The sequence below is a fragment of the Lissotriton vulgaris genome, chromosome 7 (assembly GCF_964263255.1).
Source record: "Lissotriton vulgaris chromosome 7, aLisVul1.2, whole genome shotgun sequence".
Taxonomy (NCBI): domain Eukaryota; kingdom Metazoa; phylum Chordata; class Amphibia; order Caudata; family Salamandridae; genus Lissotriton; species Lissotriton vulgaris.
In genome coordinates, this window is record NC_141695.1 from 365,387,173 (window position 1) to 365,531,351 (window position 144,179).

The window sequence follows — 144,179 nt, forward strand, 5'->3', positions numbered from 1 at the left end:
CGGATCAGCACAGCAAGCTATGGGGGGATAAACAAGCTTATAGTGCTGCATGCGTGATCGTTAAAGGTCGTTGGCGCGATGGCAAATTCCGACCGATGGTCACTAAAACTCAATCTCTAGGAGATTGTACAGCTCAGCGAGCTGAACTACAAGCATTCAAGGTGGCGCTTGAAAATACCAATCGCAAATTCCCCACACTCATAGAGTGTGATTCGTATTATTGTGTTCAATCTTACAATGACTACTTGGAAAACTGGATTCAAAAACGTTTACAAGGATGCAAAAGGTGGCACAATCAAGCATAAGTTGCTTTGGGAACAAGTAGTTCAATTACGACAAGGACTACAAAATGCTCATGTGATACATACACTGAGTCATCAACGTGATGGCGTTCACGTTGCAGGGAATTCATTGGCTGATGAAGCCGCGAAGGCAGATGTGCAAACGTTTACCTGGACCACTGCAGTCCCTTACAGAAGGACGGTAACTATAAATATATATTGGTTGCAGTGGATTCATGCTCAAGATTCATTTGGATGTGGCCTCAGCGCTCGGCTGACTGTCGAACTGTAATAAAAGATTTACGAGTCTTTATCGGCACATACGCAGTCAGCACGCTACATTCTGACCAGGGTCCTGCGTTTAGCTCTCGAGCTTACAAGGAGGCCATGGCCAAATTGGACTTTGCATTGCGGTACTCTAGTCCATTCCATCCAGAGGGAAATTCGGTAGTGGAGATAAAAAACCGGGATATAAAGCAATCTATAACAGCTAGGGTTTTAGGCTCGGGTGACGGGTGGGTCAAATATCTAAAAAGTGTCCAACGTAGTCTTAACAATCTGCCAAGAAGTTCTCTAGGGGGTATCACTCCATATGAAGTTCTTTTGGGGATCAGAATGTTAATTTCGTATCTCGTTTGTCAGACTTCTGTGGTAGACCAAAACCCCTTTGATATCAAAGACGGTTTGGCTGTTTTACAGGACTTAAATGAAATGAGAACGAAACAAAGTAACGTGTTCCTGAAGCCAACCACCACTGAAGAGAAACTAGCCGTCCCAGCAAGACCTGTCTGGATTCCTAAGATTGGGGATCTAGTCAGAGAAAAGATCGCAGACAAGAAGGAATTTGGGCCTTCTTACAGACAACCAGTACCTGTCCTAGCAATCGACGTATCAAGAACAGTATTACTGCCGCCCCTTGCTGGTAAAAAGGAGAATAGGTTTGTGTCCATCAACCTAGTAAAACCACATCATGTGGCTGATCATAAGCAGTAGGCCAAGTCGACTCCGACAATGTAGCAGACGCCCTAAACTGGCTACTATCCAACAGGTTCAAACTGAGAGACTCATCACATTTGAAGAATCTGCAGAACAAAATGAAGGACTAAGCAACAAAGCTATGGAACTTGTCCCTCTTGAAACCCAAATAATAGTTTGTCAAGAAACGCCTGTCTACAATGCAGTATCATCTGAATACACAAATGTAACAAGTGATCAAGTGGTTCCAGCGATTTTTAACGAATCCTGATGCAATCCCTACAATTAACAGAACTGCCTCTGGCTATTTTATTAACTTTTATATGTTTTCTGAGGATCCCAGCGAGCCTGAAACGACACCAGTAAAAAGAACTCTTAAAGAACAGGCAACAGACCTTTTTCATCACCTAGAAAAGACTTATCTGGATTCACCATGGATTGAATTTTGGATTATGTTGGGTGTGCTTTTTCTTCTACTTTGGTTAACTCTGGTAATAACTTTGGGAATGCTGATAAATGGAAGATATGTTAAAAAGGACACAGCAAGTAAGAACATCAACTTACTACTCAAGCCACACAAATCTTCTCAGCGTGAACAAAGAGACTTGTCATCAGTGAACATCACAGCCATTCCTATAACGGGTGGTATAGCTTGGGACAAAACTGATTATGACATTTTTGGCCCGGCAGAGCTGTTGAAGATTTCACACTAGTTCAAGATTTCCTTGAATTACTTTGTTTCATCTAGTACCTTTTCTGATGATTGGGACTTCAAGACTGTTAATAATATGATGTCAGACTTAGAAATGTCAGCTGTATTTACAAATCATGAATACTTAGACGGTTCATCAGATTATGAACAAATGTATTGTTATAATCACTATGGTCACCATTTCTTGCACAAATCTGCGAATCCTAGAAATGTACTGACGTATAACCAATGGGAACATTGTCCTACGCCACCAAAGGGTATCACAAACACATATAATGGAAAATTCCCATACTTTTCAGGTTTTAATGTTTCAAATCCAGAATCATTTTACTTTAAAAATGTTAACAAGACAGGAATGTTGACAAATACCAAGCACATTTATTCTGCAGCCTTTTATGCTCAGATGTCTTCTCTCGGTTTCGATTTTTGGAAAGACAATATTGAGACAAAAACTGTGTTGGGCACAAAAGACTGGTAGGTGCAGGGATTAGAAGCCTTATTTAAAGCCAGCATCATACCAGAGCAAATTATGTTTTTGAATGACACTGTCCAACAGACATCTTGTCTTGGGTTAGCCAAGATAAAAGACCTAAACAAACTGTCTATACCTACACTGACACCTGATAGTAACATTTCAGAGGGGGAGGTCGACGTACATACTATTGTGCATCACAACAGAACAGATCCAGATTGGGAAAAATGGTTAATCTGACCCACAGACACAAACAACTGTCAAGATAGATTCCTGAACAAAACATAAAGATTCAAATTCACTAGGCCAGATCCAAGATATGTTTAGAGAGAGCATCTAGGAATAGTAACAACATACAGAGTAGGGAAACTGTGCCTTGAGTGGCTACACAAATCTACACTAAAGGATGTAAAGCAACACTTATCTTTACTTAAAGATGGCGCTGATCTAACGGACTTCTTGCAAGGACGTCATAAACGTTTTATATATGCCGGTATCTATGCATTGTATAATGAAGCATGGAAGATTACGCAAGCAGAGACTGCAGAACGAATACGAGAAATTGATGGTATTCATTTAGAGAAAACTCTCTCTGTGGTTGACAATGGGTTAAGAACTCTGTCGTCCAGAATATATTCTTTGGACAGCATGGTATCCTTTGGCATAGACATAATGGAACAGGACTTGGTCATGCTTCAACATGGTCAGTCGCAATTACGTTCTATCATGCTATTAGGTAGGACGTTGAAAAACCTTTGTTCAGGCTACGTGCCTTCGTGTTTGATCAATACTACGTCACTGTTTTCAGAATTTAATCTCACTGATATACAGCTCAAATTGGCACAAAGGGAAGCAGACTATATGGTGCTGAGCATTGAGAAACAGGAAAGATTGCCATTTACAGTCGCTGAAAAGCCAGGTATTGAATGGATAATACACGGAACAATCACTCTGCCTGTTACAATTTTCCATTTTCAATATTGCTTAAAACATAGACCAGCAGGCACATATGAAAGGTTGGGTAAAGAATACATCAAGGCATCCTGGGAATTACCATACATACACAAATGTTGGAGTAGGGGAAGAGAAGTTTTTCCCACTGGTAAAAAATGCGAAAATGCACTAAGCAGTTCTCTCCTCTGTCAGGGTATTAATTTACACGGGCCCTGCGATGGTTCCTCTAACAACGTATCCTGCCACCTGCAAGGTTCACCAGCTGCAGTGATTGATACAATTTTTAGGCAACTTTCTAATGGAAGTTACATTATGTTGAACGATCACAGCTGTTGTGGCATATTGCCAGGTTTACCTTATCTCGTAACTGTGTCAGCCAGGGTCACTTGCTGTATGCAAGTATTGTTTCCTAAACCCAAGACTGACCGGGAGTTGCTGTTATGGCCTTCACTGAACATCTCTTCTATACGAATTGATACTTTAAGCAGAATGAAATCCATTCCTTTACAAAAAACAGTGCCACTGACCTCGGCAAAGAAATGTATGATCTGCAGGTCGCAAGGACTTCTGCTGAGATACACACGGAGATACACACCCTATTAACTACAAATTGCCCTGTACATTTCTCAGAAATGTTAGGTCGTATCTTAAACATGTCAGATACCAGTAGTATTGTACTTGTATTTAAGACAGTTTTTTTGGGACTGTTAGCACCGTTTGAAGCAGTCCTAGGATTATTTCCAAACTTCGTGCACTCTGTGTTTGGCGGATTGCCTCTCATTTTGGGACTCGCTGCAGGGATACTCTTTTTACTCCTGTTGCTGCGATATGGCAAGCCAAGTCACCAGCGATACCCAGTTCACCGTGGAGACCACTCTACTGGCAATGAAGTGTCGTAAGCGCACCGTCCAAATTTTGGGACTACCTTGTCTAAGAGAATTGAATACCACATGGTGTCTATCATTCAGATCAATTTGGCAAGATTGCATCTTACCTGTTTTACGATGCCTGCTATGCGGAGAAGAATGTGTGTTAGACACCTGTCTCACACTCCTATCAGTCATGCCAATGGTTGTTGATACTTTGCTGGACCTGGTAAAGGCCCATGCACAGTGTTGTCTCCAACGCTACCACAGACGCAAAATGCAGCTGCTGAGGTACGAGAGTAAACAGGCATACAGGTACCTTCCAATTCGAACATTGCTAATGCGACCAACGCTGACCGCGATGCTTCACATATATTTGTGGTTGATCTTCTTAATGAGGTAATCCAACTTTCACCTAAAATGGTAGACAAATTCTTTACAGACTTAGAAAATTTGATGTTTTCTCCAAACAATACCACTGACTTGATTTGGCACACAGTGTTCTGAGAGACTCTGAATTCGACCTTCATTTTTTCAAAACAAAGTTCTAACTTTGGAAACTCTATTTTCTTCTATGATTAACTTTTTGTTTTTCCAAATTAGAATTTTTTTGTTTTTGGCACAAAGAAATCTGCTTAAAGTACAACTATTCATAGAGAACTAGAATTCTTTGAAAACTTCCAGAGACAATATTTGACCTTATCCACGTACACAAACAGTTTTATATAATCCGCCATGAAATAGTTTCGGCACTTTTTCTTTTCTGTATTTACGAGCCATTTCATAAATGTATTTTCATGATTCATTCGGTTAGCATTTAAAAAAATGTCACCTATATGCTTGGAATGAAACATTGCTTTAAATGGGTACAGCACAAATGCTTTTTCGTGTACAACCAGTAACAATGCATTTTTATGTGTTTGGGTGGGTTTTTAACACATCATGTTTAGCTATGATTAACGTGTTTAAAACTTAGTAATGTAGTACATAAGAAAGTGGAGTGGGTGTTGTGTGGAGTTTTAGATTCCAAATGGATTTTCCCAATTCATGCCCTTATATAGGTACAATTCTCGTTGTCCTTATATAGGCATAAGAAATCCAGCCCTTATTTAGGCATAGCCCATGCTACCCAAATACAGGCATGGCTACTTCCATCCGTTCACCAAACGTCACAACGATTTCTTGGAAAACCAGCGCAAGCCGTTAGGGACTTCCCCTCGCTTGAATATTGATTTCTCCAAGAACTCAGTTACTTTACAATGAACAACTATTCCCCAGGGGTTTATTCATGACGTTCATGTGTCCGACTTTACGTCAACTATGGCATTCCTAAACACCTTTCAAGTATAAATATACCTTTACTAGCTATAGCTATAGCAAGATACAGTGGTTCGGAGCAGTTCGTAGACCTACTTGCCCGAAGCAGCTCGCTACAGCAAGTGCCAAAGGAAGCCGACTCTCCAGCTGATGCACTGATCAGGAAGCTGCCCTTCTCTGCTGAGATTCCAGCTCCAGTGTTTCTGGCTCCTCTTGCGGGGTGTTGGGAAATCGAGTCCCGAGACAGAGATACCAGACCTCCTTCATTCTAAACAGGTGTGGAGCTGATTAGAACCTATAGAAACCTTTGGAAGATTCTTGGCAAAACTAAACCTATGCAAAAGACCATACTTACTTCTTCCCACGTACTAGACTTAGGTTAGATACATTGGGGTAGGCGTATTTTAGAAGCACCAGTTGAGTATTTTAGTCTGTTATTTATGTATATATTTTTACATGGCCTAGAAACCATACAATGCTCTTACAGTATTATTTCATAATACTGTTTTCGCTGTATGTATTATACTTCGCATTCTGCCTAACGATGGTAGCAGTTCACCTCTCTTGCATGAGAAAGAAGACTGTTCAATAAACCCTTTTATTGAAAACGGCCGTCTCACTATTTCTCTGCAACTCTGTAGAAACGAAGCATGCACGATTGACTAGGTGAACTAGTTATCTATTGTTTCCACGACTCTGAGAGATATGTTCTTATTCTTGGGGAAACAAATTTGTCATGTTTGTGCGGTTGTCAGAAACTAATCCACTAATCCCTTCTTGTGAATTCAAGAAAGTTTCTAGTGACCTCTAAGCTATTTGGCACTCACAATTAAGTTTAGTATATTTGATAGAGACGTATTGACTTACGTCCTACGTCATATCTATAGGATATATCATTCCAATGCGCAGAGCCTATTGGGAATATAGGAACTACACTATAGCCTCACTTTGAGGTCGCCCTGCTACAGTGCTGCATGCATCTTGTTACCTGTGCTACAGTGCTGCCTGCAACTTGTTACCTGTGTACTTCAATAAAGAAGATTACCTACTACAGCTTCTAAGTGTGGTTACTACACTTATTTTGGTGATGCGCTGTCTACGCTGAGGACCCACTATAAGGACACATCGTTTCAACCAACACTGTCCCTGTCACAAGAAGGAACGGGATTCTTTACAGGAGGTCTGAGAAAAATTCCCTGTATTTTGCCTTTCGACTCTGTGCCGTGATTGGAAATCACTTGGATCATCGGCTTTGCGGTTGGGAGTTAAAATTCAAGAAAGTGTAACCCTATCCTGTTACCGCTTACCAACGGTCATCTTTAACGGCAAGCCATCTATTAAAACCCATAATTGCCGTGTGCCACCGCAACCTCTCTGCATCATCATTTCTTGCACGCGCCTTTCGTTCTGCGAGTTCCTCTGTTGCGACGGAGGTGTGTCCTTTGAACGCATCCAGCAACAGAGGAGAAGGACTAATTTATGCAACGTCGTTACGCTAGAGGGCACGCATGGAGGGCATCTTTGAATACTATCAGTATTTCGGATGTGAAAGGAGTGTAAGCATGGGCGGAAAATCCGTTACGCTCGCGGATTTTGCGGATTTTCGGGAAATCCGCAATCCGCGAGATTTGCGGATTTCCCGCAAAATCCGCAAATTCGCACGCAGCAGATTTTTTTGCCGGCGCGCGGCGTTGGTGATACAATTTTTGCGGCGCGCGGCGTTTATCATCGTTTGCCGAGTTGTTTTTTTCGATAGTTTGCGAGTGCTGCGCCATTTTGGATCTTGCTGTGTGATCCCGCGGGAATTGGCGAGCGCGATTACGTCATCGCGGCTTGCCAGCGATAGTTTGTCAACGCGAGTACGGCGAGATCACGTCTCGCGGTACTTCGCAATTGCGAGATTTGAGATGCGGCGAGCGAAAATATAAATTTGCAATTCTGCACAAGAAATCCACCAGCAAGCAGCATAAACCTTCTAGAAATGATGATTTTTATCTGAATAACTCCTTAGTTTGACATTTGCCTGCACTTTTTTAGCGAGGAGTCCATTTTGGGGAGGGGGGCAGGGGGGTGGGAGGAAGGAAGTGCCCCACAGTCTTCAACTTCCTGTTCCTGTTCAGCAGGCTCCTCCCAGTGCTTTGTCCATCTCCTGGTCACTTTTCATTTGGGTCTGGAGCTGGAAGGATTACTTTTTGTGGATGCTGCTGGATATTTGGATTTGAGGCCTTTTTGACTTTCTTTGGATCACTGTTGGATTAGAAATTTTACAAGTAAGTTTGTTTGGGGCAATACAGTTGCTGCAATTAAAATTTTGGAATTTTCGATTTTTGGGCTGTTTTGGGGCCTTTTGCCCAGGGGTACTCAGTGGTGGGTGGACTGAGTCTTTCTGTGGGGTGTCTTGAATTTAAACATCATGGAGGGGCTGGATGGCTTGGGATTGTGCTTATTTTTCAGTGATTTTCGTTTTTTTGGGCTGTACTTGTGGCCTTTTCACCAGGGGTAGTGAGTGTTGCATGGGCCTAGTCTTTCTGTGGGGTGTCTTGAATTTAAACATCATGGAGGGCATGGATGGAATGGGATTGTGCTGATTTTTCTGTGTTTTTCGATTTTTGACCTGTTGTTGGGGCCTTGACCAGGGGTAGTGAGTGGTGCATGGGCCTAGTCTTTCTGTGGGCTGTCTTGAACTTTAACATCATGGAGGGCATGGATGGAATGGGATTGTGCTGATTTTGCAGTGTTTTTCGATTTTTGGGGGTGTTCATGGGGAGGGACATGCCATGTGGCTGGTGGCCATTTTGAGTGCAGCTACAGGCACTGGCCATGTGCTGGCAGGCAAGTGGCCATTTTGAATGCAGGCTTTGTTGTTAGGCCTCCAACCATTTTGCCTACTTTTCAACCTTTATTTATGCCCAGGGGTAGTGAGTCTTGCATGGGCCTAGTCTTTCTGTGGGTTGTCTTGAATTTAAACATCATGGAGGCCATGGATGGAATGGGATTGTGCTGATTTTGCAGTGTTTTTCGATTTTTGGGGGTGTTCATGGGGAGGGACATGCCATGTGGCTGGTGGCCATTTTGAGTGCAGCTACAGGCACTGGCCATGTGCTGGCAGGCAAGTGGCCATTTTGAATGCAGGCTTTGTTGTTAGGCCTCCAACCATTTTGCCTACTTTTCAACCTTTATTTATGCCCAGGGGTAGTGAGTCTTGCATGGGCCTAGTCTTTCTGTGGGTTGTCTTGAATTTAAACATCATGGAGGCCATGGATGGAATGGGATTGTGCTGATTTTGCAGTGTTTTTCGATTTTTGGGGGTGTTCATGGGGAGGGACATGCCATGTGGCTGGTGGCCATTTTGAGTGCAGCTACAGGCACTGGCCATGTGCTGGCAGGTAAGTGGCCATTTTGAATGCAGGCTTTGTTGTTAGGCCTCCAACCATTTTGCCTACTTTTCAACCTTTATTTATGCCCAGGGGTAGTGAGTCTTGCATGGGCCTAGTCTTTCTGTGGGTTGTCTTGAATTTAAACATCATGGAGGCCATAGATGGAATGGGATTGTGCTGATTTTTCTGTGTTTTTCGATTTTTGACCTGTTGTTGGGGCCTTGACCAGGGGTAGTGAGTGGTGCATGGGCCTAGTCTTTCTGTGGGGTGTCTTGAATTTAAACATCATGGAGGGCATGGATGGAATGGGATTGTGCTGATTTTGTAGTGTTTTTCGATTTTTGGGGGTGTTCATGGGGACAGGCCATGTGGGTGGGGGCCATTTTGAGTGCTGGTACAGGCAGGCCCTGGCCATGTGCTAGGAGGCAAGTGGCCATTTTGAATGCAGGCTTTGTTGTTAGGCCTCCAACCATTTTGCCTACTTTTCAACCTTTATTTATGCCCAGGGGTAGTGAGTCTTGCATGGGCCTAGTCTTTCTGTGGGTTGTCTTGAATTTAAACATCATGGAGGGCATGGATGGAATGGGATTGTGCAGATTTTTCAGTGTTTTTCGATTTTTGGGGGTGTTCATGGGGAGGGACATGCCATGTGGCTGGTGGCCATTTTGAGTGCAGCTACAGGCACTGGCCATGTGATGGCACTGGCAGGCAAGTGGTCATTTTGAATGCAGGCTTTGTTGTTAGGCCTCCAACCATTTTGCCTACTTTTCAACCTTTATTTATGCCCAGGGGTAGTGAGTCTTGCATGGGCCTAGTCTTTCTGTGGGTTGTCTTGAATTTAAACATCATGGAGGCCATGGATGGAATGGGATTGTGCAGATTTTTCAGTGATTTTCGTTTTTTGGGCCTGTACTTGTGGCCTTTTCACCAGGGGTATTTGAGTCTAGCATGGGCCTAGTCTTTCTGTGGGCTGTCTTCAACTTAAACATCATGGAGGGCATGGATTGAATGGGATTGTGCTGATTTTTCTGTGTTTTTCGATTTTTGACCTGTTGTTGGGGCCTTGACCAGGGGTAGTGAGTGGTGCATGGGCCTAGTCTTTCTGTGGGGTGTCTTGAATTTAAACATCATGGAGGGCATGGATGGAATGGGATTGTGCTGATTTTGCAGTGTTTTTCGATTTTTGGGGGTGTTCATGGGGACAGGCCATGTGGGTGGGGGCCATTTTGAGTGCTGGTACAGGCAGGCCCTGGCCATGTGCTAGGAGGCAAGTGGCCATTTTGAATGCAGGCTTTGTTGTTAGGCCTCCAACCATTTTGCCTACTTTTCAACCTTTATTTATGCCCAGGGGTACTAGTGAGTCTTGCATGGGCCTAGTCTTTCTGTGGGTTGTCTTGAATTTAAACATTATGGAGGGCATGGATGGATTGGGATTGTGCTGATTTTGCAGTGTTTTTCGATTTTTTTTGTGCTCTATAACTGAACAGATGTTCCTCTGTCTTCCATTTTTTTTAGGTGCACAAGACTCAAGAGAACCACCAGTGCCAGGAAGAAGTCCTGCAGCGGTGTGTGTGTGCAGCATAACGTCACGCGACGTCACGTCTGGCCTCAGACAACTCTACAATTCGTGCAACTGCGGCCTGCTGTCTGACCTGCTCTGAAGAAGATGGCCCCGCCCCCAAAGAAAGTTCTCCGTAGCTCCTCTAGCAAGAAAGTTGCTAGTAAGGAGCAGAAGAAGCAAGTTACCAAGGAGGCTGGTGTGCCACCCGCCACGTTTTTTGGGAGCAAAAAAAAAAGTACACCTGCAGCAGCAGGTTCTGCTGGGGACCAAGCTGGGAGCAGCACCCCTGCTCCATTGGGTTCAGTGCCTCCACCACCACGCCAACTTAAGTCAAAGCCCTTGAGTGCTTCAGAGGCAGTCAGTGTACTTCTCCAATCACCATCGACCAGTGATGTTGGCTCATCGCAAGAAAGTAGCAGCAATGTCCCTGAATCAACACAGGTTGTTGTAACTCATCTGACAAGTGTTGAACAACCACAGCCGCAACAACAACACCATGTGCAAGTACACGCCCAAGTACATGTGGAAGGAGAGGCAGCAAAAGGAGATGCGCAAGCAAAGGTGCATGGAGGTTCACAAGTGCCCACAATAGTTGTTCCTCCCGAAGTAGGGGCACATCAGGAAATCGACAATGAAGCTGAGGTATCATTGGAAGCCACTCCTCCTGATGATCATTCATTGTCTTCCACATCCCTAGCAAGGAAAAGATCAAGGGGGGTGTCTACATCTTCTTCAAGCCCACCTCGTTCTGATGCAAGTGATCTGTCTTGGGAACCACAACTGCGGTCTGACAGTGAGGCACACCATGATCTGACACCGGTACCTAAGCGTAAAAGGAAGGTCGTCCAAAAACTCAAACCTATGGAGTGTGATGAGGCTCAACAAGAAGTGACAGATACTGCTGGTGATGAAGCCTCTCACGATGACGACGAGCCAGTCATCACAAAGGTCACTGCAGCCCCACCGGGCATGCAGCAAAGAGACATTTTGACCCTATCCCGAGAAGCTGCTGAGCGTGATGATGATGTCGGCGAGGAGGCAATGGAAATGGAATCATTAGATTTGGAGTTAAGTAGTACACCAAAACCTACCGCTTCCATATTTCTTCGCAAGAAGGTACCCACCTCGTCCTCGACCTCAATTCGTGGTGGTGAAAGTGCAAAACGTACTGAAGTTCGGCAATCCACATCCTCCACTTCATCTGGCATTAGCAGCAGGACCACCACCACCAGTATCGCCGCCTCCTCCGGCCCCCGAAGACATTTCAAGTCTCCAGTTTGGGACTTCTTTAGTGTTTGCCCAAAAAAGGAAAACGTAGCCATTTGTAGCCTTTGTAAGCTTCGAGTTAGTTGTGGTAAGCTTGGTTCTAACTATGGTACCGGAGGCCAGAGAGGTCATCTTGAGAGAAGGCACGCTGTCCAATGGTTTCCGCACCTAGAGGCGGTCAAGAAAGCCGGAATTGCACGTAATGAAAACGTTGATTTTTCATCTGCTGATGACGAGGAGGTAGAAGAAGACGATTCAAACACTTCACTTACACCCAGTTCCCATGTCAGCAGCACACCCCATGGGAGCCACACTAAGAGTGTGGGAGAGAGTGAGACATCAATGCGGAAAAGTTCATCAGCGAGCGTAACTGGGTCGAAGAGATCATCATCATCCCGTAAATCATTGGTCCAGGGCAACATTAAAAAGATGTTGTTTACAGAAGCGCAATATGAACGCAACCACCCAATGACCCGTCTGTATAACACTAAGCTGGCTAAAATGCTAGCTCTGGACCTTCTCCCTTTTTCTTTTGTAGAAGGGGTTGGTTTTCTAGAATTAGTGACAGCGCTCTGCCCTAAATGGAAGGTTCCTAGCCGGTTCTATTTTGCCCGAGTTGCGGTTCCAGCACTACATGAAGATGTTCTGAAGGTGATTGGGGCAGCTTTGCAGAAGAGTGCTGTTCACACTATACATCTGACAACAGACATGTGGACCAGTGGCGCAGGCGCTGATTACATGTGCATCACTGCACACTGGGTCTCTTTTTCAGGGGCTAAAGCAAAGCTAAACTCAGGTGTTGACACTAACATTGTTTTTAAAGGTGCTCGGAAACATGCAACACTAGCCATGTTTGGTTTGGAGAAACGTCACACAGCAGAAAACATTTTGGATGTCTTTAACACAAAGGTCCTTAACTGTCTGTCCCCACTAAAACGCAAGGTTGGTTATGTTTCCACGGACAATGGCGCCAATATAGTTAAGGCCATGAGGGACGGTTACTATTTCAGAGTGCCGTGTTTGGCGCACTGTATAAACCTGGTTGTCCAAAAATTCTTGGGTAATAAAGGCAGTGCAGCGTACAGTGTATTGGACACCTGCCGAAAAATGTGCAAGCATTTCAGCCATTCTTTTAAGGCCCGGAAGCAGCTGAGGAGCCTGCTATATCAACATCAAATGCCAGTGAAAGCACTCATCCAGGAGGTGGTAACACGTTGGAACTCAACCTTCTACATGCTTGAGCGTCTGTATGAGCAGTATACGGAACTCGATCAATATTTCCTTAAAGAGGGTGCAGAGGAGCTGAGGATGGGTGGGCCGCAATGGAACATAGTTGAAAGCCTGACACGCATGCTTCGTCCTTTTGAGTTCTTCACGCGTGCAGTCAGCAAGGAGGACTCTAATTTGGGAAAAGCTATCCCATTGTTGTACATGCTGGAGGACCAACTGAAGGAGGTGTGTTCTGTGTTTGGAAAAGATAAAAACCAAGACTCTTTGCTTCTGGCCGAGCAATTATTAGAGCTCCTACAAGGTGATGAACGTCTTAAAAAGATCCACTCAGAACAGCATTACATTTGTGCTACTATTCTGGATCCACGCTACAAAAAGGCGCTGGCAGGCCAAGCATTCTTTCCTTTTGATGATGAACATGTTCTAAAGTACAAACGTTGGCTAGCCTTGTCAGCCAAGAAGTTTGAAACAGAACGGCTGGAAATTGAAGGAAATGGCAGTACATCAGCAGGCCATCCCCAGTCAAAACAATCCACTTCTGCACCTGTGGCTGTGGCACAAGTGACCTCTCAGCCGTTAAAGACACCGGCAACCGGATCATCTGCACGAAAGACAACAGAAACATTGGAGGCTGAAGAGGATTGGCTAGCTCTGCGTGGGTTTGGTTCTCAAAAGGTCAGAGGCACAGCAAGAGCTAAGCAAAGTGGAGGAACCTTGGATGAGGACCTTGAGTCGATGGTGAAGGACTATTTGAATGACTCAACAGAGGTCTATGTTAATTCTGACCCATTGGCGTATTGGCATGGGAAAAAAGAATTGTGGCCACAGCTCACCAACCTGGCTTTAAACTACTTGTCTTGCCCACTCGCAAGCGTGTCTTCTGAACGGGTTTTCAGTGCGGCTGGTGGGATTGTAACTCCCAAACGGAGCCGCCTCTCGCCCAAAAATGTGGAGAGGTTAACAATGATCAAGATGAATCAGCACCTCATACCACCAGATTTCAGAGTACGAGAGAGCGTGCCGGATGAAGAGGAGGTGGCCAGCAACATAGATGAGGGAATTTCTACTCTTAAATCAATATATCCATAATCATATTTTAGTCATATGATCACATATCAAAGTTTCAATGTCTTTGTAAGTTTACACATTCAAAATCGTCCCCGATGCATTTCGTGCAAGGCTGCACTTCTTCAGGGGGAATCTAAGAGGATAAAAGGAAACACTATGTAGTACGCTGATACAGGAGTCTAGAATACACACCATGCATTTAATGGTGAATAGGTGACAAAGGATAGGTGAAATCCGAGTGTAATAAAACAATAATATCGAGGTGTGGGGTCATCACCAGACTGTGGGAGAAAATATGCGCAAAGAAGAGTGACCGAGGGTTTGGAAGCGTGGGAGTGCACTAAAGGAAATGAGGAAACAAAAATGATCCTGAGAATTTAACCCGAGGTGAGTGGGTGGACAAAGAGGAAAACGGCGGTGCTCTTAAATAAATAGTAAACTGTGAACGGAAAAGGCAGAGTGAAAAGCGGTAACAAGCCATTAAGAATAAGTACGCGGTCTTACCGGGTGAACGAAGAAAAACCGGCATTCTACAAAGTCCGGGCAATCTCCACAAAGGTAGTCGAGAACCCGGAAGACGCCGGGCATGCGCATAAGTGCAAATGTGAGAAGCACGAAAAGTGAAAGCAGACTGAGCTGCAAGAACGAAGAACCACGCGAAAGCAACCGGAGGCAGAGAGCATAGTGGAAAGTCTGAAAGGGAAGTGAATGTAAAGTAAAAGGCGGTGTAAAATAAAAATAAAACGTGAAAAGGATAATACACTAATTGTAGGGTTGAAAATAGAGGAAAAAAAGGAAAAGTGAAATATATCCATGAGACTGTGAAAACAGAACACGGTAATAAACAGCATAGTGATGATATGAGTTAAGTGAAAAAAGATACGCGCAGTGAGATGAAATGAAGGAATACACAGGTGGAATGGAAAAAGACAAGGGACTGTAAAAATAGCAGTGGAAGCTAAAACCTATAAGAGGCAAGGGTAACATACATATAGGGCATCAATCAAATAAGCAGCAAGGTTAGCAATGATAAATACAGGAAGCGTAATCTGGATGTACAAGCAACCCTTAAAGGTAGCAACTATATTCCAGTCTATCATTTAGTCCTTTAGGGTGCATGGCCAGAAGGCGGTGTATCCAGTATAGTTCACGACGTAACAGATTTTTGTTGTTGTCTATATGTGGATATTTCTCCACCACTTCTAGGATGAGGAAGCGGATTTGACTGGGGTTGTGGCCATGTTGAATAAAGTGAGCTGCTACGCAAGACTTGAGATTTTTAGTGAGTATATTACTACGGTGCTCCGTTAGTCTTACTTTGATTTTCCTTTCGGTTTTACCAACGTATGGGAGGCCACACGGGCATTTCAACATGTATACCACGTTTGTGGAGTCGCAGGTGGCATTGACTCGGAGTCGTATAGGCGTCCCTTGAGTGGGGTGAGATACACAATTTCCTGGTATGATACTACTGCAGTTACCACAATTGTAGCATGGTATGGTACCTTTGTAGGTCATTTGTTCTTTGGCGGAAGATTGTTTTAGCATGGACGCAATATTTTTAGAGCGTTGGTGCGCAAAGATTGGTGGTTGGTCAAATATTTTGTTGAAGTCTGTTTCAAATTGTAGCATTTGCCAGTGCTTGCGAATAGATTGTTTTATTTTTGTAGATTGTGTCGCATATTTGGAGACGAATACAACACGGGTGTCTGATTCTGTGGGCTTTTCTCTGGGTTTTAATAGTTCTTGTCTAGGTTTGTTCAAAACTCTGGTTTTAGCTGATTCTGTGATATCTTCCGGATAACCTCTTTGCCTGAATTTTGTAATGATTGTACTACTGTTAAGGTGATAGTTCTCTGGTGTAGATGCAATCCTTTTGGCCCGCAAGAGTTGCGAGTATGGCAGATGTCGTTTCAGGCTGGGTTGGTGGAAACTCTTATAATGAAGGTAGTTGTTCCGGTCGGTAGCTTTGGTGTATATTGAAGTTACAAATTCGTTGTTAGATAGTGTGATTTGTACATCAAGGAAAGATATAGATTTGAGTCGAAACTGTAGGTGAATTGAATGCGATTGTCCACAAGTGGGCATGTTTGTCACGGATTTCTGCAAATGTTTGTCTATGTATTTGCCAGTTGGTTCATGGATGGAATCACATGTGCTCACTATAGGTCTAAAAGGTGGCTTGGTGGCGTGTTTATGAATTTTGGGGACCAGATAAATGTATGGTATTTGAGGATGATCTTTGACAAGGAATCTTTTGTCTTTTTCTGTTATGGTTCCAGTTGAAACAGCTTTGGTGACAATAGTGATCAGAACCTGTTTGTATTCGTGGGTAGGATCAGTATTCAAGAGCATATACAGATCAGGGTTGTTTAGATGTGATTCCATCCATGAACCAACTGGCAAATACATAGACAAACATTTGCAGAAATCCGTGACAAACATGCCCACTTACATACAGGATACTACAGACTTTTTAATCAAGCTTCAAAATGTTAACATTCCACCTGACCAACCCATGATCCTGTATACCATTGATGTAAACTCCCTCTATACATCTATACCTCACAACTTGGGATTGGAAGCATTAGAGACTGCTCTGGTACAAAGCCAAAAACCGATGGATCTACAAGTTTTCATCATGGAACTCATGCAATACACATTACACCACAGTTATTTCAAAGCTTCCACCGGCCAATTCTACCAACAACTATCAGGAGTCGCCATGGGCAATTGCGCGGCTCCTGCGTATGCAAATCTGTTTATGCACTCATTCGAGACTAAACATATATTGAACAATCAAATGTGGCAACCACATATACATGCGTACTATCGATACATCGATGATATTTTCCTAGTTTGGATAGGGAATGAAAATCAACTTCATCAAGCTATCAATGACTTAAACCTTGTGGACAATCGCATTCAATTCACCTACAGTTTCGACTCCAAATCTATATCTTTCCTTGATGTACAAATCACACTATCTAACAACGAATTTGTAACTTCAATATACACCAAAGCTACCGACCGGAACAACTACCTTCATTATAAGAGTTTCCACCAACCCAGCCTGAAACGACATCTGCCATACTCGCAACTCTTGCGGGCCAAAAGGATTGCATCTACACCAGAGAACTATCACCTTAACAGTAGTACAATCATTACAAAATTCAGGCAAAGAGGTTATCCGGAAGATATCACAGAATCAGCTAAAACCAGAGTTTTGAACAAACCTAGACAAGAACTATTAAAACCCAGAGAAAAGCCCACAGAATCAGACACCCGTGTTGTATTCGTCTCCAAATATGCGACACAATCTACAAAAATAAAACAATCTATTCGCAAGCACTGGCAAATGCTACAATTTGAAACAGACTTCAACAAAATATTTGACCAACCACCAATCTTTGCGCACCAACGCTCTAAAAATATTGCGTCCATGCTAAAACAATCTTCCGCCAAAGAACAAATGACCTACAAAGGTACCATACCATGCTACAATTGTGGTAACTGCAGTAGTATCATACCAGGAAATTGTGTATCTCACCCCACTCAAGGGACGCCTATACGACTCCGAGTCAATGCCACCTGCGACTCCACAAACGTGGTATACATGTTGAAATGCCCGTGTGGCCTCCCATACGTTGGTAAAACCGAAAGGAAAATCAAAGTAAGACTAACGGAGCACCGTAGTAATATACGCACTAAAAATCTCAAGTCTTGCGTAGCAGCTCACTTTATTCAACATGGCCACAACCCCAGTCAAATCCGCTTCCTCATCCTAGAAGTGGTGGAGAAATATCCACATATAGACAACAACAAAAATCTGTTACCTCGTGAACTATACTGGATACACCGCCTTCTGGCCATGCACCCTAAAGGACTAAATGATAGACTGGAATATAGTTGCTACCTTTAAGGGTTGCTTGTACATCCAGATTACGCTTCCTGTATTTATCATTGCTAACCTTGCTGCTTATTTGATTGATGCCCTATATGTATGTTACCCTTGCCTCTTATAGGTTTTAGCTTCCACTGCTATTTTTACAGTCCCTTGTCTTTTTCCATTCCATCTGTGTATTCCTTCATTTCATCTCACTGCGCGTATCTTTTTTCACTTAACTCATATCATCACTATGCTGTTTATTACTGTGTTCTGTTTTCACAGTCTCATGGATATATTTCACTTTTCCTTTTTTTCCTCTATTTTCAACCCTACAATTAGTGTATTATCCTTTTCACGTTTTATTTTTATTTTACACCGCCTTTTACTTTACATTCACTTCCCTTTCAGACTTTCCACTATGCTCTCTGCCTCCGGTTGCTTTCGCGTGGTTCTTCGTTCTTGCAGCTCAGTCTGCTTTCACTTTTCGTGCTTCTCACATTTGCACTTATGCGCATGCCCGGCGTCTTCCGGGTTCTCGACTACCTTTGTGGAGATTGCCCGGACTTTGTAGAATGCCGGTTTTTCTTCGTTCACCCGGTAAGACCGCGTACTTATTCTTAATGGCTTGTTACCGCTTTTCACTCTGCCTTTTCCGTTCACAGTTTACTATTTATTTAAGAGCACCGCCGTTTTCCTCTTTGTCCACCCACTCACCTCGGGTTAAATTCTCAGGATCATTTTTGTTTCCTCATTTCCTTTAGTGCACTCCCACGCTTCCAAACCCTCGGTCACTCTTCTTTGCGCATATTTTCTCCCACAGTCTGGTGATGACCCCACACCTCGATATTATTGTTTTATTACACTCGGATTTCACCTATCCTTTGTCACCTATTCACCATTAAATGCATGGTGTGTATTCTAGACTCCTGTATCAGCGTACTACATAGTGTTTCCTTTTATCCTCTTAGATTCCCCCTGAAGAAGTGCAGCCTTGCACGAAATGCATCGGGGACGATTTTGAATGTGTAAACTTACAAAGACATTGAAACTTTGATATGTGATCATATGACTAAAATATGATTATGGATATATTGATTTATGATCAACAAACTACTACGATGACAAAAATTTGTTGAAATAAACCTAACAGCTATCTTGTTCAAATACTGGATTCAAAACTTTATGAAATACACTCACGCACCACGGTGCCTACCAGAGTGCCCAGGATTTGTCCTTACCCCCTGTAAGGCTCTTATTTGGTTACATATCTAACGCACCTTTTTGGACCAGGAAGGTGACCTCCTGCGCACCTATCTAATAGATTACCTAAACTACCTAGTTCATTTGGATTTACTTTGGAGTGCAGCGGCCCTCATACACGGAATTTCTACTCTGTCAGGTGACACTGAGCTCTCCCTGCCTGAATTCGCAGAGTATGATGACGAAGCCTTATTCTTATTCCTGGACCGTGATACCGACTTCGAGCCCTGAAAATGAGGCAACAAATCAATAACTTTCTTTTTCATCCTTATTCACTTTTATTCCTGTGTGTCTGTCTTTCTTTGTTGTGCACAGTTAATATAATTCAAACTTTAATCAGATAATCACAAAAACAAGCCCATCAGCAGAACTGTCTTCACTTGTTTGCTAATTTATTTGAAGGTGCCGCAGTCTGCATTCCTCAGGTTCACAAGTTCAGAAGAACATGCTCCTCTATCCTCCTCCTCCAGACTCCTATTTCCATCAAAGCAGAGGGCTGGTTTACGCCCAATGAAGAAAGACTCAGCACTTGTGGGGGTGTTGTTCTACCTCTTTGCAGGTGAGTTGACGGGTCTGGGGCCATTGCTGGGAAGCACTAAAAGTGGTTTGGACCAAATCCGAGGCGGAAATTTTTTTGTGTTTTTGATGACTTGCTTGCCTTTGAGGTGCTCTTAGGGGGGGTTCCGTCTGTTTGTGGGTGAGTTTCGTGGTCTGGGAGCATTGCTGGGACACTCTAATCTTGATTGCATTTGCTTTTCAGGAAATCCGTCGTGCCAACCCCGACTTATGGCCTAGCTACGCAGCGCGTTTGGACCGAAGGCCCAGAAATATTGCAAGTATGAGATTTTGCTTTTGGCCTGTTTGGGGGTGTTATGCTTCTTGGCGGGTGGGTTGCCGGGTCTTGGGGCATTCCTGGGAAGGTCTAATACCGGGTAGAAGTGGTTGGGACAAAATCCAGGCCGATTTTTTTTTGTGGCTATTTCTGACATTTTGCTCTATGTAGCGTTTTCGGGGGTCCTGTTTGGGGGGCTTCCTGGTGTTTGTGGGTGAGTTTCGTGGTCTGGGAGCACTGCTGGGACACTCTAATCTTGATTGCATTTGCTTTTCAGGAAATCCGTCGTGGCAACCCCGACTTATGGCCTAGCTATGCAGTGCGTTTGGACCGAAGGCCCAGAAATATTGCAAGTATGAGATTTTGCTTTTGGCCTGTTTGGGGGTGTTATGCTTCTTGGCGGGTGGGTTGCCGGGTCTTGGGGCATTCCTGGGAAGGTCTAATACCGGGTAGAAGTGGTTGGGACAAAATCCAGGCCCATTTTTTTTTGTGGCTATTTCTGACATTTTGCTCTATGTAGCGTTTTCGGGGGTCCTGTTTGGGGGGCTTCCTGGTGTTTGTGGGTGAGTTTCGTGGTCTGGGAGCACTGCTGGGACACTCTAATCTTGATTGCATTTGCTTTTCTGGAAATCCGTCGTGCCAACCCCGACTTATGGCCTAGCTACGCAGCGCGTTTGGACCGAAGGCCCAGAAATATTGCAAGTATGAGATTTTGCTTTTGGCCTGTTTGGGGGTGTTATGCTTCTTGGCGGGTGGGTTGACGGGTCTTGGGGCATTCCTGGGAAGGTCTAATACCGGGTAGAAGTGGTTGGGACAAAATCCAGGCCGATTTTTTTTTGGGCTATTTCTGACATTTTGCTCTATGTAGCGTTTTCGGGGGCCTGTTTGGGGGGCTTCCTGGTGTTTGTGGGTGAGTTTCGTGGTCTGGGAGCACTGCTGGCTATATATACTTTACTTTGCAAGAGGTTTGAAGCAAATCCATGGTGGCAGAGGGGACTTAGGGCCTAGCTGCAGAGCGCGCGCGGAGTGATTTGGGAAATTTGTGAAAAATTGACTAAGTCCCAATTTTTGTACTTTTGCTCTTTGGCTGTTTGGGGGTCTTCTACTCGTTTTCTCCTGGGTTGACGGCTCTGGGGCCATTGCTGGGAAGCTCTAATACCGGATAAAAGTGTTTTGGACCAAATCCCAGGCGGAATTTTTTTTGTGTTTTTGATGACTTGCTTGCCTTTGAGGTGCTCTTAGGGGGGGTTCCGTCTGTTTGTGGGTGAGTTTCGTGGTCTGGGAGCATTGCTGGGACACTCTAATCTTGATTGCATTTGCTTTTCAGGAAATCCGTCGTGCCAACCCCGACTTATGGCCTAGCTACGCAGCGCGTTTGGACCGAAGGCCCAGAAATATTGCAAGTATGAGATTATGCTTTTGGCCTGTTTGGGGGTGTTATGCTTCTTGGCGGGTGGGTTGCCGGGTCTTGGGGCATTCCTGGGAAGGTCTAATACCGGGTAGAAGTGGTTGGGACAAAATCCGTGCGGAAAAGCCTTTAGTTTTGGCACTTTTTGTAACTTAGGGTTCGTTAGGGTTAGCCCTAGCAGCAGGATTGCATGTGTTTCGGGGTGTTCTAGATTTTTCCAACTGAGTTCTGGGGTCTTAGAGCACTCGTGAGAATGTGTAATTTTGGTTGCAAGTCATTTGAAGAAAATCCATGGTGGGAAAGGGGGGATTTGGCATAGTTAAAGAAAGCCTTTGCCACTATTCTTAACTTAGGGTTCGTTAGGGTTAGCAGTATTTCTATTGCATGTGTTTGAGTGGGGGGGATTTCGAGTCTTGGAGCGATGCTGGCTATGGCTACTTTTGCTTGGTTGCTTGCAAGTGGTTTGAATGCAATCCACGGTGGGTAATGGGTAATTAGGAAGGGGGTACTTCGGCCTACTTTTACTTTCAAAGTAAGTTTTGTCACCAGTTTTCTGCTAGGCCTCGTTTTTTGAGATTTGATTGGGGGTCTTCTACATTTTTGCGACTGGCTTTAGTAAGGGTCTGGGTGGGAGCACTGCTAGGAAGATCTAATTTTGTTCTAAAACACAGTTTACAGTACACCTAGCTTGAGGGGCAAGATCCGCTACATTAATTTGCCCATGCTTATTTATCCTTCAAAAGGTGACTCAGAGTACGCACTTTCAAAAATATTGTACTGTCTACTAGGAAAATCAAATTGTGACTTTTTGCACTCCACAGCCTACATACCTTATATTTATTTATCAGTGGTGTTGTAATATTATATCACTTCCTGTTTTTCGTTGAATAATTACAGGCCGGGTTTCAGTCTCTGCAATGGGGAAAAAAGGATGGAGTCAGGCTTCACAGTAGCGAGCCACAATTCAGCATCAGGCAGGCAGTGGACAGGGTGTCTTCTGGTGACCAACATCGATGGACGAAGCGTCGGCTGCAATGGAGGAGTGCCGCTAATAGGAGGATTTTTTTTCTGCAGGCAACTTACTTACCACTTCCAACAGGACCACTACAACCACATAGATACAGTATCCCTTGCCTTTTTCTCTGACTGTGACTGCATTTCTTGGCTCTCTCTCGGCTTCTACATTGATCCCTTAACACATCACTTAGTCCACTCCACTATCACATCTGCACCACACATAGTCATTTGTAAGTGCTCCTACGTAATTCGCAAGTCGCAGCACGCCCCAGGCCGTAGAGGACTGGGATGGCCCCAATGATGAAGCATGTCACCAAGGGGCAACCCTGGTGAGTGAGGGGACACCTAGAAAAAAAGCAATTTCTCCTTTTCTATCTACTATACCTTCTGTCAGGTTACGCAGCCCCTAAGCGCCTACCGTACTATGAAACTACATTTCCCATGAGTAGGCGGGAGACTTGCAGGAAGTTTATCTGGGGAACAGACGCGCTTCCTGTTGCGCGTTATTCTGGTTTCTGTTCTGCACCGGCATGAGAGCGGACGCTCTGCATGCTTTTCTATCGTGTCTCCTGTGGACTATCACCTTCCCCCCCCCCCCCCCCTGAGGCTCAGTGGGGAGCGCTTCCGTGTTCTGTCCTTGGCGGTAGACGGACTTCACGCGTCTTCAGGTAAAGCCGCTCTAAACTCTTCGGCCGCCCGTGCGGTCAGCTGATTACTGCCTGAACGGATTGTTAAGGGAGGTTCTGTGACTGTTTTCTAACAGAATTCTACCTTTGATGAATTCCTGTTTGGTTGAATTGTGTGTGGCGGAGCACCGTGGCGGTCTATACCACGTGTTAGCATTCACATCGGGGATCGTTTTTGTACTATTAAAACGGAGCGCGGTAGTAAGGACAACTACGCGTCTCCGTTGTATATCTGTGTATTTCAAAGGACCTCCATAACTGGGCATGTAGTGAGGTAACTACAGGCTACCCCAGTTCTCTTTGTGTAGTGCACCGTGGGGTGTGTTGTTGGCAGAATTCAGTGGTGGTCGCAACTACGTTTTTCTGTTTGACCTTCACCAAAGATTCTCTACTGGGTCATTACTTAGAGAGCGCAGTGTTGTAGTTCTTGCTTCCTACACACTACCGTTTCCCTCTTCCTTTTTGTTGGACCATACATCTTTGCTTTGACTATTTGGAACCCCCTTTGTACATTGAGTCCTCTACCATGTTTGTGGTATGTTGTGAGTAGTGGGTTTGATGTCTTAGTATAACGCGAGTGTGTTTGGTGTGACAGGAGTGTGTTCGTTAACTATATGTTTATGTGTTTCTTAGGCCTTCCTCACAGATTGTGGCAGAGGGCTATAGTATTTCCTATCCAAGGTCATGTTTTCTTGGTGCTCAGGTACTTGTCTACTTCCTTGGTTATTTAGTGAGACTATATGAGAGTACCCTTGTATGTTAGGACAGCACTTCACTGATGCCTGTCTTGTCTTCTGTTACAGGTATCCTTTCCCTGCTGACCCTACCTTTACCCATCCCACATTTTTTATTTTAGTTTGTTATTTTTCTCCCCCGCCTAATGGCTCGAACACCCTGTGTTTACACTTCTGGGTGTTGGTGACATTTGGAGGTGGAACCATATTTGCATCGACTGGATCACGGGGAGTAAACCTGACACCTTCCAGACCAACCCCATTGAGTGTTGTTGTGAATGGATTTATAGTGACCAGCAAGGCTCTCGGGTATCTGGCTACAGAGACCTTATGTTGAATATCGTTATCAATAATTCCACACAGGCCCTGTACTGTCGCATTCTTTCTTTCCACAGTTGTCGAATGTACTACTTACTTTTCACTGACATGCATGCAGTAGTGCATGCACTTTCAAAGATTGATGGATAGGTTTGTACCCAAAGATTTGTTTATGTTCACAATAGTTTGTCTATGCTGTGCTATTTTTTCTTGTCTCCCAAAACCTTTCCCAAAAACCCCCGTACCCATCCATTTTTCAAACCCTAACCCTCTTCCCCCGGGCTGTGTGGTTTTGATTGATGTGTGACTAAATTATTATTACAGCAATAAATCCACACACTTGCTGGGGAGGATAAGGTGATAGCAACAGGCTGGTGAAGAAATCCGAGGATATATTCTTACTCTGCTTCACAAAGAACCATTTCTAATGTGAAAGAACTTCAACCGAATTAGTAGTTATACTTTACCATTTGTTAGGCTACAATGTGGCACTGCTCTACTGTACTTCTGTCACCTGCTATATTCTCAGTTGTACCGTTGAATTGCTCAGGAGGACAAACCAGATTTCATTTTCTTTTTTTTCATAGGCATGCAACTGCCACTGTGTCACACCACTAGTACCACCGCTATGAGGAAATTTTATCCGACCAAGATTGCCAACCTTATTCGGTGTTTCCCGTGGAGCCAGCCCTGGGTCTAGCCCTACTTTCAAACACAAATTACAGGTAAGATAAGCGTTTGGTGGTTTGGGGGTATAATGGAGTATTAGTACGAGAGACGAGAGACTGAAGGTAGTACTACTAAAGTCCTAGGACTCTTGGATTCACTTCACTTAGTCTGTGAGAGGCACTTAGTGTTGAAAACATTTGGGCATTTACACTTAAAGGAAGAAAATGGAACTAAACTTTCAGGAAAACAGTCAACGTTAAACCCCCACCCACCAGGCAAGCAGTAAAAAACAGGTATGCTCAGATAAAGTTTGAAAAAGTATATTTATATCCCTAACAAAATAATCTCCCGCAAGACCCTCCCTAACCCCAACGATTGTCCTTCAAAAGTCCCCAAAAACCCAACTCCCAATTCCCACCCCCCAAAAGTCTCTAAAAAAGGGGCAAGGGACACTATGGGTGGATGCTGTTAACTTTTTGGGCCAGGGCATCATGCTCCTCGCGGAGCAAGGCGAGCTCCTGCTGAAGGCGGGACACCATCAGGGTAGTGCGGCGCAGGCGTGCCTTCACTGCCTTGCAGGTGCAATGCCTGTGAGAGGCAGCTGTTGGCCTTGCTGCTCGGCGGTGGCGTTTGCCTTTGGCAGCCCGGCTCAGTCTGGGTGGACCACTGTGCTGGGTGGCAGCCCGTGGGGCCACGGAGGCCGATGCAGACGACGTTGTTGTTGTTGTCGACTGCACACTTTCCTCGTCCTCCAGGGCCACCAGCCGCCGATATTCCGCAACAGTGGCCTCGATCCTCCGTTGCCGGGCCGCTCTAGCCAGCTCCTTCCTCCTTGTTCGTTTGGAAGGAGAACCTATATGAAGAAAGAAAGACATAGTCTGTAACCAATGCTCTTTAAGATTAACTCAATCATTCAGCAGAAATTTGTGTTGCAGTACAACTAGCAACTTGCAAGCGCATTACATAACTATTGAGGCCAGTATCTATCTAACCTCACACTTCTTCATCCTTGCTCTAACATTAGTGGGAGTTTAAGGAACAAATTCTACGAGCACTGTGGACTTCCATTGGAGTCGATTATGAAAGTACACCAGTCTTATTCTTCTTCTTATCTCTTGTTTTGGAAAATTGGTACGTTATTTTCTGCAAGCCGGCATAATGCCAGCGCAGTAAACTTGCACCCGAGAAAAAGAGACGCACGCCATGAGGAGTGACCTAGACTTGCGTTGCCGTTGCGTTACTGTACCCGTCCAGTACATGCAGGTGGTGAAGCTCTTACTTTTCTAGTACGGGTGGCACTGAGAATACTCTGTTACAACTCAAGGGCTACTGCTTAATTAATTTAACTTTCACCCTACAGTGGAAATGAGTACTAGAAATGGAAAATTGAAGAAGATAAATAATCTGATTATCTAGCACTTCACATGGGATGTTTTTGCTTATATATGGGATGACTTTAGGTGCTTTGCTTTTTATTGAGTGACCAGTGATACATCCACACATGAATGACTGAGTACTACTAAACTTATTAAGAGAGGTAGGGAGTGGCCACCATAATAACCGGATCTATGCAGTGCTTGCAATACAAACTACTGCTACTATTTATGGTAGTATTTGGACAAAATTAAAAGTTCTTTTCCTTGCCTTTCCTACACTGGAACGGACGTGCGGGTGCAGTGTTACATGCTCTTCAAAGTTACACTTAGTTCATCCACTGACCGTCTACTCTCTCTAGATCATGGGTACTCACAAACTTTCTCTCAGGGGCTACATTTACAGTGTAGTTTGGGGCCGAGGGCCGCACTGGTGGGGGCGGAGTCAGAGGGGGCGGGGCTAAAGCAAAACGATAACTTGTGACCATGAGGTTGCACACAGGTCCCTGCAGCAGATGCCCTCATCCACTGAGCCACCAGACCCAGCATTTACATACATCTCTCTCCCTCCTGCTCTCCCTCCTGCCCTCCCTCCATCTCTCTCTCCCTCCTGCCCTCCCTCTCCCTCCCCCTCTGTCATCTCACTGTGTGTGTGTCTATCTGTGTCAGCCTTCAGCCCGGGTTGAGACCGCTTCCTCAACGCGCACACACAGACAACAACACCAAAGTACTTAACAGGTCTTTAAAAGACCATGAACATATTATTGAGGCTTTGTTTGTTGTAGCGCCCCTGCTTCTCCACCCTGACAATCACTGCTTGCCCGGCCCCACAGAGCAGAGGCTTTGTTCTATTTCACCTCTTTGTGGCCTTGCATCTCCACTCTGCTCTGTGGGGGCCGGGGGAGCAGTGATTGTCAGAGTGGAGATGCAGGGGCGCTAACAGGTGAAATACAAAAAAGCCTCTGCTCTGTGGGGGCCGGGGGAGCAGTGATTGTCTGCAAGGTCTGCGCACCGCCAAGGAAGGCTTGCCGGGCCACCACCGGCCCGCGGGCCATACTAGGAGTACCCCTGCTCTAGATACACATATGCTATCTAAGAGTCAGATAGTAGCATGATCCAGGTATATGGACACATACAGTTTATGTGTCACCCACCCAGGCTGTTGTCCTTCCACCCATCATTGCTTCATCATTCACCCAGCCATGCATCTCATATTCTTGCCTTCCCAGCTAGTCTTCAATCTCAATAAGTAAGGAATATATAAGAGCTTACCTCTGGCCGCCACCACCACCGTCTCAACTCTCACAGCCGCCGCCTCCTCCCCTGAAGAATCGCCCTCCGCCTCCGTGTCGAGCACCACCACCTCCACACTGGCCCCGCCACCAGATGTTCCACCTACAAAGTACATTTAAGAATGTTAGAATAAAGCACTCACTAGTCTTTGGTCTAGGAATGAAGACATGTGAAAACAATGTAATTTGTGACTGTCTACGTTAAAGTTAAAAAAAATGTCCCTTTTTCCAGGGAAGGTTGTCTTGCTGCACTTTTTGGCACAACTGATGAAGGCTGTTTTTTTAACACGCACCATTTTTCTCCACACAGACAGAAGATGGACTTCTAACAACAAGATCAAGTTGAAACCAGGTGAGAGCTCGGCTCGACCACAAGAAATGTCTTCAATTAATCGTCAGCACTAACCACTTTTCCATTATCAGTTAAACGTTTAGTTTTATTATGACTTCATTTTAATAAATGTGTTTACTTTTAATAAAGCTTTTAAACTTAAATACAATCTGTGTTTTTTGGTCCAGACTAGAGTGACTGAGCGAAAGGTTTTGCAATTTTTGCAAGCATGAGTCCAGATAGAACACTTCAAAAGACATTATGGACAATCCCAGAGGACTGCACTAAGTTGATAGAGCTATTGCTGACTAGAATCATGGGAGTTTCGCCAACCGTGCAATCTTAGTTAGCTACACAGACAGACTAATAAGAATAATCTAGTAATACCACAGGGAGTCATAGTAGAGGCAGGATAAGAATTTAGATACAGTCTACAAGAAGAGCAAAGACAATTTTGAAAAAAGTCAAATGAGGAACGCTAGGAAAAATAGGTACTAGTCTAAAATGAAAACTTACTGGGGCCAGCAGAGGAGCCCTCGCCTGCCCGATCCTGGCCCTGTTGAACAGCATCCGCCGCCTGCTGCTCCTATGTCCTCCTCTCGCCCCTGGGGGGAGCTGACGTACAACATGAAAGAAAGAACAGAAAACATGGATGATTGTTGCTTGTCAATGTCAACCAAATCAAACATTTCAAAAGAACAATAACAAAATATTTCCGCGAAATTATATTGATTATGGTTACTTTTCATTTATTTGCGGACCTGTGACTTCGAAAGTCACGTAACTCACTAAACAAAGTACTGAAACGTTCACCTAGGACTGGCAGGCAGCAGTCCGCAGGCAAGACGCAAAGTGACAGACAAACTCCATTGTGATTTCAGTCAGATCAGTGGCAACACTAACAGTTGCCTGCTACATTACCAGTCATTTAAATAGTCAAACTATCAATCCACCGCCACTATTTTTCTTATTGTCAGGGGTACAAAGGAAGGGGCAGATTTAAGCCCTTGCAGCTCTTTTGCGCCGTTCTTGCGTGACTTTTGTGACGCAGCAGCTAAACAAAAAAGGGCGCCATGGTGCGGCGTATAATATTATAACAACGTGACGCATTTGGGAGATGCATCCCGTTATAAAGCCCTGCGCCATCAGGGGGCGTTCCGGCGCAAGGGAGGGCATTCCTGCGCTGGAACACATCCTAATAGTGGCTGAGGGAAATCTACAAAATATCAATCAGTCACCTTTAGGACAATGATGCGTCACACAAACCCTGCACCTGCTTGAAGCAGACGTACGGCTTGACCCAGCATTGGGGAGATAGGGTACCCCAGAGCATTGATGGAGCTGCGCCATCGTTGCGACGCAACTCCAGCAGTAAAGCTTCGGTGACGTTTTGGGCCCATGGTGCGCCGCATTGCAAATACGGCGCACCATGTGTGGTGGTGGTAGCGGGCCGCACAATTAATGGCGCATCCCTGCTACTTTGCAGGGATGCGACGGTAATTGCAATTCTGCCCCTTAGGGGCATACTTACTTACGCGTTCTGGCGCATCTCCAGAGATGCGCCAGATCAAATGCGTCACGCAAAACTACCCTTGCGACACGGCAGATGTGCCTCATTTACAAAGCGGCGCGCCCTGGCGCAAGGGTAGGCACTTGCGTGACGCATCTCGTCACGTAAGAGCGGCGCATCGCTGGAGTCACGTCGCCAACGCAATGCAACTCCAGTAATGCTCAGGGCCACCCAATACTTAACATGCTGTGTCAGTCCTTTCGCCTGCTTCGAGCAGACATAAGGAATTGAATTGACGTAGCAGCGTCGCAGAAGTGCCTGCGTTAAATCTTGTACATTTCACGCAGGCAATTTTGCGAGGCGCACAGCCGCTGGACCGCCCACCCTGCGTACTAGGAACGCACCCATTGTGGTGCAGGCCCATGGCTTTATAACGTGACGCATCTCCCTAGATGCGTCATGCTGTAAATGACTCGCAGGGATGCGGCACGTTTACGCCGCTGTTGCGTCACGCAAGGCAACGTAAACGTGGCGCAAGGGGCTTGTAAATGTAATCTGCCCCCTAGTGTCTAGCATTACGCAGTTCTGTAAAGTACACTCATACATAATAGTTACTCAGGCCAATGAGACCACGAAATAGAAAACAAATAAGCATAGTAGCAACGCCACTGAGAAGGAGAGCAGTGCACCTGAAATGCACAGAAGATTTTGAAATATAATTTAACTACAATGTAATCGTCATCAGCGGCATTATTGGCTTGCTCCATGTAAAAAACAAATATTTGCAATACAACAACACAGAGCAGGAGAAAACATCATAGTAGTGAGTGATTAAATGGCTACTACTACTCACCAAGCCCGGATATCTCCAAGCCGAGCTGGTCCAGCAGGTCGCGCTCGCGGTCCAGGAGGTCCGTCCAGCGATGGGTGACCTGGCTGTAGGTGCGCTGGACCCCGTAGAGGTGGGATATGGCCCAGCACACCTTCTCCCACCGCTTCCGGCGCTCCCGCATGTTGTAGCCGCCGGCCGCGATCCTGCCGCCTCCCGCGATGGTCCTGGGCAGGCGGCGCTGGACGAAGTAGACCAGCGCGCCCACTTCCTCCGGGCTGAATATCTCCCGTCGCGTCACCTGCTCCCCCCTCAATCTCCCGCATGCTGTCCTGCCACTGGGTCCAGCACTACTCCCCGCCGCCGCTGCGGCCCTCAAGTGCCTGGGCAGCTTCACGGCGCCTGGCTTGACCATGGTCTGGGCAGGTAAGGTAGGAAGAAGTAGAAAATTAAGAAAGAATAGGATAGGGAAGAAGAAAAGAAAAGAGTTTAAAAAAGTAGTTTAAAAGTAAAGAAAAATAGCAGAAAAGACAAAAATATACAGCTAGGAAAAGAGAGGGATAGATAAGAAGCAAAATCGTAAAAAAAAAACTGAAAACAAGCAAAGGATGGCAAAGATACCAAGAGGATTAAACACCATGCCCAGACACAGGAAATGAATGAAAAACAAGATGGCCGGCGCCCGTTCACGAGCGCGAAAGTAAGTTCGCGCGAGATTTTCCTCGCGATCTCGTGCGAACCTCTAGATTTCCCGCGCGATCTCGTGCGAACCTCTACTCGCAATGCGCTTACTGCGCGAGATTATACATAGCGGGCGGAAACGGAAATACGTCACGCAAACAAAATGGCCGCGCCCGTACTCGACCTTGGGGTAAATTCGCGTGTTGCGCTGCAAGCGGCTCGCGAATACTGCAAAAAAACTCGCGAAACAACAAGCCGCAAAAAAATAAAATGCGCATTCGCACGAATTGGCGGCTTCCGCGGTCGGTTTCGCGTCATCCTGGATTCTTCACTCTCAATGAACAGACAAGTCAGCGCCGTATCCTCATCCTGCTTCAACATTCTTCGCATGCTCAGAAAAACATTTCGCTGGATACCCACCGAAACAAGGAAAACAGTCACCCATGCTCTAGTCACGAGCCGACTGGACTACGGAAACACCCTCTACGCAGGTACTACGGCTAAACTCCAGAAGAAACTCCAACGAATCCAAAACGCCTCAGCCAGGATCATATTAGACATCCCGCGCAACGAACACATCTCTGGTCACCTGAAAAACCTCCACTGGCTACCCGTCAATAAGAGAATCACTTTCCGACTGCTAACCCACGCACACAAATCACTCTACGACATCGGACCAGAATGCCTCAACTCACGACTGTCCTTCTACACCCCCTCCCGCCAACTACGTTCTTCCAGCCAAGCCCTCGCCACTGTACCTCGCATCAACAAGACCACCATGGGAGGCAGATCCTTCTCATACCTGGCTGCTAAAACATGGAACTCACTCCCCGCTTACCTTCGCCTCACCCAGAACCACCTAGCATTCAGAAAGCAACTTAAAACGTGGATATTTGACAAGTAATCCTCCTCCCCTTTCTAAGCGCCTTGAGACCCTCTGGGTAGGTAGTGCGCTATATAAATTCTCTGACTTGACTTGACTTGACTAAGAGAGGGTTTTCCTGCGTCCATTCTAACGGACAATGGTATCCAATTTAAATCCAACATGATGAAAAGATTTATGGATTTCACTGGCATCGAAGAGAGATTTACAGCCTTGTATCATCCCAGAGGTAACTCTGTTGTGGAGAGAGTCAACAGGGCATTAAAGGGTGTTTTACAATTGGCTTGTAAGGGAAACAAAAATTGGAATGATGAACTGGATGAATTGATTTGGCCTTACAGAGTGGCTGTCCACAACATAGTGGGTGAAAGTCCTTTCGAATTGATGCATGGTAGATTCCCTCATTGTAGAAATAATCCAGGATGGACGGGTAGAAGTAAGAAGTATGAATGGGACTGTGATCAGGTAAGGTAGTGTATTACCAAGTCTCAATGTAAGAACAAAAGTTATTTTGATGCCAAGCAAGGTACCAAAGAAGTTTGCATTAAGGTGGGACAACTCGTCAGGGTTAAGTGCGGTAAAAAATTGGCAAATTGCACTCTCGTTTTCTGAACCTAAGAAGGTGACCAAAGTCATGCGCAACACTGTAGAACTGGATGATGGCAGTGTTCACCACATGCGTCATATTTCAATTTTTTGTGGTCCTGTTTCTGTGAATGAAAATGGTGCAAAGGTGAAAGGAACCAGTTATTGGTGGATGGATACTTTACCTTTTGCTGAAAGGGGAAAAGACTTAGTTAAGGATCCACATTCTCATTTGCTTGAGACTGTACCACAGGACGTTTCTTGTACAACTGAACCTGGGATTGAACGTGATCTTGAACTTGAGCCGGGGTTCTCTGGAAGGCGCAGCACCTCTTGTTTGTGATTCTGGTTTGGGTGTTGAGACCAGTCTGGCTGAGAGATCCAGCAAATTTGGCAAAGGTATTAAAACTCTTAAGACTCTAGAGGAGTTTGTTCGTTAATAGATGTACTTACTTTTTGTAAAGGCTTTGTTTTATTTGTAAAGAAAGGGATGTGTAGTCCCATGGTTTTCTTATTCTTGTTTGGTGGGTTGGAATGTGGAACTAGGGGATGTTATCAGAATGGTATCATTGTAGGTCTCTGGAATGTACTGCCTCACTCTGAGGTCGCCCTACTACAGTGCTGCCTGCACCGTGTTACCTGTGTACTTCAATAAAGAAGATTACCTTCTACAGTTTCTAAGTGTGGTTACTACACTAGGGCATCCTTGAGAGAGGCTAGCAGAGAAGGTATGAATGGAGAGAGGAACAGCACAAAATGGATTTATGTAAAGAGGGATAGCAGGGAAGAGAGAGAGTATCGGTGAAGAGCAGACAGCAATGAACAGAGAATGCAACTGTGGAGAGAGACAGCAGATAAGAGAGAGGGTATCTCGGGAGAGGGGCTAGTTCAGAAGAGAGGATGTCTGTGCACAGGGGACAGTAAACAGGTGGGAGAGTATCTGGAAAGATAGGGGTTGCAAAGAGTGAACCTCTAGAAAGGCCCTTTCCGTGGAGCAGTACAGGTAAGAGCAGGAAACCCATTAACACCAGCTTAGAAGACTATAAAGCAGGTACATGCAGCTCATCACAAGACAGACAGCACATTAGTAACAGTGACTCGAACTAACATGGGGATTGCAAACACACCTGACAGAGAGTGTAATAATGTGGTTTTTCATGGGCATCTCCTGTTTTTGTGCTGGAGAAGCTTGCCTGCATTCTCAGGATAGTAAAGGGGCTTTTCTTGTATTATATTGTAATGACGCAAGTGAGCATCTGAGGAGATGGGTGCAGTGATGTGTAAGATAGATCTGGACCGGGCTGAGGCGAGAGATAGATGGTGCAGAAGAGCTGAGAGACTAACTGTAGGACTATGCTAAGTAGAGAGGACATATGTGAAGAGCGATGGTGCAGAAGAGATGAGACAGCCTCTCTGTAAAGGGACAGGGTTGAAGAGAGGGGGCATCTGTGGAGAGCGATGGTGCAGAAGAGATGAGACAGCCTCTCTGTAAAGGGACTGGGTTGAAGAGAGGGGGCATCTGTGGAGAGTGATGGTGCAGAAGAGATGAGACAGCCTCTCTGTAAAGAGGGCATCTGTGGAGAGTGATGGTGCAGATGAGACAGCCTCTCTGTGAAGGGACTGGGTTGAAGAGAGGGGGCATCTGTGGAGAGTGATGGTGCAGAAGAGATGAGACAGCCTCTCTGTAAAGGGACTGGGCTAAGGAGAGAGGTCATCTGTGAAGAGCGATGGTGCAGAAGAGAAGAGACAGCCTCTCTGTAAAGGGACTGGGTTGAAGAGAGGGGGCATCTGTAGAGAGCGATGGTGCAGAAGAGATGAGACAGCCTCTCTGTAAAGGGACTGGGCTTAAGAGAGGGGGCATCTGTGGAGAGCGATGGTGCAGAAGAGATGAGACAGCCTCTCTGTAAAGGGACTGGGCTGAACAGAGGGGGCATCTCTGGAGAGTGATGGTGCAGAAGAGATGAGACAGCCTCTCTGTAAAGGGGGCATCTGTGTAGAGTGATGGTGCAGTTGAGACAGTCTCTCTGTAAAGGGACTGGGCTGAAGAGAGAGGGCATCTGTGGAGAGTGATGGTGCAACAGAGATGAGACAGCCTCTCTGTAAAGGGACTGGGTTGAAGAGAGGGGGCATCTGTGGAGAGCGATGGTGCAGAAGAGATGAGACAGTCTCTCTGTAAATAGGGCATCTGTGGAGAGCGGTAGTGCAGAAGAGATGAGACAGACTCTTTGTAAAGGGACTGGGCTGAAGAGAGAGAGTATCTGTGGAGAGCGATGGTGCAGAAGAGATGAGACCGCCTCTCTGTAAAGGGACTGGGCTGAAGAGACAGGGTATCTGTGGAGAGCGATGGTGCAGAAGAGATGAGACAGCCTCTCTGTAAAGGGACTGGGCTGAAGAGAGAGGGCATCTGTGGAGAGCGATTGTGCAGAAGAGATGAGACAGTCTCTCTGTAAATAGGGCATCTGTGGAGAGCGATGGTGCAGAGGAGATGAGACAGTCTCTCTGTAAATAGGGTATCTGTGAAGAGCGATGGTGCAGATGAGACAGTCTCTCTGTAAAGGGACTGGGCTGAAGAGAGAGGACATCTGTGGAGAGCGATGGTGCAGAAGAGATGAGACAGCCTCTCTGTAAATAGGGCATCTGTGGAGAGCGGTGGTGCAGAAGAGATGAGACAGTCTCTCTGTAAATAGGGCATTTGTGAAGAGCGATGGTGCAGATGAGACAGTCTCTCTGTAAAGGGACTGGGCTGAAGAGAGAGGACATCTGTGGAGAGCGATGGTGCAGAAGAGATGAGACAGCCTCTCTGTAAAGGGACTGGGTTGAAGAGAGAGAGCATCTGTGGAGAGCGATGGTGCAGAAGAGATGAGACAGTCTCTCTGTAAAGGGACTGGGCTGAAGAGAGAGGACATCTGTGGAGAGCGATGGTGCAGAAGAGATGAGACAGCCTCTCTGTAAAGGGACTGGGTTGAAGAGAGAGAGCATCTGTGGAGAGAGATGGTGCAGAAGAGATGAGACAGTCTCTCTGTAAAGGGACTGGGTTGAAGAGAGGGGGCATCTGTGGAGAGCGATGGTGCAGAAGAGATGAGACAGTCTCTCTGTAAATAGGGCATCTGTGGAGAGCGATGGTGCAGAGGAGATGAGACAGTCTCTCTGTAAATAGGGCATCTGTGAAGAGCGATGGTGCAGATGAGACAGTCTCTCTGTAAAAGGACTGGGCTGAAGAGAGAGGACATCTGTGGAGAGCGATGGTGCAGAAGAGATGAGACAGCCTCTCTGTAAAGTGACTAGGCTCAAGAGAGAGAGCATCTGTGGAGAGCGATGGTGCAGAAGAGATGAGACAGCCTCTCTGTAAAGTGACTGGGCTCAAGAGAGAGAGCACCTGTGGAGAGCGATGGTGCAGATGAGACAGCCTCTCTATAAAGGGACTGGGTTGAAGAGAGGGGGCATCTGTGGAGAGCGATGGTGCAGAAGAGATGAGACGGTATACAACGTTTACAACGGAATTTTTACAACGCACTACCATTAGAACGCAGGCATTACAACGCATACCATTACAACGCATTGCGCTGGGGGGCGCTCTAGGATAGGGAATAAGTATAATTTTATATCCAACACCTTCCCTAGTGTCCACGGGGACTGGAGTTGGAATATAAAATTATACTTAAGTTTATCCAGTACCTCTAAGCGCTATGCGTTGTAACGGTATTCGTTGTAAATACCGCGTTGTACAGGTATGCGTGGTAACAGTATGCGTTGTCACGTCATACATCCGATGAGACAGCCTCTCTGTAAAGTGACTGGGCTCAAGAGAGAGAGCATCTGTGGAGAGCGATGGTGCAGAAGAGATGAGACAGCCTCTCTGTTAAGCGACTGGGCTCAAGAGAGAGAGCATCTGTGGAGAGCGATGGTGCAGAAGAGATGAGACAGCCTCTCTGTAAAGTGACTGGGCTCAAGAGAGAGAGCATCTGTGGAGAGCGATGGTGCAGAAGAGATGAGACAGCCTCTCTGTAAAGGGACTGGGCTGAAGTGAGAGGGCACCTGTGCAGAGCGATGGTGCAGAAGAGATGAGGCAGTCTCTCTGTAAATAGGACATCTGTAGAGAGCGATGGTGCAGAAGAGATGAGACAGCCTCTCTGTAAAGGGACTGGGCTGAAAAGAGGGGGCATCTGTGGAGAGCGATGGTGCAGAAGAGATGAGACAGCCTCTCTGTAAAGTGACTGGGCTCAAGAGAGAGAGCATCTGTGGAGAGCGATGGTGCAGAAGAGATGAGACAGCCTCTCTGTAAAGGGTTTGGGCTGAAGTGAGAGGGCACCTGTGCAGAGCGATGGTGCAGAAGAGATGAGGCAGTCTCTCTGTAAATAGGGCATCTGTAGAGAGCGATGGTGCAGAAGAGATGAGACAGCCTCTCTGTAAAGGGACTGGGCTGAAGAGAGGGGGCATCTGTGGAGAGCAATGGTGCAGAAGAGATGAGACAGCCTCTCTGTAAAGGGGGCATCTGTGTAGAGTGATGGTGCAGATGAGACAGTCTCTCTGTAAAGGGACTGGGCTGAAGAGAGAGGGCATCTGTGGAGAGTGATGGTGCAGATGAGACAGCCTCTCTGTAAAGGGACTGAGTTGAAGAGAGGGGGCATCTGTGGAGAGTGATGGTGCAGAAGAGATGAGACAGCCTTTCTGTAAAGGGACTAGGCTGAAGAGAGGGGGCATCTCTGGAGAGTGATGGTGCAGAAGAGATGAGACAGCCTCTCTGTAAAGGGGGCATCTGTGTAGAGTGATGGTGCAGATGAGACAGTCTCTCTGTAAAGGGACTGGGCTGAAGAGAGAGGGCATCTGTGGAGAGTGATGGTGCAACAGAGATGAGACAGCCTCTCTGTAAAGTGACTGGGCTCAAGAGAGAGAGCATCTGTGGAGAGCGATGGTGCAGAAGAGATGAGACAGCCTCTCTGTAAAGGGACTGGGTTGAAGAGAGGGGGCATCTGTGGAGAGCGATGGTGCAGAAGAGATGAGACAGCCTCTCTGTAAAGTGACTGGGCTCAAGAGAGAGAGCATCTGTGGAGAGCGATGGTGCAGAAGAGATGAGACAGCCTCTCTGTAAAGTGACTGGGCTCAAGAGAGAGAGCATCTGTGGAGAGCGATGGTGCAGAAGAGATGAGACAGCCTCTCTGTAAAATGACTGGACTCAAGAGAGAGAGCATCTGTGGAGAGCGATGGTGCAGAAGAGATGAGACAGCCTCTCTGTAAAGGGACTGGGCTGAAGTGAGAGGGCACCTGTGCTGAGCGATGGTGCAGAAGAGATGAGACAGTCTCTCTGTAAATAGGGCATCTGTGGAGAGCGATGGTGCAGAAGAGATGAGACAGCCTCTCTGTAAAGGGGGCATCTGTGTAGAGTGATGGTGCAGATGAGACAGCCTCTCTGTAAAGGGACTAGGCTGTAAATAGGGCATCTGTGGAGAGCGATGGTGCAGAAGAGATGAGACAGCCTCTCTGTAAAGGGACTGGGCTGAAGAGAGAGGGCACCCGTGGAGAGCGATGGTGCAGAAGAGATGAGGCAGCCTCTCTGTAAAGTGACTGGGCTGAAGAGAGAGGGCACCCGTGGAGAGCGATGGTGCAGAAGAGATGAGACAGCCTCTCTGTAGAGGGACTGGGCTGAAGAGAGAGGGCACCTGTGGAGAGCGAGGATGCAGAAGAGATGAGACAGCCTCTCTATAAAGGGACTGGGTTGAAGAGAGAGAGCATCTGTGGAGAGCGATGGTGCAGAAAAGATGAGACAGTCTCTCTGTAAATAGGGCATCTGTGAAGAGCGATGGTGCAGATGAGACAGTCTCTCTGTAAAGGGACTGGGCTGAAGAGAGAGGGCACCAGTGGAGAGCGATGGTGCAGAAGAGATGAGACAGCCTCTCTGTAGAGGGACTGGGCTGAAGAGAGAGGGCACCTGTGGAGAGCGATGGTGCAGAGGAGATGAGACAGTCTCTCTGTAAAGAGGGAATCTGTGGAGAGCGATTGTGCAGAAGAGATGAGACAGCCTCTCTGTAAAGGGACTGGGTTGAAGAGAGGGGGCATCTCTGGAGAGTGATGGTGCAGAAGAGATGAGAAAGCCTCTCTGTAAAGGGGGCATCTGTGTAGAGTGATGGTGCAGATGAGACAGTCTCTCTGTAAAGGGACTGGGCTGAAGAGAGAGGGCATCTGTGGAGAGTGATGGTGCAACAGAGATGAGACAGCCTCTCTGTAAAGTGACTGGGCTCAAGAGAGAGAGCATCTGTGGAGAGGGATGGTGCAGAAGAGATGAGACAGCCTCTCTGTAAAGTGACTGGGCTCAAGAGAGAGAGCATCTGTGGAGAGCGATGGTGCAGAAGAGATGAGACAGCCTCTCTGTAAAGTGACTGGGCTCAAGAGAGAGAGCATCTGTGGAGAGCGATGGTGCAGAAGAGATGAGACAGCCTCTCTGTAAAGTGACTGGACTCAAGAGAGAGAGCATCTGTGGAGAGCGATGGTGCAGAAGAGATGAGACAGCCTCTCTGTAAAGGGACTGGGCTGAAGTGAGAGGGCACCTGTGCAGAGCGATGGTGCAGAAGAGATGAGACAGTCTCTCTGTAAATAGGGCATCTGTGGAGAGCGATGGTGCAGAAGAGATGAGACAGCCTCTCTGTAAAGGGGGCATCTGTGTAGAGTGATGGTGCAGATGAGACAGCCTCTCTGTAAAGGGACTAGGCTGTAAATAGGGCATCTGTGGAGAGCGATGGTGCAGAAGAGATGAGACAGCCTCTCTGTAAAGGGACTGGGCTGAAGAGAGAGGGCACCCGTGGAGAGCGATGGTGCAGAAGAGATGAGGCAGCCTCTCTGTAAAGGGACTGGGCTGAAGAGAGAGGGCACCCGTGGAGAGCGATGGTGCAGAAGAGATGAGACAGCCTCTCTGTAGAGGGACTGGGCTGAAGAGAGAGGGCACCTGTGGAGAGTGATGGTGCAGAGGAGATGAGACAGTCTCTCTGTAAAGAGGGAATCTGTGGAGAGCGATTGTGCAGAAGAGGTGAGACAGCTCCTCTGTAGAGCGACTGAGATCAGGGAGAATGTGTCTGAGGAGAGAGAGAGATGGTGCATTGGGGATGAGAGATGGATTAGGCTGAGGAAAGGGTGTCTGTGGAGAGAGATGGTGCAGAGGCGATGAGAGAGGACATCTGTAGAGAGAATGGGCTGAGGAGAAAGGGCACCTGTGGAGAAAGATGGTGCAACAGAGATGAAAGAGGGATTGGCCTCAGGAGAGGGTATCTGTGGAGAGAGATGGTGCAGAAGAGATGAGAAAGGCTATCCGTAGAGGGAATGGGCTGAAGAGAGATAACACCTGTGGAGAGACATGGTTCAGAAGAGATGAGAGAGGCTATCTGTAAATGGAATGGGTTGAGGAGGGATGGCACCTGTGGCGAGAGATGGTGCATTGGGGATGAGAGAGGACATCTGTAGAGAGAATGGGCTGAGGAGAAAGGGAACCTGTGGAGAGAGATGGTGCAACAGAGATGAAAGGGGGATTGGTCTGAGGAGAGGGTATCTGTGGAGAGAGATGGTGCAGAAGAGATGAGAAAGGCTATCTGTAGAGGGAATGGGCTGAAGAGAGATTGCACCTGTGGAGAGAGATGGTGCAGCAGGGATGATAGAGGCTGTATGTAAGGGGGACTGAGCTGAGGAGAGGGCATCTGTGAAGAGAGATTGTATAAAAGAGGTGAGAGATACTATGTCTAGGAGGAACTGGGCTGAGGAAAGGGCACCTGTGGAGAGAGGATGAGAGAGGACAGCTGTAGAGGGACTGGGTTGAGGCGATAAGGCATTCGCGGAGGAAGATGGTGTAGAAGACAAGATAGAGAGATGGCCTGAGGAGAGAGGGCACCTGTAAAGAGAGATGGTGCAGCAGAGATGAGAGAGGACATCTGTAGAGGGAAAAGCCTGAGACGAGAGAGGATCTGTCAAGAGTGATGGTGAAGCAGTTATGATAGAGGCTGTATGTAGAGGGGACTGGACTGAGAAGAGAGTCCACCTGTGGAGAAAGAGATTGTACTGAAGAGGGGAGAGACGCTCTCTTTAAGAGGAACTGGACTGAGGGGAGGGCGTCTGTGGAGAGAGATGGTAGAGAAGAGGTGAGAGACACTCTCTTTAAGATGAATTCGGCTGAGGAGAGGGTGTCTGTGGAGAGAGATGGTAGAGAAGAGGTGAGAGACACTCTCTCTAAGAGGAACTGGACTGAGGGGAGGGTGTCTGTGGAGAGAGATGGTACAGAAGAGGTGAGAGACGCTCCCTCTAAGAGGAACTGCACAGAGGAGAGGAAATCTGTGGAGAGAGATGGTACGGAAGAGGTGAGAGACGCTCTCTCTAAGAGTAACTGGACTGAGGAGAGGGCGCCTGAGGAGAGAGATGCTATGGAAAAGGTGAGAGACACTCTCTCTAAGAGGAACTGGACTGAGGAGAGGGCGCCTGTGGAGAGAGATGGTAGAGAAGAGGTGAGAGACGCTCTTTTATGAGGAACCGGGCTGAGGAGAAGGCGTCTGTAGAGAGAGATGGTAGAGAAGAGGTGAGAGACACTCTCTCTAAGAGTAACTGGACTGAGGAGAGGGCGCCTGAGGAGAGAGATGCTATGGAAAAGGTGAGAGACACTCTCTTTAAGAGGAACTGGACTGAGGAGAGGGCGCCTGGGGAGAGAGATGGTAGAGAAGAGGTGAGAGACGCTCTCTCTAAGAGGAACTGGGCTGATGAGAGGGTACTTGTGGAGAGAGATGGTAGAGAAGAGGTGAGAGACACTCCCTCTAAGAGGAACTGGACTGAGGAGAGGGCGCCTGTGGAGAGAGATGGTATAGAAGAGGTGAGAGACGCTGTCTCTAAGAGGAACTGGGCTGATGAGAGGGTACTTGTGGAGAGAGATGGTACGAAAGAGGAGAGAGACACTCCCTCTAAGAGGAACTGGACTGAGGAGAGGGCGCCTGTGGAGTGAGATGGTAGAGAAGAGGTGAGAGACGCTGTCTCTAAGAGGAACTGGGCTGATGAGAGGGTACTTGTGGAGAGAGATGGTATGGAAGAGGAGAGAGACGCTCCCTCTAAAAGTAACTGGACTGAGGAGAGGGCACCTGAGGAGAGAGATGGTAGAGAAGAGGTGAGAGACGCTCACTCTAAGAGTAACTGGACTGAGGAGAGGACGCCTGAGGAGAGAGATGGTAGAGAAGAGGTGAGAGACGCTCTCTTTAAGATGAATTCGGCTGAGGAGAGGGTGTCTGTGGAGAGAGATGGTAGAGAAGAGGTGAGAGACACTCTCTCTAAGAGGAACTGGACTGAGGGGAGGGCGCCTGAGGAGAGAGATGCTATGGAAAAGGTGAGAGACACTCTCTTTAAGAGGAACTGGACTGAGGAGAGGGCGCCTGTGGAGAGAGATGGTAGAGAAGAGGTGAGAGACGCTCTCTCTAAGAGGAACTGGGCTGATGAGAGGGTACTTGTGGAGAGAGATGGTAGAGAAGAGGTGAGAGACACTCCCTCTAAGAGGAACTGGACTGAGGAGAGGGCGCCTGTGGAGAGAGATGGTATAGAAGAGGTGAGAGACGCTGTCTCTAAGAGGAACTGGGCTGATGAGAGGGTACTTGTGGAGAGAGATGGTACGAAAGAGGAGAGAGACACTCCCTCTAAGAGGAACTGGACTGAGGAGAGGGCGCCTGTGGAGTGAGATGGTAGAGAAGAGGTGAGAGACGCTGTCTCTAAGAGGAACTGGGCTGATGAGAGGGTACTTGTGGAGAGAGATGGTATGGAAGAGGAGAGAGACGCTCCCTCTAAAAGTAACTGGACTGAGGAGAGGGCGCCTGAGGAGAGAGATGGTAGAGAAGAGGTGAGAGACGCTCACTCTAAGAGTAACTGGACTGAGGAGAGGACGCCTGAGGAGAGAGATGGTAGAGAAGAGGTGAGAGACGCTCTCTTTAAGATGAATTCGGCTGAGGAGAGGGTGTCTGTGGAGAGAGATGGTAGAGAAGAGGTGAGAGACACTCTCTCTAAGAGGAACTGGACTGAGGGGAGGGCGCCTGAGGAGAGAGATGCTATGGAAAAGGTGAGAGACACTCTCTTTAAGAGGAACTGGACTGAGGAGAGGGCGCCTGTGGAGAGAGATGGTAGAGAAGAGGTGAGAGACGCTCTCTCTAAGAGGAACTGGGCTGATGAGAGGGTACTTGTGGAGAGAGATGGTAGAGAAGAGGTGAGAGACACTCCCTCTAAGAGGAACTGGACTGAGGAGAGGGCGCCTGTGGAGAGAGATGGTATAGAAGAGGTGAGAGACGCTGTCTCTAAGAGGAACTGGGCTGATGAGAGGGTACTTGTGGAGAGAGATGGTACGGAAGAGGAGAGAGACACTCCCTCTAAGAGGAACTTGACTGAGGAGAGGGCGCCTGTGGAGAGAGATGGTAGAGAAGAGGTGAGAGACGCTGTCTCTAAGAGGAACTGGGCTGATGAGAGGGTACTTGTGGAGAGAGATGGTATGGAAGAGGAGTGAGACGCTCCCTCTAAAAGTAACTGGACTGAGGAGAGGGCGCCTGAGGAGAGAGATGGTAGAGAAGAGGTGAGAGACGCTCCCTCTAAGAGTAACTGGACTGAGGAGAGGGCGCCTGAGGAGAGAGATGGTAGAGAAGAGGTGAGAGACGCTCTCTTTAAGATGAATTCGGCTGAGGAGAGGGTGTCTGTGGAGAGAGATGGTAGAGAAGAGGTGAGAGACACTCTCTCTAAGAGGAACTGGACTGAGGGGAGGGTGTCTGTGGAGAGAGATGGTACAGAAGAGGTGAGAGACGCTCCCTCTAAGAGGAACTGCACAGAGGAGAGGACATCTGTGGAGAGAGATGGTACGGAAGAGGTGAGAGACGCTCTCTCTAAGAGTAACTGGACTGAGGAGAGGGCGCCTGAGGAGAGAGATGCTATGGAAAAGGTGAGAGACACTCTCTCTAAGAGGAACTGGACTGAGGAGAGGGCGCCTGTGGAGAGAGATGGTAGAGAAGAGGTGAGAGACGCTCTTTTATGAGGAACCGGGCTGAGGAGAAGGCGTCTGTAGAGAGAGATGGTAGAGAAGAGGTGAGAGACACTCTCTCTAAGAGTAACTGGACTGAGGAGAGGGCGCCTGAGGAGAGAGATGCTATGGAAAAGGTGAGAGACACTCTCTTTAAGAGGAACTGGACTGAGGAGAGGGCGCCTGGGGAGAGAGATGGTAGAGAAGAGGTGAGAGACGCTCTCTCTAAGAGGAACTGGGCTGATGAGAGGGTACTTGTGGAGAGAGATGGTAGAGAAGAGGTGAGAGACACTCCCTCTAAGAGGAACTGGACTGAGGAGAGGGCGCCTGTGGAGAGAGATGGTATAGAAGAGGTGAGAGACGCTGTCTCTAAGAGGAACTGGGCTGATGAGAGGGTACTTGTGGAGAGAGATGGTACGGAAGAGGAGAGAGACACTCCCTCTAAGAGGAACTGGACTGAGGAGAGGGCGCCTGTGGAGTGAGATGGTAGAGAAGAGGTGAGAGACGCTGTCTCTAAGAGGAACTGGGCTGATGAGAGGGTACTTGTGGAGAGAGATGGTATGGAAGAGGAGAGAGACGCTCCCTCTAAAAGTAACTGGACTGAGGAGAGGGCGCCTGAGGAGAGAGATGGTAGAGAAGAGGTGAGAGACGCTCACTCTAAGAGTAACTGGACTGAGGAGAGGACGCCTGAGGAGAGAGATGGTAGAGAAGGGGTGAGAGACGCTCTCTTTAAGATGAATTCGGCTGAGGAGAGGGTGTCTGTGGAGAGAGATGGTAGAGAAGAGGTGAGAGACACTCTCTCTAAGAGGAACTGGACTGAGGGGAGGGCGCCTGAGGAGAGAGATGCTATGGAAAAGGTGAGAGACACTCTCTTTAAGAGGAACTGGACTGAGGAGAGGGCGCCTGTGGAGAGAGATGGTAGAGAAGAGGTGAGAGACGCTCTCTCTAAGAGGAACTGGGCTGATGAGAGGGTACTTGTGGAGAGAGATGGTAGAGAAGAGGTGAGAGACACTCCCTCTAAGAGGAACTGGACTGAGGAGAGGGCGCCTGTGGAGAGAGATGGTATAGAAGAGGTGAGAGACGCTGTCTCTAAGAGGAACTGGGCTGATGAGAGGGTACTTGTGGAGAGAGATGGTACGGAAGAGGAGAGAGACACTCCCTCTAAGAGGAACTTGACTGAGGAGAGGGCGCCTGTGGAGAGAGATGGTAGAGAAGAGGTGAGAGACGCTGTCTCTAAGAGGAACTGGGCTGATGAGAGGGTACTTGTGGAGAGAGATGGTATGGAAGAGGAGTGAGACGCTCCCTCTAAAAGTAACTGGACTGAGGAGAGGGCGCCTGAGGAGAGAGATGGTAGAGAAGAGGTGAGAGACGCTCCCTCTAAGAGTAACTGGACTGAGGAGAGGGCGCCTGAGGAGAGAGATGGTAGAGAAGAGGTGAGAGACGCTCTCTCTAAGATGAATTCGGCTGAGGAGAGGGTGTCTGTGGAGAGAGATGGTAGAGAAGAGGTGAGAGACACTCTCTCTAAGAGGAACTGGACTGAGGGGAGGGTGTCTGTGGAGAGAGATGGTACAGAAGAGGTGAGAGACGCTCCCTCTAAGAGGAACTGCACAGAGGAGAGGACATCTGTGGAGAGAGATGGTACGGAAGAGGTGAGAGACGCTCTCTCTAAGAGTAACTGGACTGAGGAGAGGGCGCCTGAGGAGAGAGATGCTATGGAAAAGGTGAGAGACACTCTCTCTAAGAGGAACTGGACTGAGGAGAGGGGGCCTGTGGAGAGAGATGGTAGAGAAGAGGTGAGAGACGCTCTTTTATGAGGAACCGGGCTGAGGAGAAGGCGTCTGTAGAGAGAGATGGTAGAGAAGAGGTGAGAGACACTCTCTTTAAGAGGAACTGGACTGAGGAGGGAGCGCCTGTGGAGAGAGATGGTAGAGAAGAGGTGAAAGACGCTCTCTCTAAGAGGAACTGGGCTGATGAGAGGGTACTTGTGGAGAGAGATGGTAGAGAAGAGGTGAGAGACACTCCCTCTAAGAGGAACTGGACTGAGGAGAGGGCGCCTGTGGAGAGAGATGGTAGAGAAGAGGTGAGAGACGCTGTCTCTAAGAGAAACTGGGCTGATGAGAGGGTTCTTGTGGAGAGAGATGGTACGGAAGAGGAGAGAGAGACACTCCCTCTAAGAGGAACTGGACTGAGGAGAGGGCGCCTGTGGAGAGAGATGGTAGAGAAGAGGTGAGAGACGCTGTCTCTAAGAGGAACTGGGCTGATGAGAGGGTACTTGTGGAGAGAGATGGTATGGAAGAGGAGAGAGACGCTCCCTCTAAAAGTAACTGGACTGAGGAGAGGGCGCCTGAGGAGAGAGATGGTAGAGAAGAGGTGAGAGACGCTCCCTCTAAGAGTAACTGGACTGAGGAGAGGGCGCCTGAGGAGAGAGATGGTAGAGAAGAGGTGAGAGACGCTCTCTTTAAGATGAATTCGGCTGAGGAGAGGGTGTCTGTGGAGAGAGATGGTAGAGAAGAGGTGAGAGACACTCTCTCTAAGAGGAACTGGACTGAGGGGAGGGTGTCTGTGGAGAGAGATGGTACAGAAGAGGTGAGAGACGCTCCCTCTAAGAATAACTGGACTGAGGAGAGGGCACCTGTGGAGAGAGATGCTATGGAAAAGATGTCCTACGGTGGATGAAGAGAAAGGTGGACTGAAAGAAAGATTGACCATAGAGTGAGGAGAGTGGACAGAGCATCTAAGGGGAGACTATGAAACAGAGAGGAGGGTAGTTATCTCAGGAGAGGCGGTTCTAGGGCAAGAAGGGCTGCAGAGAGGAGAAAGGGTGCAATGATGAGTGAGGAGATGGAGAGAGAAGCGAGTGCATCTGAGGGGGAAGGGGTAGCAAAGAGAGAGAGGAGAGAGACGGTATCTGAGGAAAGAGCGTCGTAGAGATGAGAAGACATGGGGTCTGAGGGGAGGCCGAGTGAATGATGCAGCGTGAGGTGAGAGAGAGGGTATATGAGGACAGAGACCGTAGGGAGAAGAGAGAGGCCGGACAAACGGACGCGTGACAGTGCAGCAAGGACAGGGGAGGGTGTCAGGGAAGAAGGAGCAGCGCAGGACGAGATCGTAATGAGGAGAGAGCGGTCTCGGGAGAGACAGGCAATATTTAGGAAATTGAGGACAGCGGGGCAGTCTGAGGCGAAAGGGGCAACAGGGTGGAGGTATGACGAAAGAGGGGTCTCTGAGGAAAGAGTGATGGAAGAGGGGGGTGAGTGGTCGCAAAGAAAGGAGATGGCATCCGAGGATGACGGGGTGCAGTCCCACTCTAGAGGGGAGAGGCTTCTGGGGAGACAGGGATATGAAGAGGATGGACGTGACGGAAGAATATTTGAGGAGAAGGGGGTAGAACAGAGGCAGCATTGGGAGAACCTGCCAAAAAAATTTATAAAGTGGCATGGGAGCTAGGTGGGGCCAGGGGGAGTGAGTGGGGAGATAGACACAGAACAGAGGGACAAACAGGAGGGCGATCCGAAGAGTAGGGGTGAAAAGAAAGAAGGGGAACAAATGAAATAGAAAGGGTAGTAACAGCTGGGTATTAGGGGGCTGTGTAATGCAATAGTGGTGAGCAGACGGGGATTAAAGGTATAGTGACAGCTATTGGGGAGAGCGTAGAAGAGGGGGAAGAATGTATGGGAAGCAGGTTAGAAAAAAAACAGCGAGTGAGAATATAAAAGAGCTGCGCTTCCAGGGCAGGAGGGGGAGGGGCGACTTCCTGCTATTCACACTGTACATGTTGTCTAATGACATTTACAACACATTGCAGGGAAAAGCATAATAAAAAAATTAAAAAAACCTGAAAGAGCTCCGATTGAGAAAAGTCCTACCCCTTACCAACAGCTCCCTCAGCACTTCCAGGAATAACCAGCCGGAGAGGGGCGGGGAAGGGGGGCGGAATTCAAGCAGCACCCGGCCTCTCCCAGCAGCCAATCCCAGGCCGGCGGCCCAGCGGGGACATCCGCCACGGGCCAATCCTATCGCTGGGAAGGGAAAGAAATAAATACACACGTTACCCCTCCCCCGCTATCGTACAACCAACTCACCCCTCCTCCCTACACTAGTGGAAGGGAAAAAAAGAAGTAAAGCTCCGCATGTGAATGGTGCTGCTCCGGCGGGACGGTGAGTGGAGCTGTGCCGGGATGAGGTGAAGCGGACAGAGCTACTGCCACAGCGAGGGCTGGCAGGCGCGCGGTGCCACGGTTTCCCGCCAGGGCAGGTACTTTTGCAACCTGTCTCGTTTGGTCCATTGCTGCCCACAGTCCTCGGGAGGAGAGCCGCTGTCCTGTGACAGGCTTTGCATGTCTGTGCATTCAGCCATTCATCCTTTCGCTGCTCTGGACGTCTGCTAGCACCTGTTCTACAGAGCAGCTGGCCAGCATGACCCCTGGTGCGGGGTACACCTCTCCGGACCGAGGACCGCAGGGATCGGACAAGACCCACCGCAGGGAGGTGAGTTCCGCTCCTGGGGGTCTAAGCGGTGCCTGTCATCCAGAGTAGATGGGATTCCCTCGTGGTTTAAAGAGACCAGCAACGTGTTTGGTTGAGACACTGACAGTGGAACATCTATCCAAACTGAAGTTGGGAGAGGGGTTTATTCTGCAAGACAAATAATTCAATAATGCTCACTAAACAAGAAGTAAACATCAAATATACGGGTTTTTTAGCCGGTATCGAAACACTTTGCACGTAGACAATGAAACTTGGAAATTGTGTTTTTCAACAATATCACACGTTTCTGTGATTAAGCAAGCACATTACCCAGCGGGATTGACATCTCACAGCATATAGAAACTAAGTATGGTCATCACACTGTGGCGTGAGTAACAAACAAGGTGTTGTCAAAATGTCTTCAAAGACAAACACAGCTGCCTTTCAGGCAGAGCATTCCCTGACCTGCAATGTACACTTCTATTCATATACTGCATTCATTGTAAGAATCAGTCTACACATTTGTTGGGCGTTTCTTTCAAGATGACCCCCGGTCTCACTTTAAAGTGCATCTCTCCCTGCCAGTGTTTTCCACAGCACATATTTGTTTTAATTAATTGAAAAACACTACTGTCAGTCTTTGTTTACATTTATCTCCGGTAATGCTCTCACGCGCCGCGACCATGTTTTGCCTGTACATTTCACATAATATTACTTGCGATAAAATATCCGGTGTGCGACTAAATACTTTTAGGCAGGGGAGGCTTGTTATAATCAAGTTTGAGGGCCGGTGAGCTCGGTAGCGGAGAAGGGGGAGGAGTTTGTTGATGTCACAACGTGAAGGAGCCAGGTCCAGAACCTGTGGCTGAAGCTCGATGGAATACATACATGACGCTCGTTTCACAGAGAAACCGAAATGGGGTAGCCATACACAACATGGCCTCTCCTCCCTGTTCTATATGTAAAAAGAAAATAGCTGTCGAGGAATGTAGAAAATTTCATCATGATAATGAGGTAACTTTATATTCGAGGGAGCCTTATTCATTGAATGAAGTGGATATCCCATGCAAGAAATGTTGGTAAAATTGTTTGAAATGTTGCAAGTTCAAGTCGAGTTTTAAGTAAACCCAGTTGCTGCTAAAATGCAGTCAAATGACGTCACATACCGGTGTAGTATAAAAAGTCGCTCTAAACTTGGGGGCATGGAGGATGATGCTGTGATTCAGTTGGAATGCCTCCCTAGAGCTATCGATTTTCGCGAGTGTTATACCTCACGCTACCCGTCGGTGCATTAGCAGTGCAAGACGTTCAATGCAGTTATTCCAAGCCATGAGAGGGACAGTGAGAGTAGGCTGGTACGGAAGGTACTGGCACAGGTCACCGCGTGGGGGCTTAACTAATAAACACGGTTTCACCAGGAAAGTGGAGGCACAAATCCAACATATTCACATACTCATGGTTCTGTACTCGCCACAATTGGTTCTGGACTTGCTGTTCTGTTTCTTTATTGCCATGTTCTACTTTTCCATTTCAGCTTATGTATTATGTATGTTGTTCTGCCCTTGCTGTGTTTTAGTTTTGTACTTTCTGTGTGCTGGTTCTATAGTGGTGTAGTTTTGGTCTGTACTGTGTTCAGTCTCTTCACCCACCATGTATGGCTTCTCTATGAGCTCAGTTCTTTTTCTGGACTCTGTTCGCCCTTACTTGCTGTAATATGGTTTGCACACCCTATCTTTTATTTCTTTACTACCGTATTTTGGTTCTCCACTGTTGTGTTCTGTTCCTGTATTAACTTTGTTAATGCTTTACTGTGTTACGGTTTGTACTTGCTATGTTTTATTTCTGTACTCACTGTATTTTGGTAATGTATTTTCAGTTTTCTGGCTGTACACTAACCGAAGTTCTGTTCTGTGCTCTAGTTTTATACTCACCATGTTTCACTTCGCTCTTTTGTTCTGTTGCTCATTCTTATATTTTTGTGCTCAGTGTTTTAATTTTGCGCTCAGTGTGTTTTCTTTCTCTCCTCAGTGTGTTTTCTTTCTGTGTTCACTGTATTTAGCTTCTAGGAAAGCTGTATGTATTCTGTTCAAATTGTGTCTAAGAACGAGGCCACAATCACCTCTACAATTCAGTGTGGTGTGTGTGTTGTAATCCCCCCCACAGGAAAAATTGTTATCGCTCAGAAGAATGGCAATTTATAAATTGCGAATTACACTTGTTCACTGACCTCAAAATGGCGGATTTTGTCCTTAAATGAAAAATTGTGCATATGGTTAAAGGCTCCTGTCCTACTCCTGGCCATCTATGACTGGCTCAAATTTCAAGGATTTACGCATGGAAAGAAAAAGTTTGTGAATGCCAACAGTTGTAAATCTAAGACAGAAGGTATATACTGCTCGTTTAGGCATTAGTTATTAAGAGCCACCACACCATTACAAAACTGAATAGAATATTTTATTTATATTGAAGAGGGCTACGCCTAAAATATGTGGTAAGCAGTTTAACCAACATGTTCTAGAACTGGATTTAGAATAGGAAAGTAGGGATTTAAAATAGGAACGTATATCATTTTGGAACTGTGTTGGATGAAAACGAGCTATATAGTGCACCAAATGGTTTCAAAATAATAATTCAGCAAAACTTTCTTTGTAATGTAAACAGTACATTTTCATTCAATACCTCTCCTTCATAACCCATTTTGACGTTTTATCTTTTTTTCTAGACCCTCAAAGAGCGAATTCTCTAAATGGGCTTTTTGGCGATTGCGGGCAAGGCAGCTTGATAATTGGTAAAGGTTTAGGCCTTTTCACCTGCCTCCCTCTGGTGGAGTTGGCTAGTGTCCTCTCTTGTAAAACAATCCCGCCAGTCTGCCTAAGTCAGGTCTTTCAGTTGCATTTAATATAGATATGTGTGGAAATGTGTGTACTGTGCAATTTTTAGTCATATGATGAGTATGTAGATTGGAGGCGAGTGTGCATGAGTGCCTTGTGCAGTGCATTTAGTTTTCTTGGATTCCATATGTGTGAAGCAACTGAAAAGATTGGGGGTGCTTTGTGCTAGGCTAGCAAGGTCTCCGTTGATCTTGGGCATCTCATTTAGCGCATTCTTTCGTCCACCCCTTGATTGATGGATACTGTGTCCTGTGGGTGGGGCTATCTGGACCTCTTCCTATTGAAGCTTGTCACCATCTGCAAGAAACCTGGTCTACTCTTTGTGCTTAATACACATCTGTACCCAGGATGGTTAGAAACAGTTGACGAGGAGCTCTTGTTGTCCATGGTCATGCAACAGCCATTCCCTGCTTGATTGGAGGTATCCTCCAGGATTTGAACTAGGCCAGAGCGGTGATTGGTCAGCTTTGAAGATAAATACTGGCCAGTTTAACAAGAGGGTACACCTCATCCCCAAACTGTGCTAGGTCATTCTAGTGTTCTCTCTGCTTAGTGATTCTGCCCTGCCTTACTGTATGTAAATGGGAGGAAACATTCTTTTTCATAGGTATATCTGCGAGTAGACATTGAGTAAATTTACTTGTTTCATACCTTGTTTATTTTACTTTTCATTTTTATAGTTTTTAAGAGCACGTGATTGCCTCAAGGCTTCCTGGCGCTGAAATAGACAACAAACTAACCGCTGCTACTGATGGGAAAGATACACAAACATGTTACTTTAATATAGAAAGATCCAAGTCTTCAGCTGTTTCTTAAACTTTTGTAAATTGGCTTTAGAGGGAAGAGTTAGGGAGCTCTTGTTCCAAGCCTTGTTTATCAAGTAGAAAATAAAACGAGCAAAGAAGGCCTAATCGTCTCCTCCGAGTCCTTAATAGAATTGAAACTTTCAGTTACAGTAGCTAGGAAATTTTTCATTCTATGGCAGGACCCGGAGGCTAGGATTATGTCGTCTTTCTTCGTTTTATTTTCAAATAGTAATTCAGAATCATTTGAAGGCACTGAACAAAATAGGGGGAAGTCCCAGATACAATGCCTTGTTATGGTCCAACAAGCCCCTATTATTAAGTGACTAATGGGAAAATGAGAAGGGAGAAGAAGAAAGTGGAGAATTGTTTTCAGAAGCATCAGTTGTACAAAGCAAGAAAAGTAAGTTTATTAATCTCATTTTGAAAACAAAGTGTGGCATCAAACACTACCCCAGTATTTTCTCTGTCTTAACTGGTACAGGAGACATGGGCAAAACGTGTGGCCACTGTTAGAATGGCTAGAGAGAACAAGAACTTTCCAAAATCAATACCTCAATTTTATTAGGGTTCAATCCCCAACAAACTGCAGGACCTCGAGTCTGCCTCTGCATTTTTTGCCTAACTTTAGAGGCAGTCGGGGATCCTGTGCCATCCAGTCAGATGATTTGTATAGCATTTACATAGCACATACATTAAAGGTTGGAGCTCTTCATGCTGCCGATGGCACTACATATAGAGTAAATTGGGTAGTGCTTAAGGGGGATCCTAGTGGGACTCTTCTTTGGAGATGAGGAGCAGAAGAAAGGCATGAAAACAGATTGTCTGCTCTCTATTAAGTAGGATTGAAGCCAGTGCAATGCTTTATCTACCACTCCTGCAAACCTGACTGGTAAAATATCATCAAGCCCAGATTCAAAGGCGACAGAGACCCAATAAGATCAAAGCAGCGCTGCCATCTTGGTCTAGGATCATACGTGCAGTGGTAGGAATGAACGCCCGCCTGAACAGGGTCCAGTAATGAGTTAAATGGAATGTATACAGTTCCCTGAGTATTGACACTTCCATCCGCCATCTTTGCACAGAATGACAACCGTGAGATGCTGCTCTGGACACAGGGATCTTAAATCGCACTCCTCTGCTATCACTCAAAGACAACATGTACCTTGTGCCAGTAGTAAACTGCATTGTCCATCACATGTATTGTGCAATAACAACTGACCGTCTTAGGATCTAGAGAAAAGCCATTTGGCGCGCTAGCTGTGATGTCACTCTTTTCTGCATTTACCTACTGGTGAGAGATCTGTGTACAGTGAGTTGACCACGAGGATGTACCATTCTTTTTGCGAATGGTGTTATGTGGCATGGTCATTAGGTTGGACTGCTCTCTGTTTTTTTTTTATGTAGCACAAAACACCTGCCTGGTCAGTCTCAACTCGTCAGTGAGGAGTACCACTCATTGTTAACATGTCGGTATCTCTCCTCGGTACGGGGTGTTGTGCTTTATTGTTAGTCCAGAGTACAAGCACCTTGCTGTAAAGTTATTCTTGGCACAAAGTAGTGTAGCGCCCTCCTTTAGTGCACACATAACAAGTCATGTGACGTGTGTAGTATGTTGGGGCATTGCTCTTATTGTAAATGGTGTTTGTGTTTCTCATAAAGTAAGGGTCGCTGCTCTTTGGCCTTGTATAGAGTTCAAATAATCTATAAATAATTAACCAGGTTTGTTAAGGAGACTCCCGCCCTGCTACTGTACATGGGTGTGTGTCAAGTCATTACCAGGCGCCCTCCTTTCTGCGAGTAGCATATGCATTGGTGGCTAGAAAGAGGCACTTACTGGGATTGACTGACCGAGAGGGGTAGAGGGGACCTTGGAGAACTGAAAGAACTAGAGGGCAATAAACAGCCCCATAAGAGTTTGTGCTGGGATCACCTACTTGCTGCGGTTCCATGACCCTGGCACGGCTTTTAAAACAGGGTGCTGGGAGCAATACTGGGAATGCCCTGTACCATCAACAATATATTTTCTATATATTATACAAAGTACATGCTAAGAAACTCTCTTATTTTTAATTTCCTTAGAGGAGGAGCTCCAGGTAGTGCATACTGATAATCATCTACTATCTGTAGGGTCACTCTGAGACGCGGTTTGCTCAGTCCTACTGCGGAAGGCATTCCCTCTGATCTGGATGCGAAGCAGGCTGGGAGAAGGGGCTGCAGGACAGCAGCACATTGTGGATGGCAGTATCTGAGGGCTCCAGGTCTCTCAGGTGAAGGGGGTGCAGTGGCATCCATCTCACTCTAATCCATGTAGATCCACGGTCCTCTTAAGGAACCAGGATGCGCATCCGTGCGGTGTTCAGATGAATCCTCTACGAAGGCAACTTTCATTTCCTTGTACAGGGGAGCCTGAGCTGCTCGAAGGGGGTTGCTGGAGCCCAGTTATGCTTTATTCTTTGCCCAATTGGTTTTTAATTTGAGCACCTTAGCGGGTCTCTCTTGCTTGTCCCTCCTGCTTGTCCCTCCTCCCGCCATGCACCCTGACCACGGCCCTCTTAAGGGACCAGAAAGCGCGTCCGCACTGAAGGCCAGCCCGCCTGAGCCTTCAGAGCGGCCCGACAGCGCCTAGTGCCAGGACCCCATGTCCTTTCACACCCAAAAGCTACTCTAGAGCTGAACTCATGGAGATTGGTAACAAAAATAAGTACCCTGAATGTTCTCCGTATAATTTTAAAGCATTACCACCAAGTTCCTTTGCAAAAATTGTAGTTTTACCTTTCACCCTGGCCACAACATGACAAGAATGCCAATCAATTTTTGGCAAGCCCCAAAAATTAAACCCATGGACTCAGATTACAAGTTCTCATGTTTGCCTCTCAACACTATATCACTGATATGAATTCACCAACATCATGGAGTCAGAAATTCCAGGTGTTTCTTTTTTAACTGGAACATGGGCAGCTGCATTATCTGACCCAGATGTTAAAACAGATATTCCTTCACAAGCGAGGAGGTGGGATTATTTACCACAGTCATTTTAAAGCCACCTTAAACTCCCTCTCGCACCTTAATTGTGAAGTCCTCCCATTTAACTTACAAAGGCACATGCCCACTCCACTAACAGCTTCCGATTTACGATCCCCAGGCCTGAGGGAGAATTTTATCCATTCACTACTAGGTCTTGGAAACCTGTGTAGATTACCCCAATTTAACATTCCTAGGGAATTTTAATTGTTACCTTGAATGCATGGAGGACAAGGATACAGAGCAATTAGTGAAATTTCCCACTCACGAAGCGAATCACACACTGGATGGGATTTCACGAACAGTCCTGACTTCGAAGAAGTCATGCCTTTGGCATGGACAGACCATAGAGCTGTTATGTTCAAACTTACTGTCCTCACAAAAAATCCCTTGACTTCTAATGTGCTGGCAGTGATGAAATACAGCCATTGGAAAAAATTGATAATTTGAAATTAAACAATCTGCTATGTGAGTCCCAGCCAACAATTACTGGTGATATTGAGCAAGCATCTGCCAACTATGCCGCTTGGATCGCTGGATCAGTTTCCCAATTAGCGCCCTAAAAATTAGGCCTAACTAATGGTCCAGACCCTCTGCACCTTAGTATTACCAGGAGCTCAAAGAACTAAAAAAGAAATGTAGGTGCCAAGAACAGCTCTGGAGGCTGAACTACTATAGCTCAGATGAAAACAATAAATATAAAATCTGGAGAAAATTATTCAAATCACTGATTGGTGCAGCTAAAACTTAATTTTGTTCAGAATATATTAAAGAGCTAATAATTCCACCAAAGAAGTTTTTATCCCAGTAAAGTCCCTATTCAATACTTGTAACAAAAGTATTGTTACTCTGGATCAACAACTATGTGACAAAATAGCTGACTTTTTCTGTTCTAAAGTAAACAATATCTTTTCTGAATTCTCTGCTATATCAGAGAGCATTGATCTTTCCTCGAAAGCAAAGATAGTTGAAGAAACCATCTATGCTAAATCAGGCCAATGCACTCCTACACTGACCTCCTTCACCCCATTGGCTGAAGAGAAGGTAGCAATCCTTATGAAACCTCTAAATCAGGTGTCCCCTCAGATCCCAACCCTCCTCGGGTTCTTTATCCTGTGTCAAACAGCGTTTCAGCTCACTTTAGTTGGCTTTTAAACAGGATTTTGTCCTCTGGCTGCTTTCCAGCTATGTGGAAAAAAGGCATCCATTTTGCCTCTTCTGAAGAAACCCTTGCTGAATCCCCTTGAGGTGAAGAACGATTGGCCTAATTTGCGCCTTCCTTTACCAGCCAAGTTACTCGAAAAGGCCGTGAACCAAGAAATTATTACCTTTCTGGATAACGCTAACCTTCGCCATCTAGTACAACATGGGTTTAGAACCGTAGAGTCCGCCTTAGTGGCAGCCACGGAAAAAATTAGAGCCATTGTAGATGGATGAGGTAAGGCGGCCTTAATCCTCTAGGCCGCATTCGACACAGTTGACCACACTCTTCTGGTCAACCGTATCGAATGCATTAGCATTAAGGGAATGCCTTTAACATTGATTGAGCTTTCTAGCTATCAGAAAGCAAGTGGCTGCTCTGGAGGACTTCACATCTGAGCCTTTCACTCTTCCCTGCAGGGTCCCTCGGGAGTACTTGTTGACTTCTACCCTTTTTAATGTATATATCTCCCATCTGATCTAACTTATGTCAATCAATCATAGTATTTATAGAGCGCACTACATACCCGTGAGGGTCTCAAGGCGCTAGGGGGGGATCATTCATTCAATCAATCAATCAATCAATCAATCAAAGTACTTGTAAAGCGCGCTACTTACCCGTGAGGGTCTCAAGGCACTGAGGGGAGGGGGTGCCTCTACTGTTCGAAGAGCCAGGTCTTGAGGAGTCTTCTGAAGGCGAGCAGGTCCTGGGTCTGCCGTAGGTGGGTAGGGAGGGTGTTCCAGGTCGTGGCGGCGAGGTAGGAGAAGGATCTGCCGCCGGAGGTTGTTCGTTAGATGCGGGGGACAGCGGCGAAGGCGAGGCTGGCGAAGCGGAGCTGGCGGGTGGGGGTGTAGAAGCTGAGTCTGCTGTTAAGGTAGGTTGGTCCGGCGTTGTGGAGTGCTTTGTGTGCGTGGGTGAGGATCTTGAAGGTGATCCTCTTGTCGACGGGGAGCCAGTGTAGGTCTCTCAGGTGGGGGGTTATGAGGCTGCGGCGGGGGACGTTGATGATCAGTCGGGCAGAGGCATTTTGAATGCGTTGTAGTCGTCGTAGGTGTTTGGCTGGGATTCCTGCGTAGAGTGCGTTGCCGTAGTCCAGTCTGCTGCTGACGAGGGCTTGGGTCACAGTTCTTCTTGTTTTGTTGGGGATGCACTTGTAGATCCTGCAGAGCATGCGGAGGGTGGATCTACAAGTAGCAGGAGGAGGAGACGGCGCCGACCTGTTTAGTCATGGAGAGGGAGGAGTCGAGGATGAATCCCAGAATGCGTGCATGGTCGGTGGGTGTCGGTGCTGTTCTCAGTGTGGTCGGCCACCAGAAGTCGTCTCAGGCTGAGGGGGTGGGTCCGAGAATGAGTACCTCCGTCTTGTCCGAGTTCAGCTTCAGACGGCTGTTCCTCATCCAGTCGGCGACGGCCTTCATTCCCTCGTGGAGGTTGGTTTTGGCGGTGTGTGGGTCCTTGGTGAGGGAGAGGATGAGCTGCGTGTCGTCTGCGTAGGAGATGTTGAGGTCGTGCTGGCGGGCCACTTGTGCGAGGGGGGCCATGTAGATGTTGAACAGCGTCGGGCTGAGGGATGAGCCCTGGGGGACGCCGCAGATGATGTCGGTGGCCTTGGATCGGAAGGGCGGGAGGCGGACGCTCTGGGTTCTGCCGGGGACGAAGGACGTGGTCCAGACAAGGGCTTCTAGAAGGCGCATCTTTAGAGTGCGATGGCAGACCGTGTCGAAGGCGGCTGACAGGTCCAGAAGTATGAGGGCTGATGTTTCGCCTTTGTCTAGTTGGCGCCTGATGTCATCTGTGGCAGCGATGAGGGTTGTCTGGGTGCTGTCTCGGGATGCTGCTACTGTTCGAAGAGCCAGGTCTTGAGAAGTCTCCTGAAGGTTAGGAGGTCTTCAGTCTGCCGCATGCCGCTGGGGAGGGTGTTCCATGTCTTGGCGGCGAGGTGGGAGAATGATCTGCCGGCGGCGGTAACTCTTCGGATGCGGGGGCGAGGGCGCGGTCTGCGGAGCGGAGCTGGCGGGTGGGGATGTAGAGGCTGAGTAGGCTGTTGAGGTACACTGGTCCTGTGTTGTGGAGTGCCTTGTGTGCATGGGTGAGGAGCTTGAAGGTTATCCTCTTGTTGATGGGGAGCCAGTGCAGGACTCTCATGTGGGGTGTGATGTGGCTGTGGTGAGCGATGTCCAGGATCAGGCGGGCCTAGGCGTTCTGGATGCGTTGGAGCCGTTTAAGGAGTTTGGCCGGGGCTCCTGCGTAGAGTGCATTGCGGTAGTCCAGGCTATTGCTGGCGAGGGCCTGGGTGACCGTCCTCGTTTTTGGTGGGGATCCACTTGAAGATCCTGCGAAACATGCAGAGGGTGTTGAAACAGGAGGTGGAGACGGCGTTGACCTGCTTCATCATGGAGAGGGTGGACTCGAGGATGACCCCCAGGTTGCGTGCGTGGTCGATGGGTGTAGGGGGTGCTACTAGTGCAGTTGGCCACCAGGAGTTGTCCCAGACCAAGGGGGACGGGTCCGAGGATGAGGACCTCCGTCTTGTCCGAGTTCAGCTTCAGTCGGCTTTTTCTCATCCAGTCGGCGATGGCCTGCATTCCTTCGTGGAGGTTGGTCTTGGCGGTGTGGGGGTCTTTGGCGAGGGAGAGGATCAGCTGGGTGTCATCAGCGTAGGAGATGATGTTGAGGTTGTGTCGTCGTGCTACATGGGCAAGCGGTGCCATGTAGACGTTGAACAGTGTTGGGCTGAGGGATGAGCCTTGGGGGACACCGCAGATGAACTCGGTGGCTTCAGAGTGGGAGGCGGAGGCTCTGAGTTCTGCCGGAAAGGAAGGAGGTGGTCCAGTCCAAGGCAGTCTCTTGGATTCCGGTGTTGTGGAGGCGTGTTCTTAGTGTCATGGTGTCATCATTGTTGATGTTGGTCCAGGCCAGCAGGCGGTTGGTGTGGGTGGTGGTCGTGAGAGCAGGGGTCTCAGCGGTTGTTGGGGTGGTGACGGTGTTGAAGCTGTCGTGGATGTCTGCGATCTTGCGATGGAAGAAGGTGGCCAGTGAGTCGCATAGGTCTTGAGACGGTGGGATGTTGTTGGTGTTGGAGCTGGGGTTGGAGAGTTCCTTCACAATGCTGAGGAGCTCTTTGCTGTTGTGTGGGTTGTTGTCTAGGCGGTCTTTGTAGGAGGTCTTTTTGGCAGATCTGATGAGGCTGTGGTGTCTGCGGGTGGCGTTCTTGTGAGCTGTGTAGCTTTCCGGTGTTTGCTCACGGGTCCAGTTCTTTGTGAGTTTTCGGCAAGTTTGCTTGGAGGCCTGGAGGTCTTTGGTGAACCAGCTGGCTCTCTTTCTGGTGTGGGTGTTGGGGAGTTTCTTGAACGGGGCGAGGGTGTTGGCGCAGTCATCAATCCACTGTCTGAGGCTGTGGCGTCGGGGTTGGTCGGGTCTGCGGGTGGGCTTTGGGCGAGTGGGGTGGTAAGCTGGTCCTCGGTGACCTTGCTGCAGTTGCGGCGTGGCATCTGTTGGGTGTGGTGGTGTGTGGTGGGTTTCCGGAAGGTGAAGTAGATGCAGCGGTGGTCGGTCCAGTGGAGTTAGGTGGTGTGGTTGAACATATTTAGTCATGTGGCTTCTCAGACTTCTCTTATGCTATGCTTACGACAAATTGTAGTGTCTGTCTCTTGTAATCCAGAAAAGGTGGCCATTCAATATCTGCATGGGCAGAATCACTAACTAGATGCAGAACACCTGTTGAAACTCTGAAAAACTGAGGTGCTGCTGTTTGACAGAGACACCTACTTTTGGAACACTTCTTGGTGGCCTCCCTAACCTTGGTTCCTCCCATTGCCAGTTCAGAAAGCAAGAAACTTGGGAGTAATTTTTAACGCCAAGTTATCCTTCATGTACCGTGTAAAAATAGGTAACATCTTCCTGTTTTCGCACACTGAGAATATTTAAAGAATTCTTCCCTTCCTTCCAGTTGATTTAAGTGAAACAGTAATTATAGCCCTAGTTTTCTCTAAATTAGATTATTGTAATACCTTATAAGTAGGCTTCCAAATCCACAAACAAAATAGATTGCAGATCCTTCAAAATGTTGCAGCTAAAGTGCAGATGAACATCCCAAAATTCTGTTTGTTTACCAGTGCAGTTCTTTGATAGTTTTGGAACCCAATCAGGGCACACATTAAGTTCAAAGCCTTGTGCTGGGCTTATAAAGCCTTGCACCAGGCTGGTCTGCTCTTTTTTCAGGAAACTTTTAAATGGTATTAATATTCACTCACACGCACTTTGCAGTCTAGTACAATGAGATCGGTACTCATTCCAAGAATTAAACACCACATTGGGGAGGAAGAAGTTTCTCCTTCTCTACAATGGTGGAATTCAGTGCCTGGCCACCTCAGAGGTTAACCAAAACCCTAAAATTTATGAAACAACTAAAAGCCTGTCTCTTCTGCCTATATGTCTTCTCTGCTTTCGTCCTGAGACATCATTCTGACACTAGTGCCAAGACACCTATTGGCATTCACGTGCTCTACAAAATTAATAGCCTTAACATCCAGTGCTCTCCAGGCAACCCACTATGCTTGTTGACTTGCCTCATGAGGAAGGTCTCTAGGCCTACTGGGGAGCAGCTCCGTCTGTTGCTGCCTCATGTAAGCAAAAGGCGCCCCTGTTAATATTGACGTCTCGAATTATAGATGGTCCACCCTCTCTGTTAGTGTGTATACATCTCTGTGACATTACAACGCATGCCATTACATCACATGCCGTTGCAATGCCAACCTTTTACCCCGACTTTCTGTCTGTGAGTCCTGGAAGTGGGAATAGATTCATTTTCTATTCCAACTCCAGTGTGTGCAACAGTAGGGAAGGTTTTGGAGTAAATTCCAACACCTTCTACCCACTGCTGCCCACCTTTTTCATTGCAACGACATGCGATTTAATGGCATGCGTTGTAACGGTTGCGTAATAAAGGCTGTTTCCCACCTCTAGTCACTATGGGACATTAGTTTATATTCACACAGTAAACGCCACAGCTCTCAGTGGTATCCTGCATGTGTCTCTCTGATTTTTAGGTCTCGCCTGTCGATGCGCATGCGCATCGAGCAAGCGAGACTATGGGGGCTCATCGACTCTTTATCCAACTTGCAAGGAATCGTGGCGATTCCTTGCAGTGCCCGTGACTTTTAAGCTCAATGCGCATGCGCATGCGCATTGAGCTTAAAAGCGCGTGCACATGGCCCCAGCCGTCTGCCTTGCCTACTCTCCCGCCCCCTCACTACTTGATTGCACGGCCGCTAGGCCGTGCCTCCCCTACTCCTCCTCCTACTCTCCTCCCGTCTGTTCCCGCACTCACCCCACACCCCCCTACTCCTCCTCCTACTCTCCTCCCCTCTGTTCCCGCACTCCTCCCACACCCCCGCTCCGCCCCCTCACTCTCTCTGCCCGCCCGCTCTCCACTCCACGGCTGTCTTTTGGGCCTCCATAGCTACTGCCTCTCCCAGCCCCCTGCCTGCCCCGGTGTTGGCTGCATAAACACCGACCGTCTGTCTGCAACTTGAATAGAAAGAATCCCGAAAATGCTATTTTTTGTCCGCTATGCAAGGTACACGGGGCCTGTTTGTTTTGGATCTCCCCGGGCATTCCTTATCATTCATTCTTCCCCGCTCGGGGATTCCTGCGCTGAAGACGTAACAAGACTTCGCACCCACGGACACGCCTGGGCTTGTCCCGGCACCAGGGCTTGAAAAACACATTGCCACGGCCTGTTTATTTATTTTTATATTCAGTAACTCTGACTCGGCTCTTTCTGTGTTCCAGTTCTGTAACGTGATGCGAAGAGCTGAACCGGGTCAACATTTATACAAGCACAAAACAGCACCCGCTTCCAATGTTAGAACCATATCCTATATCTGCATATGTCCCTAGTGGCTCCATGTCATGTATGACGCACTTCTCGAATTCCTGGGTTTCTGCACTTCGCACCCAGGCAATTTGAGCAACGCCATTAAAGCAATTTAAAAGGCTATTGTATGTAATGCACACGCAGACAGAGCCAATAGTTTTAGCTTTTGAAAAGTGAACAATTGTTTTATTTACCTTCGCTAAGGCAGCGTGTGCAAAAGCGATCACAAACATCCCTCACAGATCAGTTACAATACTGACAGCACTATCGACTGAGGGAAAACGTGCACCTCATAGGGATCATTTACAATACTGATAGCATCTCAAAACCCTCAGTACGAAGAGCAGACACCTCTGGTGGCAGGAGACGTACTCAAAGAACAGATACAGCACTGGTAGGGAAAGTGCAAGCTTCCTTCACACACAACTCAGTTACAGTGCTGACAACCGTGGTACACATATCCTCTCACACAAAACAGATATGGAAGGAGTGCACACTTTTATTGCACTGTGAACATTCACAAGAAATACAGCAGTGTTTCAAGTACCCTCACACAACGAACAGAAACAGCACTGGTGGCAGGAGTGCACGTTTTCCTCACACAGACAGTTTACAACCATGTCCCCTCTTGTGCAAGTACCATCACGCAAGGAACAGATACAGCACTGGTATGAAAAGTGCACGTTTTTTTCACACTAATCAGTTACAGTGCTGACAGCAGCGACACACATATTCTCTCACACAAAACAGACAGAACTGGAATGAGTGCAGACTTCCATAGCGCAGCGAACATTAACAAGAATGACAGTAGTTTCAAGTACCTTCGCACAAAGAACAGACACAGCACTGGTGGCAGGAGCGCCAGTTTTCCACACACATAGATGGCTTACCACATTGGTACAAGCATACCCTCATACAAAGAACAGACACTACTGGTGGGAGGAGTGCAAGCTTCGCTCGCACATAAATATTTTACCACAGTGACCACACTGGCACAAGTATACCCTCACACAAAGAACAGATACAGCACTGGTGGCAAAGTGTAAGCTTCCCTCGCACATATATGTTTTACCACACTGACGATACTGGTACAAATATACCCTCATACAAAGAACAGACACAGCACTGGTGACAGGAGTGCAAGCTTCGCTCGCACATAAATGTTTCCACAGTGCCCACACTGGCACAAGTATACCCTCACACAAAGAACAGATACAGCACTGGTGGCAAAGTGCAAGCTTCCCTCGCACATATATGTTTTACCACACTGACGATACTGGTATAAGTATCCCCTCACGCAAAGAACCGGCAATGCATTGGTGGCAAAGTGCAAGCTTCCCTCGCACATAGATGATTTGCCACACTGACAATACTGGTACAAGTATACCCTCACAGACGGGTAGCACGCTTGCACAGGGTATTTTTTATTTGAGTATTATTTGTTCCACCTTAGATCTTAATTCTTTAATGGTCCATACCTTTTGCAATCAAATTAATCCTTTCCTCACCCTCACCACCCTCAACCCCTCACCCACCCTCACCCACCCTCACCCACCCTCACCCACCCTCACCCACCCTCACCCACCCTCACCCACCCTCACCCACCCTCACCCACCCTCACCCACCCTCACTCACCCTCACTCACACTCACTCACCCTCACTCACCCTCACTCAACCCCTCACTCACCCTCACTCACTCTCACTCATCCTATTTCACCCTCACTCACCCTCACTCACCCTCAACCCCTCACCCTAACTCACCCTCACTCAACCTCAACACCTCACTCACCCTCAACCCCTCACCCTCACTCACCCTCACTCAACCTCAACCCCTCACTCACCCTAAACCCCTCTCTCACTCTCACTCATCCTCACCACTACACCCTCACTCACCCTCAACGCCTCACCCTCAACCCCTCACTCACCCTCAACACCTCACAATGACTCACACTCACCCTCACACACCCTCACCGTCACACACCCTCTGCGTAACACCTCCCACACCCTCACTCACCCTCACACACACTCACACTCGCGCAACGTCACACACCCGAAGCCTCACACCCCCTCACTCACACTCACCCTCACTCACCCTCACCCACCCTCAACCCCTCACCCTCACCCACCCTCAACCCCTCACCCTCAAACCTTTACCCTCAACCCCTCACTCACCCTCGCTCTCACTCACCCTCAACCCCTCACCCTCACTCACCCTCAACACCTCACCCTCAACCACTCACCCACCCTCACCCACCCTCACTCACACTCACCCTCAACCCCTCACCCTCACTCACCCACCCACCCTCAACCCCTCACCCAGTGCAATAGGTCTCAGACCATTTCAGTTAGAGCTTTTAGAGATGTTTATGGCTTTTTTTATTTGTAATTCTTTAGCATTGGCTACAGGAAACAAAAATGCTAAACATTTACAAAAAAAAACCATAAACAATTCTAAAAACACTAACTCTAATGGTGCGAGACCTATTGCATTTCCAATGCTTGTTGGCATACTTGTCTCTTTTGACAGGGAGGGGATCTTCTCTCCATTTTAGAGATTAGGATGAGCGCAGTCTTTCTCAGTTCTAGAATCAGTTAACCCCAGTGACTACCACAGACATCTCAGTGTCAATGTAGCTAATAGTTTGTAACATTGTAATTGGGGCACTTGTAAGATTGTATCAGTGGCACATTGAACTTCTCGGTCCTTTTTTCTGAGTTTCTGTTGCCGCTTGATGTTCAAGCCGGATACTTCAGCCAATGCTGCAGCAATCTTACCAATAACACAATGCCTTTCCACTCAAAAATGAACCCAGACCACAGATATGCCTGCTGCTGGTTCATAAAATGGAAGCTGGACATTGCCTTTTGATCTTGGATGTCTGGGGCACCATGGCTGTGAGCTCCAGTGCTGCTGATGATCAGATTACTGGACGCACATATTGGTCCCGGTCAAGAAACAGGTTGCTGAATGGTAATTAACTCACACATCTTTAGAGCTGCCTTCTCAGGAATAGTCACGCTCTGCATAGTTGTTAAGTGGCAGTGCACAGGTCTGTGGGTGTGCACTGAACTCCATAACATACCCTTCTTTGGGCTTCATACTACCACACCTTCAAAAGAAGATAACCTCTTCACTATCGACGATAACTCTAGCAGTTCTAGAGAGTTGATTAATTGATTGAACGCGCAGCTGGTGACAGAACGCTGCTCGGCCCGCCTTGTCTGACGACCTGATCAAAGACCTGTCCTGTTTGACTAGTAAGCAGGCAGTCCATCTTTTCCTAAACGCGCTGTGAGCATACTTTGCGCGATTGCACAAGCACTTTGTTGCTAACTTTTAAAGCTTTTAAACTTGTATTGCATCGCTAATCTAACCCCCTCTACTGTTCACTGTGTTCCTACCTGTATCAGCAGTATACACCTCGCCTGGGTCATACGCCGACCACCACGGGGTTTTCCTGATTGATGTGTAGGGTGCCGGCGCCTCTGACCCTCATTCCTGGCAGCTGGGAGGTGCTGGGGGCGGAGCTGCTGGTTAGCGGTATAGCTCTCCCCGCGCCATAAAGCTGACATGCCTTTCCTCACGCGCAGCGGAAGCGCCAAAGGCGCGCCAAAGTCAAGCCCGTCCGCGGCCGACCGGGCCAAGGGGCAGGTAACTATTCCCATTTCATCTCTCATATGGATACTGAACTGACACATCTCCATGATAATTGCTCTCTTGGCCCCGGCACCCAAGCCCATCTGTATTCGATAGGGGTTTTTAGCCCAAGGAATGCTTTCCCTGAACTCTTAGTCCTACCTTCTGTTAACAGCCTCTCCCCCAACCCTGCTATCCCACCCGGCCCCATACCCCCCACCCCTGGACAAAACTAAAAGCACCCTGGTAGTCAGCTACTTAAACACCCGCTCACTGATAAAACATCAACTCGAAATATTCCAGCTACTAGACTCAGACAACCCTGACATACTTCTTGTAACGGAAACTTGGCTTATGACGTAGTCAGTACCGGATATTCTCGCGGCAGTGCCCCCAGGCTACTATATCCTCAAAGCCAACAGGCCCTTGCGGAAGCTGGGAGGTGGGGTCGCTGCTATAATTCATCATCCACTCAGGTTTACCGCCTTAAATATTACTGGCATACCCTCAGTTGACAGCCTCATTTTAAAATTCGAATCCCCCAGTCCCCTTTTATCTGCGCCCTTGTTTACCACCCCCCTCAATACATGTCCTGCTTCCCCCTACTGTTTGGTGAAATGCTGTCCCAATTAGTCATCAATAATGCTAAAATCATGATTATTGGCGACTTTAACTATTGGCCCACGGATGCTTAGGAGAGCACCACCTCCTCAGATTTCACAGACCTCCTATCCGGTATGAACTGTACTCAGCATATACAGTCCGCTACAAAAACGAAGGGACATGTCCTAGACCAAGTTTGGACCTCCAACCTGGAAAATCACCCAACCCCAAATCTCTCCGTGCCTTTGGTCAGACCACCATATTATTACATTCTCACTGACCTGCGTCCCCCACATAAAACAGCCCCTCACAGGGAACCATATGGCAAGAAACTGGAGCCGGGCCAACCTCAACGAGTTCTGTACCTTACTTAACGCCTTGCCTCCTTTCGACCAGGACTCCTTAGATAATCAGGCTACCAGCATTAAGCATTGGCTTGAATCAGCCAGCAACATCGTCGCACCTTTTAGGAGAACCAAACTTAAGCGACCCCATGACGCCCCGCGCTGGTTCTCGGACGAACTAAAAAATAAGAAACTGGCACTCAGGCAAGATGAGCGTAGCTGGAAACGAGACTACGCCCCAGGGAAAAAAGTTTCATATATCACACTGTTAAAAGACTACAAAAAATCAATTCTCCAGGCCAAAACCACACATTTCTCCCTGAAAATCGCCAATTCTGCTACTAAGACCAAAGACATATTCTCCATAGTGGAGGAGCTGTCACACCCGGACAGAGTAACACTTAAACCCATCCCTTCTCAAACATTATGTGACTCCCTTAACCTATACTTCACGGAGAAGATTGCCATAATCAAAAGCAGCATTCCTTCCCCTACACCCTCTTCTACCTCTGCTACCAAAAACCCCAGGCAGTGGACCAAATTCCCCTGATATCTAGGGATGAGTTTATCGCCCTATTAAAAAAGTTGGATCATGCTACCCCACAGATTGCTGCCCATCCCACATCTTACAAGAAGTCTTAGCCACCTGCCCTGACCTGCCACTTGCACTCCTCAACAACCCTCTCAGACTAGGCTCTGTCCCTGACTCCTTTAAAATAGCTGAAGTCGTCCCCATCCTGAAAAAAACAAATGCTGACCCTTCTCTAATGAGTAGCTTTCGCCCCATCTCTCTGCTCCCTTACCTCGGCAAGCTGCTTGAAGCTCATGTCACCAATTTACTCAGCTCTTTCATTGAACATTCACAGTTCCTTGACTCCCAACAAGCAGGATTTAGGACAGCACATTCTACCGAGCTAGTCATTCTCTCAGTCATGGATGAACTGAGAAGGGGGGCAGACCATAACATCAGTCAGGCCTTGGTGCTCCTGGACTTATCTGCCGCCTTTGATATGGTCGACCACAACATTCTGATCGGCCGTGCCGGCGATGCTGGCATCCAGGGGTCGGCTCTAAGGTGGATTTCCTCCTTCCTCAGTAACCGACACCAGGCTGTCCGCCTCACCAACTTCTCTGCTGAGAAAGTCAGGCTGACCTGTGGTGTCCCCCAGGGATCCTCCCTCTCTCCCCTTTTTAACCTGTACCTAACTCCCCTAATCCGGTCCTTGCGCGAAAGTAAGGTCGCTGCTTTTAACTACGCAGACGACATCCAGCTGGTGTTTGATATTGACTCTTCTGACTACTCAGTCAACAACGTCCAGTCCACCATGTGCCTCATTAGCGATTGGATGGTGGCCAATCAATTAAAACTCACCCCGATAAGACTGAGCTCATCCTGACTGGAGGCCCCTCTAACCCATGGAACTCTAACTTCTGGCCCCCCTCCTAGGCACTTCTCCCTGTCCTGCAGAATCTGCTAAAAGTTTGGGGGTTATAATCTGCAAAGACCTATCTATGAAGCCTCAGATTGGCGCAGTAGTGTCATCTTGCTTCTTCCACCTTCGCAGAATTCGAAATATCTCTAGGTTCTTAACTGCGGAGGCCCTAACCCTTGCTCTCCTGGCCCTGGTCATCTCCTGCATTGACAACGCCAACTCACTTTACGTTGGCATCCCTACCTACCAGCACCGTCGTCTGCAACTGGTACAAAACCAGGCAGCTAGGCTCATCTTTCACCAACCTAGACACCCCCACGTTCGTCCCCTGATGAAGAGCCTTCACTGGCTCCCGGTGGCCAAGCGCTGCGAATTCAAATTGGCTGTACCATCTTCAAAGCATTGGCCGGTCTTGATCAAGCGTTCATTTCCTCTTTGATCCACAGCTATCTCCCTTCCTGCGATCTTCGTTCCTCCCACTTGGCCTTGCTCACCACCTCCACCTTCAAACGTAAGAAACACGGTGGTCTTAGGTTCTCTTTCCTTGCCCCCCACTTCTGGAACTCACTCCTCCTGGAACTTAGATTAACTATATCTTATACCCACTTTAGATCCCTTCTGAAAACCCTGCTGTTTTCTCAGGCTTATGAGTAACGCCATGCCCATCATTCACTCATCTGCTACCTCACATTCATAGTGCCATGAAACCGCCTGGTGAAAGTGCGCTCTATAAATCATTTTAACATAACATTCAGATTAACCAACTCTCAAATGGGTCATACCACGTCCCACCGAGTTAGGTATACTGAGGGGTAGTACTGGCTCACTAACCATTTTGGTCCATTGATGACTTGGGCAGCGCATCAACCCTCCTGAGATGCAGATGGTAACACTCCTTATAGATGTGAACCTCGCCAACAAGATTGTATAGCCCAGTGTCTTCTGGGCAGGCTGTCTTCCAGAGACATACTCCACACAGTTATCAGTCATTTCTTTCCCTCCAGGTCAGGGCAACTTCTCTCCTGAAACATAGGCGCCTCTCCTACTCATAACATGTGTGTTTGGTCTGTAAGGGGTATTCCTTTTTAGGATTCACCTGAACAGCGTACATGCGCAGTCAGCGAAATCTATTTAAAAATGGGCTTAGCACTCACCCATTACTTACCAACGCTTAACATTAGTTAACTTCCACATCACTCTCATTTCCTTGCTTCTTATTGGTCTTCAGGGCCGGACTGGTCATAGCGGGAACCGGGCAATCCCCCAGTGTGTCACACGGGTGGCGGCCGGTTTTGGGCCGCTGGGGTCCGATTTTGTTACAGGGCCGTTTTTGCAGCATAGCTGCAGAATTGGCCCTGTACCAAAATCGGCTGAAAACTGGCCTCGGCAAAGAGCTTTGGCACCTCCAACCCCCCACCCGCGAGTGGGGAGAGGGAGGCCGGCCAAGCACTTTGCCAGGGCGGGTTGTGGTTCCCAGTCCGGCCCTGTTGGTCTTGTCTTCCTGCAGTGGAGCATGCGCCTATCACAGCTTCTTGTTTGCAGCCAGTGTCCTTCCACTGGTTGCGTACTGCTCTAGGAACTTTTTTTTTGTTTTGTAACTTTTTGTTATGCACTCTAAAAGAATACACGGCACTATACAGTCCCCTCCCCCCATCTGCATACCCTACCTCACCCTATTCCAACTGTCCACTGCTGCTTCTCCCCCAATCACTGCTGTCCAACTTGTATAAAAAAAATTACCAAACTAATAGATTTCTGTAGTACTCTCAGTCTGTGATGAGGCATTCTCTGGAATGTTGAGCGTACATTCCAGAGAGTGCTGCATGAGGAGTTTGGAATGTAAGGATTCAACTGTTGTGACAGTGGAGCTGACTCTGTGTAGCTGTGTGACTGCGGTGGTTACAGCTCTGCTTTAAGTAAACTAAACATATCACCTACTACCAGAGTCGTCGTACTTGTACCTGGGGAAGAATACTACAACTTTGCTTAGGTGAAACCTATTGGCTTTGTCAGTGGTTGTTCCGTTAATCAATGCATGTCTTGTTTGAAAAGGACACCTCTCCTCCTTTATTTGTGTCCATGTGTCTGTGGTAAGGAAAGGACAGCATACATGAGCTTGTGCTCTCTAAGGGACACACCTTCTCCTATTGTACACCTGTGTCTGGTCAATGAGACCAACAGATGTCTGTGGTGTGTAAGTGCCTGAAGATAACCAGCTCACTACTTTCACTATTAGAGAATGCGTCTCTTGTTGCTAAGCTGCAGTACACTCATTGTTCGCATGTATGTGGGTCTGATAAAAAAGGGGCTGTACGGTCATTGTATGGGTCTGGTCAGAGAGGACCTCCGTTTCCGCTGTCAGTGTATAGGTCTGGTCTTAGATGGCCTCTGCTCCCACTATCAGTATACGTGCATCTGATCTAAAAGAAGTCCTTGTCATGTCGATTTATACAGTGCACTATCATCCCAGAGAATTTCCTGGCTCTGAGCAGTTGAACCCAGCCAGTCCTAGGGCCTGGAGGGACTTCTCGAAAGCCAAGGTCTTCACAGTGTCTTGCAGAATTCAGGAAGTGAAGAGGAGGCTCTGATGTTGAGCAGCAGGTGGTTCAATGCCTTAAGAGCAATGTAGGACGATACTCAGCCGCCAGGTCTATTTTTCTGTATGCATGGGATGTGTGCACGTAGGAGTCTGGAAGATTTGTGAAAGCAGATGCAATACTTTTGGTATGCTGTTCAGTGTTATGTAGTGCCTTGAAAGTAAGGGTGATTGACATTTTATATATGTCTCTGTCTTAAGAGGGGATACACTCATGCTGTGTATCCATGAGGCTATCTACTCCTGCTGTCCGTGTGTTTGTATTTATTTATTTATTTAGGCTATTTGTTAAGCGCTCAATTACCCGTAGGTATCTCGGCGCTGAGTGAAACGAATGGCTCCCACTGTCAATGTATTTGTGACTGATCTGTTCGGGAATATGATCCTGATGTGCATGTTTGTCGCTAGTCTGAGAAGAGATCTGTCCTTGCTGATAATATGTGTCTGGTCTGAGAGAGGATTTGATTTCACTTTCACTGATCATGTGTCGGTGATTATTGGAGCTCTACTCCAGCTGTCAGTATGTATGTCGGTGATCAGGAATGGATACGGGTCCTATCGTTTTGTGTTTATACTGCCCTGGGCTAATCTGGCATTGGTGATAGTCAAAAAGCCTCTATTTTCTACAGAAAGTGCTAAATCCTGTGGATCTCCTCTACTATAAGGAAAGTGTTCTGGTGGAAATTCCATTGTGGGATTCTTCACCATGTTCACATTCACCTCCAGAAACTGACGGATGCCCTATTATGTACCAATTCTTAATCTGGCCCTCTGTGTCATCCTTAAGAGGCACCCATCATGTTGTCGTTTGGTTCTTATTTCGTTGAACTTCTCCTCTCATGTTGTCACCTCATTTTCAATGAATATCATATGGAGACCGTTCTATAAGATTTGGGTACTTGTTGAAGACATTATGTAGGTGCTCTCCTATGTGTGATATAGGATCTGTACACTTTCTTGTACCTTAAAGCTCATTGTGGTCAGCCTCCCTTACATTTATTCCATCTCTTTGGTTCTTTTTATTGGACTGCCCCCCCCCCTTTGATCTGAGAGCTATACCCTATTTGATTATTTTGAATTTGCCAGAATGTATCTCTACAGAAGTCTCCTCTTCACCTCACCTCACCGCACTTGTGAGAGCTCGAGCTCCATCGTTTGGGGGTGGTCATCTATATTGTGTGCTGTCATTACGTCAATATTTTGTGTGTGTTCACACACTTGTTCGTAGTCTGCCCACGATCATACATGGTCATTGTTATTGTCGCAATATTGTATGCCCAATACTGAACACGGAAGTAATACAGGGACATTTCATGCAGAGAAGCTCATGTCTTGCTTTTGTAAATCAAATACAAAAATGAATAAGTATTAGCAAAGAAGGAGAAATGTGGACTCTGTGCGGCTGGTCTATACATTTATTACAGGATTTTGTTTTCTTTATATAGTTTTTTTTATGTACTGTGGCCAAATCCTCCTGACAGATCAGCCGAGTGCTGTATAGGTGAAGCACAAGAAAAAATATTGATGAATCTTGGGTAATGAACAGGATGTACAGCATTTATATGTTTGAAAGAGACATTAGCAAGAGGAGTATCTATGTGGATTCAGAGTGCAACAAATTATTTGAAAAAGTTAATTGCAGACTTGAGGTACTAAGTGTCAAATTGCAGAAATCAGCATTCATGCGTATCATACAACATGGTATGTAAAAGGGATGGCCAGGCAGGTTTGGCTGTAGAACTAAATTTAGGGAATGGGGAACAAAAGCCAAGAGAAAGCGAAGCAAGTGTACCTGTATATGAAGAGTGGAGCGGGAAGCGTAGTCAGTTGAGAGTACGGCTTAAGATGACTACAAGATGGCCTTGAGGGTCTCTCAAGTGGAGACTATTGGTGCTTATTTAGGAGATGCCTTTTAAGCTCCATGTTGAATCGTTGCTGGACGGGTGTGCATCTGAAGTAAACTTGCCATTTATTCAAAATGTTCTCTGTATTACCCCTGGCTGATCTTTGTAGGAGAGTAGGGTCTGCAATCCTATGATCACCCAGATTTTTTGCTTTTGTTTCACTGGTTTACGACTTTCTCTGGCTGTGGGCCTGCCAATCAGACCCACAGCCTGGCTGTTCTCTCACTAAATTGACATGTGTACCTTAGGTGCATTATCCAATTGGTACTGGGCCACCTTATCAGACCCTGTAACTCAGGGCATAGGTGTACCCAGGGCCTACCAGGGGCTGAAGCATGTATTATGCCACCCCTGGATGGCCATCTAAATCTGACACAACTAGCTGCACGACAGCTGGGGCAAGGTGGTGTAATCACCCTTTGCTATAGATATAGTATACCTATATCTAACCCTAAAATGGACACACCGATCCCTATCAGTCACTCCTATGGCAGGCCTTGACAATCCTGAAGGCAGAGTGCCTGGAATCGTGTGAAATGGTGCTCTGGCATGAGCTGAGCCCGTTTGCACGTTTAGATGTAGACTTGGAGAAAAAGAAATGGGGTGAAAGAGAGAGAGAAAAACAAACACAAACACTGGATATTGTCGCACTGCCTGGGTGCACAGCAGGGCTTGATTAGCACTGCAGTAGCGTTGATATCTAAAGACTTTGGAATCTAATGTCTTATCTTGTACGTAAGATACCTGCTGACACTCTCTGTCTTTCTAATTCTCTATTCCGGAATGAAACACAGCTTTTTTCATGAGCTGAAATCTAGGTAAATTTTTTGAGTTGTTATACATTGTTGGCCAAAGATTGCTGCTTTCAATATTGTGTGATAACGTCCCATGGCTCCTTTAATAGCATTAAATGAGGATTATTAAATAAAACCGAACTTCCTCGCTTTTCCCCAATAAATTTAATGTAGCAGAACCATGACATTTGAAGCCCATTGTCTCGTGCAAGGCCCTTCTTAATTAAAATTTGCATATTTATTAGTCTAAATCAATATCCATAATAACACAGGAGCTGGTTTGATATAATCTTCAACATAATTGAGACCCAATTTTTCATGAATAAAATACGCTGGACTTTTGGGGGGTAAATCAAGAAGATGGCTAGAAATTGATTTTCTTCAACTTGGAGGTTAGGCACATGAATATGGCCCCAGGTGCAAGTTCCATAGGTTAAGATCATTAACCATAACACTTTCTACAGTTTTCCACAAACCATTTTTTCTCTAGGGTGGGATTGGCTAGCTACCTACATTTGAGGCAAAATTAAATACAATGCCCACTGACAGACTAAATTTTTCTCACCTAAGGAAGAGACAAGGGGGCCAGGTGCTCAATGAATCAAATGTTACCCACAAGTACCAGAATTGACAGACTTTCCCAATGGACTTTCCTTTTAAGTAGAATCAGTCTAGTTTCCGAACTCATAGGGCCACATGCCATGTAAAATGTTTTCAACAAGTTTGTCTCCAGGTCCATATTCTCCATAAAGAACACAAAGATGTGAATTAGACTTTTGCTCTGTTTAGGAGTACGACCTATGAATCCAGCATCATCCGCTTATAGAAGAGCTGATATGGGCATGGATTTTACCAGGTCCATGAATATTAAGTGATAGCACTGCCCTTCGATACCATGCATTTGCACACTATTAGATGTATAATTTTCCATTGTATGAAACCGAACTGAGCCTCAGACTTCCATCATAAGATTCAGTGTAGCACAATTTGGCCTACAATTTTAACAGTGGAGTTCAACAGAGAAATTGGACCGTTTTTCACTCTTAGGCATGAAATCAGCAAAGTACTGCTACAGGCCGAGTTAAAACATTCATAATTACCGGCTACCAATATTCGATTTCAGATTTATATCCGTGTTTGGGCACCCCATCTGGTTCTTGGATGGCTTTCAATAATGTAAGACACTTTTTCAGACTTTTAAAACTGGATATTAAGAGGATGAGCTGGAAAGGAGCCTCTTGTAGACTGCTCCATTGGATATGGGTGATGATATAGCTTTTCAAAATGGGTCACCCACTGGTCCATTATAATATGTAATCCTCATACCAGTATCTGAACATTGTTAAATTTTCTGGAATTAATGACATTAAAGAATTGCTTGGCATCTTTAAGCTTACAAGGGACAGCCATTATTTCCCAAACTTGTTCCCTAAATTCGCATTTTTGCTTTTTGAGGATTGATATATAATCTACTCTGCGTCTACCTATTTCCTCTCTATAACTAGGGCATCAGTTCAATGCCCTTCATAATCATCTATTGTTCTGAGAACATGTCATTTTAAATCAATGAGGACAGTCACACTTGAATAATTCCTCCTGGACAGCTGTCCTGAAATACATACATACAGGTCAATACAAGCTGTATTCTCCCTGATCAGATTTTCAGCTTATTTTTAATCCATTATATTTGATGGATATATGTGTGTTAGAAAATGGGGGTCTCTAGTTGGCAAGGGCTTGCACCTTTGTCCAAGTAGGGACCCTTCTTTCTAGTCAGGATAAGGGAGTAGTAACCCCTGCTCACCACCTTGGTAGCTTGGCACGAGCAGTCGGGCTTATTTTAGAGGCAGTGTGTAAAGCATTTGCACATAACCGACAATAATACAGTGTAAGCACTACAAAAGGACACCACACCAGTTTAGAAAAATAGCCAATATGTTTATATACAAGACCAAAAACGAGAAGAATCCACAATACAGTACTTAAAAATCTACAGTTATCAAAATACGCTTAAAAAACAGTTCCTTGATGTTGATAGCTCCGTCCAGGGCTATCACGGCGTCCTGAGAAAACAAATCCAAACAGTTCAGGCTGGTCACGGCGTCGTGGACCAGCTACGGTGTCGGGAAGACCCGTAAACAGTACCTTTTAGAGATGCAGGGCGCCGAAGCCCTTGAAGTCACTCGAGTTGCAGGTCGAGCTCCTTTCTGTTGAAATCAGGAGCTCTAGCGTCGGCAGACGTCTGGTGCGAGGTGCGGTGCCCTCAGGTCGCGGTGCGAGCAGCGGCTCGGTGGCAGCATCAAATGGCGTCATCGGTGAGACCCAGAGTCGTGGTGTGCGGTGAAGGCGGTGCTCGTCACAGGTGCTGGCAGGTCACGGTGCAAGCAGCGGCGGCGTCGTTGCTGAAGCGCTGTCGTCGGCTGACGAATGGGAGTCGGTGGTGCCGGCGTCGATAGGCCAAGGCTGTGGTGTGGGATGAGGGCGGTGCGTCTTGTAACTTTACAAGCAGTGCCCTCGGTCCATAGTGCAAGCAGTGGCGTCTATTTCGGCATGGAGCAGCGGCGTCTGGGAGGCCAAGGTGTCGTTGTGAAGCGAGGCGGTGTGGAGTGCGGTGCCCACAGATCACGGTGCGAGCACGGGCTCGGTGGCAGCGTCAGCAGGTGTCGTCAGCGAGACCAGGGTCACATTGCGGCGGTGCTCTCTGCGGTGCCCAGGCTTCGATGTGAAGCAAGGTGGTGCGGAGTGCGGTGCCCACAGGTCGTGGTTCGAGCAGCGGCTCTGTGGCAGCGTCTGCCGGCGTCATCGGTGAGACCAGGGCCGCGGTGCGGTGGTGCCCTCTGCGGTGCCTTCAGGACACTGAGTCAGCAGCGGCATCGTAGACGTTGTCGAGTTGCTTTTCGTCTGTCGCAGCACAAAACACACAGTCCCCAGTGCAAGGGGTCTGAGCACCAGGAGTTTTTTAAAAGAGGCCTCGAAATGGGTCTCTATCGGGCTTTGTTTTGAGCCCTGGCACAGGCTGTCCGTTTTTTTCCAGACTGCAGAGACAGCAGTTTACTGTCAATGCAGTCCGGAAAAAAGTGCCAGGGCACAAAACAGCCAGATAGAGACCCGTTTCGAGACAAGCACATGGATGTGCGCGGCCCACACTGCTCACTTCTCACTAATGGAGAAGTTACAGCATGATGTCATGCCAGGTGAGCTTTGTGGGGGAAGGGAAATCCTTCAGAGTCATTTTCTCTCTGTATTTCCCTTCTCTTTCTGAAACGCAAGAGCAGCAACATTGTGTTAGGGTCACCAGGGCTTTAATTGGAAGCTTTTTCAATATTATCTGTTACGAGCCATAGTTGCAGCTTATTTATCTTATGCATCTAATAACCATTGACAAAGCCAATAGTCCTTACTTGTTGTAGGTATGATGTTACTTATTGTATCACATATCTGGATGCAATGACAGAAACAGCAAAATACAAGTTGGGCGGCACACTATACTAAACAAAGATTTTTAGCGCAAGTGTTTAAAAGCCACGCCCCTAATTAGTGGCCATGCCCTTTTGAGAGACCCCCCCCAGTTTTTTCATCCCACTTAAAGCCCTGTAACACTGAATGTAAAAATCACCTTTACTAAGAGATACATCATTAGATTCTGAGTTCAGGCACACTATATTTTATTTTCCCACCTAGTTCCCAGCGCCAGTTATGTTTATAAGATTTTATAAACCAACTTCCCATTCTGTCCTATGGGGAATAGGTATCCTTGCAATAGTAAAAAACGAAATGGGCTGTAATTCACTATCAGGACATGCCACATACACCAGGGCATGTCCTACCTTTCACATACACTGCACCCTGCCCACTGGGTTACTTTGGGCCTACCTTAGGGGTGCCTGACAACTAAGAAAAGGGAAGGTTAGGGACTGGCCAGTGTGTGCACCGGCCAAGTCGACATGACGGTTACAAACTGCATGCAGACTCTGCAATGGCAGGTCTGGGCTACTCACGTGGGTGGGACAATCTGTGTTGCAGGCCCACGCGTAGCATTTGGTTCCCAGGCCCTGGCACACTCCGTGCACTTTACTAGGGGGTGACAAGAAAACCAAGCAACCAATCATGGAAAGCCAATCAGAAGCACTTGCACTTTACCACTGATCAGCAGTGCGAAAAGTGCGCAGAAACACTACGCCAGCAAAAACAGAGTCAAAACCCGGAGAGCAGAAAGCAAAAACTCAGGGGAAACACGTCAAAAGATGCCAAGTCTAACAATGTGGGACTCCCCTCAAAGGATAATTCTGGTTAGCTTTGTGAACTTCCAAAACAGCTTCAAGAGGTTTGTGATCGCTACAGCCATCACCTGTGTGCCTTCTTCCTGAATACAATGGCCTAGATTCCCAGATACAAAAAAGTATTTATAATTTTACAACGTCCCCTACCAATAAAGGTGGGGATCTGCCTCTTCTCACTCCTGATAATTTCTTGGATATTGCACAGATCATATTCAACTAAATAACCACACAGAACTTTGCCTCGTGCATCTAATGACAAAGCAGAGTGATATACATTCCTTGATATTGTATTTGAAAAATAAAATCCAAAGTGGTGCCTGATGAAGTAGCTGAAACCAACAGATTTTCTGAGGCAGCAAATTTACCAAATTCTGATATTTAGCACCAGTAGAATAAAAAAACAATCACTTCCTGAAGACAGTGCTGATCTCTCAGGAACTGTCTCAATTGATGGAGTTGACCTAGCACAAGAAAATGTCTATTTAGATGTGAATTGCATGAAGGACCTGAAATAGTCATGAAGTGGAGCTCAGGGGTTAGAGGCGGCAGACCTGGAGCTTGAGTTCGGCCCTGGACCAGGGTTCAATTCCCCGCCTCGGCGGGTCTTGGGCTCAAAAATTCCACGGACTCGTTAATTCTCGCTCCGGTGCCTTCTCGACTCACGGGTTCACACTCTGCGACTCTGGGCAATAGCTTGCTTAATCTCCACAACGGCCCCTCGCGGTGGGATGCCTGACTTTCACCTTGTGGATACCCTGCCAGGGTTATCTCACAGGGGAATACCAGGACGGGTTCCCTAAGCAAGCGCGGAGATGCCCCAGGGTAAGTCGTGCGCTATATAAGTTTCATTCATTTCATTTCATTTCAGGGTATGAGAAATAGAAGGGACTTAGATGCAGGTGGGTGTGTGGGTGTGTGGGTGTTCAGCCGCTTGTGGATGCAGGCCGTCTTTGGTGCCCTGCAGTCATCTGCACACATGGGACAGCTTGGCTGTGAACTGACCGCTCTCTCTGTGTGAAAAGAACAATTGATGGACAGAATGCAGAACAATGTAATACATTCACCCCAGGATAGAGATCTGGGCATAAATCCATAGTTTTTTTGCTCACAATGCCATTCAGTTTTGACCCAGCCGTATGCAAATCAGTCTTGACCCTGCGGTCAATGGGAACAGTCCAGCCCGAACCACCAGAGCAAGTCCTCCCTGGACTGGAAACCAGCATCCTAGGACCGGTTTCGGGCTTTCAGCCTTCATCCGCCCGGATACCTTGACCCCAGTTGCATGGAGAGCACGAGACCCATGTCTGGGCATACCCGTCCACTCGGGGTGACAAATGCAAAAAGAATAATTGATGGACAAAATGCAGAACAATGTCATACATTCACCCTAGTACAGAGATCTGGGCCTAAATCCATCGTTTTTTCACTCAAAATGCCATTCCAGTTTGGACCCAGTCATATGCAAATCAGTCTTGACCCTGCGCCCAATGGGAACAGTCCCGCTCGAACTGCCAGGCCAGGTCCTCCCTGGACTGGAAACAAGCATCCATGGACCGGTTTCGGGCTCTATCTGTGTGTTCTGAAGTAGGGTGGTGTGCGGTAAATCCTCCTAGAATAATGTTTTACACTTTCCGATATGGAACTATCTGTTGTATTTGTGCTCTGTTGGGTGTGAGCACTGCTACTTGTGCCTGTGCTTTCCAGAGGTGGGTACCAGCACTGATTCCTTTGACTCAGAGCAAGAGAGAAAGTCTGGAGAGGAAAAAAGAATGAAGAGAAACATAGGAACACAGTAATGAAAGAGAAAGCATGGGCGAAAAAGAACTTGCAAGAGTGAGACAGGAAGATTAAAAAAATGGAAGACAGAGAAACGAGGTAGAATTAAAATGGGCAACCCTTGCTATTCGTAAGCCCCAGCATTCAGCAGTGCGGACTCCTAAGAAAAAGTTTGTCCACTGCCCTTCTTTGTTGTACAAATGCGAATTGGGTGAAAAGGTGTTTTGGCTCATCTAGACTGTGCCATGCTGTTGGAGAGGTGGCTCAACAGAATTGCATCATATTAGATAAATAATTATAGGTTTTAAATAAAGTGGCCACGTTTGGACTCGGCCTAGAGGCATCTTGTTGACTGTGGTTTCGGTAGACAGCCCAGGCTCACTTTGTAGCACAAGAGAAAATATTGATTTGTACCTAAAGCCTTTTTGAAAATTACTTTTTGCCATGGCTGTGCTGATAACACCTCCTCCTCTTTTTTTTTTTAACTATTCAAGCTACCGATTGCACCCATGAAGTTATTTACGAAGTATATAAAAGAAATTACGTAAGATTATCAGTTTACACTGAAACATATGAAGTCTTGGCCCAATGGTACTGGAAAAGTTTTCAGAGTGAGGTGCTGGCATCAATGTTCCATCACTGAAGTCATAGAGATTACGAAAAAGTAAAGCAACACTCGAAGAATAAAGATATCAAAAGCGCTAACCCCTCTCAGCGGGAGAGTGGTACGGGTGTGGTATGTATCTGATGGTGCATTTCGGGGCACACCATCACAAAAACATTAATACAGCAAGATGTTATGGTGCTCTGTCATTTACAGACGGCACATTTCCCACTGAAATGGCCAAAAAATTTGCACGCACATGCAATTTTACTGATAAAGCTATATAGCACACAAACAACTATGTGCAGAACTGGGTTTGCAGCAAATATTTACCATTTGCTCACCAGCAAGTGTTTTGATTTGTATTGATCTTATAAAAATCTTTGTTTCCATCACACACTTTATAAATACAAAAAAATATACTTCAGTTGTGCTTTTCTGCTGATATATCTTGAAATATGTGTACTCTTATTTTACAGGTATTTAAATGTTGTGAGTTAGGAAAAAAAGTACATGCTTTCTTTTAACACTCTCTGTATCCCCGCAAGATTGTCAGATAGTTCACTTTACAAAATCCACTAACATTTTAGCCAGAAAATAAAAAGTAAACACCAGTCTTCATGGTAAAGGCATAAGCAGCAATTTGGCAGAAGACCTAGCCTGACATTTGAACTGTTTTTGAACACATTTCAAATGTTACAAGATAAAAATAAAATGTAAAGGTATCTTTATTCCTCATTCATCTTCTGAACCTCAGCTATTGTAGGGTGCTGCAGCATGCCCTCACTGCACCTATATATCTTGCACCTATGAAGGCTCGACACAATTGTTCAGGACCAGGCCCTTCGAAGTAGTGAAAAATACAAGCAAGAACTCAACAAATTGCGCAATTCAACAGAGCAGATCAAGCACCTTCATTAGGCAGCAACACTTGGGAGTCCAGAATCCCTCCTGGCTAAACAAGCATTCACAAAGCCAATAGGTCAAGTCTTTAAAATGTGAAGGCTACGTTATTGACCTATAACAAAAAGATCCCTTTCCAAAAGACTAGAAAGTGAGCGAGGTAAATATATAAGTAAATTCTATAAACCAACCTAAAATCCAGATCATGTTCTAAAGGTACTTTGTACAAGAAATATAACAGCTAAGCTACAACAGTAACCACAAATTATTCTTGAAAGAAAATTTTCGTTTACAGGTTGCTGTAATGTGTTACAATGAAACTCAAAACTCAAACATATAATAAACTATTGTTTTATTTAAAAACTTTTGTTGTTTTGGAAACAAGTTCATTTTAAGTTGTTGCGGTGCAAATACAGAAAGAGACCAACTCATTTCAAACCATAATTTCATTAATACGTTGCCATAATTTTCTTTATCCACTTCATTTAAAAAAAAAGAAAAGGTAACAAATACAAGTTTAAAAAGTACAAATTTAAAAATACACAGAAAAAGTGTTGATGCAGCTTTTCGGTGAAAGTTTGATAGATCTTCACCTTCTTCAGGACAAAAACGTTTATCTAATTATCTTATATGGAGACCCTGGAAAAGTTGTCTCCCGCTTTCAATGGCATGGAACCTAGAGGACGAAAACTGTATTCTCCACCCGTAATGTTAAAATAGTAGGGTTCTATTGTGATCGCCTGTTGATTTAGAACGCCGCCAGACTTGGTGTCATAAAATCAGATTTTATTAAAATCGTTCTGTTGAGAATAGAAGAAATATCATTAATGAAAGAGTCAATGGGTACAGCTTGTTCGTTAATCTGCTGCCCACATTCAAATAACTGTAATTTTCTTCAATGTTAGCATTCCCTGGCAATCCAATCTGTATTGCCGTATTCACAATTTGCTTTTGTGTATTGCAATGTGATGAGCGGTGATTGATTCGTATCGAAACTTTGACGGCTTTAAGACTCTTTGGTCCAGTTACGGTTGCTTGAAGTTATTGACTTAAGCAATGTTTGTTTGTAAAGCACAGAGCAAAATATTTTAAAAAAAGTTTTTAAAAGGCTGCTGATGTGTTGCATGCTGATGGGCTAGTGGCCATTTTGGAACTTTTTGCCTTTAGCGAAAAAACCTGTTCCAGGATGGCTGTTAATGTGTCATGAAACTTGGGGGCCCATTAGGATGGCGGGCGGATTGCCCCCGCCAGGCTGGCTGTAGCCACCGCCGGCCTGGCGGGGGCAATCCGCCCGCCATCCGCACCTAAATTCTCCCCGCCATATTAGTATGGAGGGGGGACCGCGGCGGACGTAAAGACCGTCCGCCGATTTTCTGCCCCGGTCGCCTTGCGGCCGGGGCAGAAAAGGATTAATATGGTGGCGGTGTCTATTAGACACCACCAGCCATATTACAATGGGCTGTTTCAGATGCCTTTCCGTGGCGGGAAAGGCATGCGGTCTTTACTCTGGGAGGCCCATGCGTGCCCTCAGAGTGAAGTAGAGGTGGGGGGGTGCACATGGGGGGTACCTGTGGTACCCCTAGCATTTGCATACACGAAGCAGCAGGCACCTCGCGGTGCCTGCTGCTTCGTGTATGCAAAGGCATATATGCATTTTTAGCATTGTGGCGGGCGGTGCAGAGAGAAACGCCCGCCACAATGTTAAAAATGAGGGATGCGCCCGCCACTGTGGCGGGCGCATCATAATCCCCACCACGGGACCCCCGCCCTTATGGCGGGCAGTCACAATCCCGTGAGGATGGCGGGCGGGCAAAGTCCGCCCGCCATCCTAATGACCTCCTTGTTATCTATAGGTATCTGTTTTCTGAAAAATAATAATTGAAGAAGGCACCCATTACATATGTTGTAATATCACGACACATGTATGCAACGTAATGCATTAGCGGCCATTTTTGCCTTTTTTTGTGAGCTTAATTGACTATTCCAATATTCCAGAAGGTATTTTCCTACAGCAAATTAAATTACAAAAAAGTAAGCACAGGAGCCGGGTAACAGTGTGGAGCTGCTGGGCTCTTTCAAAATGTATGCAAGTCAAAAAAGCGAGAAGAGGAGAGGTGGTCATTCAACAGTGATGGGTCGGGTCCAAAAGAAAATGGAGAAGCAGTGAGGTTTTGTAGAGCAATGTAGGAACTGGTGGAGTGGGTGAATAGCAACTCGATAGTAGGGAGGGGTGACAGAGCACCAGGGGAGCTGGTAGAGGGAAGGAAAACAACAGAAGAGAGGGGACAGGTGGAACATAACAGAGGAAGTTGGGGTGTGTGTAACATCAACAGGTGGAGCAATGGTGAGAATCTGTCAGTTGAAGAGACAAAAAGCAACAGAGGAGCAGGGAGGTGGGACAGAGAATTGGTGGAGAAAGAACAGTTGAGGATGCAGTAAGCAAAGGACAAGCAGAGAGGGGTGCTAGAGTGAATAATTATGGTGAAGTAACACACACAGGGGAAAGAGAATGCAAAGAATTAAAAAAAAAAAAAAGAGCACAAGGAGTGAAAGGAAAAAACACATGAACTCCCATTGAGTGCTGGAAGAAACAAACACAATAAGAAACTTTTCAGACACTCACCCCCAGTTAGTTTTAGATCTGGGTTGAATCGTTCTTTTGCTCACTTCGCCACCCCAGTTCAGACCCAGTCATATGCAAATCAGTCCTGACCCTATTCCTCATGTGAACAGTCCAGCCCGAACTGCCAAGTAAGGTCTTCCCTGGACAGAAAACAAGTATCCTGGGACTTGTTTTGGGGTATCACCCCTCATCAGCCAGGCTAGCTTGAATCCAGTGACAAAGTGAGCAAGGGACCTACGTCTGGGCATACCCGGTCAACTTACGGCAAACATGCAAACACAATAAGATGATGGACGGAGGGCTGAAACTTTTCACAAGAATGTTTGCTGGAAGAAAAACAAAACAAAAAAGTAATTTCTAATTGCAGCAGTGGTAGGTCATAAAACATTCAGTCAGAGCATTGAAAAGCAGCTATGCTCCAGAGGAGGGACAAACACAAGAAGATGATAGAAAGCCAATAAATATGAAGCAAGGAAATGAGTGACAAGAAAGCCATCCTACGATAAACAGTGGGCTGACCCAACTCCCACTCTAACTATTGGTATTGTACAGAATAGTTGTTTCAACAACAAACTGCTGAACCTATAAGGGGACTTGCTGGGAACTACAAGCTATGGAATATATTTCATGACTACTTACAGCCATCACAGGCTACTCTCTTTGCAGTTTCAGTTATTATGATTCTGAAGAGAACCATGATCTAACCGAAAACCAGAATTGTTCTAAAATGGACTGAGATTGAGCAGATTAGGACTTTTAGCGTATGAGCCATTTCCCTCAGGGGGCTGGAGACCGTGACCATTGTTGTAGCCCATCTCCACTGCCTCTGCTTCTTTCTCCAGCTCTCCAGGGTTGATGGCAGCAGGCACAGCAAAAAGGACGAATGAGAGAAGTAGAAACACAAAAAGAACCAACATTGGCGTAGCCAATAGGTCATGCCTTTGGGACCTTATAGGTGTTTAGTCAGAGATATTGGCAATGTTTTAAGGTAAGCTGTAGAGCAATGTAGCTGCTGTGTTCAGTACTGTAAAGTTTGTGTGTAAGTTGTGCTTAGTTTAGTGACGTAAAGGCAGTGGCATGGTGTGGAATGTAGTGATGAGTTGTGATATGATGTGTGTTGGAGGGATGTATGTGTGTGGTGTGTTTTGCTGGTGTGTATGTTAGTGGGCTGGGGCAGCTGACTCCTACTGACATCAAGTTCTACTTCCATAAGGCGCAGTGATGAAGAAGGGGGGTCCAGACAAGTACAGCACCAATCCCTGGTGCTGCTGTGGACGAGTCACAGCTCTGCAGTAACACACACAAGCTGCGAGGAGAGGTGAGAAGCCACGAACATTCCCTCAAGGAGGAATCACAGCTAAATAAACATCGGAAACAAGATTTGGTGGGCTGGATTTACACAGGGCGTGTGGCCGCACTGAAGCTACTGGGGGAAGAAGAGGGGAGGGGCTCACGAGGAACATTTCGAAATAAGTTAGTTCGGAAGGGCGGTGAAAGTATAATAAGACACTCTGTAGTGGAGGAGGTGACAAAAAATATAGGAAAATAATACAAACGAAGGATAAAGGTTGTCTATAACAGAAAGAGAGAAACAGCACTGAACTTAAGGACCACAAAAGCCGGACACCTTGGGGGAGGGGGGGGTTGTCCTAGTGGGCTGGGGCAGCTGATTCCTACTGACATCACGTTCTGTTTCCATAAAGCGCCGAGGAGCAACGGTGCCCCTTCCCATGCTTCTATAATGAAGAAGGGGATGGGGGGTCCAGATGAGTGCAGCACCAATCTCTGGCGCTGCTGGGGGCGAGTCACAGCTCTGTAGTAACACACACAAGCTGCGAGGAGAGGTGAGAAACCATGGACATTCCCTCAAGGACAAATCGCAGCTAAATAAACTTCAGAAACACGCCTAACATAAAGAACAGCGCCCCATGAGTGGTGCGCGCGCTGTAAGGAAGAAAAAAACAAAGAATGCAGCTGCCACCCTGTGAGCCGCTGCTCGCTCCCGAGAACAAAACGCTGTGGGAGCAACATAGAAAGTTGTGTATAGAGCCAGAGAGAGCGAAACACGGACAGTGAGACAGGGACAGGCATAGATAGAAACGCAAGCATAGACAGGGATAGACGGAGCGAGCGAGACCAGGGCAGTGAGACAGGCTATACAGGTAAGCGAACAAAGACAGTGAGAGGTGGACATATAGACAGAGACACTGTGAAAGACAGACAGACTCTGAGGAGGAAATGGCACGGAACAGATAAACAGACAAAGTCATAGAAACCACAAGACCGAGGTGCGGACACAGAAAGACACGGGGACAAGCAGAGGCCCCCGGAGAAAGAAACCTTGACAGAGGGTGCTGATGGGCACACCGACTGGCACTGGGGCTAGAGGCAGCAGGCACCAGGAGAGAGCGCTTCTCCACACTGGATACGTGGGATCACCGGTGTCTTTGTAACTCGAGAGCACCATCCTCTGAGTTGGCCTGTGTAATTGTTTGCTTTATTACATGGTTATCGAACACCTTTGGATCAGGTTACAGTCGCCTCCCCATGTGCCCACAACACTGAGATGTTTTTCAGGTCATGGTTGCCGTAAGCGGAAGTCTGTTTAGTGATCATGCGAACAAGGGTCACTCCTGAATGAACAATTAGATATGTTAGAACTAAACCAGACGCTGGATTACTAACTGCAGTTGAGACTAAGACAGGGACACACTGGTTAGACCTTGTGTTGTAACCGTGCACAAGAGGGAGGGAGAGGGAGAGGGAGGGAGAGAAAGAGAGAGATAGAGAGAGGGATGGGTGGGAGGGAGAGAGAGAGAGAGAGAGGAGAGAGAGAGTGTGTGTGTTCTGGTGTGAAATGTTCACAGATGAGCTGTGGCACACAAAGTCTGTCGTCCATCCCTCCCCCTTCAAGCAATGTGGCGGGGGGAGTAAAGTTATCCGTTCTTGCACCGTTTTGACTGAAACTTGACTATTTAAAATTTGCCGATGAACCCCTCTTACTCATAAACACACACATCTTTCCTTTCACTATGCAGAAGTGCACAACCTCCGTGTCAAGCGGAGTTAGCAAGCGCGGTCCCCACAGTGAAAGTAGACCGCGCTACAAATAACAAAGAAAGAAGAGTGGGAGTGGGTGCAAACATGGAGCACAGGCTGCTAATGAAAACCAGCAGCTCAAGAGGAGTGGTGGGGGGGCGGGCACAGGAATGGAGCTGCTGCCCTGCGTGCCGCTGCTCGCTCCCGAGAGCAAAGCACTGTGGGAGTCAACAATAACAAAAGAGATGGGACATGCACCCGCCTTCAGCCATTTGCGTGCTTTCATTCGTGAAAGACACACGCAAAAGCCAATCCGATGTGTACGAGGAGTCCGAACCACACGGAGAAGTTTAGAGTACTTACAATAAGCCTCCCATAGACAGCGCATGTACGCTACGCTAGGCTCGACCTAAAAAGCAAAGGTGGGGCTTGTTTACACCTTTTTATCAGGGTTTCTTTTGGCTCCCAGTCTGGCCCTGCTCAGGTTTTGATATTTTGGTAATAAAAGCAAACACAAGGTCATCAAACTTTGGGCCATTTATCTCAGAGGGGGGAGCAAAGCAATGGCCAAGAAAGACATCATGGTGAAAGCTGTGATGTGTTGTAGTGAAAAAAAATAAGTGGCTGTAATGGGCCCTAAGTAACTGAACATAACTGCTGTGTGTGACTTGTTAAATAGGTTTAGAGCAGGCAGTTTAAAATAATTGTGAACATTTTGTTGTTGTTCTGCGGAGCCCTTCGGTTTTTTTTTTTTACTGAGTGCAAAGCATTAAAAAGTTTGAAGACCACTTACATAAGTATAATTGCTTTTACCAAGATGTGCGTCTTGTTAAGAGTCACCTTCAGGTGTTTGTGGGAGTTCAGATTGTGGCTGGGTATTTATAAGTGACCTGAGAGCTCTGTAGTTCGGATCAAATCCTATGGGAGTTTCTCACAGTGCCTGCCAGTGGGTAATAAAGGGGTTCAGAATATATGCTCATCCAATCCTTGGCCTCTCTGCAGAGCGCACAGCGCAATTGTTAGGTGTGACAATTGTAATTGTGATTCTTTGTGAACGTGTGAGAAGGAGGCACCCAGCTGTCAAAATATTGACAAGGCAGAAGTAAAAAATATAATGAAAGAGAAGCAAGGAAATGCGAGCAGTAGTGAGGGTACAAAAGAGGAAAAAGATGAGGAGTGAGATAGGAGGAGGAGGAGCAGGAGGGGTGGGAGTTGAGGGGGGCGTACATGTCTAAGAGATTCTGAAGAAGAAAGTGGTGTGAAGAGAACTGGATAGAGACGCTCCAAATACCACTACCCTTCCACAGACCATAGTAATGTTTAATATGTTCATTCAGAGTCTCTAAATGTCAGGACTGGAACATAGTCCATTCGAATTATTCACAAAATTATTGTTACTCATTTATCAAACACTGCTAACAAGCACTGGCAAAGCCAATAGGTCTGCCTTGTTTTAAGCGCATGTCCGTTATAGTGTAATGTCTGGGTGCAATAACAGAGTTCATGAGAGGCCCCAAATACTAGTTGGGTGGCACACTATGGGAAGCACTGGATTTTAGCTTACATACTTTAAGCTTCACCCATAGGCTACCTCTCGTGTAAATAATTTCCTGGTACACTTCTTCTTCCACTTTTTTATCCGCGGCTGGAGTAGGGGGACTGGAATAGCTTAACATGTTATTTGCCCTTCCTAAGAACTACAACAGTGATCAGTGATGGACTGGAAGCAGTGCTGACATTGGAAAAAAGTTTCTTCTGCAGCCCATAAATTGGAGATCAAGTTGTGGCAGAGGAAAGGGTGCTGAGGCACGTGGGGTGGAGCTTGAAAAGCAGAGCCTGACAGTCAACTTATACATTTTATTTTATTCTAATAATTTATTTATTTTAAATCTACTGCAAAGAAATTAGTAACCAGAACATATGTGTACATAAATCTGTCCTTGATTACTTAATTTGTCACAAAGAGGCTGCATTTTAAAATATCTTACAGGCTCACGACACCTGCTACAGAGATCATTGTATGCACAGCTATTTTGAAGTTTTTTTTTATAGTGGTAAGATAACTCTAGTGATAAACTCAGTATTAGGAGAGTTCAATGGTATGACCAGTCACAGTTTTGACTGATAAAGTAGCACAGAGGGCTCATGTGCCTACTGCAAAGCACATCGTGTATCATGCAGATCACAGATTTGTATTTCTTTTAAATAGGTAAGTTGGCTACTGCAATGGACACTGAAATCTTGTTACTTCCAGTTAACAAGTTCCAACACTTTTAATATATTACAGTTCCCTATCTACCAGCATCAAGGAGCTGCATGCAAAGTGTAAGTCATGGGTTTAGATCCTTATTTTTTTCTCAGTCTGTTGGCATTTTAAGATTGCAAAGAAGTGTTTGGAAGCAAAATCTTAGTAGTACAGACAACCACAGTCACTGTGTTAGGTTTTATTTCCTGCCTATGACCATCTACTCATAACATGTGATCTCTATAAATATGGATGATATGTGATGCCTACACATTATAAGTAAATATAATCCCCATTATCTTATGTAACATTTCCTGTACATTGATTTACATACTTGTATTATTTATTGTGCCTCTGTTTGTGCTGTAAAGTACTCTGATACTCTACACTGGGATGAGTAGTGCTATAAAAGAAATAAAAAAAATAGTAGGTGTCATCTATATCAATATTGGTTTAAATACTCATACAGACAGATACATTTTGCATTCTTACTGTGCAAGCAGACCTCTTTCATAGGAGTTGAATGAAGTTCAAATCCTGAATTCAAATCATAATAAAAACAAAAAAGCACTTACCTGTGTACAGCCAGCTTTTTAAACTGCTCGGAGACCAGTGAGGCGGGGTTTCTGCGCCTTAGCGGAGGAGCCGACGCTGACACTCAAGCTACTGCCCAGTTGCATCAGCATTGTACAAAGCATTAAAAAAGACAGTACTGCATATCAAGCAAGCAGGATACTTCTTTCTATGCCGACACCAAATCAGTCAGAGTTCTGTGCCGGGGTCAAAATGGCGCGGCCTCTACTCTAAGCTCTTGTAATAAACACACAGCTGCCCCCCTTAGACTCATTCAAGGTGGGAGACGTCTTTGTGATTTAGAGGGATCAAATCATTATTAAACACATTTCTCCATACAATAAATGTTTGTAAAATACTGGAGACCCGCCAGAATATAAATCAACAGATCCTGTTCTTTCAGCCAATCGCATACATTTGAGAACATACATATTTTTAATCGACATGAAGTCAAAGGTGAACCGAGTGCAGACAACGCAGCGCTCAAACGTGAAACAATATTTAGAATTGCATATAGATGAAGACACTGTACAATCCCCGGGTTTACATAGTATACCTTGTTATGGAATTGGGGGAGTTGTGCCATACATCGCAGTCCCTCCCATTGCTCAACAAAAGCCATGGGGAAGGTTTGCCAACGTTACGACCCTACACAAGTTAAGGGGTCTCATAAGGACCAAGCCATGTGACTTCAACCAGCAAGTGGTTAAGGCAGAAACCGGATACCATCCTTAGTCTTCAAAGTCTCTCAATGAAATAAACAATCCTCACCAAATGGATTGAAATGAGGAAGTGATTTACCAATATGTAAATAGGGTTGAGCCTCTGACAACAATTCAGCATTGATAGCCTTAGTATCTAAAACACTGTGTGAGAAAGTATGAGAATGGATCAGTACATTCAGATTTAGTACACAGCCCTTCCTCAATACGCAGTGTGTGTGTGCGGTTGGACAAACTATTGTAAAAGCATCCAAGGTGCCCAAAAATGTATACAATATTTCCATATTCGGCAGTCCCATGCAACATGTATAGCCTTTCACATACTGGTACCTACCAACTCATTGACTTGTTCAATGGGTACCCTGTGTCCATGTAGTTCATGCCTGCAGAATTGAAGTTCTGCATTCTGCCATGATGCGAGTAGTGGATGGAGTTGGACATACTCTTCTTTGATTGTTCAGTCCGAACTTGTAAGACATTATTGAGTTCATTCTTCTTGATTACTTTGTAGGAATGGGGCGGTCTGTAGCTTAAGATGAATGTGATGGAGAGGTTGACTTGAGCTAGGTCACTTGGCGGTTTCGAAGTGTCACCTGTGATTTCATAGCTTTCGTGAGATTGTGGAGCTCTACATCTTTGAGGGAGGACTTTGTTCCCTTGTGAAGGAGATCATGGTTGCTCCTTGGAAGTATATCTCACAAAGGGTTGAACTTGCAAAATAGACAGTTCATTTGTGGGTGTGAATAGCCTTTTAGCCTATCAAGCAATAAAGATAACTGACTACCTTAGATAGTGCCTCAATGTTCTTGGTTAGCTTCGCGAAAGAGCATGGCAGGTCTAGAGGGAAAGATGAGTGAAAGTCTGAGGGAGAGAGTTCTTGGGGTGAACATTTGTGCTAAACTTTGGTCGTAGAATTTTAGATTTAAGTGTAAATTGCAGAGAACCTGGGGGTTATATATGAGAAAACATATTTAGGGAGCCTAAATATTGAGAGGAAATAGGCAAATAATGGTGGAAGCCAGAGGGAGGCCTGGCACAAGACTAAGGTGGGGAGTTGAGGAAGTAAGGGGGAGAGGAGATGGGGTGCTGTATAAAGTAGTTGGTTGGGCTTAAGTTAAGGGCTAGAGTGCGGGAAGCTGATGGAAATGTTATGTAGAGGAGGCTAAGGGAGGAGAGGAAGAGGTGTTTTGAGCTGGTTTGGAAGGTGATGAAAGAGGATGTCTCTGGGATTAGAGCATCTCCGACTTCTAGAATCTCCTGCTTAGGAACTTGTTGTGGGAGGAGTGTGCCTGGCTGCTCGGAAGTCCAGGAGGAAGAAGATGATTAGATAATCGTGGAATTCTGACGAGATTGTGGTTCTGCAGTAACATTTTCCATATGGGAAGAGAGCAGGGGGCATGGTGGTGTTTGGAGATTCGCCATGGGACATGCTGGTATGGATAAAGTGGGCACATGCAATGCAGAGGGCATCGGGTCAGTCGAGAGAGGGCTGAGAGATAGGAAGAGGCAATCGAAAAGTGCCAGATTCTCATCTTTCACTCGCATCATGGCCTTGCCATTGTCGAAGACGGAGAGATGACTCATAAAGAGAAAAGGAGATTATTTTAGTCCTTTGACCACACAGGATGATCTTGAGTGAAAATGTCCGTTTTGAGAGACCCCCTCCACCTGCAGTGATATTGGTCAGCAATCATGTTTCTGTAAATTCCCTAAGGATCTTGTGTTGGTACAGAGTAATATCATTTCACACACTGTTTTGTAAAGAAATATTATTATTCTCTATATACACAGAGACTCTTGTGCAGACATGTGGACTTGACTGAGTCAGCTGACTCCTGCGCCAGCATGACGGTTGTGCCGACTTTCCCCTTCGTCATCGCTTCTCCCACCGCGCCCCCGGGTTTGAAGTCCACTCCAGGCCCTTTCCCTGGGTTCTCCGAGTAGTTTAAGAAAATGAGGAGCAGACGCCTGGAAAATACCCTGCACGTTAGGCCCGGTGCCACAGGGCTTCCAGTGAGTCACAGGGAAAGTATCTCGGTAGGAATCTGCCAACCTCGGCGGTGTTCTAATGTCACGCCACCCTCCGTGACTTGCCTTTTCCCGTCCGCTGGCCTCCGTCAGGATATGAGCTGGCACGCCGCAGCGCCTTCTGTGGCGCAAAGAGGGCGGAAGTGTTTTACAGACTCCGCTGTACGGAGCTCCGTGCCGGGGTCAGCTGAGGTCACCCCTTTCAGAGCACGTGACGTCTGGCGTACTCTCTTTAATGCTCTCACCCACTGTTTTGGGGCCAGTTTTGTACGACATCTCTTAGGAAAGTCTGCTACTGGGGTTGCCACATGGTGATGGTCAGATTTTTTTTGTTCACCTGCATGATCGGCATGTTAATGTCTGGCCGGTGTAAAATTTAGGAAAATCACTTAAAGACTATTTTTTTTATCAGTATATAATTTAAACAGTAAATATAGTTAAAAAGAACTTTAAAATGTGTTCTAGGGCTGCCTTAAGGGTCCTTGATTACTTTCATTATCAAACAAAGACATTAAGTCAATATTAAAAAGCATTTGCAATGCAATAGGTCTCGCATTTGCAAGCGTTCCAGCTATTGGCATTGTAAATGACAGTGCCTTTTATTTATGTGTTTTGAAAAGCTGCAAGCGGTGCGTAAACATACACTTTGTACTTAGTCATTGCTTGTGGAAAAGAAAGACTGGTAGTAAAAGAGGCGTAGTTACTGCCAGCATTGCTTCTCGTAAGCAACAATTGTAAGTCCAAAGTGTGTGTTTACACACCGCTTGCAGGTTTTCAAAATACATAAATAAAAGGCATTGGTATTTACAAGGCCAATAGCTCAAACGCTCGCAAATGCGAGACCTATTGCACTGCAAATGGTTGTTTAACAGTGAGGCTCTGTTGTACTACGGCTGTTTTCTCTGCAGCTGGGGCGCATGTATGATGTTCTGTTAGTGAGACTCTGGTGCGTGGAGCGTGTTCTCGGCAATGATGCTCCGCTCTGTGTAACAGTGAGGCTCTGCTCTGTGTACTGTGTATGCTATAATAACCTGCTGCTGACCACCCCTGTGAACTCAGGAATCTGATGCCTTAGCCCCCTTTCCGCCCCTAAAAATATCCCTTCCCCCTTGTATTCTACACTCAGGATGCCTGGTCTGTTCTGCCCATGGTACTCTCTTAAATCAGTTTATTATTTCCACAGATCGGGAGAAGCAGAGACAAAAGCATTCTCGCAAATAGACTGCAGCTATACTGTCCTGAACTTGCCCTGTAAGCCAAAGACCCATCCAGCACTGTAGCATAGTGTGCCACCATACTTTCAGGCCATGTGAAAGAGCTCAAATGGAACAAGAAGCGGCCACTTTTGTCCCGGGCAGCTTTGAAAGTGTAAAGCGCGCATGGCGTGCTGATCATAACAAGCATTGGAAATGCAATAGGTCTCGCATCATTAGAGTTAGTGCTTTTAGAATTGTTGATGTGTTTTTTTTGTAAATCTTTAGCATTTTTGTTTCCTCCTTGTCGCGGGCCCCTTTCCCTAGCCAAGTCATCAGCAAAGATCCAAGTTGTGCCATATATACAGTGGCGCGGCTTGTGCGAGCGAAGCGCCATATCAGAGAACAGTTTACGAGTCAGTGAGCTTCAGGGCGACCCTCAACGCAACCAGGCGCTCTCCGGCAGACATGGCGCCCAGGCCGCGAGCCCAGCGGAGTGAAGGGGTGGACAACTGATACCTGGCTCCTGAGCTGTGGAGGCACCGTGGGATCAGAGGCGGGCTGCTGGGGTGGCGCCCTCGTTGACAGTGAGTGGGAGCCTGCAACGAAGGGGGATGTGAACCTACAACATCGATCGGAATTAAAGCTGCATAGTCAAATCACAGAGTAAAACCACAACCTTCGCTTGGGACCGGCAGTGGGATGGTCAAGTAAGAGACAGCTACCCGAGCAGACGACCTCCAAGACAGCGGGTGAGAGCCGGTCCCGGGGGCGCAAAGAAGCCAGGAATTCTCACCTTGGCGCCAGCGCGATAATCAAGCGCGCGGCTGGTGGGCCTCCACAGCATTGGGCTTGGTACCAGTGTCGTCGGAGGTGGGTAGCGCTGCATAGTGCCAGCTTCTGGGGGCGTAAGAAGTACGGCTGCTGGAGTTCAGACTGCCCGTCACAAATGCAGCAAATTTAAGCTGCAAGCCCAGCGTCCGGGAGCCAACCACGGGAGAACTTATTAATGGTGCGCATGATAGGGCGAGTCTAATGTGGACAGCAGGTCGGGCTGGCAGGCCCAAGGCAGAGCATAGCAACAGCCTTTGGCGGGACTTAGCAAGAGTTGGCTGCGGGGCCCAAGGACTAGCACACTGGAAGCAGGCTCACACAGACCGAACGGCAAGGCCCACTAGCAACGGCAGACAGCGCACAAGGCCGGGTGCCAGTCTGCGAGGACGCTGCCACTGAGGCAACGACCTGTAGCGAAGAAGGTGGGCGGGCAGGGGAGGGGGCGGAGCGGGGAGAGGGCGGAGCGGGGAGAGGGAACAGACGGAGGGAAGGCAGATAAGAGGAGGGGGGAGGAGAAATGCGACACGGCGGGCAGGGGAGGGGGCGGAGCGGGGAGAGGTGCGACACAGCATTCAGGGGAGGAGAGTAGGAGGAGGAGGGGGGAGGAGAGTAGGAGGAGGAGGGGGGAGGAGAGTAGGGGAGGCACGGCCTAGCGGCCGTGCAATCAAGAAGTGAGGGGGCGGAGCTGGGGGAGGCTGTGACAGAGAGAGTAGGCAAGGCAGGTGGCTGGGGGCATGTGCACGCGCTTTTAAGTTCAATGCGCATGCGCATTGAGCTTAAATTTCTCGTGCACTGCAAGGAATCGCCACGATTCCTTGCAAGTTGGTTAAAGAGTGGATAAGCCCCCATAGTCTCGCAAGCTCGATGCGCATGCGCATCGACAGGCGAGACCTAAAAAACAAGAAGCGACTGCCATTGTGAAAGCAGCATCCAGCGAATGTTTTAAGCAAAGCACGTTGTGCCTGCAGTAGGAGAAACTCATCAAAGAAAATAGTGTTCACAGACTCGTAATAAAACATACCATGTAACAACACAAGTAAAAGGGCCAGTCCTCAAGGGAGGTTACAAATGAAGACACAGCTGTACTAAGGAGGGACTAACAAGGCTATTAACGAATCAAAAGCCAGCATTTACAAAGTACAATGACACAAGCCAATGAAAAATATGACCAGAAAGTGAGCGGAGCTTCAAGTCCATACCTCAATACAGCATGCCTCGCAGAGCAGTGCATGCGCTGCTCAACCCCGACCGAAAAATTAGTTAAGATGATTTTCTAAAAAGTTCTATTTAAGTATGAAATATATGACCTGTATTTTTCTCTAGAGAAAGATGGCAACCCTACCTGTTCCAAAGTCTTTGCGTTTGTGCACGTGCGTTCCTTCACATGCTCGTGCACGCCTTTTCCTGAAGGCTTCAATCTCCCCTAATTGAATACTCTGTGAGAGATGTCTCTGTCACAGAGCCATTGGGAGCCCAATGAGGGGTACGAACAGAAAGATTTTTTTTTAACATAATATTCCTATTTAGTAGTGGGTAAAGTAACAAGTGATACTTTTACCTGGGTTTTAAGTGGGGTGGAAAAAGTGGGGGAGGGGGCTCTTCAGGGGGCATGGCCTATGTGATTAAGGAGGGTGGCTTAAACACAAATCCTAAATTTCTGTGAATCTCATAGTGTGCCAACCCGACAGTATTTTGGTGCCTCTCTGAGCATTCTGTTATGGCTGTCCTAGATGTAGATGTAACAAAACAACAGACATACACCTAAAACCAAGCGATACCAAAGGGGATGATGGACTGGGCGTTTTGAGCAAATCAAACACTCACCCCCAGTCAACTGATCTGGGTTTAATCTATCACCATTCTTTAGCTCACTCCGCCACTCCAGTTCAGACATGGCCATATGCAAATCAGTCTGACCCTGTGCCTCATGGGAACAGTACAGCCCGAAGTGCCAAGCCATGTCTTCCCTGGACCGGAAACAAGCATTCTGGGACCGGTTTCGGATACATAATCCTCATCAGCCAGGCTATCTTGAATCCAGTGGAAGAGTGAGCAAGGGACCCACATCTGGGCATACACTGCCAACTTAAGGCGAACAAAGCGATACCAAAGGGGATGATGGACGGAGCGTTTGAGCAAATCAAATAAATCTATACACCTAAATCCAGCCACGGCTATTTTCTTTATCAATGGTTGTTTTTAACTTAAGATAAATGAGTCACAACAATGATTTTGTTGTAAATAACTAAAATTGCAAGTGTTTCAATTCTGAAATGTGTTAAGACTGTGAATTAAACAGTAAAGAGGACTGTGGAATGGGGTAGTTGTCTTCAGAGTGTCTCAGTCCCACCTGTTACGTTCAGGCTGAAAAAAAATTTGAGGGGTGCTGAAACTTTAATCCCTTCGCTGAGGGGGGTAATTCCCACGCTGTGCTGGGGGTCTGGGTGCGCACAGCGCCCCCATGCTCATGACGAGCTCAGCTCGTCATGAGCCACGGCGCTCCGGTGCTCATGACGAGCTGAGCTTGTCACAGCTGCACCCATTCCAGTGGAACGCTCAGCACAGCAGGGGAATTATCCCCGCGTGTGAGCGTTCCACGGCTCATGACGAGCTGAGCTCGTCATGAGCACCGGAGCACCGTGGCTCATGATGAGCTCAGCTCGTCATGAGCATGGAAGGTGTTAAGCAATAGGCAGAGTGGAGCTGCAGGGGCTCTTAGAAGGGGTGAAACAACACCAAAGCCTCATTAACATGCAAATGGTCTTTTAAAGACCTGTGAAGTGCTCGGGTGTGGCTGTGTGTGTGCCCGGGAAGCTGTCTCATCCCGGGCTGCCAAACACAACGGGGGGGGGGGGGGCTGAAGGCCTTTGAGTACAATGGGTGTTGCGTGCCTGTTCCTACGTATATGCTTGACTATTTAGTCCAGAACTAGTCTTTGTTTAGAATTCTGCAACTTATAGTCTTGGTTTTATAGTGAGTTAAATAGGACTACAAGTCCCAGAATTCTAAGGAAAACCAGAACTGACTGATCTAAACACACATGAAACTGGGATACTTGGCAGCTATAGGCTTGGTTTATCTGCTCCCTGTACTCCTCTGCTGCACTTTTCTTTCATTTCTTGCTCTAGTGTATTTAACCCAGGCATGTTCATTAATAGTAACTCCTGAGCCCTTGTGTAGCGGTGGGTGTAAATCACATAATTCAGTGTTGTGTAAACACACAAAATGACCGAAGAATTTTGCAAGATTACGCTTGAATTACACAAGAAAAGTAAGTATGCTCTTAGCACCATTTCTTACCGCAAAAATGACCCACTTCGTCCAAAATGGACACAACAATGCGTTTTGCTCTAGGAAATATCGCTAAATACAACAGAACAGGAGTAGTGAGTGCTTGCTAAATGTGCTCTTAGGGTAGGATTTTCCCCCAACGTATTGACGTATTTTTCTTGGTGCAAAAGGCACCTTTGTGCCCAAAAATGGGCACGAGGATGAATTTTGCACAGAAAAAACAGCACTAAATGCAGCAGAACACGAGTAGCGAGAATGTGCTCACGCTGTAGTATTCCCCCTCCCCCCCAAAAATGCTCTTAATTATGCAAGCAGGGATAATCATGTAATTATCAGTAATTCCACTTCAAAGAGTAACGCGTAATTTCTTAAATTACTCCGGCATAATCGAAGTTCTGTCTAGTTGTACCCGTGTCTCTGCCTGCCTCCGCTCTATCTTTTCACGCCCAGTGTTTGCATGGTCACTCTCACTCTCTCTCCTTCGGAGGCCGCTCTACTCACTGCTCTTGTTGTCACACCTCTTGGTCGCTCTTGGCGAGCTGTCATTTCTGGTAAGTCCAGTTTGTGTCCGCCTATCCCCCCGAGGCCTCCTTTCCTGTAATTACTGTCCACGCGCCTCCCAGGCCTCTTTCACTCACTCCGGTTCCCGTAACTCCAATCTTTGGGGGACTCCTTTCCCAAAACTCCTCTTCCCATGTGTGTGTGTGTGTGTCTGTCTAATCTTCAGAGAAGTGTTCTGATTTCTTGTTCGCATTACTCCCCGCCTCCTTTCACCCCCTTCGGAGGCCTCTTCTGGTCCCCAGTTCGCACTGGTCTTTCTGTCTGCCGGAGGGAGGCCTCGTGCAGTAAGTAATCCTAGGCCTCCCTTTTGGTGTCTCGTGTCATTCTAAGCCTCGAAGGTCTCGCTTGTCGTAAATCCTGTTCCCGCGGCTCTCGGAGCTGTCAATCCAGTCTGGCATCCTTGGAGCCCCTCTGTTACCACCACTGCCGCCATGTCTGTACATCCCTGAACCTCCGGTTTCTGTGCTTACTGGAATATACATAGATTTTAGGTTTCTTTTGTAAGAATCTTTAGCACGCGACATTAAAGATCCTTTGCTAAAATAATGATGGGAGGCGTCTGTCCCAGGCACGTCAGCCTCCTTTTGATGTGCCTGCGTCAGAGGGCAAAGCACTCTAAAGAGAAAATGGCCTGAAAACCGCACAGGCAGCAGCTGTGGAAAGGCCTCGTGTATGTATACCTTAGGCTAGAACTCTGTTGACAGAGGGCGTGGGGCACCCCCTGGCAAGGGCCTGCTCTCTTGTGAAACAGTTACGGAACGGTGTGCCATCACAGATGCATACTGGTGACGCTGTTCCCGCCCTCCCGTACATGCACACACAGACCCAACCCATGCTGAGGGAGCCACCGAGGGAAACTAATAACTGTTAGTGCATGACTCACTACCGACCGCATACACAGCACATCTCTGTGCTCAGCGCGTAAAACCTAGATCTACTGACGAACACACAAACAGGAGCGCTGGGGTTGGCAAACCTGCCAACTCACATGGTGGCATCGCGTGTTACACAGTTTCAGCTCCATTCACATGGTCACCCGTGGAGGAGCCGAAATCACAGGGTGTCACGGAGAAGACCTGAAGACAACTGCAAAACAAGCAGTTGTGGCATAACGACCAGAGCTGCTGCCTGTGGCTCTTTGTAACCAGTGTCGAGTCTAGGGTGACCAACCGTCCGTAAATTTCACGGACAGTCCGTAATTTCGGCCGTCTGTCCGTTGTCCGTGAAGGAATCTTTAACGGACGCCATTTGTCCGTCATTTTAACAGGGCACCGGTTGCTCCACCCTAAAGCCGGCACAGCTTGCACCCACCTCTTTTCTTCACTCCGATGCTGCACCAAAGCTCCTCAGATGCCCCGCAGCATTGGAGAGGCGCAGCGGGATGGCTACCCTCACACCTCCAGCCCTTGATGACCTGTTAAGAGGTGCTTCGAAGGTGACTGAGAGGGAGGGGCTGCCGGGTCAGGAGCAGTGACATCTATTCACATGCAAACAGCCCTGAATGTGTCATGTCTCTGCTATTTAGAGGGGGGCTCACACATTCCATTTCTACCCAGGGCCCCAAACATCCTAGACTCGGCCAGATTACACCCCTGATTCACCGAGGCAGCACGTGCTTCTCTTCACCGAGCTTAATTACTGTCACTAAATTGTAAGCAAACCTCGGTTCTTCAAACATGCATAATGTAATACAAAAAAGAAATGGCACAATCGCACCCACACTGATGAACAAAGTATGGAGGACAATCAGTTCAATCAGTTCTCTTAGAGTATCTCCTGTAAGTACTGTACATCACAGGGGGGATGGCATTTTGGACAGAGAGCCTGTCTTCTCGTTGTCTTGTGCAGGAGGGGGCGAGAAGCCCAAGATGATACTGCATACCCACCCTGGTGGATCACGTTCCCTCTCCTGTGATGACTCCTGCTCCTGTTCCCCCATGTTGTGGCTCCAGTCCACCCCCGCCTGTGATGGCTCCTGTCCCCCATGTTGTGGCTCCAGTCCACCCCCACCTGTGATGGCTCCTGTCCCCCATGTTGTGGCTCCAGTCCACCCCCGCCTGTGATGGCTCCTGTCCCCCATGTTGTGGCTCCAGTCCACCCCCACCTGTGATGGCTCCTGTCCCCCATGTTGTGGCTCCAGTCCACCCCCGCCTGTGATGGCTCTTGTCCCCCCCTGTGGTGGATCCTGTGTCCGCCCTGGGTGGCTTCTGTCCCAGTCCTGGAACGGCCCATGCAGCGAGGGTGAAGTTCTTGATGGGCCTCTTCTCAAAAGGGCTCAGCTCAAAATTAATATGGAAAGGTGGGCGAGTATGTAAGTGAAGGGATGTGTGAATGGCTGGATGAATTAGTGAAAGGGTGAATGGATGAATGAAAGATTGAATAAATGGATAATGAGAGAGGATAGATGGATTGATGAGTGAGGGGATGGATGGAGAGAAAATGTAAATAGCTGGATGTATGGGTGGAAGGGTAGCTGGATGATTGATGAGGGGAAAGATGGATGAGGGGAAGGATGATGGATGAGGGGAAGGATGATGGATGGAGGGGAAGGATGGATGGATGAGGGGAAGGATAAATGGATGAGGGGAAGGATGGATGGATGGATGGAGGGAAAGGATGGATGGATGAGGGGCAGGATAAATGGATGGGATGGATGGATGGATGGGTGAGGGGAAGGATGGATGAAAGGGAGGATGGATGAGTGGAAAGATGATGGATGGAGGGGAAGGATGGATGGATGGATGGATGATGAGGGGAAGGATGGATGATGAGGGAAAAGGATGGATGGATGATGAGGGAAAAGGATGGATGGATGATGAGGGGAAGGATGGATGGATGATGCGGGGAAGGACAGATGGATGGATGGATGATGAGGGAAAAGGATGGATGGATGATGAGGGGAAGGATGGATGATGAGGGGAAGGATGGATGGATGATATGGGGAAGGACAGATGGATGGATGGATGATGAGGGAAAAGGATGGATGGATGGATGATGAGGGGAAGGATGGATGGATGATGAGGGAAAAGGATGGATGGATGATGAGGGAAAAGGATGGATGGATGATGAGGGAAAAGGATGGATGGATGGATGATGAGGGGAAGGATGGATGGATGATGAGGGCATGGATGATGAGGGGAAGGACAGATGGATGGATGATGGGTGGGTGAAAGGATGGATGGATGGAGAGTGGGTGAAAGGATGGATGGATGGATACGTGGGTGGGTGAAAGGATGGATGGATGGATGATGAGTGGGTGGGTGAAAGGATGGATGGATGAGTGGGTGGGTGGATGGTGGGTGGGTGAAAGGATGGATGAGTGGGTGGGTGGATGATGGGGGGTAGATGGATGAGTGAAATGATGGATGGATTGATGGATTGATAAGTGCAAGGGTGAATGAATGGACATATGAGTGAAAGGGTGGGTGTAAGGATGGATGAGTGAGTGAAAGGGAGGGTAGATGGACAAAAGGATGAATAGATGTGTGAAGGAGTGAAATGATAGGTGGATGAGTGATAGGGGCAATGGATGGATTCAAGAGTGGATGAGTAGATGGATGGATGGGTGGGTGGATGGATGGATGGAAGGAAGGCTAAGTGAAAGGGTCGATGGAGAGAGAAAGGGAGGATGGATGGATGACTAAAAGAGTGGATGGGTGGAAGGATTAGTAAGTGAAAGGATGGCTGGATTGGTGAAAGGGTAAATGGCTGAATGGATGAGTGAATGGATGGATGGGATGAAGAGTGGATGGATAAGTGTACAGATGGATAGGGTGAAAGGGTGGATGGATGGATGGATAATGGAGGATGAGTGAAAGGATGGATGAAGGGATGGATGAGTGAAATGATAGATGAGTGAAATGATAGATGGAAGGATACATGATGGATAGGTTTGCAAATGGTTGAATATGTTTGGAAATGGCTGGGCTTACTTATATACTATTGCGCGACCACTGATGTGTCTGTAAAACGTACCTATTGTCCTAAAGTTTTGTCCTGAATTTTGACCTCCTGTCCTGAATTTGTGTCCTGAATTTTGACCCTTTGTCCTGAATTTTTACACTCACCGTCCTGAATTTGCACCAATGCCAGTTGGTCACCCTAGTCGAGTCTGGTACCAGCTCAACATCCCGTGAATCTGGGCAAATCACTTCATCTCCCGGTGCGCTAGAAATGAATGTGTCCTAGTGCACGTAACAGGTATGTGAAGCGCTCCAATACCTTCGGGTCGAGTTCGCGCTTTATAAAAGTGCACACACTAAAATAATAGTAGAGCCTCCTTTGATTGTTAGATGGAGTGCACGGATTTTTTTGGAAGATGCTGGCTGTTCTCGTTGGCTTTGATATGTGTGGGTTATACTTTTGGCACACCTGACCTATTTTCATTGTTGCTTTGTTGGAAGAGTTTTATTTCGCAAACCTTGATGTTTGGATCTGTGTTCTCAGCATGCTTTATATGTTGTCATTGTTCATGGGGATGTATGTTTTTTGGAATACTTTGTTCACAGGAACCAATTAAAAGAGACGACGTTTTTTTTTTAAATGAAGCGCACGCAGGGATTGGACAAAAGAAAACGCTCGCGTCAAAGTCTGGGTTCCGGTGCTACTGCACCTCCTGCACTTTTTTTAGCCACGCCCCAGCCTCTTTGGTCCGGGGCCAGCCCTCTTTGCTGCCTTGTCCATCGCCCCATTAGGCTCTCCGTCAGCTCCTATTAATCAGAGCAGTAAGGAGACATATAGCGGCGGGGATTAAAAATAGCTCCGAGGGGTAATTAATAGTGCCCGGCGGACTCTGGCAGCTGGGGCCGCTGAACCGAGCCCAGGGCACCTGGGTAATGAAACCGAAGAGGACCGGTCACGGAGTGCCGGGAACCCCGCGCTGCTCTCCGCTCGTTTGTCACGGCTCGTTGAGGGAAACGTGTGTTAATACCTGGGAAACCTCCCTCGCCCCTCCCCCTCTTTACAGGACTCGCGGTAATACACTGGTGCGTGCAGAATCGGGATCACAAGTGGGGGGCAAAAAACACAGAACCAGAAACATTTATTCAGGTAAAGCTCAAAGGGATTTGCGCAGTGAAAAACTGCAGTGTTTATAGTTTGGCAGTTTGGAACGGGCGCAACACGCGGTATTTCTGCATATGACTCCTTTTAGACCAGGGAGCTTGGAAAGGGCTGCTGATTACCGCGCTGTGGAAAAAAACTGAAGCAGCGGTGTAATGGTTTCCCCGTAGATACCACCCAGTATTCCCGAGATGAGGGCGTCACCGAAGGCGCACCGGGTTGTGTATTTAGTGCAGGCGCCCGCTAATGTCTCAACACCTCGCATAACGCAGAATGTACTGGTGTTTCCATGCACACAATGTTACCACATTGTGGGGCATATTTACAAGGGCATTGCGCCACAGGAGCGTCACTCTTTATGATGCTATGGGGGTGCAGTGCCCTGCTCCATATTTAAAATGTGGCGCAAAGCCATGTTGCGTGGCGTAACTGCCGTTCAACTGCCACACCCACTTTGTGACGCTGCCCCAGATTTACAAGGATCTGTGGGCCCGATTCACAGAATGAATTTAAGACTCAGTCCTAAACTTACTACTACTTTTGGCATTCACAGAATGAACTTACTCATTTCGGTATTCACAGAAGTTAGTAGTCTTAACTCTAGGACTCCTAAATGCCTTCTGTGAATACCGAAAGTCTTAAAATTAGGATTTTTCTCAGTCTAGTAGTAGTAAAGTTGAGAAAAATCCTAATTTTAAGACTTTCGGTATTCACAGAAGGCATTTAGGAGTCCTAAAGTTAGGAGTCCTAACTTTACTACTACTAAATTGAGAAAAATCCTAATTTTAAGACTTTCGGTATTCACAGAAGGCATTTAGGAGTCCTAAAGTTAGGACTACTAACTTCTGTGAATACCGAAATGAGTTAATTCATTCTGTGAATGCCAACAACAGTAAGTGCATTCTGTGAATACCAAAATAGTAGTAAGTTTAGGATTGAGTCTTAAGTTCATTCTGTGAATCGGTCCCTGTAAATCTGAGGCAACGCCAACAACTAACGCCATTGAATAGCAGGCGTTAGAGTGGCGCAACGAGGAGAAATACTTTAGTCCTGTAATTCAAAATAGTCACGCAACGCAGTGCAGCCGCCACATTGGTGACGGGCAGCTCTGGTGCTGATTTCAGTTGCTGTGCCTCAGGCAAACACCTTAGCACCATAGCACAAAGGCGCATTCCTGAGTCTAGCATAGATTTTGTACAGGAAGGGTACACTTCCTGGACAAAATACTATGCCTAGACAAGTTCAAACACTTTTCCCACTTTATATGTGTGCTGTACAGTGCAGCACATTTGCAAAGTAGCAAAAAAAAGGAGAAATGAAATAATTTCCCCTCTGAATGCCTCCTCTCAGATGGCATTAACCCCTTCCGTACTCATGGCGGCCCCCGGCCCTCATGAGTCATGGTGGGCGTGTGCGCATGACGACCAGGGGATGGGGAAGAATGGAATGTCCAGCACCGCATCGGAATTCGCGCCGCTGCTAAGGTGTCAACTTTTTGCGCTAAACCCTGTCTACATTTGTTTGTGAATAGGGTTTTGAGTCAAAAGGCATGTGTGGTGGGATGGGAACACCCATGTACCACCCATGTAATGCCCCCTCGGTGCTAAGTAACTCAAAGCAATGCTTTGCACTGCTTTGCGTTACTTGTAGGGTACTTTCCAACGCAAAAAAAGTTTTGCGATGGAAAGTAAATTGATAAAAAACACTTTGTGCTGGTTAGCATCACTTGTGTCGCTAACCCAGTGCAGGAAGGTGCACATAAACAATCATCCCTGCAACGCAGGCACACTTGCACCATGGCAAAAGGTTGTCTACGTTGGCGCTAGGCAGCTTTTTTTGTGCTGGCACAAAGGAAAACACAGGGGTGCGCCATATCATTCTGAATATGGGGCATCCCTACATTTTTTAAATGACGCAGTGTGGCACTGCTAAATTGCTTTCAGCGCTACACTGCCTCATTTCTTTGCAAATATGCCCCTGTATGTGGTAACATTTTCGCACTGAATGTCATCAGTTCTATGACTTGCTTGACCAATCGGACCTTCCAGCCAACATCGTGGTCCACCCCTCCCACCAATGCTGGTATAGGATGTTATTTCATTGCTTTATAGTTGCGGATGTCCTCTTTAATTGTGACATGAAATAATTAATTTAGAGAAATGTTCAAAGCAGAAACATTTATATTGTTAAATAACTGAATATCTTTGAATACCAATATTAATAAGAACGTTGGAAGGAAAACAACTTTGTAGCAGATTAGAGCAATTATGTTGAAGTCCTTAGAGAGTTGGGTAGTATTCTAACAGATGGTTCTATTTTAAGCACTAAAACCATTTCCCCCACATTAAATCCGTCTCTAGTCCACATTATCTCCCTTATTGCAGCCTAAACAGCTAGTCACTTAATGGTCTTACCTTCACTTCATTACCTCTGACCAGACTCTAAAAACTTTAGTTTCCTTCATCCTCTGTTCATCCACTCAGCCATTCATACTCGCAAGCAGCATTCATATGTCGTACGAAGATAACTGGGCATTTAATACTGAAAGAATACACTTTTATTTAGAATGATGGATATAATTGTCGCGCATGCAAAATGAATAAAAAAAACTGTTCTGTGATTTTTTTCTTCCAAATAGTAAGTACAAGTTTAACCAAAATTAAAATCTTTATCAAAACATTCAGCCCCAAAATAAATTCATGTTTACAGTTCTTATATATGGCAATCATAATCTTAATACCATTGTTTAATAATTTATCTTTAATCGGTTGGTCTTGCTCGATGGCATGCTGAATCCAGCCCCTTGTTTGCCTCTTGTGCCTCGAGCGGGAACATGACCCGAAGACCTGCATCGGCTGCCTTGCCATGCATATGAAGGTCTTGAGGGAGCGATCCCTCAAGTTTATGGTGGTTCGACGTGCAATGCCACAACAATCCAGGTGCCAGTCCAGAGGAATGTCCCGTGGTCGCGGGGCCTGAGGTCTCTGTTACACTCCACTTCATCGACCACTTAGGTAAGTCGAAGTCCCACAAGACAAAAACAGAAGTCGAAGCGTGCTTCACCTTAACCCACCCATCAGCCGACGAGCTGAGAGAGCGTCCTCACTTGAGGCCTGGCTCCGCAGTTGAGCCAGCGCCTGAGCCCTATTCTTGTAGGCTAGTACTCGGGGAGGAATGGGAGGGGTCAGTGGACCCTGAAGAAAACCAACCTTTTGAAGAACAAATGGACTGGTTTGAGGATCTGGGTGAAGCCAGTGGACCGGACACTGCTCCAGATACTGCCATGCTTTCTCCCCGTATCGCGCTATGGAGGAAGGAGAGGAGGAGTCACGAGTCGTGCTCTTTCATGTTGTTGCTGATGGGAGGAGATAAAGCTAAGTTCACCATTCGCTGTGGACAAGACACCACCGGCTCACTAGGCAGAGTGGTTTTATCAACAATGGCCCTTCGACGCCACGCATGGTTGAGGACTACTGGCTTTTCTGGAGATGTTCAGTCATCACTCGTGGACATGTCCTTCGATGGCTCCCATCTCTTTGGAGACCAGGTAGATTCAGCACTGGATGTTTGTAAGGACAGCCGGGCTGCAGCCAGGTCCTTGGCCCTTTCTGTGGCCCCTCGTCATCCTCACTGTCTTTTGCTTCTTTCTTGGCCACAGAAAAGGGTGTACATCCGTGTCCTTACCTGCCCAGCCTCTGTGGCACACAAGCTTTCAAGTCTCTGCGTGGCCATGTACGCGGTTCCTACCTGCTGGGCAGATCAGGTGGCCAGTGGTCAGGTCAAATCCATCTACTCCTCCAGAAGCCACAGCCTCCAAACCGTCCTCATCTAACCATTTACCATCATGGGCACCCAGTGGGGGAAAGAGGGGGTAGGGTTCACTATCACCTGCCCCACTAGCAGTCGATAACATCAGACAGGTGAGTTTTGCAGATAGTCGGAAGGAGCTACTCCCTCCCCTTTGATACTACACTTCCCTCCAAGCCACCTACATATGACAGGCTGACGGAGGACCTGCTTTCTCTTCCCTGCCAGGAAGTGACAGCTCTTTTGGCCAAAATAGCCATAGAGAGAGCACCAACAGCAGAAGTAGGTAATGGTTGCTATTCACGCTACTTTCTAGTGCCCAAAAAGGACGCAGGCCTTCATCCTATCCTCAACCTGCGCTCTCCAAATTATTTCAAGAAGGAGACATTCAACATGCTCACTCTAGCTTAGGTCCTGTCTGCCCTGGAGACTGGATTACAGCATTGGATTTGCAGGATGCATAATTCCATATTCCCATCCTGCTTGCCCACAGATGTTACCTGCAGTTCACGGTGGGCAACGTGCAATTTCAGTTTGTTGTGCTCTCTTTTGGCCTCACCAGTGCCCCTCGGATGTTCACCAAGGTTATGGTGGTGGTTACAGCTCATCTGTGGAAATCAGGGGTGCCAGTCTTCCCCTATCTTGACAGCTGGCTTTTGAAGGTGGGCTCAGCCCAGGCTGTCGTCGCCCACCTCTAGACTACAGAGGACCTCCCGCATTTGCTGGAGTACACTATCAAAGTGCCAAAGTTACACCTGACTCCCTCTCAAACACTACCTTTTATCTGCACTGTTCTGGACACTGTGCAGTTTCGGGCCTACCCTCCCAAACAGCGAGTCCCGGATATTCAGGCTATCATATCGATGTTTCAGCCTCTATTCTGGATTTCGGTGAGACTGTCTCTGAAGCTGCTGGGCCTCCCGCATGCTGCTTGTGACACATGCCCATTGGCATCAGTGCTTAATCTGAGCCAGTGGTTTCCTGTGTTCGACTCTGTCACTTAATGTCAACACCGCCACATATGACTGTCTGCCACGTGGTGGCGGTGTCTGTCTAATTTAGAAGTGAGCACAACAACAGCAGTTTATGAATTCAATATACATTACAAAGGATAAATACCTGCTGTCCAAACCATCCTTATAGTGTGGGGGGCACCTGGAATTGGTCTGAATTTTCACACTTGTAGGAGTGTGATGGTTTGTAGTTGTATTAGTACTGTCATTGGCAGTGCTGGCAGGGGAAATGGGTGGTGCAAGCTGCAGTGGCCTTCTGACGATGGCCCAGGCACATATTTGTTTACAAATTAAGCACTGATTTTCATATGTGGGCCTTGCAGTGGGACTTGAAATTCCAGTGGGTGCAGCATCAGGGGTATCTCTCCGACATAGTACAGATCTCAGAGGGAACTACAGAGGACCTGCAGCAGTGGCTCACAATTGGGTCAGCAGCAGATTATATCGGATAGTAGTGACAGATGCATCATTCCTTGGATGGGGTGGCCATCTGGGGGAGGTGGAGATCAGAGGACTCTACTCTCCGGTGGAATCAGAAGTCCACATCAACTTATTGGAGCTCTGAGCAATCCGATTGGCATCGAAAGCCTTGCTACCCTCCATCCAGGTAAGGCTAGAGCGAGTGTTCAAGGACCCCACCGCCATGTTATACTGCACCAAGCAGAGCGGGGTGGGGTCGTGGACCCTTTGTCAAGACACCCTGTTTCTCTGGTCATGGCTGTAACAGCATGGCATATTCCTAATAGTTCCACATCTGGCCAGTTCTGTGAACACCAGAGCGTACAAATGCAGCTAAAGATACCTAGGGGAATATGAATGGCACCTCCATCCGGAGGTGGTGCAAGGTCTTTCAGCAGTGGGCAAAGCTTTGGTTAGATCTGTTCTCCACCTACAAGAACACACAATATCAGCAGTTCTGCACGCTGGAGAATTCCTACAAGAACACACAATATCAGCAGTTCTGCACGCTGGAGAATTCAAACCGTCTCTCGCTCGGAGACGCTTTTCATCTTGAGTGGAATGCAGGCCTCCTGTATGCCTTTCCTCCCATTCCACTCCTGCCCAGAGTCCTCAAGAAGTTCAGGAACAACAGGGCCCAATTCATCCTTGTGGCTCTAGACTGGGAATGAAGAGTCTGGTATTCCAAGCTGCTGAGAATGGCAATCGATCCTCCAATGAGGCTGCCCTTTCTGGAGGATCTTCTGTCACAGCAGAAGGGGATAGTTCTCCACCCCAATCTCTTAACACTCCGCCTTGCTGCTTCGAGATTGAGTGGCTACAGTTGACAGCTTTTGACCTTCCTCCCAAGGTCTGTCACAATATCTTGGTCACGAGGCGTCCCTCTACCAGGATGGTTTACGGCTGGCGCCTTCGTCTACCATCTTCTGAGAATAGGGAATTTTGATTGTTGAGGTATGTTGGGGAAGTGTTATATAGTGCCTTGAAAGTGTGGGTGAGGAGTTTGAATTGTGCTTGTTTGTGTATGGGGAGCCAGTGGAGTTCCATCAGGTGTGGTGTGGTGTGATGTGAGTGGGGCATGGGCGGTTGAGAGTGATTCTGGCTGCTGAGTTCTGAATGGCCTGTGGCCTTCTGGGGAGTTTTTTGTTGATCCTGGCATAGAGGGTGATCCCGTAGTCCAGCTAGCTTGTGACTAGGGTGTTCCTAACAGTTTTCTTGGTGCTGATTGGGAGCTATTTCAAAAACTTCTTCAGCATTGTCGGCGTATGGAAGTGTGAGGCGTTGACTTGGACAGTCATGTTGAGTTTGTGTGATGTTCTTGGCGTGGCTATTGGTCTTAGTCCTTTTGGCCTCAAGGTAGTCCCACGGAGAAGTGCTGCTCCTGAAGATCACTATTTTGGTTTTGTCAATGTTCAGATTTAGACAGTTGGTCTTCATCCAGTGGACAATTTCATTTGTGAGGGCATTGAACTTGATTCAGGTCATGGACATCTTGTCCATCAGGGAGAACATTAGTTGCATGTCATCCATGTAGGGGAGGATGTTAATATTGTGGGAGCGGATGATACTAGTTAGAGGGATTGTGTATGCATTGAAGAGGGTCAGGCTCAGGGAGATCCCTGCGGAACTTCGCAGATGAGGTCGCAGGCTTCCTAGGTGTATGGTGTCAAGCTTCCTGGCTATGTCCTTCCAGTCCGAGAGGAGCAGATCCATTGGAGTGTATGTCCTTGGATTATGGTGTCATATAAGAGTTGGATGAGGATTGGGTGGAAGACTGTGCCAAATGCTGCAGAGAATTTCATGAGGATGAGAGCCGTTATGTCTCCTCTGTCCAGAGTCATGCGGATGTCATCTGTGGTGGCAATGAGGACAGATTCTATGCTATGGTTGGGTCTGAAATCAGAGTTGTGTTGATGATTTTGTGGTTGTTGAGGTATTTGGTGAGGCATCTGATGATGATTCTCTCTAAGGCCATGGCTGGGAATTATAGCAGGGAGATGTGTCTGTAGATGGCAAGTGTTAAACGATCTGCGGAGGGTTTCTTCAGCAATGAGAGGACAGTTGCATGTTTCCAAGCATCTGTGAAGGTCACTGAAGACGTGGAGGCATTCAGAATGTGTGTGAGCATGGTGCTGATAGATTGCATTCCTCTGGAGTAGGCGTGATGTGGGCAGGGCTTCGTTGGGGCCCCTGAGTGAATGGACCCCTGGTGGCTGTGGTTTTGTCTGGGGAGATGACAGGCCATGTGGTTAGCATTGGTTCTCTGAAAAGATCAGGAGGTGTTTAGCGAGATCTGTCGGGTCTGTTTGGAGATTGAAGTTGCTGTAAATGGTGGTGATTTTGTTGCTTAAGATTGAGAGAGATTGTTGATTGAGGAGGTGATTGAGTTGGAGGTGGCCGTTTGAGAGGTGTAATCCTTCAAAATGTCAAAGTTCTCTTTGCTTCTTTTGCTGCTGGCATCAATGCGGTCCACCAGAGTGGCACGTTTGGTGGTCTGGATCATTTTGTGGTAGGTGCTCAGGGCAGATTTGAACATGTTTCTTTCTGTATTGCCCTGGCTTATTCTCCATTAACGCTCCAGTTGTTTGCAGTGGCATTTCATCAGTCTGTGTCTCAGTGTACCAACTAGCCTGGGGTCTAGATCTTGTTGTATTGTTGTGTTTGAGGGAGGGCCTGGGAATTGGGGCAGTAAGTGGTCCAATTGTTGAAATTCTTGATGGCTTTTGAGAGGCTGTTGCTGTGTACCGGTTGGTGGGTATTGAGAGCAGTGTTCCAGTACTTGTTGGTCTGGTGGTGGTGCGTGCGCATTGGACTTTGAACGGTGAGTCTGAGCTTGGTAAGGGTGAGATCTGTCCTGGAGACTGGTGTGGGATTGTGAACTCTAATGTTGTTGAAGGTGGTGAAAATAGGATCCAAGAAGTGTCTGGTAACATGGGTAGGCCCCTTTACTTGCTGGGCCAGGCCCCAGCTTTCAGGGACTTCAATTAGTGCCTTTGAGTTGGGGGTCAGCGTGGTCTTCCAGATGGAAGTTCGGGTCTCCAGATATGATACAATTTCTGCAGTCAAGGGTGAGTGGTGCAACCATGTCTGTGATGGTGTCAGTGAAGTTTGTGCATGGTCCCGGTAATCTGTAGATGAGAGTACTGCGTATGGTGAAGTTGGCTATGACATGTATGACATGTAGCTTGAATGACAGGTATTCCATGTTGGAGGAGGATGTGTCTGTGGAGGTGGTGGAACTGATGTTGTTCTTGATGGGTTTTAGTGTTCTCTACAAGTCCAAATGATAGTACATTGCACAAAGCCTGTTGCATTGTTCACATCTGCCTAAACAGTGCCTTTTTCTTCAGTCCAAAGATAGTTCAACGTTTTTTTTCTTATTTTTGTATTTGGTAATATATAGCCTTTGCATGATATAACTTTCTAGCTGCCTGAGATCTGAAAATGCTTGATTAGGTTATTGATGGCTATTTCCATCACAAATATTATAAAATGCATCGCCCAACTCAAAGGTTTCCGGTTTAAAAAAAAAGCCACATCAATGACTTGTTTTTATTTAATATTTTTATTGCGAGCATAAGGCAGGCACTCTTGGAAGGTATCATGTTTCCTTTTTTTCATTTGTGGCACATACTTGCAAACATAAAATAAAAAGCACTACAACAGCTTGTAATGAATGTCTATAGTTGCATGTTTGTAAAGGCGTTAAGTTATGAAAGTTGTGGCACAAACCTTAACCCTACACAGGTGAAACATGCTATTAAATGCGACTGTGGTTGCTAAATTTGTGTCAGTGAAAGCTAGGTGCTAGCAATACCTTATTTCACACCTGAACCGTACTGGTAGTAGGAGTTTTAAAACCATGTGTGGAGTGAAAATATTCTATTCTGATTTTCGTGGCTGTAAGCCCCTCTTTGAGATGCCTCATGATAATTTGGCATGCTGTTATAGTGGCACACAAGATGACTGCTCAGTAGTGCCTGGGTCTGCATCGAGCACCAGGGGGGAACATCACTTACAACGCATTTTTTACAACGCACTACCATAACATCGCAACCATTACAACGCATACCATTACAACGCATTGCGCTGGGGGGCGCTCTAGGATAGGGAATATATTTAATTTACTATCCAACACCTTCCCTGCTATCCACGGGGACTGGAGTTGGAATAGTAAATTAAATAATTCACTATCCAGCGCCTAAAAGCATTATGCGTTGTAATGGACTGCATGGTAAAAACCGCGTTGTAAAGGCATGCGATGTAAAAGCATGCGTTGTAGTGACAACAATCCAGCACCAGGGCATACATTGGTGTGTCAAAATGTCATGGAGTCCATCCATACAGAATGAAAAAATCAGCTGCACTTGGGAATAAAACACACAGAGTCAAAAGAAAAAAAAAACGGAAAAAAAAACAGAGCCACTTAGGGCGACACATGAAACACACAAAAGGTGATGGGATAAATGCTTGCAATTTGTTTAAGCACTGGCAATCACTCGGGTAGCTCCCAACCTATCAATCTTGGGTATGCTCAGGCGTGGGTCCTGTGCTCACTGTGTCACTGTTACCAAGCTGTACCCAGGTGATGAGCCCATAACTTAGATGAAACCGGTCCTGGGTCGCTTGTGTTTTGGTTCAGAGATGACCTGCTCTGGCAGTTCGGGACAGACTCTTCCCATGAGAAGTATTAGCAAGTTATAACATTTCACCCACTGAGGATTGAATGTTATAAATTAAAAAAGGAAAAATAGGAAGAAAACGGAAGATTTGTACCAGACATTATTGGCCTTGAGCCGCTTCATGGTCTTCTATGGAGCTCTCAATACGCACTGTTCTAATTCTTGTTACTGCTCATCCGTGATCGGATTGTTATCATAAAACCAGTGGTCCATTTGTAACACAATTTAAATGGTACATATCCAAAAAGAAATAAGCTTGCCAATCAATTAAATGTGTTATCAGGTAAATAGGAAAAGGGAGTAACTTTCCTAAGCTGTCTGAAGATAATATCTAGCAAGTTTAAAAAACATGTTTCCGAAACCAGGCCTAGTACAGAGAGGTCTATGGGCGTTCATCAATTTCAGCTCTATTGTTATAGCTTATGGGATCTGTATATAGATGCAAAGACAGGTATCACGACCTATGTATATCTTCTTTTATATGATACTACGCATGGTTAATATGTGATTGTTTTATTCTACTTTTATGCCTGCTTATTTTCTATTTATTGTAATCAAATGATGAATGCAATAAAGTATTTTTTTACTACTATTGCTACAGTATAAATTATTTGATTTATTAAATTTATAGGGACCAGCTAGTTTTACATTCTTCTCATGAAATAGATAGAAATAAAAACAAAGCCAGGAGGTGTGCCCTTCTGTCACATAACAAACAAATATTGGCAAAGCCAATCGGCCTGGTGTTAGTTGCCAGCGTTTTGGCTTTGCCAATGTTTTTTAATTATTTTATTTTACCATGTTTTGTGTTAAACATTGTTGTTGGGGGTGATGGACCCATGCAAATATTTTTTTAAAAAAAAAGAACATTGATAAAAAGCCCCCCAAAAAACTATTAGTGTTAAAAAGCTCACATTGTCACAGCAGTCCTTACACAAAAGGGAACCAGCGGAATGACGTCACTCACATAGAGCTCAGCGAATGGTTAAAGTGGTTGACCTGTTGCCCTGTGATATATAGCAGGTGGAATAAAAATGTGAATGATGCAAAAAAAAAAGCCAATGGATGAAGTGGTATGGCTGAATGCCCCAATAAATAATACATTCTAACTGAACTAAAATATAAAAAAAAGTAGAAGCAGTGAGGTATTTGAGAGAGGATGATTATCTGAAAACCTGAGTTATTTACCGTTCCCTTAAATATACGGATGCAAGGTTTTTCTATTTTCACAACGTGTAAACATTCTATTCCTCTAATGGGTAAATTGGAAAGATGAAGCCCTCTCCTCAGGTGGATTATTCAGATGTTGACGGATACGGAGGGCTTTACACATGCTGGTTCGAACCGAACTAAGATGCTTCCTGTCCCACCTGGTTGAGGTCTGGCAGATTGAGGGGGGAGGATTGAGCGGGGGTGGGGTCGGGGGGGCTGCGGACAAGTCTCCCTTTACACTTTCTTTAAGTGTTTCGGTTCAGAATGAATATCCAATGTGCCTGATTACGCAACGCCGGAGTCACTGAAGCAGCAGAGTATGATTCGACAAGCGACACTGAACTTTGACTGCAGTTCTGGTGCATGTTGCGGATCAGGCACTTGGGAATCCCCTGCTCAGCGTGCAATAATGTGGCCTTTATCAGACCAGCAATTATGATGCCCAGGTGGGTCCCTGAGTGAACCTGAAACAGACGAACACACAGTCAACAACCGCGCCTCAAACAAACTGCTTCTGGCAACGGTCCATTGAACTAAATGGCAGGAAAAAACTTTAAGGGAACCAACGCCGTAAACCTGCATTTTACAGGGGTTATCTCAGCAATTGCACTCCAAACTGCAATCCTTGCGCAGCTGAAGCTTTGCATTGCAATGTCATTCACGTTCCCTCAAACTGTTGGGTCAGTGGTCAGTAGGGGTCATATTGTGGCCCTCTTCCATTCCCTCGCAGACCAGCACCTCTCCGTGCCACTCCTAACCATTGCTCAACTACCCCTTCTGTCAGCCATTAATGTATGTCCTTATTCCGCTGTTTTTCTCCCCGCAGGGAATCACAACGACATACCTCCTGGTCGATTTCCTCAATGTGCTCTGTTTTTGCCTGTATGTATAGATGTATGTATGTATATATTCATTTATGTGTTTTCTTTCTGTAGAGCTAGGCATGTGCTTAAACACCATTTGCTAGCCTCGGTAGAGGTTGTCCGCGCAAGTGGGAAAGGATTTGGGGGTGCAGGGGTCTGTAAACGGCGAAGGAGTGGTGACGAACGCGAGTGTAGGTTGTTGAAGAGCCACTTGGAGTTTGAGGGCATTGCTCCCTGCTTATTGGAATACGACAGGCGATGTTACTCATCTGCTGATACATACATTGCTCTTTTCAGCCAAATGATTGATATGATGAGCTGCTGTTACAATGCTGTACTGCCGATGGAGCACTTGTTCATAAAAAGACTTAAATAAAATATCATCTGCTGGTGGCTTCAGAGCATCTGGCGTACAGCGCGTGGACACACACTAAAGTATAAATAGGAAGCCAGGAAGAAGAAGAATTGTCGGAAGGCTGTAGATGCATTAGAGGGAGTTACAGGAGATTGTCTTCAAAGAATAACTTTTTATGTGCAAGAATCAAATCAACAATTAATGAATAATTAAGCTAGCAGGAAAGAACAGCAGGAGGACTGGGTGGACGATGAGTCGTGCCTGTGATTAGTCTGGCCAGATACTGTAAATGTACAACACATTTAGATTTATTGAAAGTTTGTTTTAAAAGTTCTGTCTTTAAGCTTTAAGACTGCCTTTGTCCTTTGGTTGTGGGGATAATCAAGATGGAGGATTTGGCACCATTACTGTGACCGAGAGGTTTTCCAAGGGAATCCAATTAACCACTTTGAGAAACGTTTACCTTCTGGATAAAATGAAAGCAGCTCATTGAAGCTGCCATTAAAGCACCATTTTATTTTCTACATTATAGTCTTTTGTCTGGAGTCTGGGTGTTCCATGGACCAATCCCCACGCATCCTCCGAGTTCCCATGATAGACATAAAAGTAGTGTAGGCGGGAAGAGGCAGCCTCCCAAATCCTTCATTGTGCACCTTTGACTCCACAAAAGGTGCATATCTCGTACAAGTAATTAGACGTGCAGGAACCTCAGCGGCAGACTAAAACCAACCCAAACACTCTACAACATTCGTCCCATGAGAGCCCTAGCTGATAGAAATTAACGCTATGAGACTGTTAATACGGATATCACTTAAATAATGCAATCTACTGATTTTATGGCTTGTAAATACTTCCCTGTAATAATGAAATGATTGAATGCTTCTTTTTTAATCTTTTTATTGTATCTTTTATGGCCTTGATGGCCAAAAGAAAGAATTTTTGGATTGGATAGAAATTTACACAACCTCCTAGCAAGCATGACCATTCATGAACATTCATATGTTTCACAAATCTACATTCATCCATGAATAGCCCTCATAGAAACTGGGTATATATAGAGCAAGGCGAAATGGAAAGCCAATGTACTTCACAGCCAGTAACGTCTCATTGCTATGGGTACTTCATCTTCTGGGTAATGTCTGTGTTTACTGGAATTTGCAAGTGAATAGCTGGTAATATGTGTGCATTTGTGTTTCCCTTTCTGCAGCGCTTGGAAACAGTGAGATCCTGATGAATGCTGGTGAGCGCTCATTCTTTTGACAAAGGAGTTGCAGCTGGACTGGCCCCAGTCTGGGCAAAGCAGCACGAGTAACAACGATGGTAACGCTCGGCTGGTGCTGCTCTTACCGCTGCCTTTACCTCCTTCCTCCAAGTTTCATGGCCATGACCTCTCCCGAGCTGTCCTACCACTACAAGTCATTCTGTGGAGACTTTGGTGGTGTGGAGATGGCCCTGCAGAAGCTGGAAGCCAGCGGGTTCTACTGGAGCACCCTGTCTGGCACAGAGGCCAAGAAGCTCCTGTCTGACCAGCCTGTCGGGGTGTTCCTCATCCGAGACTCTTCAGACCACCACCACCTCTTTACTCTCAGTGTGCGGACGATGGCAGGGATCACTAATTTGAGGGTCAAGCAGGAGGGGCAGTCCTTTTATTTGGAAACTGTACCTGGTGCCGAAAGACCTCCGACCTTTCCGTGTGTGGTTAAACTGGTAGATCACTATATGCACCTGACATCGGTGGGGGAGTCGGACTCTAATCTATGCTACATTGACGGAAAGGACCACCCAATCCCCTTGATACTCACCAAACCCCTCATCCACAAAGTGGTCTCTCTACAATACCTGTGCAAGCGAACAATGGTGGCAAATGTTCACCCAGGCTCAATTCCTTCAGGAGCAGACTTGGAGGACATGCCTGTGCCTACCGTTCTTAGGAATGTTTTCAAGAACCAGCCACAAGAAGTGGGGAGGGAAGAGGGTCAAAAAGAAGGAAGTGCCTGCTAAAGGAAGCCTTGGTGCAAAGCAATGTTTCCATTTCTTGCCAAGGAGCTGAGATTGCCGGAACTGATAACTGGTATAGGCCAATTATGATCGTGCCTCACCCTGAGATGGGATGACGCTGCAGTCGGTGTGTCACTGAAGGCGCCTAGGTGTCCGCACTATAAATCTTAACATAAAATAACAATGGTGCAAAGTTTTTGTTCAAGGAGGCTCAGGATGGAGCAAAGATCCAGAACACAGGTAGAGAAGCAAGGAATGCTAAAATGGCCACCAGCGGAGCCTGGGGCTTCCAGAATCCACAACATGAATCCATTGGCTCCTTAGATCAATACCAATCTATTTACTGCAGGTTTGAGCTGCTAACTAATGCTGGAAACAGTAAAAGAAAGTTAGTCTGAGTATAGAATCTCTGGTCCAGCAAGACCTGGGGAAATGTGGTTCATAAAAGTGGGTTCTGTTGAGCTAGGTCTGTTTGGTGATGTCCTCCCACTTGCACATTATTGCTCTCCTTTCTGGGAATGTATGTGAAGTTAACTGAGCTGTATTGAACCCACACAGAAAGCTAATCACTTTGAGCTGGGGAAGAGTGTGGTCTCAAAAAGCATTCCATTGGCGTGAATGACGGGCAGCCAGTTTACATTGGGTTCAGATGCTTGTGGAGGGTTCATGTGAGCTGCAGCTGGAGAGCTCCAGGAGGGCAGCTAAGTCACCGACTATTGTTTACACAGTATCTCGAAGGAGCTTGGCTCTTCTCTGTGGTTGATGTGGTCTGCGGTCATGATTCCTGGAGTCTACATCATTGGTCGTGGTGGGAGGGCCAGTAGTGAGTGCAACATTTCTGTGGTCCCAAGCCTTGGGCTGCTTCCCAGATTGTGGCCTGCTGGTTATATTCGACCTTCTGTCTCTATCAGATAATTGTCTTGATTTAGGGATTGAAGCATGTAGGGGCAAAGGAACCCCTCTGCTAATCGCCTCAATTTATAATCTGGAATATCTTTTCACAGGAAGAGCAGAGTGGTAGAAGTGATATTTTACTCCGGACAATGGGTGTCTAATGTTTGAAAACACCTGTCCTATTTAATCTTTATTTACAATGTTGTAGGAACCTCACATTTACATTCAGGGCAAATTCATAATCTGGTAGACCGGGAGAAAACAGGCTTTCAAGTGATCAAAGGGAGGATGAGATCCAAAACTCCCTGCCTTAAAGCAGCAAAAGCAGCTCATGGGGACTAAGAATGCACCAGAATTTTTTTACCCTCTATTCCTTCCTTCAGATCTAGATTTTGGGCCGAGGGATTTTTTAAAGTTGGGCTCCAAGTAATTTTACACCCTGATCTATATTCGCCCAATTGAGAATACTGCATAGAATTCTCCCCTGCCACAAGCCGAAGTATTAATTTAGTATCTGGTAATAGTGATTGAAAAGAATTACATCATAAGGAAACCGAAAAGATCCTCCCAACACTTCTAAACTAGTTCTTAACTATGTAGCCGGCATACACCACTACATTAGCGTTGCCTGGTCTTAAAGGCTTGCAGAGGGCATGGAGAAGGACTGCCATAAAGGCTGCATTCTTTGTCCAAAGGCGAAGTGGAGCTGTACTGTCCACTCCCGAAAGCTAAACTTTGCAGCCGGGTTTACCCCACTAATATGTCATACCCAGGATAGAACTAATACGTTGTTCCTATATACATCAATGACTCCATGGACGACAGTTCACTTGGAGTGATATCTTCCATATTCTGGAAATCCCTTCCTGAGGGCATGCAATCGAAAGAAGTAAACCCCTGCCCAACTAAAACAAGGCTCACAATGCAGCTTTTCAGGCATTGCCTTCCGATTATTACAAATTACTCTTCCCTAGTTTGTTTCTGTCGGCTTGTAATTGAACTCCGAGGTCCCACTAAAAAGTAATCTGGTGATTTATGGCACACAACTTTGAATGAAACCTGCTTTATTATTGGTGGTGTGTCTAGAACATTTCCTTTCACTTTATTTTATAACTGAAGCTCTGTATGTAGAGGTGGTGCCAAATAAAATGAATTGGAGGTTGACCATGTTGTTTATTCATTGTGGAACAGAGTTGCTTATGGCCGACAGACAACTCAATTGAAGAAACCAAGTCCGCTTGAAGTTGGCTGGCTCTCAGCTGATGAAAGTGGCACCAGCAGATGTTCTTAAATTAGAAATGGGCTTCAGTATGTATCAAATACATTCATCTTGTCAGCACCCTGGAGTTATCTTTGGTGGTTTCCAAATGCTCTATAAAAAAACACAAGGAGTTAGGTCCCTTTTTTAGGGGGGCTGAGGGAGGGCTGGACCGTTTTATAATGAACACACACAAAAAGTTGCCCCCTTCTCACACTACTTACAAATATGATTTTAGCAGAGACCAAATAAACAAATTCATTAAATCTGGCATGGTACATTTATTTATACCTATTATTCATATATTTTCATAGAAACTAGTATACTCCAGAAAGTTTAAAAGACAAAAAAGGGGAGTACACATATCAAAAACGCATTTACAATCTTATTCAATTCATAAAATACATTTCAAATTCACATGAAACATTACAACAACACCTAAGGAAAAAACATGAAAACATCAATCAAAAATACCAATCAAAAATACATCCTAACAAACATCTACAAAATCCAATTTATAAATTCGAAACACACTAAGTCATTTCATTAATTACAATCCTATGAAGACAAAATTTATAACAAGAGCAACAACGCTTGTATCTCTTAGTAATTATCACTAGATGTAATAATTGGCTCTTGGTGAATTTGGCAAATCCTATGAAGACAAAATTTATAACAAGAGCAACAACGCTAGTATCTCTTAGTAATTATCACTATATGTAATAATTGGCTCTTGGTGAATTTGCCAAATTCACCAAGAGCTAATTATCACTAGATGTAATAATTGGCTCTTGGTGAATTTGCCAAATTCACCAAGAGCCGTACCAGACCAGATTTAATGAATTTGTTTATTTGGTCTCTGCTAAAATCATATTGTAAGTAGTGTGAGAAGGGGGCAACTTTTTGTGTGTGTTCACTATAAAAAAAACAAATCACAAAAAATGTTGGGTAATTTAGGAGCATAGAGATTTAATAGATTACAGATACTAATCTTTTCACTTTTTGATAAACCTAGACAAATATTTTAAGATTTGGTATATGCTGTGACACTGTCCTTAAGTGATTTTCCTGATGAAGCCTAAAATTAGCCAACTAGAAATCAGTAATGTGCATCTTATTTTTGGTACAAATTGAAATCCGTTCATAAAAGCAGATTATTTTGGAAGGGTCGATAGTTTTTGACCTCTGCTTTCTCTAATTTGGCCTTAATGTTAGTGGCCATGCCCAATAGTGTCACAAATCCACCATTTCCCCCTTGACAACACACTCTGTCTTATTTTAAACATTCATTATAGTAATTTTTACAAATCTTATTTTTTTATATTTGGCCCTATTATATTTGGCCTTATTAAGATATAATATGTTCTAGGAGTATTAGGACTTGGGGACAATGTATATTATCACAGGAAATAGGTGCTTTGAAGGAACTGCCATTAACGCTGCTCTACCATTCAGAGTAGCCAGTTATGAGCTTACATCTTGAGGGTGTGAGTCTCACACCCAATGAGTGAGAATTGAACTGGATTTTGTAGGGAGATTTCTGATGGTAAGAAATGATAAAAGGGTCAGATGTGGACTTGAGCAAAACCTGAATATGTCAAATTTCTCTGCCCCCTCATGCTCTCAGACACCCACACACAATGCATTCTCCAATCCGGCCTCACACTTAGCAAGCAGCTTGGAAATCCAACTTTATTTTGGAATAATACATGAAAACAAAAGTGCTCTAATACCATATCTAGGACAGGGTGACTTGTAACCACGCTACAGCTGGATAAAACAACTTTTATTTGGAAAAATGGACAAGGTGCAAATTAAAAGGAGAGTTGATTGATCAAGAAAATACTGTGTGAAAGTGTCCAAGCTGGAGACCAGCCAGACAGAATGAAAGTCACAAGCTGAGAATCATATCTTCCTCTGAAAGCTGACAATCCTGCAAGGCAATCTGACTGAGTGCAAATAAAGACTTGTGATTATCAGTAAATGCTTTGGATGATTTCATTTTAGTCTGGCTACAGACACAGACATACAGATCTAATTTCATCATGACAAACCTACACAATGGGAAATACGCAGAAAAGGGATTTGAGTCAGCTCACTTCAGCCATTATCTATTTTGGAAGAACCCCATTCAGCCATTACTTATATAATTGTCCACATTTAGGATCAGCCCATTGCATTTCATAAATGTTTCTCCATTTCCATTTGGTAAACAAAGTAGTCTGTTGCTTTGTCGAGCATTTTGTCTTTGTACATTTGATTCTACCACAGGCACCCAGAGGCAGAGAAGTCTGTGTTCGGAGACTCCCCGTGGTTTTCACATATGTGGAAGAGTCCGGTGTCTCAACAGCTGTGAAACTTTTGTGTGGTTGAGGGTGTGAGGCTAGATACATCAGCATTGGCTGGGACTAGTGTCCCTTTTCTCTCTATCTACATATTATAGAAAGTAACCCATGTCAAATGCAGTTCAGTTTCACAAGTAGCAGTGACTATGATTGTCTGACACTGTGCTGCATATGTGTGGCAGCTGACAGCAGGGGGTGTGGCCAACTGCAGAGTGAGAGGCAGGGGGTAAGCAGCATGAAACTCCATTCCACCTAAAACTGTGGCCCCCTACCTGCACCTGTTTGCTACTGCGGGCAGCCTAATTCAACAGTAAATAATTAACCGTAGCAAAGGAGCTTTCATATATCTGTCCATCATTTGCAAAATTGCTTCTGGTAGGTATTTAGTTCCTCGCTCACCCAGAAGACCTTCCAGTGTCCAAGATGGCCACCATTCAATAGGTAATAAGTGATGACATGCCGGATACGATCATTACTACCAGCAGTCTATACATCACCAGAAATACCCACCGCTCCCAAGTCCCTGGCTGGTGGTGATACTTCTAAGAGATCGAGCTGTCCCTAGATGTTTTGTTTCTGTCATACTTTGCAGGTAAGCTGGTATAATACATTTAGGCGATCGCAGGCGATCCCAGGTGACCATTAGAAATAAACTCTGTCTAATGGGTGCTCCACAAGAAGTTGGGTATTTCTAAAGTTTGAACCAATTATAATGCATTCGCTTGACTGCAACTGAGTGAGGCTATAACCTCCAGCTCCAACAAAGGTGGGAAGGTAATTGAATGTAGTGTAATTTTATTGGAAGTAAAGTATGTGAACAAAATCAGATTTTTTGTACTTACTGTGAACTGGCTAAACTTGGAGCGAAATATCAAAAGGAAGAGAACTGAGACCTCATTACGATGGTGGTGGGAACGCCACCGTCAATGGCGGTCCCACCGCCATCGTACCCTGCATTACTGCCCGCCGCATTATGATGGTGGGCGGATGGTTGACGGTTGGAGAGACTGACCGCCATAGATCCGACGGAGAGTGTAATGCCTGCGAAGGTGGCGGTGGCTGCTCAGGCACGACCGTAGGTATTACAATGTCAGTTCCCACCGTTTCATGGCTGTTTACCCGCAATGAAAATTCAGGCGGAAAGGGACATTGGTGGCCCATAGCGCCCCTCCTTCCCCCCTGGTCCTCCAACATGAGATCTGGGGGTATCTATGGTGTCCCGACATATCCCTGCACCATGTGGCAGGCACTACATGGTGAGTGCCACATGGTGCAGGGATATGTACAGAGTGTACCTTTTGTAGTGCGGCGTGTGCTGCAGTCCAAAGCACACACGGCAATACAAATTATGCTCATTGCGACCGCCTTGAAGGCAGTCGCATCATGAAGCCGTTTGCGGGACCACCGACAGCTAGTCGGACGGTCCCGTTTCCGAGGGGATGTCGGTCGTGCATAATTCCGCCCACCATCCTAATCAGGCCCTGACTATTTAAAATGGGAAAAATCTATGTGCCTAGTAGTACATTGGACTAAGTACGATGATGCAAAGGAAACCATTAAATGTGAAAGCCTCAGAAATTGGGAGCAGTGTTCACTGAATAAACAAGGAGTTTCCCCAGAAGAGTTTAAAAGCAGAGAGAGATTGTGACATCCTAAAAAAAAAATCCTGAATGGATGAGAGATTTATTTAGCCGATGCTGATGTTGACAAGACAAAAAGATAAAAAGTGGGATAAAACCAGGTGCATAACCTGGTTTTAAGTCTCTTCCTAAACTTTAGCTCGTATGCTGAATTGTGCATGTCTAAAGACGGGTTGTTTTAATGCTTGGAAGACGAATAATAAAAATAAAGGACATGTATCTGAACGCTGAGAGCAGAAGGTGTGCAGAGTTGTTGAGTATCTCAATCGGCATGAGAAAATGTAGGGCAGGATGATTTTTTAAAAATATAAATAAAACCTTTTTTGAATGAGACCTGAAAATCACACAAATAACTTTAAAGATGCTCTGATACCAGTGGGCAGCCAGTGAAAATCCTTGAACTGTGCTAAGAGGGACTGCTGGTAGAGTTCTGAAGAATCTGTAGCAGCTAGACTGAAAAGTCCAGATACAAGGAGTTAACATAATCTAACCTAGCCATAAAACCACCATCTTGGAAGTGGAGACTGTGAACTGGGGGAAGATAGAGGACTTTCATAAGTGGTCTCAATAAAGAGAAGCAAGTAGCAGAGACTGTGTCTGACAGTGATGCAAAGGCAGGTTCTGGTCAAATACATAAGTTTCTAACCTTGGTGGACAGGAAAGTGGGCTGTCCTAACAGAAAGGAAGCTGTAAGGGAATAGTGGAATTCTGTATGAAAATGAAAAATAAAAAAGTGTTCAAGCTATCTGCATTTCTGAAATCAAGATAATTTTCTTGAAGTATAATGTGTATGATCAGTATAGGTGACCCTGTGTTATGAGGTTGTACCTCCTTTCCAACAAGCATGTGTTCATCTTCTCTATAAAGTCAAAGAAAGCTCTGTAAGGTGCGGGTTTTTGAATGTTCAAATTAGTTTCGATTTGATGCTTTTGGGCAGTGAATTTTAAACATCCAACTTCCTAAGTCTGTATGTTAAAAGCAATCTGTCCCATCTGTGCCCTCACTTACATAACAAAATTTCAGTCAAAGAAGTCCTCCTTAAAAAGCAAGAAGTGATGGGTGGAATGCTTGAATTCATCACTGTGACCACTAATTACTCAGGCTGTATTCCAGTTCCCTGTATGCCATATGGGAGACCTTTGCTCAATCTGCCAAAGGACCCCAGCTGTCCCTCACTGAAGACAGTCTACAGACCCCCCAATTGTAAATTGTAAATTGTGTGTCTTGTAAAGCGCACTGCTACCCGCACCGCAGGCCTCGTAGCGCTATAGACCACTGGGGAAACCGTCCTGGCTTTCCCTGTGAGATAGTCCCTCCTGGGAGTCGCCAAGGTGAAACCAGGCATCCCCGGCGTTTGTGAGGGGCCGTTGTGGAGATGAGGCAAGCTTAATGCCCAGAGTTGCCGAGTGTGATCCCTGATTAGAGTAGGCACCGAGGCGAGAATTATCAAGTCCGCTGATCCTGGTCCAAGACCCTGCCGCGTCGGGAATCGAACCCTGGTCCCAGGCCGTTCTCTGCTCTCCGGTCTGCCGCCTCTAACCAGTGAGCCACACCACTCCAGCCCGAGCACCCTTCGCCACCACCATCACCGACTGGCACCCCACGCCATCACATCAAGGAACTACATACTCCTAGGAGATCTGAATTTCCACCTCGACGACCCCAACTCCACAAGCCTCCAGGACAACCTTGCCAACATCGACTTAAACAACTCGTCACCACTCCGACCCACAGAGCAGAACACACCCTCGACCCCAACTTCGCTGCAGGACACACAGCGTTCACTTCAGCCACACAATGCAACCGCCATGGACCGACCACCACTGCATACACTTCACCATTGACAAACCCAAGGCCCCCAAACCAACCCCACATCCACCACGAAGAAACTGGAGCAAGGTGACCGACCAGCAACTTAACTCCACCCTCATCTGAGACAACCGCACCCGGATGTCTGATGCAAACCTCGCAGCCAGAGAACTCCACACTTGGCTCTCCAACTGCACAGACGAGCTCCCACCGATACGCAACCCCGACAAACAACGCCCCAAGAAAGCCGCCTGGTTCCCCCGCAGATCTCCAAGAAGCCAGACGCACCTGCAGATGCTTTGAGAAGAACTGAAGAAACACCAAGACAACCATAAACTACTCCACTTCCAAGGACGTCATGACAGACTATCACAACCAAATCTGATCCACCAAGAGGAACTTCATCCACAACAGAATCCTCGCCAACTCCGCCAAGTCCAAGGAACTGTTCAGTGTCATTCAGGAATTCACCAACCCTCGAAGTAAAGCCACAGACATCACCCCGTCCCAAGACCTTTGCAACAATCTTGGAACCTACTTCCACCTCAAGATCAAAGCCCTCTACGACCACTTCATCGACCAGACGCCACAACTCCCGCCTCCCCAAAGACTCCATCCAGCCCACCATCTCCAACTGGAGCCCGAGCACACCGCTTTGACAATGAAAGGAATCCACTTGGGAACACCCATCGACCCCTGCCCCCCCCCCCCCCCATCTACCACAGAGCCATGGCTGCCATCACACCCAAAATACAATGCACCATCAACATCATCTTCACAACAGGCACTTTCCCGATGTCTGAAAGCCGCAGAAGTCAGGCCCCTGCTCAAGAAGCCCACAGGTGACCCCACCGACCTCAAGAACTACCGGCCCATCTCACTTCTCCCCTTCAAAGCTAAAGTTGCAGAGAAAACCGTCAACTAGGAACTGACTTGATTCATCGAAGATAACGCTGTTGTCGACCCACCTCAATCCAGATTCCAAAGCAACCACAGCACCGAGACCGCCCTACTCTCCGCCACAGATGATATCCGCACCCTCCTGGACCAAGGCCAATCCGCAGCCCTCATACTACTCGACCTGTCAGTGGCCTTCGACACCGTATCCCACCGCACACTAATCACCAGACTGCATGACGCCGGCATACAAGGAACAGCCCTGGACTGGATCAGATCGTTCCTCACCGGAAGAAGCCAAAAAATCAGACTGCCACCCTTCCGCTCTGATCCCAAGGAAATCCCCTGCAGAGTCCCACAAGGGTCATCACTGAGCCTGACCCTTTTCAACATGGGCCCCCAGTCATCATTCGACAACACGGTCTCAACATCTTATCCTATGCCGATGACACCCAGCTCATCCTCTCCCTCACCAGGTACCCCACCATGACAAAATCAACTCCTGAAAGCAATGCAAGATGTCACGGCCTGGGTGACCAACAGCTGCCTGAAGCTCAACACCGAGTAGACAGAAGTCCTCGTCCTCGGAACCACCCCTTCAGCTTGGGACAACACCTGGTGGCTGACCACTCTTGGAACGCCCCCCCCTACCCCTGCAGACCATGCCAAAAAACCTCGGCATCATACTCAACTCCTCACTCAGCATGAACCGACAGATCAACGCCGTCACCTCCAGCTGCTTCAACACCCTCCGCATCCTATGCCAGACCTTCAAATGGATCCCCCCTAAGTCAAGGAAGACAGTCACGCACGCACTCATTACCAGCAGACTTGACTATGGAAACACACTCTACGGAGGCATCAGCAAGTCCCTACTCCACAAACTCCAGACAGTACATAATGCCGCCACCAGACTCGTTCTCTGAATCCCTTTACACCACCACATCAGCCAACACCTACGGAGACTCCACTGTCTCCCCGTAGAGAAAAAAAGTCACCTTCAAAATCCTCACTCACGCCTAAAAATACCTGCACAACAACAGTCCCAAAAACCTCAACGACAGAATAAACTTCCACGCACCCAAAAGAAACCTCTGATCGGCCAACCTAGCTCTGGCCAAAACCCTGCGGATCCACAAAGCCAGAGCAGGCAGAAGATCCGTCTCCCATATTGCAGCCAAGACCTGGAACGAGCCACAGGCGAGCATCAGACGCACCCCTCCCTTGAAGAACCGGGAGTTAGAACCCAGCGGCGCCAGGGATAACGCCCGATGTCTTCGGATTCCCCTGCCTCGGCAAACAGAGACACGGGACACTTCTTGATGACGTCAAAGACCAAATGTATTGGCTGCAACCAGGAACAGAGATCTACGAAGTACAACACGGGTGGTTCGCTAGAGACTGGACAAATTCATAGAGCGGAGCATCGTCTTTTATGCTAAAAATCGCATTCCTGGCTAGCATCAATTACATACAAACTGACCAATAGAAGAACGACATTTCAAACATATCGCATGACGACAATCCCACTTTCCGTTGTCCAGCCCACCAGAGACGACAAGGCAAAATCCAACATTCCTGTTCGAACGGGCCGGACAAACCCATCGTAAAGACCTCAACCCAAATCAATAACTAAGCCATAAAGGAAGGAACAGAAGCAGATGAGAAGCAAGATAGAAGGGTGTGTGCATGTACCATAAACTCAGCAATCTCCTGCTCTTTGATCTCTATCTGACCAGCTGCTTAGCAAGGAACTGGCTCAGCGAGGTCAGCCTCGGGCAAGGGAGTCAGTTCGGCCAGGTCACAAAGAAGGCAGCTAAAGGTGTACGTGTCCCAAAGACTCGTTCGGCCATAGTCATCGGCCTATGTGAGGGCAACCACACAAAATGGCTGCCGCACACAAAATGGAACCCGAGGGTTCAAACGAAATCCCTGAATACATAGTGTTCTCATTGATCGATTATGGCGAAAACACTCGTACACACCGCACTCATCATTTGCGGTCCGCTGATGCCGAAATTGTCGATATCCGACGACCTTCATTGAACAGGTTCGGAATCTCGGAACCTCAGTACCCGTAGTACCACAGAACCACAGACCCTCCTTTTGCCCTTACATAGGCAATAAACCCAAACCCATGTCAATCTGAATCCAGGTCTATATTCATCAGATCATCAAGATGTTGCTGTAGCATCAGCCTAGTATTTAGCAACTCTCTCTGGACAGGTCTCCTCGCACACGAAGTAGCACAAAGGCGAAATATAGCAGGAGCACACTGTACACAGAGACAGAACAGAAAAAGGATAGCTGAGATCATCCCAATGACCATCAGAATCTTCCATCCCCACGTGGATAACAATCTCCAAAACCATCCCATCAACGACCAATCTCCCTCGTCTATATGAACAGACTCGGAGATCTTATGTAGCTTGGAAATGGCCTGGGAGACTGTCGGGGCGTTGTCTGGAATGAAAACGCAGCAGCTCGATTGAATCAGTTAACACACTCCACCTCTATCTGCAAGTATGACATCTAGCGCAACTCTGTTCTGAAGTGTCATAAGTCGATCCGACTGGAGCTCAGCAGTCAAGTTACTAAGGGCACCGGCAGTTTCGACTATGGTGGACTCAACCACTCTCGTCAACTGTCGAATGTTCCTGCTGTTAGCCATAGGTCCCCAGAACGGCAGAAAACCCTTAAAGAAATCTCCCAATTCTTGTCCTGTGGTATCTTCCTTATTGAAGACACCTCAAGCAACTCTCGTCTTATGGTAATCTGCCGCAGCTGTAAAAGTGGGAGGCAACAGGAACGAAACAAAACATGTGCCCGAGAAGTCAGGGGGGCAACCATGTGTACGCTTTATCGTAACAGATGAAATAGGTACCCTTAGCTGCTAGGAACGCTGGGGAAGTCTGAGACGCAAATACATAAGTCTCAGTACAGACACTCTTCCCTTAACTGAGCTCTCGGATTCTTGCCATTACCTTGCAGACAATAATGACCCTGATGGGGCACTATCCAAATCAGTGGAGAACTTTTCGATCGCTGGTTAACACTCAGACTAACTCCATATCCAGTAACGTTCCAACCAATGTAGGCTTGTGTCTCATCTCTCGGGATAGTCTCATAGGAACTATTTCCTCTAATCATGTCGACTATACCCTTGACCAGAGCACTAGTCTTCGGACTATCTTTCACGGAACGTTGGGGATAGACTCCATGAGCATAAATGAACATCGTTCTGTATGCCCAAATAGAACCATTGTAGCTGAAAGGCAAAACCAGGTAAGGAATACCTTTACCGGTCGTATGGGGCATAAGACCACACACCCAACAATGTGTCGTGTTCATTACTAGCTGGTGTTGGTGCAGAAGCTGAACAAAGGAATTATTAGCGAATTCCAATCGTCTAACAATTTCATGTTCGGGCAAAGGGTGAAAAGAATGAGAGGAAACAGTAGGAGGAGGTATAGGTTGCGTAGTGGGCATGAAGGTAACTTGAAAAGAAAATGTCACATATCCAATTAAAAACATCATTAAGCTAAACAACATAAGCAAACACAATATTAAAAAACATTTTCGGCTCATCAATTTACAAATGTTGCCCTTAAAGCTTATTCTTTCAACAGGTCTCTCCATCTCGAAAAACTCCATCCTCTCTAATTGCTGCTTGCGGTGGTAGGGTGTTCTATGCTAAGGAATGCTTCTGTCAGTCCGGGGCAACTCCCTTAGACCAACCAGAACCGTTGACCTAACATCTTCGGCTTGCACTCCAAAGACTTGACAACCGCGACACTACAGCTGAACCCGGATGGCGGTTCGAAAAACAAAAATCAAAATAGTTCCTCGGAGGAGAGCTAACCTTCAAAAAATCAGTAAAAGAAAGAATCTCAGTGCTTTATTTGTCCCGCGACTCTCGGTCGCAAATTATAACGCTCTTTGCCAGGCAATTTCTGTTCACGGAACAGGAGCTCAGGTTCAACAATGTTCTAACGGTTCAATGGAGGCACAGCTTCTTGAAGAAGATCATCACTTTCTTGCTCAGTGTTCGTTCCAATCAAACGGGCATCGCTGAAAGGCAGAAAACGAGGCACGGTCTCAGTCTCAGAGTCAGGAAGTCCTTTCTGGACCCACCAGTCATACGGCAGAGGCAAAGGGGCCCTTTTACAATGTACACCGTGGATCCAGTTCTTTTTACCGAGCACTTGTACTGCAGAACGAGTAGATAACAACACCAGATATGGTCCGTTCCAGCTGGGCTGCTCGTTCTTGGTCTGCTGGAAATTCTTCACTAGCACCCATGTGCCAGGTTCGATAACATGTCCTGGATCTTCTGAAGCTTGTGGCAATGTATTGTGAACCTGTTGATGCAAAACACGCAATTTAGCCATCAATTCATACAGGTAGTCGAGCAACACAGGATGTTCTATTTCGCTAAACTTTGTCGGCCTCAGCACTCCCCAAATGTTCGCCGGGCGACCAAACACGATCTCATACGGACTAAGTCCCATTCGTGAATGCACAGTCATTCTAGTTGATAAAAGGGCTAGAGGCAAGGCATCTGGCCATTGTAAACCAGAGCTCGCTTGAATTTTGGCTAATTTCAGTTTAAGAGTGCCATTATAGCACTCGACTAGACCAGCTGATTGGGGGTGATTTGCTGCGTGAAACTTCTGCCTTATACCTAATCCATCACATACTCTCTTCATCACTTGACCCACAAATTCACTCCCATTGTCACTCCAGATCATTCTCGGCAAACCATACCTAGGGAAAAATTCCTTAATAAGGGCTTTCGCTGTGGACAAGGCAGTGTTATCCTTCAAAGGGTAGGCTTCCACCCATATAGAAAAAGAGCAAACAACCACTAACACGTACTTCAGTTTGTTGCACCTCTCCATGTGGATGAACTCTAGCTGCAAAGCCTCGAACGGATACGTTGGAGGAGCAAAATGACCAGCTGGAGTTGGAATTCCCTTACCAGGATTGTACATCAAACACACCATACAGTTCTTAACCAGATTCTCTGCACACTTAGGAATTCCAGCATTCTGCCAAACCGGAGCCAACAACTTGCAAATCCCTTTCACGCTGATATGAGCCAATCCATGAGCCATTGTAACCACTGGAAGTACGTACGCATCAGGTAACAACCATCTCTGATGCTCTGACAAATCAATCCAACAACCATTCGAATCCAATTTACGCTTACTCTCTCTCCATTCATTCAACTCTTTCTCTGTAGCTTCAGCTTGGATGGATTTCACACTCTCAATCGCATCTTCACACATACTTCCATCCGGAACCCATCTCGCCGGACCCGCAACATACATTCGACTCATCACATCTCTCGCAGTTTCTTTCGCGACTTCATCTGCAAACGCATTACCACGACCAACATCATCCGTAACTTTCTTATGCGCACTGCATTTCACAATCGCTACTTGCAACGGCAAAGTAAGTGATTCAAGAAGTTCATTCACCAACTGACCATGCTGGATCTTGGTTTTGTGCGAAGTCAGGAACCCACGCTCTCTCCACAAACGTCCAAAACTATGAGCCACGCCGAACGCGTACTGGCTATCGGTATACACAGTCACTCGTTTTCCTTTCGCCAACACACACGCTCTCGTTAATGCAATCAACTCTGCTGCTTGTGCTGAATTATGTGGGATACGTGCAGCTTCAACAATCGTATGCAAAGTCGTAACAGCATATGCCGCAGTCGTATCACCATTCGGAAGCTTGAAGCACGAACCGTCAACCCATAAGGTACCATCAAACTCTGGAAGAGGAGTATCCCTAAGATCTATCCTCCCTTTCGTTTCTTCCTCGGTCCTAAGGAAACAATCATGTTGTTCAGTATTGTCTGTCTCAGTTGAAATCGGCAACAACGTAGCTGGATTTAACGTGTTGCATCTCTTTATATGCACATGACTCGCTAACAAGGTCAATTCGTAACCCGACAACCGAGCACTAGTTAAGTGCTGTGTCTTGGTACGATTCAACAAGGTATCCACTGCATGTGGAACCATCACAATCAGTGTATTGTCCATTACCAAACCAGTAGACTGTCGAATCGAGACAGCCGCTGCTGCTGTAGCTCTCAGACAACTCGGCAATGCTCTAGCTACCGGAACCAAAGTCGACAAAAAATAAGCACATGGACGAGGCTTATTGCGAAATTGTTGAGTCAAAACTGACAATGCACATCCCTCTCGTGGACATACAATGTGAAATGCTTAATGTAGTCGGGGTACCCAACACAGGAGCCGAACACAACGCATCACGCAATTCTGAAAAGCTCTTCTGACATTCGTCAGTCCAAGGAATAGGATTTGGGGTATCCTTAACAGTAAGAGCTATCAAAGGCTTTGCAAGCAACAAAAAATTAGGGATCCACTGTCTACAATACGACGCAATACCTAGGAAAGCACGTACTTCTCTCTGTGCCGTAGGCACACTCATTTTCGCAATCGCTTGAATTCTTTCTGGGGTCAGTTTCCTTCCCTCCTTCGATAAGAGGTGACCTAAGTAGGTAACTTCTTGTCGACAATATTGCAACTTCAAAAGAGAAACCTTATGATGGAAATCAGACAAATGACGTAACAACGACAAAGTAGCCTCTCTACAGATCTCTTCATTGTCGGCAGCAACTAACAGATCGTCAACATACTGGATAAGAGCAGCACCATCAGGTAAAACAAGCAAATCAAGTTGTGTCTTCAAAGCCTGACTATAGATCGATGGACTCTCACAATAGCCTTGAGGAGCGCGCTTAAACCGGAAGCTTCGTCCTCCTAAAGAGAAGCCAAAGATATCTCTACTCTCCACGGCAATCGGGATGCTGAAGAAAGCATTCTTCAAGTCAATCACCGAAAACCACGTGGCTGTAGCCGGGATCAAAGTCAGTAAAGAGGTGATATCAGGCACAACAGGAAATTGCGGAACTACAATCTTATTCACCTCGTGGAGATCGATCGCAAACCTATATACAGGAGGCTGTGAAGAATCAGTTCTTTTCAGAACAGGCAAAGCCGGACTATTGCACACATTACCTCTCGTTTCCTCAATCACACCTTTCTCAATCAGATCATATATGATCGCCAAAAGCGCTCTTTCACCATCACTGGAAATGCGATATTGCGGAATGCGTGGTAATCTAGCATTCGCTTTCAACCTCACAACATATGGCGGAATCTCTAAGAGACCTACATCATTAGGACCAGTAGCCTAAAGAGATTCAGGGAGAGAAGACAATTCAGGTGGAAGTCTATCTTTAGACAAGTACATCGGAGAGATCACTCTCTTACCCAATGTAAGGTGTACTCCTGACGGAGAACAATATAGCGTCGCATACAATCTCTTTAACAAGTCCAATCCCAACAGGTTCTCACCACAACCAGTCGTCAGAATGAGGGGTGCTTCGAATTCACAAGGTCCAACAGAAATAGACAACGGACTAGAAATCGTATTCGTAACCGGGGCGCCAGAAAAACCTACTGAAACATTCTTTAAGACAGACAAAGGTGCGCCAGGGAGTTTAGAGTGCATAATAGAACTCTTTGCAGCACCAGTATCCAACAGAAAAGGCTCTGGCACACCTGATGCAATCACTTCAACATAGGGTCCACTCTGATCTACTGGAACTGAAACACTCTCTCTCTTTGTCCATGGCTGTCCTAACAATCGTTACCATCCACATTCTCACCTTCAGCATAATAATCATCCACATAGTACTGTGCCGTCCTACCAGACGCACCATTCTGCTGATCAAAGCTATTCATAGAATTCTGTGGAGGCAAAGAACGCGCATTCTGACCATGACCTCTACCTCTAGGAGCTTGGTGAACACCTCGACCTATCACATCAGAAGCACCATTCGTGCGTTGTAACAGAACCGGACAACTACTCTTGAAATGACCCTCTTCTTTGCAATACGCACATTGATTAGGGCCTACGGGGAAACGCGGTTGAGAAGACTCGAACCTTTGCGAGTTTCTCTGATATTGCTGAGGTTGCTGATAATCGCGCTGATTATTATGAGGCAGATAAGCTTGCTGTAGAAGAACTTTAGTCTTCAATTCCTTAGTCTTCTTATCCGCTTTCTCTATCTCATCCTTGTTTCTATTCTCGTAGTACTGGGCAGTAGCCAAAATCTGCGCTGACGTAGAAACAGCCCAAGCACTCTCAGAATCCTTCAACCTATTGCACATTTCGGGAAGCAAATTATGAACAAATTTGTCAACGAACAACCGCTGACCACCTTCTGTACTCATGTCCTGACCACTATGGTCTACAAATGTCTCTTCGAACCTGGTGAAAAAGTCGGACACAGTTTTGTCTTTCTTCTGCTTGCATGCAGACAACTTGTCCCAATTAACACCCAGAGCCGGCATTAAAGTCTTCATATAATCAATAATCCTACCCGGGAGTTCGGCAATTACATCTTCAGGTTTAGCACCACCTACTTGTTTATCATCTGCAGCTCTAAGATTATTCCATGTATCACCTAATTCTTGTGCATGATCCGTATGGCGAATCTTTCCCCAAATAGGCTGTGGAACAACATTCCCAAACAACATGTCAATATCAGCCAGATTTATAATACATGAATCCGCAGTTTGAGAACTCCTTATAGTACCCTGCTGGATTTTTTACGGGGATCAGGCAAAGTCTACTTAAGAACTAACACTTCAGCACGCTTCCATGGAACATGTACCCAGACACGCTGAAAGTGTGGCGGAATAATGGGAACGGCATTTGCATCGCCAGGTCTCCAAACTGGAGGAACCTCACGCATCGGATATTGACGCGCCTTTCTCCTAACCGACGAATCAGGCTCAAACAGTCGGTGAGAAGGAGACTCACTCCTAAATGACAACAATATCGCAACTGCTTTCTCAACTCCAAGACCCACAACAGTCCCTTTCGCAAACTCAGAACGTGTACGGTACAACTCAGGCGGAGTTTGTCCTACCTCACCATCTTCCCATTGTTCACGAAGGAAACAACACATCATATCAAAAACATATCTTTGTTTCGGTGCTTCCCATTCATGGAAAACATCCATAACACCCTCAAGATCATAGTGCGAAGGATACGTAACCTATTTACATGCTAAGTGATCTAACACTGGCCGTTCATTCCCCGTTGGCAGTCAGCCAAGAGAGCCCTAAAAGATCTTCATTGGCTCCCAGTGGCAGCTAGAGCACAGTTCAAGGCCATGTGCATTGTGCACAAATCCTTCCACCGAACAGGCCCTGCCAACCTGTTCCCCCTAGTTGTGCCTTACGCCCCGTCCAGAGCCCTTCGCTCTGGGTCACTGCATCTTGCAACCACAACCAAAATCAACAAAGCCCGGTGGGGTGGCCGTTCTTTCTCCCACACCACCAGTAGGCTTTGGAACTCTCTCCCCTTAGCCCTCCGAGAGATTAACAACCGGATGGCATTCTGAAAAGCTCTGAAAACTCATCTGTTCACAAAAGCGTGTTAATCCACCCTGTTGCCCGCCACAGTAATCAGTCAAAAGCGCTGCGAGGACTCCGGGTAGTTTATGCGCTATACAAATATAATTTTTCATTTCATTTCATTAGGATCAGGCAATTGGCTACGCAATTGCTTACGCTCTACAACAGGAGATATACCCAATGAACCCAACAGAAGAGAAAAGAGACCAACAACAGCATCAGTCATTCTCTGTCGAGCAGAAGGATAAGTTGACAAAAGAACAGGAGACGGAGCAGAATGAGAAGAAACCGAAGTGGGAACAGTAACAGAAGGAACAGACAACACAGGTGTAGGAGTAGCAGACGAAGTAGGTAGCAAAGTCGGCGGCCCTTGAGAAGGCTGCGCCAAAGCAATAGGAGCCAGTGGAAGAGGAGCTGGCTGTTGAGGAATCGCAGGTGGCAAAGCAACCGGAGGTTGCGCAACTACAGGTGGCGGAGGTGCCGTAGCACTCTGCACATAAGGGGGTGGAGAACTCAATAGATGCGACATTAAAGGATCTTTCACAAGATCTTTCTTCTCTTCTTGCTGTTGAGGTGGCAAAGCTGGATAGCATTTGTCTACTGGTAATTTACGTTGCCTAAGCATCTGTTCGCTTTCTTGTTCTTCCTCGTTATCCCTAAACTGTATAACAGCTTGCACCATTGACATTCCTCGTTCTCGTTTATTTTTCTTCGCTAGCTTAATTTCTTTCTGTTTGGCTTCCTTTCGCCATAAGCGGAAAGAGTCCAACATCGCCGACCGGGCTTTCTTCTTGAACAGTTTAACTTCGAGATTGTCTAAAATCTCAGTTTCAAAGCTACAATAGCACGGCCACTGTAGGACACCGTCTTTCCTGGTATATTTGACCCAGATTTCATTATACGCGATGGGGCCCACTCCATGTTTTACGTAGAGCTCTTAGGTCGGAGTTCCAATCGGAGGAACCGGACACGAATCCTTGAATCGGGAATCCCTAGTACAACCCCAACAAAATATCTTTCCAAGTCTGCTAAGACCAGGCATCTTCGCTCACTAGTCTAGCTTCAAACTTCAAGGGAAATCTCAAAACGATAGTCTCGTGAATACACGAGTCCCTCGCCTTTGGGGCCTGCAGGTACCAAATCAAAGCAATCCCGATGGGATACCAAAACAAAACTGAGGACTGGGAGATGCTCCACTCATACTTAACTGAAATGTCGATGGCGTCACCAGAAGACCCGTCTATTGTCTCGCTCTACAAATCGTCTAATGGCTCCAAGACAGGGCGACAATCAGGGCAGCAGTCCTTCGTAGCCGTCGGAAAGCGGGGAACCTCGCAGCAAAGACTTTCGGACCACGAAGACATACAGGGGTCGATGAAGTGGCAGGCCTTCCTCCAGAATTTCCACACGAAGATCCTCCCGATCTTCGGGCTTGGACCGGTACCGCTGAAGTCGCCCTATGTTGGGCGCCAACTGAAGAACCGGGTTTTAGAACCCAGTGGCGCCAGGGATAACGCCCGATGTCTTCGGATTCCCCTGCCTCGGCAAACAGAGACACGGGACACTTCTTGATGACGTCAAAGACCAAATTTATTGGCTGCAACCAGGAACAGAGATCTACGAAGCACAACACGGGTGGTTCGCTAGAGACTGCACAAATTCATAGAGCGGAGCATCGTCTTTTATGCTAAAAATCACATTCCTGGCTAGCATCAATTACATACAAACTGACCAATAGAAGAACGACATTTCAAACATATCGCATGACGACAATCCCACTTTCTGTTGTCCAGCCCACCAGAGATGACAAGGCAAAATCCAACATTCCTGTTCAAACGGGCCGGACAAACCCATCGTAAAGACCTCAACCCAAATCAATAATTAAGCCATAAAGGAAGGAATAGAAGCAGATGAGAAGCAAGATAGAAGGGTGGGTGCCTGTACCATAAACTCAGCAATGTCCTGCTCTTTGATCTCTATCTGACCAGCTGCTTAACAAGGAACTGGCTCAGCAAGGTCAGCCTCGGGCAAGGGAGTCAGTTCGGCCAGGTCACAAAGAAGTCAGCTAAAGGTGTACGTGTCCCAAAGACTCGTTCGGCCATAGTCATCGGCCTATGTGAGGGCAACCACACAAAATGGCTGCTGCACACTAAATGGAACCCGAGGGTTCAAACGAAATCCCTGAATACGTAGTGTTCTCATTGATCGATTATGGCGAAAATACTCGTACATACCGCACTCATCATTTGCGGTCCGCTGATACCAAAATCGTCTATATCCGACGACCTTCATTGAACAGGTTCGGAATCTCGGAACCTCAGTACCCGTAGTACCGCAGTACCACAGAACCACACCCTGAACACCTTCAGGAAGGCTCACAGGACCTGGCTCTTCGGCTAAGCAGAATTGTGAACCCACCCCACCCCCCAGCCAGCGCCTTGAGACCCTCAAGGCTGAGTATCGTGCTTACAATTCCCCTGATTGATTGATTGTTTGAAGAGGCCCAGTTAGGCTGGATATAGTCTGGCTTTGCTTGTGTACCTTTCTAGAACAGACCTGTCCTGGTAGTTCACGACGGTCTGTGCCCACTGGATCAGGATTAGGCTGATTTGTATATTATTGGTCTTTTGCTGGAGTAGCTTAGAAGGCAATAAAAGAAGGGACTGAAATTTGGCCTCAATAGAGGAAATGTATTTCATTCAGAACATTGGACGCAGCAATAAAAACCATCATATTGTTGACTGAAAACGCTGATAACAATAATATCTGCTAGAACATATCGACATCTAATCAGTCCCACCATCAAGCTCTTACCCTTAATATACTGGGTCTCAACTAGGATCCCAATGTAATATCTTTACAAGGGCTTTTAACGGGGATGTGGAGTTTGAGCCTAGACCAGAGGCAGCAAAGCACTGTACAGGGTCAATGGCATTGATATTGTCATCAAGTGGTGTAACAGGTGGATGATTTCCGAACAGTCTGCATCATTATGTAGTGTTCTTTAAGGTTTGTTATCAACTCTTTCCTGAACTGGAGTTGAGTTGGGGCTGTCCTGATGGAAGGGATTTAGGAATGATTTTCATATTTCTGTTTCTTCAGGTAGGTACTGTATTAACGATAGTTTTGCAGGCAATGTTTTTCATCAATATGTTTGCAATAGATATTTTTGAGGTCAACATTCCCTCATAGAAACACATTTTCGAGTATTCTTTGCTAGAGCCACAATTGCCCCACTATCCTATTCAAATTAGTCTTGGTGAAACTGAGCTTAGGCCTGCAATCTACTCAGACTACTTGTGGTATGGGTGGAGTGTTGCATTTACTTCAGCCTGGCAGTAGCCGCAACATTAACAGTCTGTCAGTTTTTGTCTGCTAGTCCCTACATCCTGACTTTCTAAAAACAGATTTCTGAACGTTTTGGAATTAATAAAAATGTCCAAGGGTACGACTGAAAAACCTTTAAATGTGCAGGTTTCGAGTCATACTCTTAAATCATGCAGTGTATTGTGAAATCCAACCACGTGGAGGTACTTCTTTATGCGTAATTTTGCTTAGCGTGGATGAGGAAATACATTCCCATGTGTGCAGTCTCCCCTTCATATTTGATTTAAAATTTTATGGGCCACTGTGAAAATATTGTTTCCTTTGGAGCAACCCCTACTCTACACCCGTGGTAAGTTAGGAGGTATGCTGGTCCCATTCCCATTTCTAAAAGGTATTTACGACAAACCTTGACAGGAGTAGGTATCTGAACCTGCCCATGGTTGGAAAAGGTCTAAAACCACTTTTTTATGAATTGCAAAAGTAGTTCTAATCCTATAAAAAAGGCCATTTGCATATGTAAGCAAAATGAACAGGCTTAAATAACCATGTAACTCTGACCCAATTAGCGGTAACCTTAACACAACAGAGTATAGGGGTGATCAAAATGTCATTTTGGTGTCTCTTACGCCAGGCATGGTTTTGTGATTTATCTCACTACTCCGATGTAACCATTTTAGCTCCGTTTTGGTCATTTGTGACAATCTATTTGCACAGAATGTCACTTCATTATGCTCAAACTGTCCCTCAGGTGAGGCACAGTGGCCTTATCTTGTGAGCCACAGATCCCCCACCTATGATGACACCCAATGCCTTGCTGCAGATGCCTTCTCACCCAGTCCTTCAACCTCCGGCAGCCTTCTCTGAAAGACAGACATGCAGACAATATTCAACATCCTGCTGAGGCACAGATCAAATCATCCAGGGTGTGGTTGGCAGGCAGGACACATTTCTCTTAGTGGCACAATGTAGGATTCACTGGGCAGTTGCATTAGTCTGCCAAACCATGCCCACATCAGCCAGCAGCTTAATGAGTAATTAATTATTTATTTTGAAATATGGTTATCAGTTCTTGTTTGCGGGTTCTTAAGTTGATGTGAATCGGTGCTGGGGCTTCCTGAAGCAACAGCGTGTCTGGCTGTGCTTCACGTGTCATTCGTGCCAGTGTCAACATGGCCCCCAGCAGCAAAGCCCCCTGGTTAGATACAAGCAGCCACATCACTATCAGGGCGATTAGAGCTCCTTGATGTCTCTGACCCACAGAACCCAGTGCTCACCTGCATCCTAGCGCCTAGTGGTCATCTTGGACAGGGTCAGTAGGGCCCACCTTTCCCATGCATGCCAGTGTCCCTCTACAACATTCACCCACTGCTAATGGTGCCTCGGTCCCCTCAGCTTTTTGCCAGTTTCCTTAAATTTGCTCGTCCGAGCCCAATCTTTCCTCCGTGAAATCCACCCACTTTCAAACCTTTCCTCCCAGGGTAGAAATAAAACTTGTATTAGAACTTCTAACTCTCCTCGAGCACAAAATGTGTTCAGGGCATAAATCATAGAAGGAAAATAATCCTTTTACTAAGACCTATAAATACTATAGGGGAAGAGGCTTCAAAACTTTCCTTAGCCCCGACTTGACCCTGACACACGGCATGACCTTGGAAATATATTTACTGTCAGTAGTGCCCTTTAGTGCCAGGCTCTTCTCTGTGCATTTGTGGTTACACCCTTTGTGACCAGCTTTGCCTCGAGTTCCAGAAGGCTTAGTGCCATGGTGGCCACTTTTGATATTTGCTGGTGTCTTTTGTGTCCATCGGGGCTGTCGGCCATACTTCCCATCCACCAGTGTTCTTGTCATGAACCTCCCACTTTAGGGGGCACAGCCAGATAGATCCCAAGAGGAAATATCCATATTCTGCCCTATTCATAGAAAAGGAGTACTGACAGGTGTCTCTCACTCCTCTCTAACTGGTTGTCCTTCTTTAGACAGGAAGTATTAGGAGTGAGATAACCCGGTCAGTGTGTCTCTCATCCATAGGGATTATGTATAAAGTGGAGCCTCACCCTGGTTCCCCAAAATAGTAGACATTCACAATAATGGATATTTAATAAGGACCGGGTATTTATTATGCAGAATTCATCTGTAAAACGTATGTATCAGAATGTTGGTAATTATTAAAATCTCAGCATTCATAACTAAAGCCAGACAACCCAAGGAAAGCCCCAAACATGTCTTGTCACACATCCCTATTGGTGTTATTCAAGTGTCCACAGCCATATAATTACCTGGCTGTATCACCTAAATATTTTGCAGAATGCCGAGTCTTGTTGGTTTCCGAGGATACTTTACTCTACTGCTGGGCCTGCAGTCGGAATATGATCTCTCAACATGTCCCACTCAGCATCTAGTCCATGTGTTTACTGCTTCCCTTTTCTAGCTTCTCTATGCCTTATTATCCAATACTTTCCTATGGAGAGGGAAAGGGCAGTCCTTCTTAGCACATCTGTTGCCACTTCCATACCCAAAAGGGCACAGAACTTAAGGCAGCGATGTAAAGGCTTTGCTGTACAAGGTGAGTTGGCCTGAGATGATAACTTCCTTCTCAGTCTAGTTTCCACGAACACTGTCAAATGTAGTTTCAAAAATAAAATCATGACAATCTCGCACACATTTGTAAGGACTACCATTCAAACAGTTGTTTTTTAGTCCCAATACTCAGTACTCTCATAATGTATTATTTTGCCCATGTTTGCATTCAATCGGGCATGTATTAACATGAAAGCCCTGCCAGATGCAATAGTCTCAGTTCTCCAGTGTGCCAGGATCCCCAGTGCCCATGTGTGCAATGGTACCATTGCCCATAAACCACAGTGAGCCAACATGTGCCTCTATCTCTCATCTGTGCTAAGCTCACCAGTGCCTAACTACATCAAGATCCTCCGTTTCTCTCTGTGAAAGGCCCTCCTTCTGTTCCATTTTGTAAATTCTCCCCACTGTTCATCTGTGCTAGGGACTGAAGTGCAATTTCTGGCCAGGATGCCATAGGCCCTATTGCGCCAAGTTCTATGGCAGGATATTATATTGCTGTTAATTACCGGGGTGAGTGGACCTCTATAACACGGCACCCAGTGCCTATCTCTGCAGAATCCACAGTCTGCTTGTTTACCAGAGTCCCAAGTCTCCATCTGTGCTAGTCTGCAAATAAGCCAGTCTTGCCAGGGTATTCACTGAGAATATATTTTAGGGTCTACATTGCCAATACTTTACAGTGGCCCATTTCTTCCACAATGGCCGGTTCCATATGTTCAATCTGCATCAAGGCCCACAATGCCAGTGGCCCCATTGCTTTCCTGAGCTACCATTCCGCATAGCGAACATACCTAACGGAAGCAGTGCTCACGTACCAGAATCACCAGTGACCCTGTATTCCAGTATTCTCAGTGGCCATGTGATTTACAGTACCTGGTTTTACTCTGTCTTAGGACTGCAGTCCTTATGCCAGTCTTGATCCGTAGTGCCAGTGCCAATTAGCCAACTTCTGAATATAGTATTTAATAGATAAATGTAACAGAACAACCCATGGCCTTTGTGCTTGGTTGTTCTGTGTTATTACCCCAAGCACCTTGGAGCCCAGTGTCCATCTGTGCCACCTATGCCCTTGTGCCCTTCTGTACCAAGTATTTCAACTGTTCACCAAAGGCACAGAACCAATTTATTCCAGGGTCCCAAGTGGCCATTATTGTCATGATCCTAGACTTCTGCAGCCCGGTGCACATCTGTGCTAGACCTCTTCCTTCCTGACTGGGCCACGATTGCCTCATTCTGTGTCAGGATCCAGAGTTTGCCTCTGCGCCAGGTTCTTCAGTGCCCAGCTGTGATATGGTCCCAATTCCTCCATTGTCTAAATGCTCCTTTGCACCAGGGTCTCCAGTACTATTATATGACTTGAGAAGAAGAGCTCTCACTGCTGGAATCTGGTGTGGCCTGTTCACCAGTACAAACCACTCAACCCTTCATCCTTTTCAGTTGATCTATTGATTACCATTAACTTGGGTGATGACAACAAATGCCACTTATAGTGGTTAGAAATGATAAAAACTGCGTTATTAATCTCTTTATAAAACCGTATTATATTATTTGTGTTAGTGTTACTAGTGCACACCTGCGACAAGACTGGCTAGTGTGTCTCTGCCTGAGACTCACCAAAGTCTGCATAAAGGCCCCGTGTGATCTGTACTAAAGGCTACCAAAACGAGTTCCTTTTTCACTCATCTTTGGCACGGCTCCTAGTGCCCATCTATACCAACTTGATGCACTTTGTGTGCCAGCGGTGTCATATAATCAGACCACTCCTAAGCCAGAGTCTTCAATGTAGACTAAAGAAGGTGAAATGGTAGCTTGCGCTCACTGCTACGGCCCTACTTCTTTTGGAATGGTTTCCACAAAGAGAAACCTGGCTAGAAATATGAGAGGCGGTCTGTAAGGGTCAAGCAGCACCTCTAGGTGGACTCTGCCGTGTCAAAGTGTCAAGGGAGGTTATTCCAGTCTTTGCCAAAGGTACCGATTACCCTGGCAATAACTCTCCCTAACAGAAATACTCTTGCATTTTTTTTGCTGTGACAAGATACTGAGATGCCCTCCCAAACTATACCATGCGCAGCAGGTGAAAGATGCCGCATAATCTTTGTAGTGGTCCCTTTGACATAGTTCCACCACTGGCCTTAAATCAACATTACCCAAGGTGCGCCCACATGCTGGAGACATTGAACCTGCTCCTGGCCTAAAATAAAGTTTGAACTTTTCCTCTACAAGGTGTTTATGAATGTCCACCTCTATCCACAAACCTCCCGTTTACCTTGTCTCTTCTGATCCTTGGTGTGGGGTCTCATTATACTCTTTCTCCTATGTTTCTGTGCGGGTAGCAGTGCCTTTGTGCATGGTGTGCATGCCTCTACCTTCTGGGCTCGTCACTACCCTTGCCATACTGGTTCCTGTTCCTTGAGTTTGCTGTGCTTCCTCGATAGCCACTTCTATTGTTTCAACTTGCCAACTCGTTTGGACAACTTGGTGAGTCATCCTCAGGACAGAAAGAATTTACAAAGCATCTGCGACAACTGTGTATGAGAATAACAAAAAAACACCTTAACATGAAAGTAGGGCAATTTGTGTCCTCCGTGATAAAAAAAAGGAAAAGGTCCAACTAGGTATGGTGGATCCCTGCACTTACTCTCTGTGCATATGAGCAGAAATAAAAGGAAAGCAGATTAGCAAATGATCAGCAGCTTTGCACTGTTGAATGGAGGTGAATAGTGGAAATAGCCACCACTTGGTGATAAGGCAGCATAGACATGACATGAATTAAAATTGACTTCACCAGCATGCGGTACTATAAGTTCATATATGAGTGCTACTATAATGAACAACTGTAAAAATAGCCATTAAAAATAACCACTTACAATACCACTGTGAAGA

General features: G+C 46.5%; 1 protein-coding gene across 3 annotated transcripts; it reads left to right on the forward strand.

The window, feature by feature from the left end:
* Positions 1 to 47,480: 47,480 nt before the first annotated feature.
* Positions 47,481 to 119,665, forward strand: LOC147701653 (suppressor of cytokine signaling 3-like). Of its 3 annotated transcripts, none has more exons than XM_086930283.1 (2): positions 47,481 to 47,866; positions 116,285 to 119,665. In XM_086930283.1, exon 2 carries the CDS (start codon positions 116,395 to 116,397, stop codon positions 117,076 to 117,078), a length of 684 nt encoding a protein of 227 aa, XP_086786409.1. In that variant the 5' UTR covers positions 47,481 to 47,866; positions 116,285 to 116,394; the 3' UTR covers positions 117,079 to 119,665. The 3 variants fall into 3 exon arrangements, with proteins under 3 accessions (XP_086786409.1, XP_086786411.1, XP_086786410.1); XM_086930285.1 differs by having other exon boundaries at positions 47,481 to 47,633; XM_086930284.1 differs by lacking the exon at positions 47,481 to 47,866 and adding an exon at positions 101,738 to 101,825.
* Positions 119,666 to 144,179: the final 24,514 nt, after the last annotated feature.

What these genes read in the sequence shown, in the direction of transcription:
- LOC147701653 (XM_086930283.1), top strand. Translation starts at nt 116,395, where the DNA reads ATGGTAACGCTCGGCTGGTGCTGCTCTTACCGCTGCCTTTACCTCCTT.